This window comes from Argiope bruennichi, chromosome X1, assembly GCF_947563725.1.
Source record: "Argiope bruennichi chromosome X1, qqArgBrue1.1, whole genome shotgun sequence".
Taxonomy (NCBI): Eukaryota; Metazoa; Arthropoda; class Arachnida; order Araneae; family Araneidae; genus Argiope; species Argiope bruennichi.
In genome coordinates, this window is record NC_079162.1 from 126,804,532 (window position 1) to 126,948,710 (window position 144,179).

General features: G+C 29.3%; 3 protein-coding genes and 1 long non-coding RNA gene across 4 annotated transcripts; 3 read left to right on the top strand and 1 right to left on the bottom strand.

Moving 5' to 3' along the window:
• Positions 1 to 6,688: 6,688 nt before the first annotated feature.
• LOC129959401 (amiloride-sensitive sodium channel subunit gamma-like) lies at positions 6,689 to 65,967 on the top strand. The gene is made up of 13 exons (XM_056072220.1): positions 6,689 to 6,818; positions 22,448 to 22,637; positions 28,946 to 29,261; positions 39,578 to 39,843; positions 44,574 to 44,686; positions 46,054 to 46,217; positions 46,303 to 46,431; positions 52,554 to 52,662; positions 55,729 to 55,813; positions 55,905 to 56,078; positions 59,396 to 59,471; positions 59,821 to 60,071; positions 65,826 to 65,967. Exons 1-13 carry the CDS (start codon positions 6,689 to 6,691, stop codon positions 65,929 to 65,931), a joined length of 2,109 nt encoding a protein of 702 aa, XP_055928195.1. The 3' UTR covers positions 65,932 to 65,967.
• A 2,323-nt stretch (positions 65,968 to 68,290) lies between these two features.
• Positions 68,291 to 85,489, bottom strand: LOC129958997 (uncharacterized). The gene is made up of 7 exons (XM_056071764.1): positions 85,198 to 85,489; positions 75,989 to 76,136; positions 74,839 to 74,905; positions 73,031 to 73,099; positions 72,896 to 72,930; positions 72,156 to 72,205; positions 68,291 to 68,426 (listed from the first exon to the last, which is right to left on the bottom strand). Exons 1-7 carry the CDS (start codon positions 85,405 to 85,407, stop codon positions 68,337 to 68,339), a joined length of 669 nt encoding a protein of 222 aa, XP_055927739.1. The 5' UTR covers positions 85,408 to 85,489; the 3' UTR covers positions 68,291 to 68,336.
• A 251-nt stretch (positions 85,490 to 85,740) lies between these two features.
• Positions 85,741 to 94,162, top strand: LOC129959005 (probable RNA-binding protein 18). The gene is made up of 2 exons (XM_056071769.1): positions 85,741 to 86,673; positions 90,504 to 94,162. Exon 1 carries the CDS (start codon positions 85,937 to 85,939, stop codon positions 86,534 to 86,536), a length of 600 nt encoding a protein of 199 aa, XP_055927744.1. The 5' UTR covers positions 85,741 to 85,936; the 3' UTR covers positions 86,537 to 86,673; positions 90,504 to 94,162.
• A 2,371-nt stretch (positions 94,163 to 96,533) lies between these two features.
• LOC129958045 (uncharacterized) lies at positions 96,534 to 120,718 on the top strand. The gene is made up of 3 exons (XR_008783115.1): positions 96,534 to 96,767; positions 99,053 to 99,191; positions 120,498 to 120,718. It is a non-coding gene; the product is annotated as an uncharacterized LOC129958045 (long non-coding RNA).
• Positions 120,719 to 144,179: the final 23,461 nt, after the last annotated feature.

Below are 144,179 nucleotides of genomic sequence, written 5' to 3' on the forward strand. Positions count from 1 at the left end.
GATGTTGTACGAGATTTTAAAGCAGTTGTCGAGAATGACAATTTTGTACCCGAGATAACACCTTATCTTAAAAGGTTTGCAAACATCATGAACGAATTAAGGGAACGGATAGAAATGAAACAAGACAGACAGAAGATATATTACGACAAAAACAGGAAGCAAGTATTTTATTCTAATGGTGATAATGTTTGGGTAACATCACATCCCACCATTAGTAACAAATTTAAACGTAAAACGTAGAAATTTGTACCACGTCGAGATGGTCCATACATCACATTAACGCAGCGTTCTCCAACTATTTATGAAATTGCAAGCCCAAGTGATCCATCCACCTCCTTAGGAACATATCATACTTCAGCTCTACGTTCGTACAGTCAAAACATGGAAGCGGATACACCACTGCATCTGATTCGCAAAAGAGGCCGACCACCAAAACTTAAATCCCTTTCCTCAGGAACCAATAGACCTCCAGAAAATTGAAATTCTGTCTCCTTGCCGGGACGTCGTCGGAGCCAGAGGGGGAGATTGTAGCACCTCTTTTTCGCCTTGAGCAGAGAGCGCCCCCTTGTGGCGTTTTACAGAAGCCCCTTGTGGCGTTTACAGACAAGCAGTTGAACGGGAGACCTGCATCCTGAGCTCGAGTTTTTCCTATGCGCAACCCTTGCGCTAACGCCGAATGCTTTCGATTAGAAATGGAGGAATCTCTTCACCATACTGTTTACTTTAACCTAATTGTCTATGTGGGTTTGTAAATTTTGTATTGTAGCTGTGTTTGTGTAAATTAAAAATGTTATATTTAAAACCGGGCAGTTCATTAGAAAATCGCAGCACACTCATTATACTATATATTTATTTTATTTATATTTTTATCTTTTTGGTTCATTAAATTTAAATTTTTTTCTTTCAATTGGTCCCATTATACCACTGTAGATGCTTTTAATTATGGTATCTGTATTCGAGGATAGCTGCTTTATCAGATCTTTTCCTTTTCTTTCGCATATTCAAATATTTATAAATATAAATAATAAGCATATATTTTCCTCTGAAGCGACAATTAAAAAGTCTAATTAATTCCAATGAAAAAGAGCATAATGAATACAGTATATTTAATATATGCTGATACAGTATATAAACCTAGTAATGCATTGCAGAAAAATGTTTTGGTAAAATATCCATGTAGCACAAAAGTTGAAAATAAATTTAAAAAAAAAATCCCTCAATTTTATAAGAACTGAAAATGAAAAAGACATAATAAAGCTGGTACAAAAATTGGTTTTCCATAAAATGACCTATAAAATTTTTTAAATCACTAATCAATGAAATGAACTATGATGTTCACATAATATTTAATTCAAATAACCTATTCATTAATGTCAGAAAAATTATAATTTGAGTGCAAAAATAAATCCTGTAAACCCATCACCAGACAAATTCATTTATCACCTAAAAAATAATGGAAATCCAGAAAATTTGCTATTGATAAACTAAAAATTATACTGAAGCAATATAAACATTTAAGAAATTTTATAGTTGAAGTATACAGCACTACAAAATGATATTTTAAAAATTTTGAATAAATAAATATGACTTCATGTTTTGTTTATATATAGCAATTGACGATTTGTTTTTATATAACAGCTTTATAAGACAAACATTCCATGTATATCAATTTTTAATGATGATATATAATTTTGAAATTTATGACCAATTACTTATATAATTAAAAAATAACAAATTCTACATTCGTGATAGATAATTAAATTAAATTTAAATAAACATAACCACAAAATTTTGTAGAATTGAATAAAACTTTCAAACATTTTTATGTATCAATATTGCTTTCTAAAAAATCATACTACAATTTACAATATACAGGTAATAAAATTCTAAATTTCTCTTCAAAGCAAGAATGTTTAACAGATTACCTTAAATAAAATCAAAACATAGCAACATAATTTTTATTTTCTTCAAAATACTATTCTAATAATTTTCTTGTAATGAACAGTAACGATAAATTTCAGTTTAAATACACGTCAAGTGCGTCCGAAAAACAGTTGATCAGAATGTGATCATCCGTTGCCGAATGATCAAAAAATAGGGCAAAACAGGGGAAAATCGACAGTCGCTTTGGTCTGGAGAATACTGATTTGACCGCTGAGCAGCGCTAATCAACAGCTGATGTTTAACTGCGGTTGGTGAATACGGCCTAAGAGAACTACAAATGACAACACGGTGACTTCACGTGGGTGACATATTGGATTTCCTCGTGTTGGTTATTCTATTGTGCTTTCTATTGCGACCATGCTTTCTCATTGCTCCTGACATTATCTGTGTGTGTGTGTGTGTGTGTGTGTTTGTTTTTAAATATTTTTCACAAAGGCGGCGGCAGAGATTTGCCGACGGGGGAACAAGCCAAATCTGACAGGGGGCAAGCAAAATATCTCTAATTTGGTTTCAAAATAACTCATAATAAATAATTTTACATTTAATTAAAGAAAATCAAGTATCATTTTTATTCAGATGCCAATCCTTTATTTCATTGTTAAAACTTTACAAAGGTATTTGTAAAAAAATGTTCCCAGTTTCTTTTGCTAACAATAAAAAATTGCCAATATTTGAGTCTATTTCTTTATGACATTCTTGAGATTTAATTTTTCTTAGATCTAATGTTAGAAAAAATATTGTCATATTCCATTCTAGATTATAGTATATAGTTGTAACCAGAATGATGTGTCATGCTAAGTGAACAAATGCATACTCTTATTATTTTATATCAGAAGCTATATAAAATAAATGCTGAAACAAAAAATTTTATAAAAGAAACTTTTTTAGAAATCCAGAATAAAAAATAAAAAATATTCGATGTTTGCGCCAAAAAAACGATTTTTCTTCATAGTTCCCTACCTAAAACATTTGTTAAGTAAAGATTGAAATAACGAGCAGGAATTCAGATGTGTTTCGAATCCTAGGTGCGCGCACTCAACAAAAATTTATTATAGTTGGGACGCGAAAAATATAGGGTGTGGAAAAGATACAATGATGTTCTTTTTTAAGAAGGCCGGAGAAAATATTTTGTAAATATATGTAAAAACTTATTATTTTATGTAAGATATGAAAAATATTCTTATGAAAAATGAACTACTTAAACGTTAGATAACCTTTATTTTACTATATATATTTACTTTTTCTATATATATTTTTATTTACTATATATATATAACTCTTTTTAGATTGCATATTCACAAGAGTGTCAAAAGAAAAGAGTGCTTTATTAAATTTAGTTTAACCATTAACTTGATTTTAGTCAGACAATTCTCATAGAGAAAGGAATAAAATAAATTTATCAGTTCGTTATCGAGTAAGTAATAGTTAGATGAATAAGATGACAATTTATTTTGGAACTTGAATTTGAATGATGAATTATGGAAAGCAATTCTATCATCCTATTCTTGAATATAAAAGCATCAATTTCTCTAATTATTTCACTTAAAATAATAATCCGATGTAATCGAAGTGCCCAATGAAAACAATTTTCTCCCCATAATCTATGATAAAATCTTAGCCGAAGGACAAAGATTAAGCGGGGAAAATGTGACGTCTCATTCATTTGCCAGCTTATTGATTATTCTATTAAATATAGTATAAATTATTTGCTGAATGAACATTATAACATTTAAATAAGAAGACCGAGAATTTGGATTTAACGTCGTCGACATCCATCGCACTGAATTCTTTGTCGATCGATCAAAATTTTTTGACAAAATGCGACATGTCTTATTCACATGTCGCCTTGGTTATATTGCCGGAAGTAATGCAAATTAAAAGCTTGATGAACGACATTTGAACCAAATGTCTGAAAATCTGTGGATATAGTCTTCAATATTCATCACATTCAGTTCACACCAAAAATTGCCAGCAAGATGAGACTATCACCTTGTCGATATCTTATGCACTTGTTACCTTGTCGGTTATATTGCCAAAAGTAGTGCAAATTATAAGCTTAATGAACAACATTTGAATCAGATGTTTCAAACTCCCCGAACTTAACGTCTTCGACATCCATTGCTTCAGTTCTTAGTCGGTCTATCAAAATTTGTCCGCAAAATATGGCATATTATTGACTTACCACCCTATCGATTATTTCGTCAAATATAGTCAAAACACTTTAACCTTTACCTTGGATATTTCGACTGTTTACAATGTATTAACTTTAAAGTGGTTTTTAATTACTCATATTCAATAGTGCGCAACTCTTTACAACCATCCTGAAGTTGTGAACACTTTTGCCGACGATACTCTCAATCCCTAGCCGACGGGAGGGGGCAGGCAAGAGGCTGCCGACAAAGGGGGCAATTACTTCCTGCTACCGCCGCCTCTGAGGTGCGGCTAGTGATATATATTGTCAAGCCGAATAAATACTAGCGAAAGTGGGAAGTTTGCAACCCTTCTAATAAGCCTTCCTTCCCTTCTGTAAGAATTCAGTTTTTTAAAAAAGTCATAAATGAATTAAAAAAGAACATACATCATCAAATTATTACTTCAGTTTTAAAAATCTGTAACAGTACATTGTATGTCCATATTTTTATTCAATCATATTTCTGTAAAATATTTAATAGTTCTTTGTTTACCTGGTTTTTTGAAGAATCCAGTACTGTTTCAATATATAATTTAATGAATCAAAGATTTCACAAAATTGTCTGTGTTCTTAATTGGTTCCCATCTTCTATGTTGTGCATGGAAATGATTTGGTTCGAATGAGAGCTTTATTTAGCTCTCATTCGAACCAAATCATTGTTCGCCTCTTCTGTAGCGATGTAGGCATGTAATCCATGTTCCATATATTTCCATCCATATCTATACATGGAAATCATCGAGAAAATTCAACTATTGAATCTAGAATAAATACTTATTTACATAAAATACAAGAATACTATTTATAGTTACCATGTATGGATACATTATATTCAAAAATTTAAATGCATGAAAGGTTACTCGACGGCGTGCCGGCAGAACATCCATCCGGACGCATATTTCATTAGTGCACATTCATCTTGTAATCGGGGACAGTATCCCAGTTTTCATACAACCACAGCTCTGTTTTCACATGACGCAGAAGAAAGAATGTAAAGATCTTTACGATGTCTGTTGCACTCAAAATGAAACTTGCTAGCTTCATTTATAATTGAATGATATATTGTTTAAATAATTAAGATACGCTATAATAATAAACAAATATTTTCGCCCTTCGTATTGATTTGTATAGTTGATCTTTCGGAAAACTTAATTCGTTTTAATATACTAATGATATCAGAGATCAAAATAATGGCCAAATGTAATTTGTAACAGGATCAAAATAATGGCATATGAAATAAACCAAAGATTTATTCGATAAACAATTATTTTCAGAGAGAGGTTTTTTTTTTTTTGCTTGTATTTAAAATCAGGAATCATAACTGATTACATTAACATTAAAGAAAATACTAATTTTTAAATTTTTCTTTTTAAAAATGCATAAAAATAAAAGGTGAGATTTCTGTTGATAAGACATTTTAAAAGATGTGGGTTATAAAAAGAGTCTGGAGACTTACTCGCTGTTAGTTTGACTGTTCTGTCGGCTCTAACTTGCCATAGAAAATAGAACCCTCCCGCGTCGATTTGTTATTAATGATTTTAAGTGATCAATCAGTGCATGACAATCCCATTAATGACGAAGCAGGAGTTGAAACTTTCATTTTCAGGTTTTATTTTCACACATATATGGACACAGACATTTCTAAGCTACCACACAAGCACACCTCTACACAAAGACGAGAGAGAGAGTGTACATGTCGCCACGTCGGCGTCTCGAATACATCTGGTTAGGGGAACAGAATTTTTCCTTTTCTCCACCGGAGGGAATCAAAACTCTAACATTAAGTATCAACCAATCTTATGTCAACTTCTTGTCATAGTTTACATATATTTGTTATACAGTTTACCTATCCAACTAGGACAATTTTCCCCATATTTAATATAATGCTTGTAGTTAGAGTACCAAGAAAAGTTAAAATCTCATAAGAATGCGTTAAAATTATAAAAATACACTATCTACCATAAAATATTTGGACACCCGTGAAAATGTGGATATCTGAGGTCCTGATCTAAATCACGCCTTCTGTACTTAAATATCGTGTAGGAAACAGCATTGGCATTAGTCACATTCAAGATGCCACGATATTTAGAGCTGTCTGACTTCGAAAAAGGTGTAATTGTTGGATATCATAGAAATGGCCGTTCCTTAAAGGGCATATCTGGTGAGTTAAACATTCCAAAATCCACAGTGGCTCTTATGATTAAGAGGTGGATGATGAGTGTTGAGTTTCGGAACACACTTCGCCCCAGTAGAATGGAATTATGGTTTGGGGATGTTTTTCTTGGTATGGACTGGGACCCTTGATCCCAATTCATGGTAAGGTGAACGGTGACTTCTACTCCACTATTCTAGACAACAATGTGCTTCCTACGCTGTGGCAATTTTACGGATTGGATTGTTGCTATTTCTAGGATGATAACACCACTTGCCATGTTACTAGGTCCACCATGGATGGATATGATGACAATGGGGTAAACCGATTGGACTGATCTGCTCAGAATCCAGACTTGAATCCTATAGAAACATCTGGATCGAGTGGGATCGCCAAATTAACGGATGCAGCAGCTGTCCAAAATCGGTGAAAGAATTTACATGTCCTCTCCAAGCAGAGTGGAAGAAAATACCACAGTCTATCATCCACTTATGGAAAGCATGCTCCGGAGGAATAAGGCTGTAACTGCCTCGGGTAGAGACTCTACCAACTAGTGAATGTGAATAAGTTGTGTTTATCTCTTTTATCACAGGTGTCCAATTACTTATTGGTAGATAGTGTAGTTATCATGATTTAACAAGTATGAATGTTCAACTAAGATGTAAATGACTTCCTTGCATATTAGAAGGTAGTTCCGATTTAAACCACCATAAAATGTGTTAATATTAAACTATTGGATCAACGATATGATGAAACATGATGTCTCAAATGAAACTTTATCATTTATTATAAAAATGTATTAGGATTGACATTTAGAATTGCATTTAAAAAGTGCAAGAAAAAACGATTCAAATATCAAAGGCAATAATTTGGCAGTATTTGTTTATATTTTCTCTTTCAAATTTAAAGGCTCAACCCTTCTGAATATTAACACATTTAATGCAACATTGCTGGATTGTATATACATAATGTAACACATGTATGTAATTGTTCCATAATATACACATTGTATGTACATAATGCAATACAACAATGTAATTGGTTGAAATTAAGAGTACCGCCCCCGGTTGAAAATAAATTTGCATTTGCGAAATATTGACAGAGACTTTGATGTCAGAAACAATCCGAAGTCTAGCCATGGAAATGAAAGGGATAGCCTGAAAACATCTCGTACATTTCTTTTGTACCCCAATTACATTTGATCATTAGTTTTCATCTCCATATCTGGGAAATTTTTTAGTTTACTTATACTAACGTCCCGTTTTAAAGCAACACTAGGGCTATTTTGGGACTGACCTCGTAATTTTGAATCGCTGTCAGATGGCGAGGACGTTACTTGAGCTGGCACCCCCTCTCCAAACATCCACGCCACACCAACAGGAGGACGCTTGGCCCCGACGGATTTAATGCGCACCAGACCCACTTACTTGACGGTTCTTCGGTGGAAATGGGTCTCGAAACTGAAACTCTCCGGTTCCGAAGCCGAGCAGGGGAAGCGATACTGTTCAAACTTGCTAGAGCTTGCTGAATGAATGCATTACATTTCTCTATTTTTATCTTGCGACTATTCTGGGAAGAAAATTGTCATATTAATGTTTATGAGTAATTATAGAAAATTAGTTTTATGTTTCATTTTAGCGATATTTCAAATTCAGCTAATCCATGTATTACGTTGAGATTTTTCTCAAAAGTATTAAGTAGAGTGCATTTTATATTGTCACGTTTATAGGCTTAAGGAAGAGAACACTCATAGAACAATATCAGTTTATTTAAAGTAAACCAAAGACCTCGATTACTATAAAGCAAGCTCTTATATACAGATATAGAATGTTCTAGAACATTCCTAGAACTAACTGAAGAGGAAATGACGTACAAAGATTGAGGAAATTATAATAATGGAATATTCCAGAAACTTCTGGAAGAGCTGAAAGGAAAATAAATAACAAATTTATTTGGTGAGTATTGAACCAGCAATCGCTTTGCCCGCAGTCCGATGTCTTATCAACGAGCCACGGAGACATGTGGCTAGCTTTGTTGCAATATTTTGATGTACAAGTTCGAAACTAAACGGAAATTGCTGTTATTTTATCCAGTAATGTTTCAACTGATACTTAAATGTTTGATGCGAAAAATTTTATGAATTTCTCTTCTCAAATATCTAAGATGTCAATTAAATAATCAATGGAAATTTTAAAATATTACTTCGAATTTTATAAATCGCTCAGCTTTGATTTTTGAAATATAAGAGTATAGTGGGAAATAAGAATTATTTTTATTGTTTCTGTAAGTAAATTGAATAAAAAAAACCACATGAAAAATTTTTACTCCTCACCATATTTATTGTTTTGAAAATTCCTGTTTTTTTTCTTTTAACTGATATTTTGAATAGTTTTTCTTTATATTTTTTCGGAAATTTAATTTCTTTTTTCATATTATTTCATTTAATTTTTTCACGTTATTCTTTCATTCCATATGTTTAATGATATAAATATTTTGCAGTTTTTCTTGTCTCTTAATGTTTTGTGTAAATTTTGACCACATTCTTCCATTTCGTTTGAAACAATATTGTAATACCTGATTTCAAACGAAGACACAAAAAAATTATTCTTTTTCACATAAACTTAAATTTTCTTTAATTCATAAATCGTATCAAAAAATGGCGACCTTTTAAATAATTATGTATTCTGAATCAAAAAATTTAACAGCCGGAAATAGCTGGGTAAATTTGTTGGCAAAGATACCTAGTTATAAATATTTTTTAAAAAATGGAATAACAGTTGCATTATAAAACTAATACTGTATAAAATTATTCTTAATGATAAAAAATGAAATTCATATAAAACTGACAACATTGATATTAATAAAGTAATATTTGTATAATTCAATAACAAAAACATGGAAGATAATCCATTGTCAAATATTTCGAAGTTTGCAGTCTTTTGGGAGGTTCGCACTCGAAATTAGAACTGCGAATCTGTTTGTGTTCACAGCGAATGGTTTGGGAACCAATGAATTCATTTGTATAAAATGGTTCAACCGTCTTAAATACTTTTAAGTAAAATTTCATCATTTTGTATAAGAAAGAAGATAAAATGTTTTATTAAGATCTTAATCTTTTGTTCAAAAGGCGGTCCCTCGTTTTTCCGGATAAGTGAATTTTTAGTGCTAATATAATTCGTATACCCTTTTTCCAATTTCCGGTCGATGACACCTTTTGTGGAACTTATTTGCCGCCTAAATTGTTTGCTCAACTTATAAATTGAAAGAAAACAAGATTTTTATCCGAGCGCCACTCTTCATTCTCTGCACGTATATATTTATTTGCTATGAAGATGAAAATTCGTATTTCTTATTAAAAGGGGCTGAAAAAAGCGGAATAAGTTTTGAAATCATTCTGCCCTGGAAGTATATTGTTATTGAAGTGAGAATTATTTGAAAAGAAATGTTCTGATAGTAAATTCTAGAAAATCTTACATTAAGAAGTTTTGCTTTATTCATTTCAAACTTTAAATCAAACACTACTCTATAATGTTACTTTTTGTTATATATATTTGCATCTTTGCAATGACATGTTTTACTAACATTTAAAAAAATTAAATGATGCTTTACTGTCTCTTTTAAATATTTACATTAAAAGAGACCTCATTAACCACTTAACTGTTTTATTTTCTTTACTATCTAATAAGATGACACCTTCTATTTTGGGAATATTTTCTTATTTTGATTCAAATGGAAATCCATTGAATATTTGACATACCTATGTATTCGAAGTCATTTTAATATTGAATTATAATCGCTATGAATGGTTTATTTTTTGCTTACAACTATCAAAATTCGATATATCGATGCACGTATTGCACTCGGGCAAAAGCGGCAAGCGATTAAAGACGTGTAAATTTAGGCCATTACGCAAGAGTCAGATTTTTAAAACTGCTGAAATATATTTTGATATATATCCAAATTTTTCTCAGTGTTAATTCTTGTTTAATTTCGATAGGAATAGAGGAAAAAGTTCTTTTTTTTATCTCTTGTATAAAACTATATATTGGGAAATAATTGTGATCAGTTCTTTACATTTTTAAATAAGATTATAATTGTTCATACATATTAATCAGAAAGTTCGTAAAAACCTTAAAAAATAGTGCATATGATTATATATATGTGACGGGAATGCGACTTGCATTAAGAGCATTCTTAGTAAGGCTGATTTTGTAACAGCAAAAAAGTAGTTAAAAAGTAACTGATAGAATTACAGATATATATATAATTTGGTTTGGAAATTTTCTAAAACTAATTTCTGTTTAATTGCTTCCCCTTCCCCTTTTCAATCATTCGTGCATGCAATAGACATGCACTCAAATAACATCTTCATTAATAATAAAAGTGGATGTGCTTTACAGGGCCGACCGTTGGGTCTAGAGTTACAAAATTTGGCACAAAATTACTTAGGATGATAGAATTGTACGCCTTGGAACGATTTTTTAAAATATTTTATCTGGAATTTTAATTAATTAAAGATTAAGCGAATTTCTGCCTTTTTCAGGAATAACATCCGGAAATATAATCAATTAAAAACATGTTCAAAATTTGAAAAATATATATTTTTTTACTGATGTTATTTTAATCGTCTTTCAATTTGTTCCTTAATTTTGAGAATTTTTTTAAAAATATTTTCTACCAATATTTGTAATAAAACTTTTAATAATTGCAATGAAATCTAAACCATTTTTTTATTTTTTATATAATTATCTTATTGCATATTTTTCTTCCATAAGTTAAAGTAAAAGGATGAAAATTTTGTTTATTTTTTCATATTCTTTAGCAAGGGCATGATGAATATTTCTGTTTGATGTGGGATTAGGGATTGCAATACCGGTATACCGGGATACCGAATACCGGTATTTTGAGCCATTTGTACAATTTTGTAATACCGGTATTCACAAGTTTAAATACCGGTTTTTCGGTATTTACTAGAAATTTTTAAAATTGTCTCCACTATATGTTCAGGGATCGCCAATATAGCAAAATAGTATACGTTTTTGTTTTTATGTCTCCCTAACGGGCGAAATTAATTAGCTCATTAATGGCTTAATTAATTGCTTAAATCTAAATGAGCGAAACATGGATTATCCCTGAAAGAAGATATTGTATCCATAACGACTAATGGAGCAACAGTTATGAAAAAAGTTGGAAAGTTGATTGGTGCAAATCAGCAACTGTGCTATGCTCATGGAATTCAATTAGAAGTAATAGATGTATTATACCAAAAAAATAAAGAACAGAAGAATCCAAATACTGTGGATATAGAAACTTCGGATTCCGACATTGAAGAGAGTAAGAGTGAGAGTGATATTGACAATGAAGATAATGACAATGTAATTGTTGAAGAAGATATTGCTAATGAGGTTGAAATATTAACCCATCAAGAATTGCTCCCTATAGTTTATAAAGTTCGAAAAATTGTTAAGATATTTAAACGTTTCCCTACAAAAAAATGTCATATTACAAAAATATATACTTACTGAAAATAAAACAGAATATATGTTAATAATAGATTCTAAGGCACGTTGGAACAGTTTACTCCTAATGATGGAACGATTTTCGAAATTTAGAAATCCAATCCAAAAAGCAATAACCGACTTAAACCTGTAAATTAATTTTTCAGATAGTGAATTCGACTTAATATCCAGAACTATATCAGCTCTACTTCCAATAAAACTGACTACAGAGGCATTATTTAGGAGGGTTTTTAATTTATTAACAGCTAATGCAACAATAAATTTCATGTTGCAGTCATGAAAGAACAGCACACATCACTATCTGAAGAATTATATATTACATTGAAAAATCGCACAGAAGAAAGGCATACCGAAATAGTAAATGTCTTATGGTATTTACATAATTTTAATGATTTTAAAAATGAGAATGAAAAATAAGAAAAGAAAATAATCAATTCAAATCTGATTAAGTTTATAGTAAATTTTCTTAAAATTTTTTACCCACAAACCTATCCACATTCAGAAGAATTCGGTTCAGTCATTGAAGATTATGATGACACTAATGTCGATAGTGAAAAGGAATTGTCTCTTGAACAAAAATTAGAATTAGCGATAAATAAAAAAAAATTCAATGAACCAAAATGCAATACAGAAATCAATTATATCCAAAACCATCCGACGAGAAATGGATTTATTTGAAGATGAGGGATTTAGAGGTAAATACTTGGAAAAAGTATATCGCGCATCGCTAACAGTATCACCAATTATCGTAGATCCGAAAGAGCGTTTCCGACAGCTGATAATTTTTATACAAAATTACTTTCCAGACTTAATGACAGTACAATGGAAGCATTATGTTTTTTAAGATCACATTTCAAAAATTTTTAATAGTACCACAGACTGAATAGTGATATTTACACTTTTTTTTGTGTGTGATTTAAATAAATAAGTTGTTCCTTTACTTTATTGTGATTCTTTATATACTGTTATAATTTATAAGTTACATATTATTTTTTGTGATATTTACACTCTCTTATAAAACTGGCAAATAATAAAAAAAAGAAACACCTGTGTTTTCTTTCTTTTTCTAAAATTTCTAATACCGGTATTAAAACCGGTATTAAGATCTAAAAAATACCGAATACCGGTATTGAAATTTTGGTCCGGTATTGCAATCCCTATGTGGGATTTATGGCATAAGGACCATTTATTTAGCCATACTGCTCCAAACAAGATAATGAAAAGTGAAAAGCAGTAATCGATATTTAAAAAAATCCTTAAAATTTTAAATTGGGGTACCTTATTTATTATGAAATGGTAAAATGAATGAAACAAGGAGTGAAATGTTGTTTGAAGATAGAAACCTATGAATATTTTTTAATTCGAAAAATTCACTGAAGATGTCGACAAATCAGTATTATGTAGGTGAGGTCATACAACATTTTTTCAAAAGTTTCAAATAAAAATTTGTATTGATTGTTACTTCCATCAACTGTTTTGATCACTTATCAATGAAATAATTGGGGAAAATGAATGTATTTGTAAATTAAACAGTTCAACTTTTACTGAACTTTTAAGAAAAGTAGCGATATTTTATTTATTGAATCGTTTCTTTACTCAGCAATAAATTTAAAAGATTTTCTGATCTATTGTATTTTAGTTCAGTACGACCATTTCTTGACTCAATCGGGTGAGTGGTTTAATATCTTAAAAGTATAGACAGCTGCTTTCACCACTCCTTGCATTATAAGCATTCTAAAAATTCTTTGTTTTATTAAAATTATACAAATTCAACAAAAATTAATAGAGTTAGTGAAATTGTTTTAATGAAATGAAATTTATTTAAATATAAACTATCTGCTTTTTGAGATTTAATTCCTTTAGCTACAATTATTGTACTAATAAAATATTAGTAACTCAATTTGGTGACAAAAAGTAAATATGTATGGTATTAGTTTTTAGATAACAAGATACGAAATATTCTGTTTCTTGAATTTTCTTTTCAACTTTCAGTTGAGAATAATTTTGGAATCGGCTGAAGTGCAATGGAAACACCATCTGATTGGGATGTGACTTGAAATAATTGCTGAATGACCAACAACTTTGCAATTTAAGAAGATAAGTTGGCGGCCTTAGAATGCCCTAACCTCTAGCATTTAAAAGAGCGCCAAAGGATTTAGTTTAATATGGGAACATAGTTTGCTCTGCCAAAAAACAAAATTAAATCGATATTGATGGTGAACAGACATAAATATTGACATCACCTGTTACAAAATATCTAATTTCTAAGGTTTGTAACAGTTCACATTTGACTGACCTTTCAAGAAAGGCAGTGATATTTATTTATTAAATCGTTTCTTTATTCATCACATCGTTGGTACAGTAATCACCCTGTGTACTTTACCTTAGCAAACTCGAAGTATTGCGAAGGCTCCTCTTGTCATTTAAAATGACTTTTGATTAAAAACAAGTAACAACCCTGTGATAACAAATAATATAACCAAACTTGCACATCATCTAAATGGAATATATGTTACAATTTTGTAAACTTAAAAACATAGATTATTCGTAAATCTTTTAACTAAAATGTCTTTCTATTATATCAGATTATTTATTATTTTATTTAGAATGTAAGGACTATTTATCATTATAAAGACTTTAAGCTGGTTGAAAGTTTGCTCATTTACTGAGGGATCCGCTGGTTAGAACATTCAATTTATACTCTTAAAGAGTTACACATAACTAACGATCTAATCTTCGCTGATTCTAAGTAGTGATTAAAAAGTTCTTAGTTGTAAGGGTAAGTAAGAATAATGTTGTGATTTTAATACCTTTTATCTTGCAATGCACTAGACTAATGAAAAAATATTTGAAATGGAATATGAATTTCGAAGTGATCATTTCATTCGAATAAGAACTTACAAACTCTTCGAATTCAAATTTGATTGATGAAAATAAAGTTACCAAAATCTAAGAGATGAATGATGTTTTATTTGGTCCAGAAATGCATTCATCTTCTTCACTACGGAGAAAATATTAAGAAAAGGAAGTCCCATTAGTTCGATTAATGTATTTCACCTCAGATGACCTGGTTTGCTGCTTCCGCCTGTTGAAGCAGAATGGATCCATGAAATCTAATGTTAAAAGCATATGATGATAATCTTTTAAAAATTAATTTAGAATGCTTTCAAAACGAGTTAATAATCTTAAGCAAAGCTTAGTAGCTACTTTAAAAAATGAATGGATATCGATCCGTAATAATTAGTTAATTTTTCGTGCAGATTAAGAGCTTGAATTTAAAATGAATAAAATGGAAATTTTTTTCAAACGATAAAAGGTTTAGTGAACTAAAAAGAAAACATATTTGATTGTTCATATAAATGAGTAGAATCTGTGCATTTATTCGGTTTAATGAGTAGTTTTTGTTTTTAAAAATTTGTATAATAGATAAAAATTTCTGGCTAAATATAGAAATTCATAAATATCTGCCATAAATTACTAAACAACGTATCACCGTGCTATTAATCGAAGTAAATTCATACTCACAACTATACTTTAAAATAAGCAATAAAAAGTTGAAAGAAATCTGGGATTTCTGTGATCCCATCTGTGATGGCATTGTTACATTTTAGACTTAAGAAGTCAAGGTCTTAAACCAAAAACGTTTCTCACGCGCATTTCAATTATTAGAGCCTTTTTATGACTACTAAACTGTTGGTTCTGTTGAACATATACAATTCGTGTCGTGCTAATGCATTTGACCATTGATTTTTATTCCGCTGATGTAATGTTCATAGTGGTCCCTTAGAAATTTTTGTGGTTGATGGGTCTGAAATAGAAGATATTTACCTGCTCTTATTTTTCTGAATGAAATCTTGGCAGGCAAAGTACATTAAGAGTTGAACGTACGAAAATCAGCTCAACATTTCCTGTCATCACTTCAGAAAGCATAAGCAACCATCTAATTTTTATTGAGGCAGGACAAAGACTAAAGTTATGGATCCATTTGAGGTTATCAAGCTAAATAGATTATCTCTTATTAAAAAAATGTCCTTCGTTAGATAACGAATAACCTAATTTAATTAAATAGGTCATTGATTAATCAATCTAAAGACTTTGTTTCATGTCTCCTACTCACGAGCACAAAATAAACACCGGTACTTTAATTTACTCAAACTTGGTTCATATGATATAATCTTCCATGAAATCGCTTCTACTGGTTTATATCATATTGATTATTTATTTCCTTTTCTTCTGCTCCAAATTTTTTTTCCTTTTTTTATTAGTAGAGATGCTTTTTGATTTATTTCTTTTTCCACATTTTACTTCATAATTGAATTATTACTAAGTTGGGCAGTGTGTAAAAATTAGCAAAATCCAATTTTAAAAAATAAATAATTTATTTTTTTCATTCAATTTTCAATGTTTATTTCCTTTTCTCCTGCTCCAAAAAAATTTGATGGGTAGAGATGCCTTTTCATTTACTTCTTATTCCATATTTCACTTCATAACAAATTGTTACTAAGTGGGGCATTGTGTAAAAATTTGCAAAATTCAATTTAAAAAATGCATAATTTAGATTTTTATTCGATTTTCATTATTTATTACCTTTTTTCCTTCTAAAAAAAGTTTGATGGGCAGAGATGCCTTTTGATTTACTTCTTATTCCATATTTTACTTCATAAGTGAATTATGACTGAGTGGTGTATTGTGAAAAAAATTAGCAAAATTCAATTGAAAAATGTATAACTTTTTTGTACTTTTAGAATTCGTAAAATTTTAAAAATTTTATGCCCAAGTACAAAGAGAAAGGAATTCTGAAATTTCTTGTCTGTAATTTTTCTGCACAAAAACTTAGCTTAATTTTATAAAAAATGAATGGCACTTATTCTGCTCAATTTGAATTATTTAAACGTATTTATATTATAAAATTAGTAAAAAATATCACAATTTAAAGGAAACAGCCAAAACTCCTGCTTACGTAATTTTATTAACAATGGGAATACATTTGGTAGATCATTGGGACATATGACTGTTATAACCAATATTGTGTGTGTGCGCGCGCGCACTCTCGTCTGTACCATTGGTAGCATGTGCCACAAGAAGTTTTTCTGTCATTGATTTTTTAATATTCAAACTTTAGTTTTCTTTTGATTATATTTTCAGACAAAACTAAGAAAAAGTTAAGAAAAATGAGTTTATTATTGTACTTTAACTTTTATTAATTTTTTAAATCTGAGATCAAAATTGGAATAGATTTTTAAAACATTTTTTAGAAGTTTAACTTGCCGATTCGGATTCTTAAAGAAAAGTAATGTTGATGGCTCTAATGAGATAATGCATTTTGGTATCATAAGCTTTTTAAAACTGAATTGTCATATGATATTTTGTAATTATAATTTGAATCATTGCGAATAGAAAAATCACAGTGTGATTATTATGAAGCAACTTTAGACAAAAATGTTACATTGCAAAAAATAATGAGCATGTCATAAAAAACGATAAACGATTATTTCACCATAATCAATTGAAGATTAAAAAATAAAAGTTGAATAATTTTGAGAGCAATTATAGAAATTCCTCATCTTCAGTCTTTTTCATATCTTTAAAAAAATCGAATGCAATGAGCAATATAATTTTATAATATATTCGAAAAAAGTATCATTGAAAACATAAAACACACCTTAATATATTAAAAGTGATATTTTTGGTTTAGATAATTTTTCTGTTAGCATATAGAAGCAGCAGATAGAATGATATTGATTACAAATTTAGTTAAACAATTATTTCATTATAATCTTTAGTAATCACCCTTTATCTAATTCTATAGTTTCGTATATGTTCTTTAGGATTGAAATACAAGAAAGAGAATGAAATTTTGTTAAGAACAAAATATCAGAAATTAAATTGAAAACTTAAAGTCTGGGGAAAATGAGAATATTACTTATCCATATCAATTATCTTAAAACGGATAATGTTTTTTTAAAAAAAGATTTCATGATGTATTCATTCCAGATAAATCGTCTGTTAAAAGCAAATATTTTTTCAATATATATTAAAATTGTTTTCCATAAATATGCGTCCAAAAATAGGAGAAAACTTTAAATTATGTTATTATTCTCTAATGAAATTATTTCTCTATTGTAATTTCACACTTTTGTTTCAAGTGACTTGTTACATATCAATAAAGATGGAATTTTATAACCCATTTTTTACTGACTTCCACATATGTTAGAGTTTTGAAATTTTGAATTGTTTGAACTCAATGGCGATATGTTATTCTGCTATTTTCAGAACTTAAATATAGTACAATCGATTCATTTAATGAAATTTTAATCCCATAGGAAGGGTCATATCTGGAAGTGAATTCGATACGGGAGTGATTTCAAGATTCTACAAAAATTCCAAATGAAAGACTCAAAGTTAAAAATAATTTTAAAAAAATTGCTAATTTTTTTTTAATAAAATTGTTTTTGTTGAATTTATTTTTCTTAAATTCACCCTTAATTTATGCATAAAACTTTATTTTATCTTTCTGCGAACTTCGATCAATTTATTAAATCAAGGATAAAGTAAAATTTCTAAGCAGATGCTTCCCGTTAATCATCAAATCCTTAATGCCACCAAGAGATCTATTAAGATAGATTGAAACATATTCGCCAGTCTATAAATACAATTACATGATACATTTCCATTATCTATTTATAAGTTGTTTTTTTTTAAAAAAGAAAACTGAAGAGCATACAGTTTGTGCTTCTCTTGATCAAGTTTGTCTACATTAAAAAAAATCGTTGAATTGCTTCAACTTCAAATGGGTAATCTTTAAAACGTTCCGTTCACTAGATGTTTTTCAATTTGTTACTACCCCCTCTATTTATCATCTGAAATACTTACAATCGCGCGTCATATCGATTATGACACCCCCTATATACAATTTTGTCCCGAAAACACGATTATGTTTACGTAGGGCGAATGGGAGGAGCTTACCATACGATGACATCTATATAAAACGGCAGAAGATGAAATTTGTCAGAAACTTTGACGAAGGAAATAAGATTATGTACAATTTGTCAAACACTCATTTTTGGCTTTAGTATGGATCGCTTATAATTTTTTATCTTTGGAAAATTCATTCTTCATTTACTGACTGAAAACGAAGACTGATTCATTTGTGGGCTATAAAATTAAGTAAGTTAAAAAATATATTGTATGCAATTCTGTAGCCTGTTTTTACTGCAATGGTGAAATGCTTCTTTAATTATTTCAGATTTTAAAGGTCTTAGTAATTAAATATTTGTAAATTTATTCAGATTTAAAAAACGATGCACCCAAATATTTTACAGTTCTAATTATTATATTAATTAGAAACTTAAATAAAATGCAAGAAAAACTACTGATTTAACTTTTTAAAAATGAAATTTTTTATAATTTATTTTAGACTTAAAAATATTCAAATGAATATTTCATATTTCTAAAAAATGACGTAATAAAAAACAAAAATGAAAAAAAAAACACGTAGAATGACCAATGAATTTGCGAAGATTAAAATTTGTTTCCCTAATTTGTTGAAAAGCAACTTTTGCTAACTAGATTATACTAGCTTAAAAATTCCTTGAAGATTATGACTATAATTTTTGCGGTAAATCTTTAAATTTCTTAAACCTTTTGCTTTTTATTACGCGGTATAGCATCGTAAGTGGACACTATAGCTCACAACAGTATTAAATCGAAAAGGTTCAGGTTTTCTAATAAAGTTAATATAATCTTTTATATTAAATTGATTAGAAAAATACATTTATAAATCTTTTTTCAATTTTTAAATTTAATCGGTTATTTTGTAAAAAGGGCATCTCCAATTTTAGAAGTTTCACGAGAGGATCCAAAAATTATTTATTTCGATAATATTTCCAGAAAACTGAAATAAATAATTTTCTATGATTAAATAGGATTATACTTGGTGCAAAAATACTTATATGATTACTTATGGTGCTACAGAATGCCCAGGAAATATATATTTTTTTAAGTGGAAATGATTGTTTTCAAAATGAATCTGAATTTGTGAAAGATTAAGCCCGCTGTAACATATAAATGCAATTTTATGAAATTCATGATAACTGCAAAAAGTTATTGGATTTGCATTTCAAATGCAAGAGAAAGCTACAATTAATCAGGCGCTTCCTTCGTTGTAGTTGTGAACCGTTCATTTATTACTTTCTCGTATACAAAGTATAGGAAAAATGTTGTAGTTATAAAAAAAAAAAAAAAAAAAAAAACCCTAATTAGAGATTTTTGCCAAATCGTCACGTTTTAGACTTCTTTGAATTTGATAAACACTTTTTTTGGTTTATCGATTATTTGTCTTTTTGTCTGTCCGTCTATCTGTAGCAAGGATAACTCAAAACTGCTTCAAGCTAGAAGAATGAAATTTGGTATATGGTCTTTGCACCTAATTTGTATATTATTTGCATTAATTTGTATGCACATCTATTAAATTTTGAATGATATTTATTTATAGAAAATCTGTCTGATTGTACAAGTATTATTGAGCTTAATAATTACAAAATGTAGAGTGTTAAATAGATCAAATTTTCTACACAGATTTTAACATTTATACTGTAGACACCTATCAAATTTTGAACCAAATACTACAAAAGGTTGAGCATCTGTCGGTCTCTATTTTTAGAAGCATGTAAACGCGATCATTCAAAAACGCAATGATAAAAATATATCAAATTTGGTATGTGATTTTTTGACTGCAATTGTAACTTTGGTTTCAATCTGTTGGGAAGAAACACGTCTAAAACACAAATCCACCTTTATTAGAAAGTGTGCGAGAAAGTTGTGGGGAGACCATTCTAGGGGTTATTTGATTTAAGAAGTCTTTCTAATTGGCTGGCATGTATTGAAAAAGTTTCTTGGTGTATTTTTTAAAAATATACGGATAGGAATTTTTCCTTTGTAGGAAGAGTTATTTTTATTATTTTAAATGAGCAGTGGAGAGCAAATTTGTTCTATAATAGATATGCTTCCTCAAAGATGCTGTCGCTATGTCTTAGCTATGAAAACTCCTGATTCTTCACTAATGAAATGGAATCCATAAAAGTCGTTTAGTGCAAAATAAGATGAAAGATGCTGTTGATATAGGATTTAGCTAGCAAAGCTCCTGATTCTTCATTGATGAAACGGAATTCATTAAAGTCGTTTAGTGCAAAATAATATTTCTGTTTTTGAGAAACTGTTCTTCCGAAACTTTAAATAGAGATAGCTTTCTTTTCAAAAAGCTGGCCGCCAAATTTTAAAATCAGCTACATCTCGATGCACGACATTGCTTATTTTGAATTTATTTGAAACTGTTAATAATTTTGTGAAATTTATGTAGTCAGCGCATACATACTAGAAGAGGTGAGAGTTAAGCTCTGAGAGATTGCCCCTTTTCATAATGAACACTGGAATGAGATCTATCTATAAAATCTTTTACGGATTAAATGTGTCCCGTTTTCTTATGAAATACATTAATGCTAATGGGCAGCGAAACCACCAAGAAAAGGAGTTTGTGAAATTACTGGCGAAGATCCCTTGTCAAAATGATTGCAAAAAGGAGCAAATTCCTTTTGATCAATAGAAAAGTAATTAATGAAGTGCAATTTTTTAATTGTCAGAAGTTGCCCTTGTTTTACTTTTTCCCTCAAAGTTTCGATCACAGATAAATTTAATTCATATTCTTTATTTAAAAAAAATGAAACGCGTTTTTCCTATAAACCACGGTAAAAAGGTTATATTATTATATATATAGCAAATAAAAAAAAGCTATATGAAATTGTGAGCCAGTGTTCGAATGATAGATAGTCTTTTTCGCTCATAATAGATGTATAATCTCTTGCCCTTAATTTTTAAAGGTATTCAGTTCATCATTTAAGCCTGATATTTCATATCAATAGTGAATCGTGACATTCAGGAATTAATCGATCAGTTAAAAGATCACTTTAAATAATTAAACATTATTTGATTTAATCAATAAGAAATACTAACAAAATTGAGCTTATTAGAAAAAGAAAAGCACCTTTTTTCCCAACTACTTTATCAAATTGAAATCTTTAGATCTTTTCGTGTAGTTATATTTCTACTTCAGGTAGTGGTTGTGGCGCAAATGTTTACCGCAGATTAATATGCAAGGCATATAATCTAATGAAGCTCAGGTGTCGTCCTCGTCATCTGACAGCGGATCAAAATGACGAGGTCCGTCCCAAAATAGCCCTAGTATTGCTTTACAACGGGACGTTAATATAACTAAACTAAACTAAATGTCTGTCTGTGACAAAGATAACTCAAAAACACTTTGAGCCAGACCGATGAAATTTGGTATGGGTCTTCAAACCGAATTTGTAGATTTATGCCGAATTTTCAGCAAAATCCATTTTGTGAAAGTATGTCTGTTCGGCTGTTCGAATATAAATTAAAACGATAACTACACGAAGAGAGTTAGATGGATAACATTCGTTACGCAGATTTAACATCTATAGTGTGGACATCCATCAAATTTTGAGCCAACTCCAACACGGGATTAAACATCTGTCGATTTATACTTTCAGAAGCATGTAAACGAGATAACTTAAAAACGCAATGATTTAAATATATTAATTTTGGTATGGGATTTTGTGACTGCAGTTGAAGTCCTGTATCAAATTTTGGTATGGGATTTTGTGACTGCAGTTGAAGTCCTGTATCAAATTTTGGTATGGGATTTTGTGACTGCAGTTGAAGTCCTGTATCAAATTTTGGTATGGGATTTTGTGACTGCAGTTGAAGTCCTGTATCAAATTTTGGTATGGGATTTTGTGACTGCAGTTGAAGTCCTGTATCAAATTCTGGCTTCAATCGATTGGAAAAACGCGCCTAAAATATAATTTCGATTTTCGGATATTATTAAACGCATTTTTCCTTCAGAGATTAATTAATCCAAAAACTCACTAAGGGCGACACGACAGATTCAGTAAAAATGCTAAATTCAAGCCTAAGGTTAGTATTTCGTAAATATTGTAAGGCAACGGGTTCTCTGGAGTATGCGAGAAAGTTTTCGGGAGACAATTACCGCTGGTTACTTATGATATACTGTCTCGAATATAGTATTTATATTAAAATTAATATAAAAAAGTTTAAGTTCTTTAAACAGAAATCAAATTTGCATACCTAATCGCCTCCAGCACCTGCATCAAACAATACATTTTTCTTTCAGCGATTTTTACCAGTTAAAATAATATTTAGTATGAGTTATAAATATTAATAAATTGCTAATAAAGAATATTTTTCTCACATTTTTATTAAGGATGTGTTTTTCTTTGGTTTTTATTTAAATATATATTGTTTTTAATTATAGTATTTTTGAATTTTTCAAACTGAAATACGCTTAATTTAGAAAGCATAAATAGGAAATGTTAAATAAAGCTACCAATTTCCGCCTTTGTTACTTGCTTGTAATTTTATACAGTTTTTGTATTTGTTTCATATAAATTCATATTCAATAAAAAAATTTAAATATAAATTTAAAAGTAATGCAGCAACACTACTTATTAAAGATTGATAATTTTATTTCTTGGTATTTCCCCCCCCCTTTTTTTTTGTCGTAATCAAAATTTGCATTAAATGTGATCCAGAGAGTGCATATATTCTGGAAGTATTTTGCTTGTTTTATAATATTACATTTAAAAAGAAACGAGTATACCCATAAGTTTCCAAACATAATAAAATCAGATATACCTCAAATGATTCGTTTGCTTATAACTATTTCAAATAATGTTTTTTTGAAAATTATTCACGGAAACAGCGATATTTATTTTAAAAACATTAATATTCTATCAAAACTTAAAATTTTGCTGACTTAGCACTTGTTTTTTAAAAAACATAATAAATTAGAATTCAAGAGAAGTTTTCAATCGGTGATCTGAATTCAGTTCAGTTATATTAAAGTCCCATTTTAAAGTAACACTAGGTCTATTAATGGGACGGACCTCGTCATTTTGAACCACGGTCAGACGATGAGGACGACACCTGAGTTGGCACCCCCTCCACACCACACCAGCGGGAAAACGTTTGGCATGACGGATTTAACATGCAACAGACCCCCTTACACGACGGTTCTTCGGTGAAATCGGGTCTCGAACCTGAAGCCCTACGGCTCACAAGCCGGGACCTTACCACCAGGCCACCGCGGCCCTATACTTGATTCAAGAGTAAGTTCAATAGTATCCAATTTATAAGGAAAAACAAAATTGAAACTTAAAAGAGCATATATTACTGTTTATCTAATATCCATTATTTTGTGTGTAATTCATTTCGTAGATGTGTGTGTACTTAGAAAATTAAAACCACAGTGCTTCCAAGAAGAGAAATCAATCATTATTTTAATGACATAGCGTCATAAACAATTTACAAAAATCTACTTTGGTCAGCCCTGAAAAATACAACGAATTTTTTTTCTTCGTTAGAGTGATTAATCATTTTCTTATCGCTTTTCGTAATTCAAAGCTCAATACATCATCCGAAAGTACATCATCAAAAAATTTATTCCAAAACGAAATTCTTTATAATTCTGAAGCTGGTGAATCGAAAGTAGACTTATTCAAATTAGATGAAATAGAGAAGGGGATTTTTGCATTATGCATACACAAGTACCATCAACATAAATATGTCCAAACTTTTTTTTTTCTTCTTTCTATCGCACAATTCTATCTTCAGTTGATGTTCGTGAACATCAATATTCGGCCCTAAGCCTCAGAATAAACTTGAAAGCAGCCTATTAGTAAAAGCAGGAAAATACATAGCAATGCTCATTGTCTTTATTCATTCATTTTAGAAACGAATCCATACGAAGCCCAAGACAAATGACATATTCACTCGAATGGAAATACAATATTTTCGAATAATTCTTTTTCGGAAAATTTATTAGGCACGAAATTTTGAAGTGTTTTAGAAAAGTGAGATATTATTTTTGAATAATGTTGATGTATATTTTAAAGAAAAATATTTGTAAATCGATGGATTTTTAAAGAATGCTCTTCAAATAAGCCAGAGCTGTCAAAATGTGAAATTTTCCTGATAAATGTTATTCCAAAATAATCATAATCATTTGGTTAAAAAATGCAATATTTGAATAATTTTTTTTCTGAAAATTTATTGGGAACGAAATTTTGAATTGTTTTAGAAAAATGGAATATCATTTTTGAATAATTCTGATGTACAGTTTAAAGAAAAATGTTATAGAAGAATATTTGTAAATCAATATTTTTTTAAAAAAACTATACTCTCAAATAAGATAGATTTGCCACAATGTGAAATTTTGCTGATGAGTATTATTTTAGAATAATCATAACCACTTGTTAATGCTATATGAAAATTTTCACTATATATATTTTTCATAATAGTGAGTTGATAATGTAATTGAATTGAAATCATTTAGATATATTGTTCAATGTGTACCATCATTCTCATGAACATTTTCGTTTCCTAAATAAGATTAATAAATCATAAAAAGTTTAATTTAAAATAATCAAATTTAAAAAAATAACGAAAACTATTATGTCAATTTCTTATTTTATCACATACCATTCATAAATATTTTTATTTTTGGAATTCTGTAGCCTAATACAAAAAGGGTATCATACAGTTGGGCTTGTGAAGAGTAAGCCCAATGAATAAAGATCACGGATTCAAGTGTTTGCTTCATAGTTTTCACGAATAGATTATTTTCAAGTTAATCCAACTGTTTTGGGTACAATCTAAATTTCTGAATACGTCAGTGAAACCCGAATTCTGTAGCCTAATACAAAAAGGGTATCATACAGTTGGGCTTGTGAAGAGTAAGCCCAATGAATAAAGATCACGGATTCAAGTGTTTGCTTCATAGTTTTCACGAATAGATTATTTTCAAGTTAATCCAACTGCTTTGGGTACAATCTAAATTTCTGAATACGTCAGTGACAAAAAAATTTATTTACTTGAGTAACTATTCAGATTGGTAAAGTAAGTAGTTATATTTGAGATCCTCGACTTCGCTGAAGAAGACCGTGGAGAATTCCCAACATTTGACAATGAAATAAGCATGCATTTCTTAATACTATAACAGAATGCTAGTTGCATATTTAATACAAAGTTTCTAAAATAATAAAAAATTGTTGCAATTTTTCCGCACGTAATAATTTTTAACGTAATATAACGTATTTCCGTACGTAATAATAAAAACAAATCATTTATGCCATTCTGTTCTCAAGGTTATTTATAAGTCAAGTGGTCATCAGAATCTAAATGGAACGGGCATTAATGTCCTTACTGGCTGTCGGTACTAATGTCAAGTTCATTTAATAAAATCGCATTATCAGTGAGCACAGAAACCTATAGGCAAAACTTCACACAATAATGCTATGGTATTTCGCTAGTGGAGTTTTTGCTTGATTCATTTGCCCCCTATGAATTGCTTTCTCATGTACAATATAAAAGCACTTAATACATTAAACAGGCCAATATGGGTACTCACATCATGAAATTCAAGACACGTGACACTAATAGCATCTCGTGACTCCCTCGAAGCGTTTTATAGCACGATTTCACATTAATACGTAGGCGAATATAATAAAAGTCCTTCCAGATAAATGAATTGTGTTTGCCGCTCTTGATTTTAGCCTATTACAAATCACTATTTAGATGTGATTAGGCATAAATACCTTGGCAGTGAAACGAATTGTATTCATATTCACAATATAATTGAAAGAAATTATTATTTTAAATTTATCTACATTATTATAAAGCCCACTCACTATATTGTGTGGAATAATAAAAGCAAGCTATATAAAGATTGACTATAAAGATGAAAAAATTTTATTTTAAATTTATCCAAAAATAATGGATTAATATCAGTAATTGATAATCTGAAGCTGTTTGATCTTATGAAGCAACCTTAAAACTATAGGCAATGCCCACTTGAGTTATCTTAACCCCTTCGCATACAATGACGAATCTGACACGCACATCGAATGACTGAATTTTTAATTAGCAATTAAGTGAAAGTATTAAGTAATTTAAAATGCAAAAACCATTTAAAATGTTTCAATATCTTAAATGTCCTTATATCATTATAGGAATTAAAATAATAATAACTGCTCCTAATAGGATGAGTCATCTAATTAGGAAGTTAATTAAATTCGTAGGTTAAGGAGTAAAACCCATTATACATCGAACAGTTTCCTTTATTAAATGACTTACTTATTGTCGGAAGGATCGGATAATTATCCTCCCCTCAGTAAAAATAGCGATTTAATTAGCCTAAGATTAACAAAATCTCTGTTTAGTAAAAGATAAAGGCAATCGTAGAAATTTTTCTTAGAAATAATTTTCTTCTTTCGCCTACCCTTGTTGTTAAATTTTTCTCAGTATTTCATTCAGAAATTATGAACTAAACTCTAGGCAATTTCAATCCAAGCCATATTATTTTAAAATTTAAAGTCTAAAATTTTAAAGCCCTTAATTGAAATTATTAATCCTTGAAACAAAGCTCCAAAAGCTGCAATTATTTTAATTGTCTTGAAAATTCTTACTGAATCGTTCTTTCATCAGGTGGTTAAATAGTATTGTCATTGTGTTAATCTAAAATCGATTTCAAAGATTCGTCCAAATTATCAAGATATTTACGCAATTATATTCTTAAAATAACTCTGTAAGAATGTAATTGTAAATTTTTAGCGTAAAAACAACAAAAAGTTTAAAACAAAACTATCGAATTCAATAACATTATTCTTAACTATAATAAACTAGCGGAAGTGTCCCCCAACCCCCGACTTTTTCGCATGTTGACTCAATATAGTGTTCCACATAATAAAAGAAACAGAATATGCGCTTGGGACGTCTGCTTTCCAATCGACTGGATCCAAAACTTGGGACAGATTTATAATATTGATGTCAAAATTACATTCCAAATTTTATTTATCTAAATTATTGCTTTTATGAGTTAATCTCTTTCACATACATTTGAATATACAGGCCGACAGAATGTTTACAGATGTTACAAAATCGATATAGATCTGCAATTCTTAGGATAAAACCTCATGTTAAATTTCCTGCATTTAGCTCTTCGCAGTTTTTGAGTTATCATGTTTACTGTTTACTGGACAGACTTTCAGTATATGTATTTCATCCAAATTTGACAGAAATATGACATTTTAGTGTACAGACCGCATGCACAGATAGATCCGGAGATAGACATAATTTCATATATATATATTTTCGGGGACGTTAATTCTGAAACTAGAGGAATAATCAAAATCTCGATATCGATTTATTTGATATCCTCTCTCTTCATATATACAATGTTTAAAAAAAATTAAAACTTCATCCTATTTTGGCGACGTTATTTCGTCTAACTTACAATTCCTACAGGTGCTTCAAAGACGAATATTCTGTAAACAAACAAAAAAAAAAAACTTTTCTAAACTATGTTGTTTTCATTGAGTAAAATTATGTTCATCGGAAAATTTTTTGAAGAGGGATTTCAAGATTTGATCTCAACGTCATGATTCACCAGAATCAATAATTTGAAAAACAACTAGCCGAGCTATTAATTCTGATAAAGCAGGATGTAAATTAAAGACGTATCTGCAAAGGAAACTTATTTGGGTTACAAGACAGTCTTCAGTAGTGTGGCAGACATTTTATTTGTGTTCTCTTAACAATGAGAAATCATATAGCAAAGATAAACTATGCGGATGAGCGATATTATATAATATTATTGAAAATATATATATGTGATATAAACAGTTATACGAATTAGAAAGGGATTCGATCGATTCGGATTTGCGATTCGGTTGCATATATATTAGAATTGGATATGAATAATATAATATGTTTGTAATCAGTTTTACTTTTTAACATTAATCTGTTTTGGTCATAGAGGACGCGACAAGGTCACAGATTTTGCACTCACACTTTTGCATTCGTTGACATTTTTTTTTTTTTTCCCTCCTAAAATCTATTCGGATAATTGGAGATTCTTCTGATTGCGTTTCGGATAATTAGATTTTACTATGAATGGAAGTGGCTATTAATTACTTTTTTTTAAAGAGACTTTTGGTGAAAAATAATTGTTTCAGGATATTACTAACTGCAAATATTTTTTAAAAGGAACTGTGCAATGTCACGGGATAAACATAGTCACCCTGATTCCAGTCAGAACAGTTCCTTTTACATCATCTGCCGGAATTTTGCCATGCAGAGTTCCGCCCATGGTCTTCGAAGAGCAGCCAGTGCCCGCTCGGTGTACACTCGCATCTTTTGGATCACTGTATTCTTCATGGCTTTGATATGCTGCACATTTCATTGCTCATTTTTGGTGAAAAATTTCTTAAGCTACCCGAGAATGACAATCACAGAAGAAATTCACGCCGATGAAATTAGTTTCCCGTCCATTACTGTTTGCAATTTGAATATTTTTAAAAAGGTAAGTTGAATTCAATACATTTTTGTTGATTATGTTTATTCAGATTCAATATTTTACAGGTGCAATACAAACTTCCTTAACCGGATTTTAACGATACCGGAAAGGAAATTTTTCCGATAACTGAATACAGTACACTCCCGATTATCCGCGGAATTGGGTGGCGCGGCCGCCGCGGATAACAAAAATCGCGGATAATCCGAAAAAAGCTAAAAACGGGTATAGCAAAAGAGAAAACAGTCATTCCAACTTTGAAAATCGTTTTATGTACAATAAAACGTAAAATAAACAGCAGGAAATGTTTAACTAACGCTTAATATTTTAGTATATCACTCAAAACTAACCTAAAATGCATTTTGTTAATGAAAACAGAAAAGTGCTTTGTACTTACGAGAGGTGTCAAGGATACACAGAAAAATTTATACATATGTACTGTTTTAATATTATAATGTATTATGTAATTACAAAATCATAACTGTAAAACTACACCTTTTTGAAGAAATCAGTCATTTGTGTTTGCTTCTTGCTTTGGAAGCAAAAAAAAAAAAAAAAAAAAAAAAAAAAACTTAGTGCGGCAGGCGCGGATAATCGGGAGTCTACTGTACATGTTTCTAGAACTTACCCACCTATATTTTGAACTGAAGCATGCAAAGTCCGTTGGTTATATTTTTCGGCCACACTTAACAATTAATTATCGAGAATCATGCAGATTTTTAAAAATTTAAGCATACTGAAGTAATTTCATATTAAAAAAAAAACAATGTTTTAAAGCTACCATACATATTAAGTTACGCATTTCTTAGTGTAATGTATTTAATTGCGAATGCCTGCTTATTTATAAAAATGTTGCCCGCAATTTTAAAATTTCGCTAAGACACAATGGAGTTTTATGGAATGGAGTTTTATAACATCACGTGGGAAACATTCTCGACAAATATTCCGTTTTTTTTTTGTTTTTTTTAAATGTGATTCCTTCTACGTAAGTTTCTTGGTCTGTTTGTTATCCTCTTTTGCATCTTGTCCCACTTCATTATCTTTTTTCTTTCGCTGTATGTGCTTGGTTATTTTGTCACCATCAAAATAGTGAGAACAAAATCATTTATAACCACCCAAGCCTTTGAATCGTATATACAGAGAGTGTTCAATCTAATGTAGCCCAGTGGTTAATTTCTAAACCGTTAAATATAGATGTTGAAAGAAGTGGGTAGCATGGCCATTGGGAAGTATGGACCAACTAGTATATCTAAAATCTGTCAATAGATGACAGCCCATTATGTAGAGCCTTATCTTATTAAAATAATGAAATTAATGTTATTATTTTGCTCATCATATTATATTAATTGTTAGAAGTTTAATCTCATTTTTTAATCGCCTGAAACCGACGCCATGTTTTTCTTTCTAGTGTTGGTCGGTGAAATGGAACATGACAATTTTGGGTAATGCAGGCTAGATGAAAAAAACCTGTGTTTTTATTTTTAGAAACCCTACCGAAGTTCAATAAGAAACCTGATTGGGAGGTTCGAGAATAATGACTTGATGATGGCAAGAGGAATATAAATAGATGCAAGTGTTTTGGGAAAATAAAATGCTCGAAATTCTATTTTCAATCATTATCGTGTGCCGGCAGCAATGTTAACTCGGGTTTAAAATTGCAACGAAGAATAAAAGCCATTTTCATCATTATCTGAAATATCCTCAAATAGAATATTTCAAAATTTTTGAAAATATATGAGGCACAGTTAGTATTTTCTAAATCTTGGTATGATGTTGCTGAGGTTAAATTTGCTATATAAATTTAATACGCTTGCATGAATGGATGGTAAAAAGTTTTATGAAAAGACACTTTGAATGAAATATAGGGAACCATAATTGACTCCTTTTAACGTTTAATAAGCCCCAAATCAATAATTTTGTATTTCATAGCAATTATTGTAAAATAAATAATTACTAGTATAATGATGTAAATTCAAGAAAATTTATTTCTAATATTGTAGTTTGGCTGAAAAATCGAAATATATCCCTTTGTATCAAAAAATTATTTATTTTTATTGAAAATCTTTTTTTTTCTTAGTGTGGCTCATATCCAACATATTTAAATTAAGAGTCAATATAAAAATGGGTTGTCATTTGCATTCTTTATTGTTAAAACAAGTTTATCCAATAGTATTGTCATGGTGGAAAGTGTTAAAAGAATGGTCTTGATCGATTATAGTTAATTTTAACAAGTGATATAAGTTTTTTTTGTAAATCTAGCTGCCTTTGGCGACTTTTTAGATTGTAAATGATCAAAATAAAATGCATTTTTATTTTTTTTAAAATTCAAATTGTTATTTGGTGCGACTAGAAACATGAATTCAATTGAATCAGTTGAAGGCAAATTTAAAAAGTATATATATATAATGAAATAAACGGAACTACTACGGAATTAATGGCTGGCAAAAGCACGCGATAAATATTTTCATTTATGAGTTTAAATTCCAGTAAAATATTTAAAACCATTGTGCATCAAACTATGTGAAACAATATAATTAAAATTAAGCGTAAAATTACAAGGAAATTAAATTGATTTCGTTAAATAGGTAATTTTTTAAATCTTAAAATGATATAAAAACTTTTTGGTAAGAGAATTGTTTTGGACGATATGAACATTAATTTCCATAAGCAAATCAGCGATTACCAATCTGGTGACGGTTAAGCCTATTTTTGCGCTCGCTTAAAATTTATTCTTGACGTTTATTTCTTGTCTTCTTTTCGCTGATTAAATGGACTTTTTAGTGACACGGCGAACGATCTCCAAAGCATTTGATAATATTTATCATCAATATTTTAATGATATATGATTACGAAGTATTATAGACAAAATTCTTAATTATATATATTTCGAATGTCCATTAATTACCTAAGCGAAATGCTCAATTCAGCTGTAAAAAATATTCAATGAAGCAGTCTAAAATTCGTAAAATTGTTTGTATACATTTCATTGTTGCCATTTGACCATAAGAAAAATTTCCTTTTCACATACGTTAGTGTTGTATATATATAGATTTTCCTAAGGTGAAACATACTATCCACTGTTCTCCTTCTTTCGATTGGAAAAATGATTTAAATGATGTAAAGAATTATTTCTTATATTGTTTGTGTCAATAAATTCTCTCATAAAAATTGAGAAGTTTAAATGTTTATACAATCCTCTATAATAGTTATATTTAGTAACATATTTTTGACACTTTAACATTGTAAACAAAAAGAATCTTCGCCCTTCTGCGGTCAAAAGTGACCGAGTTATAAAACTTTGATTATTGCTGCTTTTGGCGATTTTAGACTATTTTATTGGCCATCTGAACGAAAATCCACCAGTTATCTAGTGGCGCTTGCTCGAGATGGCAGTTAACTAATTTAAAATAATGAAATTCAAAGCTTCATAATTCGGTAAGCTTTAGTCGCAAAAGAGTAATTTTTTTTTAATTTAAAATTTTAAAAAGTCAAAAACATTTTGAACTGTGACAGAAAGGAGAAACTATAAGAAATTTTAGAGTTCATAATTTTTTCAGCAGTACATTTATTGATTCAAACAACCTAAAAAACTAAATTCATATGAAACGTATGCTTATATCTAAAGGTTTAAAAATTAATAAAAACATTTAAGTAATTTAGTACTGATTTAAGATTAGAGTGAACATAATGTAAATGTGTCTGTTAAAAAGCAGAAGTAAACAAAAAAATACATTTTCGAAGTATTGCCTTACTTTACATACCAACCAAAGGACAAATATAGAAAAAAAAATTATACTTTGAATCTTTGTTTGAAGTTTGAAAAGAAAAGAAATGACATCCCTTCACTCCTAAAATCTATCTTTGCACTAAAATTTTACGGACTATTGTTGTTGTTGTTTTTTTTTTTTTTGTCATGCCTAGCAGTTGAAAAATGCTTCAAACTAAGTAAAGTCTGTAAAAAAAGCCATTGCGGATTAGGAACCTACATTAGATTACTTAATAGTTAAAATCCTCAATGCCCCAATTAGATTTTAACAAAATCACAATTTAAGGCAACGTCCTTGACAAAATAAATATAATTCAATTCTCCCTAATTGTTAGATGGTTGGATAACACCGTGCTAGAACTCGAATTTAAGCGAAAATGAGTTTTGAGTCATCTCATGAAAAATTTTGAAATCGGTTTCGAGTTAAAATGATGTTCTCTTATCAAAATGCAATGTATGAAATCGCACACATTAACGAATTATTCAAGAAGATAGCCTTTTATAATTTAAAATAATACAGGGTATATTCTTCTTCTTGTGTACTGCCGACCACCCCTTCACCACTGAACGTAGCAGTATCGACAGATTTATTGTGGCCAACTGCTTTAATGCGGGGCATCTGTTCGTAAAACGATAAAAACTTCCTCAATTTTTCATGACTTCTAAAATGTTAGACCTTTAGCGGGAACTCAAATTATAATGTATGATTTTTAAATAAGGTTTTTCTGTCATCAACAGCTAAAGTGAAATACTTAGTTAAGTTATTTAAAACCAAAAATCGTAATCTGCTTATTTAAGCTTATAGATAAATTTTGGTGTTTTTTGTTTTCCAAAATTCCTTTGCGAGCAATGGTTTAATTTTGGAAAAAACAAAACAGAAAAATGAAATTCAAAATATTTTTTGCAAATGTGAGTTCAAAAGGTGCTTTAATTTGGCTTTATCATGTGTAAGAATTGCAATGAACTGAAAAGAATATTTTACTGACGATTCTGCATTAAAAATATTAGCTCCTCACTCTCCAAACTTCTTTTACTTAGTATTTTGAACATCATTAAATAATCCATAAAATCTCTTACTGGATATTTTAATGTGTTAAATCATAAGAGTAAAACCGTCGTTCGCAATCAATTACAATGAGAAGGCGAAGAAAGATTGTGGAATTTCCATATGTTAGAAATGATAAAAAAAAAAGTAAAATTTTCTTTTTTTTGTCAATTGAAAGGCAAAATCCCAATTGAAAAACAAAGTACCAGTTGAAAATGAAAGTGCCAATTTTTCGTCATGCACTCTGAGTGAAAGCGATTATTATGGTGAATGCGACTTCAAACCTTTGGCTGTCTGGGAATTGCCAAATTATTGAAATTTAGGAATTGCTGCTATTTTACCAAAATTTAAATTGGGGAGAATATTTAAACTGCATATAGATAAGCGATCAGATGAGAATAGTGAAATTTTAGGAAAATGTTGCATTAAGATGGTGAATTTTAAAAACTTGCAAAATGAGAGAGGAAATTATCAATTTATGGAAATCGAAAGGCGGGAGGAATTTTAATCAAAATGGAAGCAGATCAAACTGAGTTAGAATTTCAGGACTACTTTTATATTAAATAACTAGTCAGCCAGCTTGTATTGGATGACAGAATCAACTTATACAAAATAGCCCAGATGAAAAAAGTAAGAAAGCTTTAAAATAATAATAATAAATATATAAAAAATCGTTACAGATTAAGTCTGAGGATAAGCTAAAAAAAGCCAAATTTATTTTAAGACTTACAAAAAGTATCCTAAGCTACCAAATTTATGAGGGTAAGAAAAACTGTGTTGCTACTGCCTCTGTAATTGCAAAATTATAGAAGTTATAATTAAATTAATTAGCTTTTAATTGGAGGTGAATCATATTAATTCTTATATACTTCTTATGAAACAGCTGAAAGGGAAGAGGGTTTTGTGAATAATTTTGCACGACACAATCAAATCAAACGGAGCGAAAGGGGAGAATCTAATAAAATGGCTTGACATGCGCAATAATGATTTCAGTATGCGCAAGTACTCAGAAATGCAACATTGCAAACGAACTGTTTATTGTCATCTGGTAATAAATAACCTTCATTTCGATAATTTCAGAGTGAAATAATTGGTTGAAGGTGTACATTTCTCACATTATTGATTTAAAATAATATAAAATTGCATTGACAGATAAAGTAAATCAAAATAAATGTTTGAAGATTATCACATTTAATTAATAATCATGTAAAAAAATATCTCTTACACGTTTGGCTCTTTTTTTAACAATTGCTCTTAAAAATTAACTTCATTTCATTTGAATGAAAAAGTGATTTTTCAATGTAGAGTAAATTAAAATGCAAAATAATAATAATAATAATAACACGAAAACATGAAGAATTATAGTATTTTTGATCTTTTAGCATTTTAAAAATTATTTTCTTAATGTAATAAACGAAAACAATTTTTTGACATTATTTCCGTCTCCAATTAGCATCAGTAAATCTGTAAGCCAAACTAATTAACACGCTGGTAGCTGAAACTGCATGAGTTAATAATCTCGAAATGTTGGGAGTTTAAAAAGAAACTTATTATTTTTTACAATTAAATTTTACATATTTTCAATAGGAATTTTCTCGGAGGCTAATATTTTTTTACCTATGGTAAAATGTTTTAAGTGCACAAAAATACAGAGGGTATTTACACATCTTTAAGGCGATTTCGATAAAGTATATAAAATTAGCAAATGTTTTGAAATAAAAGTTTCTGGAAAAACAGATTATTATTTGAAATGAGACATATTGCCTCCAACTTTTAAATATATCGTTCTCTCAAAATGTCGCATAAAGGACAAATTTTTGAGCTCTCAGATAAGAATTTTTCCTATTCCATAATTCTGAAAATCATGACACTAAAATTTCTAAGTGCAAATGAGCAAAATATTAATCGGAAAAGGAAAAACCGTCAATGATTAGTTTTATGTGGTTAAAAGAATCGAAATGAATACCCGAAGTGGATATATATTATTTCAAATATTTCTTAAATAAAATTGCTGGTAGGAAGTGAAGATAAACCGAAGCAGAAATCAACTGCAAAATCTTTAAATACATTTTTATCAACAAAGAAAAATAATAAAGCAATAGTTAAAGCTTAAAAAATCTGAAAAAAAAAAATAGTTCCCCAATATTTGCCAAGGGATATGGCTCACCATAGCGCAGTTTGTATAACTCTGTATAATAGGTATATGTTAATAATAGGTCTGTATGTTTAATAGGAGTAAATAGTTTAATGGAAATGCATTTTGACTTTTGTTAAAGCATGGATTTACCTAAATAGCTGCAATAAGAATAGTTCTATATGCAGTCGAAAACAAAAAGAAAAAAATGTATAAACTTAGTTCAGTCAATGCAAAAAAAAAAAAAATCTATAAGGGTTTTAGGATTTTTGAGGACTTTCCTACAATGGGAAATTAAAAATAAAAAGAGTGGAAAAATATTAAACGTATTATCAAGAAAAAAATTTATACCTGATATCTACAGAAGAAATTTATTCCAATTACTTTCAAAGAGAGAAATTTCTTCCCGATAAAACTACATATCAAACTTCTAAAAGTACTACTGTATTCTTTAAAAAAGGAAGATTGATACAGGCATTGTATATGTACCTTTTCAACATATTCTGGTAAAGTTTCTTGACTTTTCACCTACGGACTATTGTGGCTTTGGTGCGTTGAAAAGAGATCTTTCTAAGCGCAAACCCACCACGAGTGATGTACCCAAGAAAGCAATGGATAAGGAATGGATATCAGTAATCCTGGGAAACTTTTCTTATTAGTGGAACTCACTATGCAAATTTATAGCCTAGGAAAAATGTATTTGATTGAACATTAACGAAATAGTTTTTACAATTTAAACATTAATTAAACGGCTCCGAAATCGTTCTAAAAATGTGTAAACGCCCTTTGTTAAAGATTTTTAACTTATGTGATTTCTACGCTTAATAATAATTTATACTCAGTGAATCAATGAAATGAACAAAAAACGAAAACTAACTGTTAATGAGGGAGACACATCTTTTATTATGAATATTGGTTTATAATACAGAATAGAAGAAAGAAGAAAAAGCGATTTTGAGTATAGTTTTAATGTTAATATTATATCATAAAAGTACAAATTTAGAAAATTCATCTTATGTAATGTTCACTTTCTCTAACGTGATCATTCAAAAACGCACTATAAAAATAAATGTGTCCTTCACTCTAAATTTTTAACTACTTTAAGTTGTCCATTTTCTTCTGTTGATAGGAACTTGTCCGGAAGAATAGACTTTATTTTCAGGTAACTATTCTCTCTCTGTTTGCTATTTTCTTAACAAAAATTATGCTTTATTAACCTGCTGATGAAGTCCTAACCCGTAATTGTATTCATAACCTGAACTTCTGTCTTTGAGGTACTTCTTGCCCTTTGTGTCTGGCCTTCATATCTGTTAATTCAATAACTTTGTGTTAAAATTTTTTTAGATCAATTTATTAAATAATTCAATTCTTGTATCTGCATTTAAATCATTAGAGCATGAAAAACAATCCATTCGGGGTCTGAAACAATCAAGAAAAGAAACACACTATTCTGTTTCTGAAGTTAACTAAGTTTCCGCAATTTGTCAATTTCTGATAATGTTTTTTCTATACATTTCAGTTTCTTTTCTTTTTTTTTTTTGTCTCTGTTTATACTGTGGTCCATTATTTCCGGTTGCTATTATGAAAGTTTTTATGAAGATATATGGGCTTTGATATAATATGAAGATAAGATATGGGCTTTGGAACCGGAAGGTTTCAGGTTCAAGACCCGATTCCACCGAAGAACCGTCGCGTAAGCAGGTTTGGTTCCCGTTAAATCCGTCCGGGCCAAATGTCCTCCCACTGGTGTGATGTGGAAAGGGGGGTGCCAGCTCAGGTGTCGTTCTCGTCCTCTGAACATGGTTCAAAATTAGGAGGTCCGTCCCAAAATAGCCCTAGTGTTACTTTAAAACGGGAAGTTAATATAACTAAACAAGGTTATGAAGACAACTAATAAAAAAATAATCATAAAATCAATGTCAAAAAAGCAATAAGCAAAAAGAATGCTTCATTCATTGTTATCAAAAACAGTATACGTTATCAGCGTTCCATATAGAAAGAACATCAAACTGTGAGTCATGCGGCTTCTTTATTAATTCATGTTCTGGCACACTTGTCACGAGATTTACTAGCAATCAGATGCATGTTGTTCCTTCACCTATTGTATAAATATCAATTTAGAGTGTAAAAACAGCGTGAACATAGTTTTGAAGGAAAAAAATTGTGCATGTGATTTTTACAATCAGTAATTCAATCGAATTAAATTATTTCTTCAATTTCAAAAGGTTATTTTATTAAAGAAAAAAATTTACAAGTTTAATTTATTTCTTTAACGAATGTTTATAAGTATTAATGAAATATTAATAATGAATGTCGACTTTTTTCTTCATTACAAAATATATGTTAATTTATTTATTATGTTTATAAATATAAGGACGAATCAAATGAAAACGGAGCAAGAGCCACTGAATGAAATGACATAGTTTATTTTTTAAAATAGTCCCCAAATTAAAGAAGAATGATAATATTATGAAGAAGTATCAATGACAATCGTTTTTGTTAAAACGAAGTATACGCATTGTCATTGACTCGTGTGCAGGAATGGCACAAGTTTCTCTGCCGTGGTTTTGCTCAATGACAATGCACGGCCATTTGCACTTTGAACAAGTTGACGAAGTTTTGGTGGATAATGTTAGAATACCTAGCATATAACTGGTCCCACTGGTTCAACAAGCGGTTGATAGCTTGTTCACAGAAACTGAAACCAATTTCGAGCATTTTCTACGACTCTGCTGTTCGAGTAAAAATGTACATTTCAATGCCTTTTTCAATGAAAAAAACACATGAAAGACTATGCTGGAAAGATTATCCAGAACTTATTCAATGTGCAAATGGATGTGCTCTGTCATGGAGCGAAACCACTCCAGAGGAGTTTGTGATATCCCAGCTCACGAGTGAATGACAATAAATATTCTTCGTGCACTTCTTCATTCGCCGGAGCAATTTTCGAAATTCAGCACTTTCTACCACTAAGAAACGAATAATATTCATTTGCTATTTAGTCCCAAGTATGATATAGACGGGGATGAGGACAACCGGTTGTCTCCTAGACTATACTGTTGACCGACCTCCAGTGCATACCACGTAGCTCCATACGTTTACTTAAGGCAAGTCCATTTCTCATTGGGAGAAATTTTTCTTATTTCCCTTTCTATCTCTACATACTGTTTTTGTCACACTTACACAAAAATAGGTCAAACTGTAACCACTATTTCGTTTTCATTTGATCCACTCTTATACCTTGGCACTTTTGTCTGTGTTCTTTTAATAATGAGAAGAATAAATTACGAAATAAAAATATTCTATAGCATGTCATTTTAACTCTACTTTATATTTTCTAATAAAGTTTTATTGTTTTATTTTTATTTTCTCCCTCAAAGAGTTATATTGACAAGCAATTTGAGAAACTTCGTCAAATGACTCAAAATCCTCCTTCAAATAACTCTATGAATCCTTCTGAAATCGATCCAACAGCATTCTGTTACAAGTCCATCGATGAATTTCTGTACCGGAGCAAGACCGTGGATTTGAGTGACATATGGATGAGTCTGACGGTCACCAAAGACAGCCTTTTAAAGTTTGGTCATCAAGAGGATGATCTCATCATTCATTGCACATATAATGCTAGGAACTGTTACAACAAAACGTTAGTATGCTATTTAAACATTTATTCCGTTAGTATGATTTTCTACTATTTTTATTTTCATCATTTTTGTAATAGAAATTGTCAAAATACGAGAAATTGAGAAAAAGAGCATATAGAAAGTGTTTTAATAAAGCTTATACAAACTTTGGAGACGGGTACGTTACTCAAAGATGAATCGAAATCATAAAAATACGGCGTGCAAAATGTTATTATTTCGTTCTATTAAAAAGAGAAAATGGAAAATGATTAAAATTAGTGAGAAAGATGCACTTTTTAAATAGCAATAAGTACATTTACAAAATGCATTGATAATTCATGATGCCCAATATTTAAGGCAATCAAGCCGACTTATTGTTGTCTATATGTAAAGTTATAATATTGATAAATGCCATAACTGAAAAGGGTGGAGATCCAATCTTACTGGATTCGTATATACTGATGCAGAGACTATTGACCTCTATCTAAAAAATGCACGGTCAAAACTTCCTCCTATGAATATTTGAAAATCCCATCGATTCGAGAAAGAGATATGATTCTTTAAATGGTTCCTGGCAATGTTGAATCAATTCCTGCAAGCCTGTGTTTCTACAACGCCATCTATCGCAAAAATATGGTATATCTATCTCTACATGGCTTAATGATTTCGATTCATCTTTGCGTGTTCTATCTTTTTGGGAAATTTTTGTCATTGCATTGAGATAACTTATGTTTCAGAAACATCATTTTATGTCATTTAATAGAATAGAAGCTTAGATTAATGAACTTCAGTTGAGTAATTTATTTTTAATGCCAATGTCTCTTTAATCTTAAATAAAATTATATGAATTATTTGTAAACAATTTTAATACACATTCAGACCAGTAAAAAATATTAAGATTGTCTGTAGATTTTAATTCAGAATATAGAAAGTGTATTTTATCATTTAACATAAAGCTGAAAGGTTATAAAACAGTCAATAAAATAAATCTGTGAAAATTTTACTACAAGAATAAAGCAAATACACACACACCTGTACAAAAATACAGCAAATACACACAGACACATGTACAAAAACACAGACACGCTATTTCAGGTCATTTAAAAACTTTAAAGGTATTTCTACAAATTTAAAACAATTCTAACTGTTATTATTTGCGACGCTTAAAGTCACTGCATAATGAAAATTTATAAACAAATTTTCTTTTGAGGTCTTTGTTATTTCTGCAATAATGCTAAATAAATTAATTAACTAGCATAAAATGTTCTACAGTATTGCTACGATATCTTCAGATATTGTGAAAGATTCAGAATATCGAACAGCAACGTAAAAATATCATACAATTAACTGAAGCTGAAAAAGAAGATTAAAGCTATTATCTTATCAGAGGAAAAAATAGCTGTGCTATTGCAAAAGAAATAGGAAGATTTAAGATAATTATTAAAATTTTATTTAGCTAAAAAGAAAGCATAGAGAACGAATAGCTGACCTGAAAAGCCTTATTTTCTAGATTTGAAAGAAACATCTTGAAACCAATATCAATGAGAAAATTCCGGAGTAAAGAATTTATACGAATGATTGGTTTGAACATTTAAACAAAAACTATTTACAGCGCAATCGTTCGATTATGGAATTTTTAATACAAATCACATCTGTATAGCTCTCCTTTACTGACTAAATATAAAACAAAGTGATTTTGGCTATGCAAGTGATGGTTTTCGACTATCAATGGCTGTTGGTTATTGTATCTGATGAAAAGAAATAAAACTGTATGATCCTGACGATGGAAAGCATTATTGGCATGATCTGAAAAGATATATATATATATATTCCCCTCAAAATGTAAACAAAATAAGTCGATCAGTCTTGACATGCAACTGTTTTTTATTAAATGGGAAAGAGGAATCTGCCAGAAAAATGAATATCAGTGCATATAAATTGAAGAAAAAACCTTAATTCTAAACTAACCATATTGAAATATTTTTGAGATTATGAGAATTGCAAGATGTGCTTATCAAAATCAGCCGCAAAACCAAAGTCCATTATTAAAAATGGACGGTATAAAACAAGTCTTGAATTGATTTAAAAATTAATGCTATCGATGAAAATTCGAACATTTGATATCATTGTAAGCATTGGTGAGCCTCCAACTTTGTTTGCTCATTATTATTTTGTTTTTATTTTGATGGCTTGAAAGCTTTTCGGCACAGATTTTTTGTAATATAATAAAGCACTTGGAATTCATTTTATTAATTTTTCAATTATCATTTTAAGCATTACGATAAACATCAAAATACAATTTATATTTTCCGATTTCAAATTAATCAAAGAAAGAACTTTTCTTAAAGAAACTTTTTGCTTGTATTGCATGTAGTTTCTTACAAATATTTTTCATGACTCAGAGAAATATCACATTACGAATCATGGTAATATCTTATCTCTTTATCATTCTATGTTTCTTTTCTTAGAGAAAATGAGCAAAACGTCCCTCATTCGTAAAGAAATCCCATTAAGTCAATCAGAATATGAGAAAATTTATTAGTGGTAAAACTTATATTGCTCGCTAATGGCATACATTAATTATTTTTTCAATTGTTGGCTCTAATTGTATCCATATTGACTTTTATAGCCCAGTAAAAGCTCGATAAATATTTAAAATGTTTATTAGAAAAACAAAACTACTATCTGATGTGAATGTTGGAGATAAATAGATCATTTCATATTTCTTTTATAGAATTTATTAATATAAGAATACATAAAGAGATAAGATTTATTTTTAAATTCACATAACATTACAGTTTCGGGGTTTCTTTTATACAGTGTCAATCGATGCATATTGTTATAAGGTTGTAATTGTATAAAAATAATGTTCAGATGATTTATAGATAAAATACATAGGATATTTACACATTTTTAAAATGATTTCTATATAGAATTTTTTTTTTAAAGGAAATGTTTTAGAATAAAAATTTCTGGAAACAGCTTATTACCTGAAATGACAAATATCGTCTGCTATTTTTAGAATTATTCTTTTTTGGAAATGTCGTCTGTAAGCAAGCTCTAGACTGGAGAATATGTTTTTGCGATTTTCAAAGAGAAATATTCCTATTCCATAATTCCCAAATGCTCTGAAAATCACGGCATTAAAATTCCTAAGGGCAAAATAGGCAACATTATTCCTTGGAAAGGGAAGAAACATCAATAATTTCTTTTACGTGGGGTAAAGATTCCAAAAGAATACCCGAAAGAAGCAGTGTACCATTTCAAACATCCTTGTGAAATCCCTGGTATCAAGAGAAATTCCGCCGACGCAGAAATCATTTGTAAAGTCTTTAAATACCTCTGTAGCAACAACAAATAAAATAATAAACTAATATTTACAACTTAAAAAAGCTAAAAATATATGATGTTCTGAAGCTTTGCCGAAGCATTTGGAGCAATACAGAATAATCTGTAGAACACTGCATGAAAAGCATTTTATAGGGGATTGTGAACCTTGATGAAGCGTGGGATTCCATAACTGCAATAAAAATAGTTCTATTTACTATTAAGAACGAAAAGAAAAAAGAATGTACAAACCTGGTTCCTTAAATGATAAAAAAAAAAGTTCCAGTAAAAGGTTTATTATTGTCGCAGGATTCTCCTTGAATAGAAAACTAAAAATAAAAAGAGTGGGAGTAATGTTAGAATCAATTCAACATTTTACTTGTTGTATTTACCGAAGAATTCCATTTCTTTATCTCAATGACTTTCAAAGAGTTAAACTTCTTCAAGATAAAGCTATAAGTCATACAACGAAAAGTACCATTGCATTCCTTTAATACAGGTATTGCATGTATAACTTTTCAACATATTCCTGCGATGTCCTCTGACGTTACACCTTTAGACTATTATGAGCTTGATCTTTTAAAATGAGTTCTTTTTAAGCGCAAATCCACTACAATTGATTTACTCTGGAAAGCAATGGAAGAGGAATAGAAACCAATACCCTTGGAAAGTTTACTTAAAGCCCTTCTATCATGAAACTCATAATGTAGATTTATATGTAAAAAGGGGGGGGGGCTATTAGATCCAACACTTGAAAAAATAGTCTTTAAACTTGAAACATTAATCAAAAGATCGAGAAATCGTTCTGAAAATGTGTAAGCCCGCTCTGTAGATGAGTTGGATAATTCGGTAATGCTGTTAATGATCCCCTAATACATTTTCTGAAGTATAATGGTGACAAAAGTTTATAAAATTATAAACCAAACCTAAGAAGACCAAAATGTAAGTGAAAAAATAATCTCAATAAGTTTGTAAATGTAAGTCATAGACTGACTCTCCTACCCACCCGAAGGCACACGTCCTAAGGGCTATCACCGGCCAAGTTACGACCCACCCTTCCCTAAGGAAGTACGTCCCGTCATCGATGGGAGGATCCAGACCCCCACCTATTCGTGTACACACAAGGGTGGCGAGAACTAACCACCATGACGGAAACTTCTCGTCCTCAATTACGGGGTGCTTCCACGGAGGATAGTTTGTAAATGTAAACGTACCAAAAGAAGAGACCGTTGTAGGATGTAAAAAAGGATTTAGACATCTACAGCCGTAATGAGCCATTGATCGAAGACATAGCAATCCTAATATTAAAAGACCGATAAATATTTTAATAATCTAGATTTCTTCCTCTTCTGAAATCTTCTTCTTCCTCTTTGTATTTCCACCTTAATTGTTGGTTGAGATACTTTCACTGTATTTTTCGTTTCAGATATTCGATAGTCGTTGTAAATGCTTACCCGTCTCCACGATATGGGCTATGCCACACAATATCAGTCAATCAACTGTCTCTTCAAAATGTCACAACACCTGGATTAGCGTTGGGTAAGCAATGTTTACAATCAATAATTCCTTTTGAAATTGCTTCAAAAGTGGGGAAAATATATATTTAACATATTTAAGACTTTGAACTCGACAAAAATGAATTTTTCAAAGAAAAGCAAGATTTCTTGGTTCCATATTTTCAAAACGATTCCGAACTGTTATCAATGATCTGATATTTCGCAATAAGACTTAGCTGCCGGTACAGATTCAAGAAGATAAAACGAAATACGTTTTTCAATCAAAAAATAAAACACAAAAGTGAAACATTAAATCGTAAGGAATTTAATTTAATAAAATGGATTGCAATGTTTCAAAAATAATAATTTATTATATTTCGTTATTGAAGACTTTCACTTATGAAACCTATGGTATAACGAACAATGTTTCAAGAAGCCCAATTGTAAACACTCATTCAGGTTTCATGATTGAACAATTTGTGCTGCTTGTCTTATGTGGATCTCCTTATCTCCAAATTATTCATTGCACATAATGTCATGAAACTTTTCTTCCTTTTTCAAGTAAGTAGTAAATAAAAATTGTGGTATCCTTCGACGGTCCATGGGGTCATCCATTTTTGCCTTCCTTCATTATCAGTTCACATATTATTAATAAAATAATGCAGAAAAATAAAATCGTATAAATAATAATAGGAGGACAGACAGATTAGAATCCTGACTGGAATGAAGTTATAATTATTAAGTGTGGTACCTTAAGGCTCATTGCTATAAAGAAAAAAATTAGGTCAAACAAGTTATTTTCCTATAAAAAAATATCTGGATATTTATTGCAAAAATTCAAAGCTAGTAATTAACACCCTTTCTTAAAAGTTATTTTTTAAAGCTATTTAGTATCTGATTCGATTGAGATTCTCATATCTGAAAAATGTCTGTGGGGTTATTTTTTAAAATTTAATATTCCATGTGCATTTAATATGAGGGGGAAAGATCATATCATTTAAATGACAAACCTCTAGAACTGTAATAAACAGCACGAGAAAACATACAAGGAAAACAACTTTTTTCAATGAAATATATGAATACAAATTCGTAAAAGTCAATCAACCGATTCACTAATATTAAAATATAACAATCTGTTGATATTAAGTAAGGCTTTTTGCATGAATTGATAGCTGTTCGTTCGGTCGTGCCATAAATTATGTTTGCATATTCGCTAAAATGTTGACGATATTTACGAAGTATGTTACGAAAGTGTTAATCAGTTCCAAGATAATTCCCTAAATTGTCATCAAGGACATTTCAAATAAGCATAATAATCATATTTAACTTAAGTAAACGATAATATCGAATTATTTTTATGGAAATTTTCAAATGCTTACAAATATTATACCATAATTTATTTTAATATAGGTTTGCGATTGACCCTGAATATACAAAGAGATGAATATTTAAATTTATTATCTCCTGAATATGGAGCCAGACTTTTAGTTCACCCTGCTGGTACGTATCCAACCCTTCAAAGAGGAGGCGTGGTCTTACAACCTGGAACAAAAACATATGTTAGTGTCCGCATGGTGAGTCTAAATGTGATATTGCAAAAACTTTTGAAGGTTATTCTCTATACGTTTTATGAAATGCCACGTTTTTATTTCTTCTTAGCGAAAAATAGATCGCTTACCATGGCCTTATGGTGAGTGCACTTATGAATTCGAACAGTCTCCTCTGGCTTATCACCTTCAAAAAACGGGACAATATGAATTACTAAAGCACAGAATATATACATATGAGGTAAGTGAGAACTCATTTTTAAAATGTCTATCATACACATTTTTTATAAAAAAGCCTTCTATTAATCAGATATAAGTGCCCACCCCCTTTTCTTTCCGCTGAAAATCGAATTTGAAAAGAATCGAATTTTAAAATGAGAGTGTCAATGTTTACTTAAAAATAAGAAGGAACAAAAATAGGAACATCTAGAAGCACTGAGGGGTTAGAATTAAAGTATTCCTGTTTATAGCATGGCAGGGAAGAAAATAGAGGATAAAAAAAATGCTGTTACATTTCGGAGGTACGCATTTTAATTCATTGAGAAACAAATACTCAAATTCATATTAATAATATATAGTAGCATTTCTATAAGGTTTTCAATTTGTAATTAATATATTTCATGACTTGAATTATACATACAGAGAGCTTCAGCCAAATTTATGGAGGCACAAAGACGATTCGGAATCCCATAACATTGCAATACCTGCTTCATGAGTTCAAGCAAAATAAAGAAAAGAGAAGACAAGGTATGAAAATAGAAACATGAAAGTCTAACAAAGCTTTTTGATCATGAGATTTACATATGCATATAGTAGATGTGCTCAAGAAAATGCTCAACATTTCAATCTCAGACTTTTAGAATGGCTGATCATCACTGCTGTATTGAATCTCCAAAATTCGGAATGATTCAAACCTCTCTGATAGCACAGTGTGGCGGCGCTTCTATATAAATAGTTATTCTAAGAAGTGAACTGAAATGAACTAACCTTTACTTTTTTTACTCACTTATAACAACAGCTGGTAATATTTTAAAAATAAAGATTTTATTTTTTGTAATTGGAGTTTATTCTTGCTATTACTACTACTATTCAAACTACGAGCTAAGTAATGGATAAAACCACACTGGTGACCCAGTAAGTTCGCATTTCTTGTCTTAACTTTTCAGTTTAATCGAGATGCCGAATAATAGATTCAAACAAGTTGTTTTGAATAAAACTAAATAAGCTGGTTTAATTGTCATGCTGAGATTTTCATTGTTATCGGTACTTAAAAAAATTCATAGGGCATTTTGAATTGTTGTATTCCGTTAATATTTGCAGTATAATTTTTAAGTGCTACTATAATGCATGAAAAGTCGGTGTTTAATAAAAGTAGTAGTTCAAACAGGAGAATTCCGCTGTTGCAATTAAGACTTCAACTTTTTGGAATGACAAGCCTGAATTATGGTTTGCTCAGTTTGAATCTCAATTTCATTTGGCTAATATTACAGTTGATTCTACTTCATTTTATTATGTCGTTTCAGCCTTACGTAGCGATGATTTAACTTGTGTTTCAGATATTGTACTTAATACTTATGCTCAAATAAAATCTAGGTTAATTGCTCAAAATGCCGATTCTGAATTATTTCGTTTGAAAAAATTGCTTTCAGGTTTTGAGTTAGGTGATAAAAATACCATCAAAACTTCTTTATGAGATGCAAAGTTTAGAAGGCGATAAAATTTCATCTGAAGTTTTAAAAAAAATGTGGTTACAACGCCTACCTTTACAAATTCAGCAAATTTTGTCAATCAGTAATGATAATGCGCAATCGTTAGCTAAAATGGCTGATAGTATTTTTGAAATTTCTAATGAGGAGGTTGTAGCTTCAGTTTCATTAAATGTTGGTTCGAAAATTTTTCGAAACATTGAAAAGCGTTTAACAGCAATTAAGTAGAGACTTTCAAAAATGGAAATTCTACATAGATAACTTCCTCGCGAAAAAGGTGAGGTTCGAAATTCTATCAATCTCAAATATTGCTGGTGGCAATTTAAATTTGGAAATAAAGCTACGAATTGTAAACAACCATGCACTTTTGAACCGGAAAACTAAATAAACCTGCCGTTTCTGCACTGGTGGAAGAAAAAGGTTTAGTGAAGCGTTTAATTGTTTATGACAAGATAACAGGTCGTGAATATTTGGTTGACACGGGTTCGGTTGTTAGCATATTACCTGTGGTAAAAGGTCAAAAGGTTAAACCTTCAAATTTTCTTTTGTGTGCTGCAAACGGAACTAAAATTAAGACTTTTGGTACTAAATTGGTTACTTTGAATTTGGGTTTTAAGCAAAAATTTCAGTGCCATTTCAAAAATTCAGTGCCTAGCAGCAATTTCAAAACCTATAATAGGGGCAGATTTTTTGGGGCACTATGGTTTATTTGTGGATATAAAGCGGAAAAGGTTGCTTAATGGCACCGGTGCCGTAGAGTTTGGGAGAACCATTTCTGAGTTAGAATCTTTAAGTATTGCGTCTGTTCAGGGTAACTCTCCCTATATGAATTTGCTAAAAAATTCGGTGATGTAACGAAACCAGGTCAACCAAAATCTCCGGTTCAGATAAAGCACAACACTGAACATCATATTGAAACTCGTGGTGCACCTGTATATTCTAAAGCTCGAAGATTAACTCCTCAAAACTTACAGGCTGCAAAGCGAGAATTTCAGTATAGTATCTCAGGGTTAGTGTAGACCGTCAAAAAGTGCATGGGCGAGACCACTTCACATGGTACCCAAAAAGAATGATTGGAGGCCATGCGGAGATTATAGACGATTGAATTCTCAAACTATTCCGGATAGATTTCCCATTCCTCATGTGCATGATTTTGCTCATAATCTTTATAACACAAAGGTATCTTCGACTTTTGATCTTGTTAGAGCGTATCATCAAATACCAGTTGCTGCTGCTGATGATGATGTTTCAAAAACAGCTGTTATAATTCCGTTTGGATTATTTGAATTCCTTTTTATGCCTTTTGGGATATGCAATGCCGCTTAAGCATTTCAGAGATTTATGTATGAGATTGTCGGAGATCTTGAGTTTTATTTTCCCTATCTCGACGATGTACCTGTCACATCTGTAAATGAAACTGAGCATCTAAAACATTTTGAAAGAAATTTTTCATAGATTTCAAAAATATGGACTTGTTTTAAATTCTGAAAAATGCGTTTTTGGACAATCATCTGGGAAATTTTTGGGATATTTAATTTCCGAAAAGGGAATTCAACCACTACCAGGCAGAGTTAGGGCAATAAATGAATATCAACTGCCTAAAACCATTAAAGAATTCAGGCGATTTTTATCGAAGATTTTTGTGTAATGCTGCACATGAGCAATCATTACTATCTGATTATCTTAAAGGGGCTAAGAAAAACGATAATCGGTCTATAAATTGGACAGAGGAAGTAAAAATTGCTTTTGGTGAATGTAAAAGTAGTTTAAGTGAATCAACCTTGTTAGTGCACCCATATCACGATGCAGAATTAACTTTGACGTGCGATTCTTCAGATAGAGCTATTGGTTCGGTTTTAAATCGGAATGGTGGAGTTTTCTGGAGCACCCGCCTTGCGGAGAGAAGGCGAGGATTTTAAACCTTTTCGCATTTTTTTCGTGGAAGCTTACCTTAGTTGAACAGCGCTATAGTGTGTGTGATCGAGAATTATTAGCTACTTATGAGTCTGTTCATCATTTTTCTTACTTGCTAGAAGGTCGCAAGTTTTCAATTAATAATGATCATAAAACTTTAATTTATGCTTTTACTCAGAAGCATGAGAAATGTTCCCCGCGTGAAATTCGGCATCCTGATTGGATCGGGCAGTTTTTGACGGATGTGCGTTCATATCGGGTTCACTTAACGTGGAAGCTGATAGTTTATCCAGGGTATCGGAGATTGAAATGGCCTCTCCAATTGATTATATAGAGTTTGCTAAGGCACATTTAATCGATAAGGAACTTCTTGGTTTAAACTCTTGTAACAAATCATTAGAATTGAATTTTGTCTAGGTTCCAGGTATGGATACAGAACTCTTCTGTGACGTTTCTAAAGGAAGATGCCGCCCATATGTTCTTTGAAAATCTTCATTGCTTATCTCATTCTGGTGTAAGAGCTACTGTAAAGTTGATAGAATGTTTCGTGTGCCTAACTACAAGATGGACGTTGCCGAATGGTCTCGTTGCTGTGTAGCATGTCAAAAAAGTAAAGTACAGTGACATGTGGTGAGTCCCCCTGCCACATATCCTTTAGCTCGTCGAAGATTTGATCATGTTCACATTGATTTGGTGGGACCTCTGCCTCCATCCCGAAGCTATACTTATTGTTTAATGTGTGTGGATCGTTTTCCCCGATGACTAGAAGTTGTACCTCTACAGGACATAAAAGCAGTAGAGTTGCTTTTGAGTTCTTTTCCAACCGGATCGCTAGATTTGGCGTTCCTGAGAGGATCAGGAACAACGGATCAGGGAAGGAAATTTGAGAGTAACTTATTCAGTGAATTTGCCAATCTTCTTGGTATTAAGCTTATACATGCCACACCTTACCATCCTCAGTCAAATGGATTGGTAGAGAAATTATATAGGCAATTAAAGAGTGCAATTCGTGCCCATTCAACCGACAAGTGGACTTTAGTTCTACCTACCTATTTTGCTGGGCATTTGAGCATCGGTAAAGGAACGAACCCTTACAGTGTTCTGTTGCTGAGATGGTATATGGTATACTATAACTTTGCCTGGAGAATATTTTCCTAACTCTAAGAATTTAGATAACAATGATTTTCTTGTGGCGTTGCAACGTAAAGTTAGGGCTTTACGACCTACTCCCGCTTGGCAACGTTGCAGGAAAAATATTTTGCGTTTAAAGTACTTAATACTTGTACTCATGTTTTTCTTCGACAGGATGGATTAAAAAGATCTCTTGTTCCTCCATATAGAGGACAGCATCTAGTGCTGTCTAAGTCTCCAAAGCACTTCACGATTCAAATTGGATCGCGTAAGCAGACGGTCAGTATTGACAGATTCAAGCCAGCATTTCAGCTTTCTGAAATAAAGATCAACCATGTGAGATTTTCTGTGTGACCATCTCCCAGACTGCGTTGGGGACCCTGTGGCGGAGCTGCTATATGAATCGTTGTTCTAAGAAGTGAACTGAAATGAACAAACCTTTACTTTTTTTTTTTTTTTTTACTCAATTATAAGAACAGCTGGTAATGTTTTAAAAATAAAGATTTTGTTTTTTGTAAGCGGAGTTTATTCTTGCTATTACTACTACTATCCAAACTACGAGCTAAGTAATGAATAAAACCACACACAGAAATTGCCAACAATAAAATCCTCAACTAATTAGATGGGGTTCTCAGGAAATTCTGCATTCCTATGATACCAAAGGAAGAATGCAAGACCTGATAGGTCTGGTGATCTAGCAGGCCAGTGAACTGGATCACTAAACCAGATAGAATACTATCCAAATGTACCGTTTTGGTGAAACCGAACTTTATTACTAAATGAACGGAATACCGATCGTGCTTAATTCATAATGAGAAGCGCAGTGACGGAGTAACATAAACTTTCTTGAGAACATACTGTAGAAGGCTCAAGTTTTTCTTACACCTGGACGAGGAGTAGGTACAAATAAGGAGATCCAATTTTATGATATGGTTTCTAGCAATAGTGACACAAACGTTTACAGTTAAATAGAGCTGGATTGTATGAATAAAGTCCAGTTCTTATATATACGCCCCTCTACTGCATGAAGATAGCCTTTTCCACCCTATAATGCTATGTAACTCAGAACTGCCTGTATTATCCCCAACTATCTCGCAAGTTTGCTACAGTGATGAAGAATTCCCCTTATATAGTAGGGATTTTTTTTTTTTTTTTTGTCATTCATTTTCCTATGTTCTGTTATATCACGGAAAGTTGGTATTTTTGCCAATATTTTTTTTTCTGTACAGTGCTCTGAATACAAATACTGTAAGTGTAATAACAGGAATGTCTGACGTTGTTCGAAGATAGAATCGAATGCTTTTTTTTCTTTCTGAAATATTCCGTTTTGTAAAAGTTAAACAATTCAAATAGTTTCGCTTTTTGTTTAAATATTTATGACTAAAATTATTAAGAGTTCATTTTTTCGCAGCTGAAACTAAAATCGCAGGGGTATTGTGACATGTATGTCTACTATAATTTTCTAATTCTGCTAGAAGATAATAAATTTTTTATCTGCATTATTTAATTTAAAAACAGCTATTTTACAGGAATATTTCATATAAGATGAAATAAGTTTCTAAACTTGAGTATTTGCAAAGATTGTACATAATACATTCTTCTCTGTTTATAGTACTGCCAGACGTTGTGCAGAGATGCTTATTTGCTGAAGCAATGTGATTGTTCAGAAGAAATATCCCAAGGAAATAGTAAATTTTGTGATCCGTGCAACATCACTCAAGGTATCTTTTCATCTAAATTGACTCGTTTTCTTGATTTATTATCAAGATTTCCTAACAATTCTTATATTCTGGAATATACTTATAGAATACTTAAAACAAATCAAGAGGAACGTTTTCTCCTCGGCTTTCTCGTATACACAGAATGATTCAAAACTTATCGTTCAAATTTCGTGTGGAAGTAGGGAATCGTCAGTAAACCGATTTCACATAGGAAAGTATGTTCTCAAACGTCAACTGCATGGACAAAATGGAAAAGTGAAGTAAACACAAGGAAAAAAGTACAGTTAAGTGGTAACAAATAGTATTTTCATTCCAACAAAGTAAAGTACAAGTGCACGGTAGGTGTTCGAAATTGCGACCATTTACATGAACACAGAATTCACAGCGCCGTTACATTCCTTGTGCAGTATTCGCCAAGAGAGACCCCAAGCTGCTGAGCAATAGCTCGTGTGCTGGTATTCGGATTATCTTCGATGGACTGTTCTGCGACGTTAATTCTTCTCCTCGTTTCTTGCATGTTGCTGCGCAGTGAATTGCGTTCGCACAGATTGCGATGCATGCATGCAAACATTTGATGATGTCGCGTTTTTCTGTTGGAGTATCGGTCTTCGTAAACTTGTCTAGCAAGGCGTCCGCTTTCGCCAGCTGCCCCATATGCGAAATGCATATCCGCTAGCTCTTGATGCGTAAAACGAATTCATCTTGAAAGAAAATCAGCTTGTACACTGATGACAGCGGGAATGATTGGGCGAGCTGTACACTGGTTGGGTACAAACAGCGCCATTTGCGAACATACTTTCCTGTGTGAAATCGATTTCCTGACGTATTCCCTACCTCCTCACGAAATTTAAACGATAAGTTTTGAATTACCCTGTATGCACAATATAACATATTTGGTTGAACTTCGTTTTGCAGTGAAGAGAATCGAGTGTGCATTTGAATCTTTCTTTTGACTACAAGATTATAAGTTAAAATTGATTTTCCTAGTTTATTACACTTTTGAGTCACAGCTTGTACATATCCACGAATTAAAGACCAATAGAAAGCTAAGCTTTTGATGGATTTCATTAAAATTTAATGCATATTTATAATTTATCCATCTAGCTCGCTGAATATTTGTGTTATCAGTCTTTTACATGAACGTAAAAGACTGATATCAAAGACTCAAGCCATTCATAGTAGAGAAGAAAAATGGGAAACTATTCGATTATTATCTATATCTACAGCAATATTGATTTTATACAATTTTAGTACAGTATAATATTACATTTTTTATATTTACAGTATATATTTTTTACATTATACAATTTATTCATTTTAGAACAATTTCTGGGCAAATAGTTTTCATACAGGGTTATACAATTCTACGCTGAGCCACAATGTTGAAAATTTAATGACTATTTTTTCAAATGCTCGATCCGATAGTCATGCTTTTTACTATAAGTTTGCATCATGATCTTCATGATAGAAGGGCATTTTTAAAATTTGCAGGGGGTATTAATTTTCGTTTTTCTTACATTTTCAGAGCACATTAAACATAGTGGGTATGTATTTAGAAAGAACTAATTTCACACATCAAAAGCACAATAATCCGTAGATGAAACAGCAGGAAACTTCGCAGGGATACGTTGAAAAGTTATGCATGCAATACCTGTATCAGTCTTCATTTTTTTAAGGAATGCAATGATACTTTTCGGAATATGCTTGTAGTTTTGTCTTGAAGAATTTTCACCCTTTAAAAGAAATTGTGATAAAGAAATGGAATTACTTCTGTAAATACCGAGTGCAAAACTGTCTCTTGGTAGTACATTGAGTTGATTTTAAAATTTCTTCCACTGCTTTTATTTTTAATTTCTCATTTCAGGACAGCCCTCGACAATCGTAAACACCTTAATGATTTTTTTCCTATTGATAGTACAAGGGTTGTTCATTTTTTTCCCCTTCGTTTTCGATTGTAAATAGAATTATTTTTGTTGAATTCATTTAGGGAAACCCATATTTCATCAAGAGTCACAATGTGTTTCCATTTATTTCTTATTAAATAGTTTTCATGCAGGGTTATACACATTATTCACCATTGATCCACATCCCTTGGCAAAAAAAGGTGAGCATTATTATTATGATACTTTCTGAGACCAAAACTGGTCGAGATATTAAGCTTTATAACATTATTTTAAGCCAATCAACAACCGCCTCGAAAAAACGCCGTTCTTAATTGGCAAATCCTGCTTGAGATAGTCACTGAAATAGTTTTAAATCTTCTAAAATAGTGATATTCAAAGCTTCATAACTCGGTCGGTTTTAATCAGAGAAGAAACTCAATATTTTCCACAGCAGTATGAATCATTATTATTTGGAAGAAAATAAAGTAGATATTTATGAAAATAATTAATTAGACTCAAATTCACTCACTCTTAAAATTGAGTCTATTTAAAAGCTAATGAGTGTTGGTAAAATGTTTCTATTAACAAGTTCAGCATCAGAGTTTTTTTAATATAATTTAACTAAAAATAAAAGAATAGCACAATAATGAAGGGCAACACACTTTATTTCATGCTGACTTTATCATTTCATTTATTATTCATTACTTTTTTGTTCCATTTTGTTATTATGGTTAATATAAATTTCTATGGAATCCATTCGAAGTTTTTAGCTTGCTATATCCCCACCCTTTCTCTCTCACACTCTCTTTCTGAGTCGTGTAAATATTTTAAGTCAAATGAGATGAGAGATAGATAATGCAATGTTTCGAATTCGATGAAGCCTAAATAATTTAATTTAATTAATTAATTAAATGAGTTTTTCATTCTTAATAACTCATGGGAAAAATATATTTCTTTTTAGTATGACATCAAATATGGCACAAATAGACTAATAAAAGGCTATAAATATGTAATAATACGTTACTAGCCTTCACAAAAAATTGATTAAAATTGTCCATTAAAAATATATTTATTTTTATGACGAAAATTTTTCTAAACATAAGAAAATTTCGATTTTAGCTAAATTTTCATTCGTAACAACGATAAGAAAAAATCATCAAATATCAATTTTCTTTTTCTATAGCTTTATGCCGAACAAATTTCTTGAGAAAATTCAACAGAAACCCAAGATCAAGAGAATGCAATAGATTTTGCAAGCCCGCATGCTCGTAAGTTGAATGAGTTTTTATTCTTTCTAATCAAACGTATCTTCCTACTACTTGACACATTAAGACGGTTTTGACTGTTATTTCTCCTTAGAGATATTCGATATGATTTAACCGTTTCTCGTTCTGAGTGGCCAAACAGCCAGCATCAATATTTTATTTTAAAGAGATGGCCAATACTTCAGGAAAAATTTGGACCTGGTGCAGCAGATAGTAACTACAGCGATGAAGACGAGGACCTTAATCCTGTCGATTTAAAATATATTAAGTAAGTATTTAAAGATTTTTGATTTTAACATGGAGAAAAATATATTAAAAATTAACAATACAATTATAAAATTTTTTTTTTGCTCATAATAAGAAAAGGAATAAAAAACAAACCTTAAATTTAATTCAATCATAAGAAACGAAATAAATGTACATATATACGTTTGTAGGGGAAGTTTCAATATACATACAATTAACGATATTTTAAAATCTAATTTAAATCTTAGTTAATTTCCAAATTTTTATCTTAATTTAACCCATATTAACTTCATTCTAAAGTGTTCTCTTATTTCCTGATCCAATTCTCACATTTTATTTAATTAATACAACACGTGCTCTGTAAAACTGCTCACTTCAGCATTTTCTCACGTTCCGAGAAGGATAAAAATCCCTAATGTTTATAATATTCTTCTAAAGATATCTAAATATCCCTTTCCTAAGTCTACACGTGTCAAAGAAATCCCTATCAAAATCTCATTGTAAAACCACTGAAGGGAAAAATTTTGGTCTCTTCTGCTCTTGTGTCGCGATGTAGACTGGCGTATCTCTTACCGCTTTTTATCTGTATAAATTATGCCTCTGGAACTAAATAAATCGAAGTTAAAAATTTCACACATACACACTCGTATATTCTATATCTCCTCCTAAACAACTGGGTAGAATGGAACCAAATTGTGCACACTTATTATTTAAGAGAACGGAAGAACACTGTCAATTTTTCAAGTTCGAAATTTTATTAACTATTCATTGAATTAGAAATTAACCAAAATTTCGCCTTTTTTTTCCATTAGTAACTTCAGAAAAAATTATTCTAAAAGAAATATTTTTTAAACCATCTTAAAATTCAAAATTTTGCCATTTAAGTGATATCAATTTCAATTCCGTACAATACCTATTACTAATTATTTTTTAAAATTAACTTTGATCTACATTAACATTATTTTGTTTGAACTTCTGTTTTATTTTAATAAATATCTTTTTACCAAGTTTTCATTTGCTCCAAAGTAGTGATTTAACAATTCCTAAAAGCAGGCATAAGTCAATCGCTGAAAGGAGTCAAGAAAAGTAACCAATATTTTCCTTGTTTCCCACAGAAACTTCGGACAGAATTATTCCGAAAAAAATGTGCACCATCTTCAAATTAAAAATTTTACTTTTTCAAATATACCAATTTCCTTTTTGTGCAATGTTTCTCTCAATTGTTATTAATTTTTCAGGAAATTTAAGGCGGATAATTTTAAAATAAATAAATTTATAGGTACTGTAACCGTAACTGTTTTCCTTCGCCCTCTAGCGGTCGCTGCAATAAACAGTTAGTTCAAGTCTTGGAAGCAAGCGGTAAACATGATGTTGTATAATTTTATTTGTAATTAAATGTTATTGTCCCAAACAGTTTTGTCCCCTAGTAAATCATGTCCTTTCATTTCATTAGATGTATTTGAACTTTATTGGCATGATTTAAGATTCTGAGTGACTCTATCACTATTTTTTAAATTTCTCTTTTATTTTAATACATATGTCCTGAAAACGGTTTTATATATAATAATATTTTGCATAAAAATAATTCCTATGTTATAGATATATAAAACATATATTTTTGGGCAGTTTCGTGGCCAAAGACAAAGAAAACACTTTTGTATTTTAAGACTTCGTTTTATTCCATCCCGGGAGGCATAATTTTTGTAAAAGAAAAAGCTGCGAGATACGTCAATCTACATAACAACACAATAGCAAAAGAGAAAAAAGCCACAGAAATATTTTCCCCGATGATTATATACCATGAGATTCTGATAGGGATTTCTTTACATGTGTCGATTAAGTAAAGGTATCTTTAAAAAGAATTCATTTAGCTTGACAGATTTTTATCCCTTCACTTGGAGCGTGGGAACCTCTGATTTAAGCATTTTTACAGAACTTCTGTACCATTCATTAAATAATAAAATTAAATTTTAAAAAACTGGAATCGGATCAGGAAATAAGAGAAGATTTTAGAATTAAGTTAATATGGGCTAAATTACGATAAAAATTAGGAAATTAATTAGGATTTAATTTAAATTTAGAGAAATCATTATATATATATAAAACTTTAAACTGTTAATATATAACTGTTTCAATATATATTTTTTATCTTCTATACAATTTCCTGTTTTTACAAAATTCAACTTTTTTTTCTTCTAAAAGATGAGCTTTTCAGATATAGAATGTTGTCATAATTAAAGTTGGCCTCTTAGGAACGTTCTAAGGACGATTCTCTTGCTTTAAACGGAACAAACTTTTATTAGTATTATCCTTCAAATTATTTTCCGAACATTTCTGATTGCTCATAATCTATAAAGGAAAATTTGAAGGAAAATGTGTTATTGAATTTCGAAGCTTTTCTTTTTAAAAACACGTAAATTGTATTTGCATAAGGATTTGTCAGCATATTTATATTTGTATCATCTTCAAATTTTCCAATGGCAACTCTCAGTTTTTCGTCTTTTAAACGATTCAGTAAAATAATAAATAAAAAATCCTAGATATAATTTTTTTTAGTGAAATTGGTTCAAAATAACCATAGATAATCAAGATAATAAACATTTAGAGGCTTTTCAATAAATGTAACCATAGATGGAAAGGTCACTGTTAATACCATTCCATATTCAAGTTTTCATTTCAGTTGTTAATCCGGTAATTTTGCTCTAAAAATATGCGTGTGTGTGTGTGGGTGTGTGTTTTACTTTTTTAATCTTAACTGTTAGAAAAAACAAAACATGAGTAAATAATAATCCGAAATGCATGCTTTTATTTGCATATTTATTTATAAAATAACAATAATAATAGTTCATTAGTATTCTCATAACATCTGTTTATTTAAAATAATAGCAAATTTTAACATTTTATTGAATAAGCTCAATTTTCTAAGTCTGATCCACGAGAAACTGTATATCTTTCGACCTGTACGTTTGTCAAATACGTTGAAGGGAAGAAAATTAAAGTCAGAAACACTCTTCACAAAATTAAAATAGAAACATGTTCTTAGGATAAACTTTCAAATTTTACAGCGGAAAATCCTCAATTTTCTGGGGGGAGGGAAACACGTTCTTCTATAATTTAGAAATGATGAAGCAAGTCTTAAAATTATAAGGTCTTAAAAACACTTTGTCAACCTCATTTTTACAATTGGTAATTTTTTAGGGGTTTCCGTCAAAGATTCGACAGTATTTCTTTATTTTTTTGCGGCTATCCTGCTGTACAAAGGGGAAAAAATATAACTGAAATTCGTTGGCTCTGATAACTACAGATTTTATTTCACAATATTTCCTTTTCTTTTTTCAGATCAAATTTTCTCAGAGTGCATGTTTTCATTCAAGAAATGAACTATCTATCAGTAAAAGATGTTCCAGCCTATTCAGTAAGTCTCTTTCTTTTTCAAAATAAACAAATTTTTAAAAAGAGGAGAGGGGAGAATATGAGTACTGTGAACAGAAAAACTATTTGTTTTCATACATAACACTCATAAATTAATATTTATCTTCATGAATTTAACTAATGGTTTTAGTAATTACAACATGAATTTTATGATAATTCCAATGAATAAAGATGAACCCATTTTCACTTTAAAACTGCATTATATTCAGGTTTTTGTTATCTGTTTTATATGCTTTGTATTCTAATCATTCCTCGAAGAAGAAAAAGGATCCATAATCAGCAAAACTTTATATAATTTTCTGATAAATATAGCGAAGTTTCTTTTCCTTCAGACTTCTCAACTGTTTGCTGACCTTGGTGGGTGTCTAGGGCTTTACATAGGAGTGTCATTGCTAACAATTTTGGAAGTTTTTGAATTGTTCAAAAGCATTTTCTTCATTATTCGAAGAAAAATATTTGCCAGAATGAAACCTAAAAGAAGCAGCCATATTGGAATGCACTGGGCAACCTCTCGTTCTCAGAAAAATCAATCCAGAAATAGACAACATGGCTTGACTATGAGCAAAGGAAGGTTACAACATCAGTAAGTATACAATGCGTCTAGTGTCATTGTTTGTCAATTAAATAAAAAGGAAATTCAACTCCAGATATCTTACCATTATCCTTAGTAGCACACAAATATTGTACAATATAATATGACATTATTCAATATTCGCAATATTGTATAATATTGTGGAATATTGATTAATATCATATAATATCACACAATATTGTGAAACAGGCTACCTGGTATATGATACATCAGTATTAACCGGTGGATAGCAAAACTGAATCAATTTATAGAAAATAATTATAACTAAAATGAGTTAAAAACATTTATTTTAAATAATATATCTCGAAATTAGAAAAACTCTTGGTTTGCAGTTTAGATTTCAAAAAGAAGTTTCTTTATAATGAGAAGAAACTTGATGCATAAAATATATTTTCTTCAAGTCATTAGTCTGTTAGGAGCGTGCCTCAACGCATCTCTTTTGTTGCAATTTCACTAGCAGTCTTAGTAGTTTTATGCCATTTCACTAGCAAGAATTTCGAATTAATAATAATAGTATGCATTAAGTAATATATTGTTTATGAATTTTTTGTGGTCTTAGGAATTAGTGAATGAATAGATTTTGAAAATTCTAAAACTCAAATTTGTGCAATTAAACTTCCGTGAGAGTAAAATTACACACCCTCCCTTCTCTAAAATACTAAGAAGTGTAATATTTACATTCTTTAAAAATATCAGCAATTAACTCAATAATTAGAAATTTGCGGGGCAAAATCTTCATAATAGGAAGGAATTTTTAAAAATAGATTTTTTTATTAGCATTATGAAATTTGTAAACGTTTTTTTTTTTTTTTGAAAAATAGCAAACTTTCGATAGAAGAACGCCGGATCGTCAATTCAAAATGTTTCTATATTTCAAAGAATTAAAAAAAAAAATAAAAAAAATAAAAAAAAAAAAATAACAGAATGGAAAAGAAAGTTGCAATATAACAACTTCTGCAGCTCTCCAAGCATATACACAAATTGAAAAATTCACATGTAAAAAAATTGGAAAGACTTCGTATGAAAGCACCACAAAAGCATATATAGGGGTGTTTACTAAAGTCATGCAATTCCTTTTAATTTCAGGACAGCGATAGCTGTTTTCGTAAAAGTAATACTCAGATATTTTAAAACGGTAATGCGGCAATACAGCTGACTTACAATGCCACCTACAGACGAAATTCTGTTTGGCATTCTTATCTCGCAAAGAATAAGAGTTATGGAAAACAAGTCAATTGCAAAGTTACAGAGCATTATTGGTTTAGTGAGGAATCATTAATTCTAAGAATAAAATACTCGTTTATTTGGTCACGATTTCCAAAATTGTGATGCAAGGAGTATATAATATGTCTCTCAAAAAGCCACCTTTGGAAAATCCTGTATGAATTAGATTCTCATCCCTACCGGTACTACTGGTAAGGAACTCCGAGAATGATTCCGTGTTGAGTAGTTTTATCACGAATTACATAGAGGTTCAGGCGATATTCCTTGCAGATATGACAGGACCGAATCCTTTTTTACGTAATGATATGTACAAAGTACAGGATTCCCATTACTGGGTGATAGAAAATTCAACATGTTCGACATCAAATATATAGATCAGCTAACGTTTCGGAATTTTCAAAAACTGGACGATAAATCTAGCATTTTAATTAACAATGTAATACAGATACGATATATTTTGGTGCAACAAGACTGATAAATAAGCTTAAATGAAAGTAAGAGCTCCACTCTTCTACGTTTTGGAAATCCTCGATACATTTACGAGTTCTATTCCAAACACAAATGTTTTCGTTCTAACTCGACGATCTTTGCGACTTTGTAATTGAATTTATTCCCGTATCTCTTAACTTATTAAAGATTCGACAGTTAACTCTGAATTTCGATGCTCGGTGTAGCTGTAGATGGTCTCATCACGTAGTCATTTTATTATACCTAGAAACCATTACAGTCCCTTATCTGCCGTTCTAAAGTTAAGGAGTGGGTTTGTTCAGGATATTAGTGGGTATTTTGTATTATAACTGCAATTATTCAAGTTTTACTGAAAAATATCAACACAAATTGGCCATAAGGTTAAAAAAAAGGGGGGGGGGGAGAAAAGATTTAAATGGAAACAGGTTTTTTTTTTTTTTTTTTTTTTTTTTTTTTTTACATGTTTGACATGACAATAAATGACATGTTTGAAAAAAATTCTTTTGATTAATTTTGCTGGAAACATGCTGAACAAATACTGAAAGTTAATTATTTTAGGATTTTGACTGGAAAGACCTACTTACAAAGAAAAGGCACGGGTTGGAAAATGGAATTCAGGATGAGATTTTGTATAGTGGCGGTCTACCTTTTAGGATGTTCATTCAATTCCGAAAAAAATATTTAAATTTTGTGTATAGCTTATATACAAGTAACTTACCTCTGCGTTTAGTATCTCAGCGGCATGATTGTCAAGGCAATCATTCCCTTCAAATTTTTCAAAATTATTCAAATTAAATAAAAAAAATTGCAAACAATATTAATTAATATTTTTTGTGCAAAAATAAATGTTTATTCTCATTATTCTTGAATTACTATTTAATTTTTTAAAGGAAAAATAATTGTACTATAAATTACTATAATAATCTTAAAAGAGCTAAATTTTCGGATTTTAATAATGACAAATTATTTTTTTCTAACTCAACAAAACCGTACTTGTATCGGAAATTAAAGAGAGCTGATAATTAAATACATAATCAAACGTTTCCACTATTGAAAATTTAAAAAAAAATAGTAGAAAGCAAGTTTTAAATTCTTGATTGCGAAGGCAGATGTTTCAAAATTTTTAAGATATACGGTATGCTTGATACGCTGCCCAACTTTCTCATGCAAGAAATATTTTTGAATGTAAATGAATTTTTTTCTCTAATACATCTCAAAGAAAGAATGCACATTTACCAATTTTGCATCATGTCAAAATATGTTTTGTTTCCAATGTTTTTACGATAATTACCAATCTTATTCTTGTATGTAATAAAAAAATTAATGAATGTAGAATTTCTAGAAATACTGAATAATTTTTTATGGTGCAAGTAATTATAATTAATTATTATAATTTAAGTTATGCTTAATTATTTGTTGTGTAAAAATTAAATTATAATTCAAGTTTTATTTTTGCATAAAAAAGTAACATATTAATGAAAATTATATGCAAATTAGTAATTTAATTTAAATGGTTTTGAAATAAAAAAAACGCATTTATAGTTATAATTATATCTATTTTGAAGGTTAAATAATAATTCAAGTATTGAGAAAATAAATATTTATTTTTGAATAAAAAATGAATAATTTATTAATTAAAACTATCTGGAATTTGCTAATTTAATTGAAATGGTTTTTGAATTCTTTCATTTTTGTAATTATTTTTCCTTTAAAAAATTAAACTATAGTTCAAATATTAGGAGAATAAACATTTATTATTGAATAAAAAATAAAAAATATATTCATTAAAATTATTTGTAAAATGCCAATTTAATATGAATAATTTCTAAGAAATTAAAAGGAAAGAAACGGGAGAAAAAAACCGGAACTACCTGCGGCTTTCGCAATGATTGCCTTGACAACCACACCTTGGGCTGCAGAATACAGAGAAAAATTATTAGTATATAAGCTATGTAAAATGTCTGAACAGTGTTTTCTCGGTATTGGCTGTTTAGTGCTCTTTAATATTTTTTGAATGAACATCCTAAAGGTTATACTCCATTAAACTAAATCTCATCCCAGAATCAATTTTTCAACCTGTGTCTTCTCCTTGTTAGAGTGGAAATATTCGAATTAAAGGATTCGGATTATCGAATTCACGATTCGGTAACGTAGTTCAGAAAGGATAGAGAATTAAAAATCTCTAATAGCAGAATTTCAATGAGGAAAACGATACGTTATTTATGATCCTGGAAGGCAATCTTTGAAATATAAAAATCCATGGGGAAAAAAAATTGTTTGTGAAAACTTCATCCAACTTATACAACCATTGCTAGTTATGAAATTCTTAATTATTTATTGTTAAGGATAAAGAGTTTAAGACCTTTTAAAATGTCAGAAATTGAGTCGTTAAAGCTACATTCAAATGTGATAAAGAAAGACGAATTATAACAACATTAAAATTATTTGTGAATAATATTGTTGGTCTATCCAACTTCATTAGCTCATTCATAAAATCTTTAAAGTCCATTGCAATGAAGAAAAGAAAGATTCAGTTAAGAATTTGTTTTAATTTTCAGTTAAGAAATCTTCGCACACAGAACTCATATTCTTATGCCAAATTTGCAGAACTATACTTTGTCTGCGGCATGTTCTAAAATCCGAATAATGCGACTGCCAGATGTAATTACTCCATTTCTAGAACTTCCACTTTATAAATCGTTCTAAAAAAATGATTTTTTCTAGACGATTGACAGTTAATAAAATAAGAGGAAATCTAGATTGGAAATTTTATTTTTTACATCGGTCAAATATGAATGGTTTCAGAATTCAAATATAATATCCAGATAGAGAAGAAATGCACTTCAATCATTAAAATTTGATATTTAGAAATTTATAACAATCCGACATCTGAATTTTCACATTTCTTTTAAATATAGGAAACAATTACAATATTATTACTAAACATGTACACATATATTTTAAACAGCACTTTATATCGGCCAAATTTTATGGGAGGAAAATATGGCTGAGGTGTACAAAATTTGACTATTATTGAATTAGTGGAACAGTTTTAACATGTTATGACACTCGAGGGAATCAAAAGCTTATGGGGCATTTTAATTGGGTTAAAGATCATAGTCAGAACTTTAAACCAATTGTCTTTTGATTTTGGATGAAGAATATCAAGTAGCTCCCAGTAGAAACACTCATATTGGAAAGAATGCAATTATGTTAGACTTTTTTCTTAAGTTCTAAAAAGATGAAATTAAAGACAGTACAGCATTAATAAAATTATTAAGAACCTTGCTATGAATATACATATAAATTATTAAAAAGAATAAATTAAAACCTTAATATTGATCATTTGGGAAATTCGTATTATTTTCTATATTAATATTCTAAGCAATTTCTTTTTAACACGTTCATTGCCGAGCTGAAAATTGGAATTTCGTTTGGTGAGCACTCGCATCAAGCGATATCGCATGATTGACAATTAATGCTTTAAATATGCGGGGAAAAAATGTAAATATTATTCATCCAAAAGCGTAAAGGGATTCATTGCATTAAACCGTTTGAATAACGTTGCATCTGCCGTCAAAGAAAGAAAAAGCATTTCTATAGCAAAAGAACTATAATTGCTCATTAAGTAAATTAAAAAAAAAAAAACATTACAATTGATACAAACTACAATGTTTTTTGCAATTTTATTCTTTCAGAATTTATAAACTGCAAATTTTTGACAACTGTGTATTCCAGATCCCATCCCCATTTCTGCACATAAAATTCATACTTGCTTATCGACGTTTTTCTAAACTACTTTCACATATGTATCGATGCAACTTGAAAGGTTTCACATATTTTGACTCAGAAATTTACAGCCACTTAAAAGACACCTATGTTATCGCCACGTTTTCAAAAGTAATTAGAATTGTAGTTAAAAAATACTAAAGTCAATAACCATGATGGCACAAAAATAAAAGTTCATTCGAGATAAATTGCAAACTTTATTTTGTATAAAATCAACTAATCAAATAATTTCTTTACATACTTCTCATCTTTTATTTTTAACAGAAGTGCTGGATTTCATCCTCAATATGCATCTACACTTCGACAACTTCCAAGCCCAATATTAATCAAAAGAAGTAGCAACAATCCACCAGTATTTACTTTAGCTTAGTAATTGTAGGAGAAAATGAATAATTCTTTTGCGCTCTTTGTATTCTAGTGAAATTGTAGAATATTAAGTTGCCAAAATGCTTTTAATCTAGTATTTATTTAAAATGTTGTTTCAAATAAATTTCTGTAATCAAAAGATGTCTGAATATTTTTTCTTAAACTGTTAAGCGAGTCAAGTGGTTTTCAGTAACTTTATAGAAAAAAAATCTGGCGACTCACCAAATAAATTTCAGTATTCCATAAAACATGACTGATGATTATATTTTCACACACCGGAAAGTAGGTTTTTCAAGACCAAATGCCGATCATAGCATTTTTTCATCTTTTTGAAATTACAAAATTAGCAAATACTAGCTATTGTATAAATATGTTGATAAGAAGGAAATGGTATTTTAACAAATCTATTACAAAAGAAATGTGATCCAGAACACTATTAAGATTAGCATCAATCACAGAGGTCTCGAAATATCATGATGCAGAGCAATACAGGATGCAAAGTAAGCGTTTCTTTTTGGTTCATCCAAATAGAACACAAAACAATTAAATTCAGTTCCTGCTGGGAACTTGTATAGCTGATAATTAAAAAATTGCTACAGATGAATTGAATTAATTCATATGTAATTTCATGAATATGAGTCCAATAATGGGACATATAGGGAGCATTTAAAGTTGGTTATCCATTTTTAATTTATGCCCACATTATGCAAATTAACCATCAAAAAATATTCTTCTATTAGACATTTGACGACTAATAGCTTTATATTTTTCTGTATTAAAATTTGTTCAAAATTCATTTGTAATCTATACTTATATAAAGCTGAATGTGTGTGTGTTGGCGCTCAACAGGCCAGATCGTTCGACTTACAGCTACCAAATTTGGCACATGCATGCATACCTTGGAGGTCGAGAATGTGCAGCTGGGGTCTCTCTTTTTTTTTAATTTTTAATTCGAATTTTAATTGTTAATTAAATACGAACTTTCCCGTCAAAAAATCTTTTCATTTCCCCACCACCAAATGAGTAAGGCTTCAGTTTTTCCTGCGCTAACGAGGATGGGCTTAACATATTTTTGGCCGATTATTTCAAACGATTCTGTTTATTTTCTTAGTGTTTGATGCATTTAAAATCAAGCATTTTTAATTAATGGATCTTTCAGATTCATTCTGAAGTACCTTTGAATTAAAATAAAACATAATAAAGGAAATTAAAAATTTCTAATCTGCGTAGCATTTGCGTAACCATAATAGGCGTTGAAAATTCACGCATGCGCATTGTGTTCTGATTGTTGACAATTCTATTTTCAACGGTTCTGGACTTGGTTTTGAAGGCTTAACGTGTTTCCGACCGATTATTTCAAACGACTCTGTTTATTTTCTTAGAGTTTGATGCATTTAAAACTAAACATTATTAATTAATTGATCTGTTCATGATGAATCTGAGAAAATTTTGTAGAAAACTTCTTGAGATATTACAGAAATTAAGAAAGATAGTGCCCATAAGGTTTAAATACTCATCGACTCTGTTTTCAGTACTCATATTAAAAAAAAATGCTTCGTTTCAGTAAAAATGTTCTTATATTAATTGCAATTTAACCATTTCCACTTTAATTTAAACCATAAATTCTACAGGAGCTAATAGAAAATTAGAGAGATACATATTGCGTTATGGCTGAAGGCCTTTATAATATTATGAATGAATTATATGACTATCAAAATTTGAAGCTTTAACATATTTTGATGAAGCTATTAAAATAGGAGTTACATAAAATATTTAATTATTAAAATTTTAACGAGCATCAAGATTGGCGAACAGGCTGGTCGCCAAAGGCGGCTAGTAAGAAATAAAACTGCATGACTTAAATCTTTTCCTTGTTTACCAAAGAACAAATTTCAAAACAGGAAATAATCTAGATGCTCTAAAATACTATGCAATCAAGAAACTCTGATGCATTTTTAAAATTGCAAATTAAAATTCTTTAATAGTGTAATAGAAATATCTTTGTTTGTTATTAAATGTCTCGAATATATTTTTTTCTGGCTCTTGCCACTACTTTTTCATAACAATATATCACCATGCTATGTCACTTCAATTAACATAAGTTATGCAAATCGTAAAACGTACCAGAGAATAACAAATGTATAAAAGATTATATTTGTAAATATGTTTAATACCTTAATTTGAAAATATAAATGCCTTTATATAAGTCTATAAGCGGCCCCACCTCAGTACCAAGTGTATTCAATATACTATGGAAAACTGGCAGCATATAGAAAGTCATGTACACAGGAAAAAATGCAATCCATATAGCACAAGAATTTTTGATAAACAATTTTATTAACATAGTAAGGAGAAAAAGAAAAACAATAAAGTAATAATAATTCAAAATACAAAACAGCAAATACAAATTTAAAAATCCAAACGTCTAGCAACATCACCAAGTCTTGAAGCTGATCCTATATTGGGATATGGTAAAGGACTTGGGAGTACATGGCGTGGCTGTAAAACACATAAAAGTAAGTGGAATGCTCAAATGTACTTTAAAAAATTATCAGCATACACTACTTAGTTATAATGTATACCTTAATAAGCTATAAATTTGTATTTTAATATATTATTCATCGAATTACAAGCAGCAGCTAGCCAATATATGTTAAATAATGATTTGAAAAGGCAGTCATTGGAGTTCTTTAGTAATTTTTATTCCTCATAATTTCCAAGAAATAACCCAATTTTTAGTTTTTTTATCAAAATATCTTTATCCATGCAGCATAGAGCAGTATAGCAAAACGAATAAGAAGGCAGAAACCAGGAAAAGGCGAAAAGTTAAAGTTACAGTAAAGCCGGAATTCGAGTGATTAGAAAATTATTTTTAGAACATAGCTAATTTAAAATTATTGAATATATTTAAATACATTGGTTAGTGGATATTATAAATGGTACAAAAAATAGATGTGGAAGTGCTAGCATTATTACATTATACAAGAATGAACAATATTAGATAGCCTGAGGTATTTCTAAATTTTTCTGGTAAATTATTTAACAACGAAAAAACACAATCGATGATGACCGGTCTACCCTACAGGGTGCAAGACATAAAGGGTAGCCGGGGAAAGAACCGAAGCCGCGGCACAACAACCTACTTGCACTATTTATTAAATTACTAAATAAATAAATTAAAGTCAGAACATGGATGGAAATAAAGTAGAGATATAAAAATTCTAACAAAAAAGAAGGTATAGGTACATAAACAATAACCCAAGCTGAGATAGCCATAAACAGCTACTTCGATCCGCCCGAAGGCACAAGGATAAATCTGAATGTACGGACGCCTAAGGTTGAGTCTTAAAGGCTACGGTACAACCTCTCCCGTAGCCCCTCAGTAGGGGATAGCTGACTCAACAACACCACTTCTGTACTCACCAGGGAGGCAAGAACCAACTACCATACTGAAAATTATCGGAATCATGTAAAGATAATCTGAGTAGGTAATCTATAAACCCCAAGAGAATAACATCTTCATATCATTTTTTATTCTTTCTGACGAAAGCACACTTTTGTACCACATACAGTTTTGCATCGTCATGATGAAAAACGCCATCTCGTCAATTCACCAATTCTTACGGCTGTTTTTTTCCCTATAACGACCTTTAGTTTATTGATTGCAATATTTGGCAGAATTAATGGCTTCAGCTTGAAGAAGGAGTTGCAGAAAACTAAATTTTTCTAGTCTTACGAAATGACCAAAATTTTCTTCGAGTGAAATCCAGACCTCGCGATAATTGGAGGTGTGTTGTCTTAAGATCAAGTGAATTTTCAGTACACATTTTGATATAAAATCTAAGACTCGTCTCCTGAAACAAACCTTTTTAAGAAAGGATCTCTTACATGTCGGCGGAGAAGCAAATTGTACACAGAGACACGGTTCATGAGGTTAGTTTCCCTCAATCGATAAGAAATCCAAACTTTCACATCAATTGACATATTCTATCCTGATCAGATTAATATGTACAGTTTTCCAGTAAATGTGAACGCTACCTCGATCACACTATATCAGGGATTTTCAGAGAGTATAGCCTCAATAAGGTTTGTATCGTCATTGCTGTGAGGCCGTTGCAGTTTTTATTCTTCAAGTAAAAACTGCAAGCTCTAGATTTTTTAAACCAGGTGCAGGTTATTATAAAAGCTGTAGCACCACTTCCATAAACAGTGCAAATTTAATCTGCTTTTTAAAGCACATGCACATACAATATTTTATATATAAAAGTACTTATTTATAAAATACATTAGAGAAATTCCTTTTATCAATAGTTTCACTTTTCCATAATAATGAGAATATCAGTTGTACAAAACAATTTTTTAATTTCGTTTCTTCGTTTTCGTTTAAAAATCACTGCCTGTGGTAATAAAATTTTAGCATAACGGTAATGATTTATTATAGGTTTCCTCTCAATACAAAGCAGCCCCAGATATTCAGTGGCGTATACATATATTTGGTACCACATATTTATAATTCCGCACAAAATGCCTGGCGCAATTTGGCCAAAAACATCTCTTGCGCCACTAAACTCAACAAACCACCACAACCAACCACACATAATGTCTTGTATCTCTGCATATTCGCCTTTTATAAATTTAAATTTTATTTGAGATAAAAATATGGATAAAAAATACACAAAGCTGGTTTCTTTTTTCATAAATTAGAAATTTTGAGATAACACAAATTTTAAGTAAACTTTATGAGTGGCAATTTCGAGACAAATAAATAAAAGCATTTAAAATATCATCATTACTTTTATTGAACAGGAACAGAATTGCTAAAAATAAATTAATCTTTTTATAAATGGAAATACATTTTTAGCAAATAAAAACTTAACTGTTAATTGTCCTAAACCTTTTTATGCTTCCTAGTATTTGTGTCCTAAATTTGAAACAAATCTATTCAGTGGTTTGGATTTTTGCAACATGTTATAGATTTTAAATTGTATTTATATAGATAAATTATATTTAGGGCCAGTTGTTTATTTTTTCAAGCTCCAATGGGTCATAAGAAAAAAGACAAAAGTAGATAGTAAAATGAATTTATAATTAAAAGTTATGTACAATCATGGTTACTTTTCAGCATAATCGCTATGAAGATTCCGGTATTTGTTCTATCAATGGATCGTATTTCCAATTTCCTCTGTGAAAAACATTGCCACCAGTGATGTGACATTCTCACTAGTCTGGAATTTTTTATTTTTTTATTTTGGCATTCTACTCAATTTTTCTTAATTCCAAAAAGATGAAAATCATTCAGCTCTAAGCTACTTTTTTCATATGGGAGGGGGGGAGGCAAGGACACAAGACTGTTGCAACAGAAGATATGGCTCATCGAACTGATCTAAGACGTTTGGAAGAAACAGAGGATGCTAGAGTTCCAGGCAACGACTCGAAAATTTCGACCGATAGCATGTCAAAATTTTCAACACTAGAGACTGAATGTTTAGACATTTTTGTTCTACACTCTTTTCTTAAAAGAAAACTCAAAAGTTCCTCATTAACTAAAGAGGAGTTTCAAAGGAACGTTAAGGCCCACCTCATATCATTAGAAGAAATATTCTTTGAAGAGGGGATGGGAAACAAATCGCATGGTTCAGATATGAAAAATGCCTGAATTTTCATAGTATCAAAAAGCAATTGTATCAAAAAGTAAACATTTTTATGTAATGGTTTAACTATTTGTAATAAATTCATTTTGTTCCTTATCCTTGACATATTTTACCGGCCTATAGAGCATGGAGGGCTATTGTATTTCAAAAAAACTAGCTTTTGCATATTTTTGCTTTCACTAGCATTCAATATCAAATGTTCAATATAAAATTCTGTTGCCATTTTAAATTAGTTGAATTTAAAAGTAAAATAAGCACTGTTTATTGATCCAATTAATATTTTAATTTAATTTTTATATTTTTCACTTTATGTGAAATTTTTAAAAATTCAGTTTTGATAATTTGCAATACAAAAAATATTTGCAGGAAAATTACTTTAATCAGAAATGTAAACAGAAATTACAACAATGCAATAACTATCTTAAGCATATTCATTGCTATAAAAGAGTTCATTCATCCTCCACTTACTTGTTTTATTTTCGGTCTACACAAAACATGTTTAGAGATACTCTAATTAAATTTCTATTTACCTTCATTACAAATAAAATAATATATACTTTTTAAAATTTATACTTGCCTTCCTTTCAGGCTTTGGCTCCTGTATTTTTAATTCTGGAGTTGAAGGCTCTAAAAATATTAAAATTGCTTTAAAATTTTCGATTTTTTAAAAAAAAAAATATTTACATATGAACATCACATACAAGGGAGAAAAAAAAAAAAAAAAAAAAGGAATTTGTAAGAAAATTTAAATGATTACTTCATCACTTAAATTTTAATATTTATTCTTTCTTCTGTAAACTTTCAGAAAAATAGCTCAACAAACCATTCACCATAAGTTATTAATAATAGGGAATTGATTTTGACATTTACTTGTTTTGTAAATAATACAAAGAGAGTTATATTTTCAGGTATATCTATATAAATCGGTTTATTTAAAATAATTTTCAGCTATCAGATATATCACAGATTCCTTACTGCATTTTCAATCTTATGCTTCTTTCATCTATTCCTAATTAGAACCTTGTACCAAAAACTACGCCTTATCACATTTGGTACAAAACAAAATGCTTTTCTTCAAATAATATTAAGTATATGAGTACACTTTTCTTCAAATAATAGAAATAAAAATTAATTTTTAAAAAATAACTTTTGATCTATCATAGTTTCAGCCATTAATGAATATGCAGAAAAATATAAAAAAATATTCATTTGGTAATTTCCAGTAAGCAGCTTAACATAACATAGGACAAAAAACATTTTGATTTCAACTTTTTTCAAAGTTAAAATTAAGATAAATGTTTATATTGAATGACTTACCAACTTCAACAACTTCTTTTATTGGCTGTTCCTCCCTACAATAGAACAGTAAAAATTTTATTATTGTAATGAAAGATTCAACCAAGAAAAAAAATTGAATTGAAGGATATGAATTTATGAAAAAATTAACAGAACTTTTTTTGAGGAAATGATACAGAGGGAATATCGAATTGAGGAGTCAATGATACATCATTTTCTGCGATTCTAGGCCAGAATTAAGGAAAATATGAAGGAAAATATATGACCAAATCATTTAAGCACAGTCATTAAAATGCTTCGTTGAATGCCAAGACAAAGAATTGGAATCAGGAATTCATCAGAAAATTTAGCTTCAAACTTTAGAAAATTAGTAAAACATATTTCATTTTTCCAAACAAGTAATTAAAAATAATGAAATATTATGGTATTCAATAACTCAGTGTTTGTGCTAGTACTTTTGCAATAAAATCGTCAAAAAATGGGTGACATAAAAAAAAAATTAGCAAAAACACAGAGATATAAGCCTTTTTCCACTGTCTCTTACTAGTACAACATGCCATCTGATCTGCTTCCATTTGAAATTCTCTGTTCAAAGATGTCTAGACAAAGACCTATACGACATGACATAAACATTTTCTATTCATTCTTTTATTTAATCTATCTATGATAATAAACGCAAATGAATATATCTGTTAGCGCTCTATAGGTTAGATCAACCTAAAACTATTAAATTTGGCAAAAGGCATACTTTGAAGGCTGAAAACGTGTATCTCAGATGATTTTTCATATTTAATAAATTAAAAATTTATAAAAGTTTTGTCCTTTCACAGCGATAATTTCGGAAAATATTATTACATTATTTTCCATCTAAATTAATTTTTTTTTATTCTTTAAATATAATTTATAAAAATGCTTTTCATTGTTGTAATGAAAATCAAACTTTGTTCATTATTGATACGAAATTTTATTATATGCTTTTTTTACATAGATGAAAACTAAGGTAGAAAGACGCTGCTTATTTTGGATTTCAGTGAAAGTTTAATTATGAAGCATGCTTTTATTGAAATTTTAAAGATGTCTTGTTATTTGTACTTTAAAAAAAAATGTTTTTAGAAGTAAACAAAAAAAAATTCCATTTTTTCTAATAATATAATTTAATGCAGAAATATTATTGTACATTATCAATGATACATCATTATTCTATTCATTAAAAACTTAACTTCTTTATGGTAGTAAAGAATCACTATTTATTGAATCACTATTCAAAACTGTTAAGATATTCATCATGAAACATTCTATCTACTACTTTTTATGTTTTTAAGAGCATTTTCTGTCACATTTTCACAAGCATGCTATTAGAAAAGCCTAAATTTTAGGTGATATCCCAGATATGTATTGAAACAATTTCTTGCTCATGTGATACACAAGAGGTATACTGCACAAATTAATTTTGGAATCTGTTGCAAATTTTGAAGACAAAACTCTTGTTGCACTTGAGTAATTCTAAGTATACATTCATATTTCATTTTCTTGTTCAGTAATTTCAGTATGAATGGAACTTTAAAAGGAAAAAAATTAGCACCTTAAGTATGATATTTCAATTAAAATAAAAGTTTTCATCACTGCATAGGATATAATAATTTAATAAATAATACATATTATACTTTTTTATCTACACTTTTCATCTTAAGCTATTTATAACAAAAATTCAGATTTTTTAAAATTTGAAAAAAAAAAAAAAAAAAAAAAAAAAAAAAAAAAAAAAACCTTTAATGTAGCAAAAATTTTTAAATTCTAAATTTCACACTAACTTGAGATAATTTAAAATGGAACATTTTTTTTTGAAATAAAAATACTTTTTAAAAGAATCAAAATCTTGTGAACTTATGAATCGAATGCGTAAAAATTAAATATTTCCTTGTATACATTATTTATAGCAACTTTTTTATTTTTCCAAAGGATACTCATTTTCAGAGTAGCTGGAATCAGCAACCAATTCAGTTTCATGAATGCTAGATGTGTCCAATTCAACTAACATAAAGAAAACAAAAAAATTATCACATGTTTAACTAAAATCAAATAATATTCATTGTATATAAAAGCATATTTTAAATATTTATAAAAGGATAATAGCATAAATGGTGTATTTTTTTTTTAAATCAAAGAACCTAATACTAAGCATTTTTGTATAAATGGATGTAAAAAACATGTACAATTGTTTTAAGTTAGTCCAAGAATTCTTTTACCACAAAAAAAAAAAAAAAAGTTTTTAACTTCTGTCATTGAAATGTCAAGAATTTTTTTTAACAATAAAATTATTCAAAAAGCAAAATAACTAGAAACATTTTTTTTACGAAGCATTCCCTTCATATGATTTTAGAGCTTATAGAAGGATTTAAAAAAATCTCACAGTTTTTTTTTAATAATAAAAATGATGCTAGCAATTAAAAATTTAATATAACAAATTATCTTTAAAAATTTTAATAAGCAAGATATTTTTAAAAAAGACAATTATTTTTAATTAAATATCTTTTATAAATGATTTTACGTTCAAATACTTTTTTTAAGTTATTTTCACATAAAATAAAATAAATGAAGATGAAAAATATTTCAGCTGTCCTAGTACCCTTTTAAGAGTTTGCAATTTAAAAAAGAATAACTAACTTAAAATAATGTGCTTCCTCAAATGTATTTCAGTCTAAAAATGATAAATGTCATATGTATCCTGTGTTAAAATTTCCATAACAATCCTGATATCATGGAAACCTTTTTGTTCAGTCAGTAACGTTTCTTAGATAATATATAAATAATAACAAGAACAAATATTTTAAAGTTTAAAAACTGTTAAAATGCTTCAAAAACAGGAATTAAATTTTATAACAAAAAATAAAACAATAAAATTAGCAAACACTCTTCTTTATTTCAAATAACATATTATACTAGCTTTCACAAGTAATGAACAAAAACTAAATATTTCTTGAATAAATATAAAAAAATAACAAACATTTCCTTTTTGCTATTGATATCTTAAAACAAAGGAAACTTTTCTTAAAATTGCAACTCAATATATGAAGCTATAATTTTAAGTGATATTATGTTAAAAGAATGACTTACGAGGTTCATAACCATGGTTTTTCAGATGTCTTTCCAAAATTCCTATCTCATCTTCAATATCCAAAGTCAAATCTTCCATGTCATAAAAATAAGATTTCGTTCGCCCAACTTTAGCATTCAATAATGATTTTAATTTTTGACTGTCATGCTAAAGAATATAAAGGAAAACAGATTACATGAATTTTAAAAACTTCAATTAAGTTCAATAACATTTCGGTTTAAAATAAACTTTTATCAAGAACCATAGCAGTACTATAAAAATATAGATTTTGCATAAATGTTCTTGCTTGATGATTAAGTTAGTTTTAAATTCACTGCATCTAACTGAGACATCACTCACAAGAAAATATAAGTTCAAAGCTTTTTTAAAGAAAATATGTCACAATTTAACATTTAGATCTTGAAACAGCTGTTTTTATGAATGAATAGGATATGTCTTCCATGTTTTTGTGGTGTTCTGCAAATGCTTTGATGTCAACAGATTCTACTGATCATCCTATGTGGCACAATTTACCAATTTGTGCAGTTCTATTTATACACCAATTTTTTTTTATTTCGTCCTTAACATGAATATTTTAAATATGACATTTTGATAAAAATATCAATTTTTTTTAGTTATTTCTATATTTGTGCATTAATTGTGCAAGTTGTATAACTTTTACTTCTTTAGTATATTTAAAAATTAATTTCAAGTGTTAATTACCAATTAAAATCAAAATATGGAGGACGATACAAATGTATTAACACTAGAAAAACAGCATTCTCTGTATATCTAGAAAGACGAGGAGCAGTCATTTTGACTACTCTTCTCAAATTTCTAACCTACATTTTCCAACAAAACATAAAGTGTTTATTTTTTTTCTAAAAGAAGAAATAATATATTTAATTATTCAATTTTATACTTTAATCCTATTTTCTTCATTGGTATGCTATTAAGCTAAGAATTTTGCTTGAATGCAATTCTCTCTTTTTAGAATTTTAATTATGTGGATAATTCATATATTTCACAGTATCAAAGAGAGTTTTTACTCTATAACCGTTTGGCTAATTATAATGACACACACACACACACACACACACACACAAAAAAATTGTCAGTTCTTGATATTTCTTCTAATATTAAGAAATGACTCTGCCAAGCTAGACGATACATGTACTCCAATGATTTCATCAATGGATCTATCTGCATATTTTTCTAAATATGGAAAAGCCTTTAATAAATATTTTGCCTGAATGTAAGGAGCTATTTTAAATCTAATCCTGAAATTATGTAGTTTTTGCATTCTGTATTATATAAATGAACCGAATAATTTTAAACGAAATAGTTGTTTAACTACAGTTATGTTTCGACCTGCTTTGTAAGAAATAAATAAATTTTTATTAAATATGTTTCAGATCTCTGTTACTAGAATAAATTGATCAGTTTAAAAACTTCAGATTTGAGATCATACCAAAAATACTTCAGGATTTCTTTGAATCAATTATGAGTCAACCCAATGCCACACACCACAGACTGCTTTTAAATATACCTTTAGAAATAAAAGCATTTAATTTGTCAAAAAATATACACCAATGTGGATCCTGTTGTTGCTTCATAATTTCATTCATTTTGAAAGAGAGAGATGTTCTTGGGTTTTTTTCCCAGTACTTTACTTAATTTTTGAGTCAACTTTATCCTACTTTACTGAATTTTTAATATAACTTTATCCTACTTTACTTAATTTTTGAGCCAACTTTATCCTTACATTCAAGTCGTTTCTAGTAAAGCATTTGCAGGTAGGATTTTGGTATTTAACAATGATTTTCTTCATTTTCTAATTCAGAAAAGAAATCGTTTTATCTGATTTCTGTAAAAATGAGAATTTAGTCAACGAAATTATTCAGCATATTTGTCAAAAATATATTCATCTTGAGATAAGTAAGATTTTAGATCCGAAACAGAATTAGTTTCACATAAATTCTGCAACATTTGTAAAGTTTTTTTCTTCTTTTTTTTTTCTGATAGATTTCTTTTACTAAAGGTTCTTTGTGATATTTTAATGGAAAATATATGTTGAAAAGGTGTAGGAAATAAAAATAAAAATCATTGAAAAAATGAATATCAGCCATTCCAATAAACTAGATATTTTCAACCACAAAACAAAATGTAGATAACCAGCATGTATTTTTTACTATCTCATCATCTCTATTTATTTATAACTTTTCCTATCAAATTATAATTATTGTGCAATATTTTTTTAGCAGTCAAAATGACCACAGTGTGTTTTCTAGTCATACACATTTATAGCGGCAATAATAGTGATGAGCAAAAACAAATAATTTTTTCTCAACATATTCTTCATGCATAATTAAAAAAAGTTAATGAACAAATAAAACATTGAAGAATAAACAAGGAAAATATGAACATTTAGTATTTTTTTGTGGTCAAATTAAACACTCCTGTCTTTCTAGTATTTAATTTTAATATAGACTATTTGAATTTGGAAAAATTTCATTATTTTTCTCTTTATGATTTTATTTTATTTTATACTATACCACTGCAAATAAATTAAACTCCACTGACTAAGTAATAATACATAATACTACCCTGACATGAGTAACTACCCTAAGAATAAAAAAAGTCAGAAAATTGAAACAGAAATAGTAACAAGTCATTTCTTTAAAACTTTAATTTTTATATAGATTTGCCAGAAGAAAGAAATTTTAAGATCTCCTTCATTATTTAAAATGCTTGAAGCAGCACTTAGCAAAAACAGACAACACTTTAATTATTTTTCCTTCCTTAATTTTCTGGGTGAAAAAATTCTGACGATGAATTCAATATAACAGAGTCTCAATTATCTGACATAAACATGATTTGCCAACATTGGGAAAGGTTGGATAGTATGGGAAGAAAAGTAAAATATTCTTTTAGCAAAATGTACCAAGTACTATGCATAATATTTTTCAAAATATACTGCATTTCAAGATAGGAAGCGAAGTTGTGCAAGCAACAACAGGATTCATAATCAAATTTTATCTTAAATAATAACTTTATCAGCACATCTTACGCGCCTTTAGAAAAAAATAAGAACCAATGTTAAGATAGAGTTTTTAATTATAGAACTATATGCTATAAGATGAACAAAGTTAGGCATTAATTAACCAAGTAACCAATTTTAAACATAAAACACCCCCAATATTTGCTAAATATGTTTCATCAAAATTTAAACTAAATTATTAAAAATGTTTTTCATGTAAGTTTTGTTTGAAAAATTTTATTGGAGCACTTTTATCAAATATCTCAAATTTGTTCCTTCATACAGTTAATATTATTAAGAAAAATACTTATACTGCTACTACTTCATTAGCATTTCAATTCCTTGAAAAAAATATCTCAAACATTAATATAGTTTGGATATAAAATTCATGATAATTTTTTTAAATATATTAAAAAAAATGAGTTTCTTGTTTTTAAAAAAAGATTTCAAAATTATTTCAATTTGTTTTATTTTTTTTACTATCAGCTTTTCCTAATTTATTAGATTTAGATATGATGAACAAGTGAAATAGCTTTATATTCAATATCAGCAATTTCTTTTTCTAAAAGAAACACCATTTTTGGTAAAAGCATCAAGAAATCAGATTACTATTTTATTTATGTAATTGGCAGCTATTAATTCAGCCATCTGTTCTTCAAAAAATGTGCAATATTTTGAATGTTGATGGTATTCTCAATTCCTTAGTAGGGTTTACTGAGTGGATTCTTCCAAACTAGTTTACGCTGCATAGACTATACATTGTGAAACAAGATATATCATTTAAATCTTGCTCAATAATGTTTCTATCGATGAATCCTCTTTCATCAGAAGTTTTTTCATGAGAAATATCAAAACAATTTTTCTTCTCGGCTTTGTAAATTTATTGTCCTCGAGTAAAAGATAAAATCTCACCCAACCACATTTTCCTAATATTAAAAATTCTGAAATTGAGTAAAAATGATTTGACTATCATCTATACTCTCTATAAAATAAAGTTATGTACTCCATGAGATCAGCATCACATTCATTTTCATCTTTCTAATGTAAAAGCAACACAGAACATAATTGATCTTTTTTTTAAAAAACAAATTTTTTTACTGATGCATAATTGTGCTAGAGATCTATTCATTATGCATTCCAATATTTTCAAAATGAGCTATTTGTATTCTTGCTTAAAATGCATATAACTTTATCAGACCTTTTTTTTTTTTTTTTTTTCTTTCCTGGAAGGTAACGCTTTTAATAATTTATCTTCTCTTATACATGCACTCACTTAATCAGTTACAGAACATGTCACATTATAAGGAAAATTAAACTGGCATAGCTATTTAGTGAAGAATAATTTTACCCAAACAATTGTTCTTTCAAAACTTCAAAATAATAATAATTATTATTATTAAATCATTATTTTACTATCAATGCACAAAAAGGCAAAAGTGGGTCATCACTTTAATATATATGAAGAAATGACTTAATATGATCTGCAATTCATGTAACAGCAGCAATAACAATTTCTCTGAAACTTTCTAGCATACTTCATAATAAAAATGTTATAACCCCTCCTTCTAGTATAAAAATAAAGGACACTGGGAGAAGCCATGAATGCTACAAGCATTCAAATTTATATTTTCACAGTCAATACATGAATGTTTTCTGCTTTGCAGTATAAAATAAAGAAAACCAAGTATGCATTTTGTAAATTTTTTGGCTAGCCAAATGATTAAGAGCTATAATTTTAGCAACAAGATGGTTTACCAAATTTTATTTATCTAATCTGTTGCATCTTTGAGTTATCATGTTTATATGCATGCAAATGTACAGATCAACAGATGGTCAAATCTTAAAAGGGTTTTATTTATTGTTTTGTTTTAAAAAGAGTATTGTTTTGAAAAGAGTAAAAGAGTTTTAAAAAGAGTAATTAATTAATCATTAATTATTTTAATTATTTATTAATTAATTATTTTAAAGGGTTTTGTTTTAAAAATTGATATTGATAGATACTTTCAATCTTAAAAGTGTGTACGAAATTTTGCAATACATATCTTACCATTTTGAAGTTGTATTCGCTTGCACTTGGACAGACAAACAAACAAACAAAAACAAAAAAACACCTCTGAAAGGATTTCAATCGAAATTTGTCAGAAATCCGCAAATTTGGTGTTAAGGTAACATACCAAATTTCATCTGTCCATTTCACAGAGTTTTCAAGCTACCATGTTCATTTACAGATGCAGATCCTTAAACTTTTTTTTTTGGAGTCTGAATTGTGGAAATACAACAAAATTTTGAGCTTCAATTTTTTGACAATTATGATTCTTTCTTTAAAAACTTCATATATGAGAAAGTAGAAAAGGAATTTTATTGGAATTTATTTATTTTTCATATCTTGAGCAAGTATAAAAAGTAAAGACCTACAAGTAACTTGTACAGACTTGTAATAAGAACATTTTGGTTTACTTTTATTTTTAGAAAGTTTTGAACGACTCAGTGTATGTCCTATCGAAAGTCCACAGTGAATTAAACAAATATTTTAAATCTACATATTATTAAAAAGTTCTAAAATGTTTCATGTGTAAAAATTTCTTGCAGTACAAACTTTAAAATAAATTGCAATTGATGATTTTCTAAATGATGTTGAAATATAGCTAATAAATGAACAACAACAAATCATAATAACCAGTGTAAAAAAGGATACAAAGGATTTGCTGAAATTGTTGCTGTTAAAAACAAACTTGCATGGTTTTTACATGAATACATAAATTTATTTAATTTTTTTTTTTTTCCTCCCTACCAAAATAAGCAAAAGGAAGTGAAAGAAAATACAAGTAAATAAACGAAAGAAATATATTTTCTCCTTATTGTCAGCATTTCCCTAAATTGAGATGAAACCTTTTCCAGACTTGAATTCATTGAGATCCTTTTAGAGGTGAAAATCAGACATCACAAAAAAAAAAAAAAAAAAAAAAAAATCAGTCTTATAATCAGGGAGATCTGGCAAGATTCTATAATGTGGAGAAGTTTTATTATTTTTTTCCCTCAGAAAAAAACAACAAGCACCTGGACAAAACATTTTTAAGGTCCTTATATAAGGACCATTAATAAGTAGTTTCTATGGGCTTTTAATGCATCCTGAGAAAACTAATGATCTAGAGATATCTTCATAAGAAACATTTAAAAGAAAAGCATTAAAATTAATCTATAAGGGCAAAGCAGATTTTTCATGAATACATGTGATTCTAACTGCTATATCATACAATTTCATTAAAAGCATTATGTCTATATTTGAAATTTTTCATGGTTTAATGTACTCAAAGTTCCCTGAATAGCATTTATTTTCAGTTTTTAAGAATCATTTTAATATAGCTAACATTATTTAGTTTTTCTTTAAGCTCATCCACCGAAACAACAGTTTCTTCCTTTGAACCACAATAATACAACAGTTGAAATAAAAAATGCTAATGAAATGCCAACTGATAAAAGCACATATAGAAAGATTAATAATAACATCTAATCAGCAACACATCAGATTCACTCTCGCCAGTGAACATTGATTGGGAGCTTCGGAAAACTGTGGAAAAAATTAACAGATATCAAAGAACCCTGAAAAATCACAAATGAGGCAAAAGAGAGCAAAATGCACTGGACTCAAGGTGTGTACAGGCTGTTGGAACGAGGCTTTAAATGCTAAGTCCAACATCAATGATGACTCTTTTCAATTGGCACGCAGTTTTGTATGTTTTCTTCTTTTAGCATGACTTGCAATTACATATTTTCCCATGTTACTTAAGCTTATTATCTTCTTAAGCAAGCAGTATGAAATAAATGGATAATGCTTAACTTCTCGAATCCATCCAAAATCAAGATTGTTTTTTTATACATCCAATTCATTTTAAATATGGATTTTGAGCAGCTCATTGTTTAAAAAAAATCTCTAATCTCGTTTAAATAAGCTCACAGTTTCAAATATAATAAACAAATCATTAAAAAAACACAAATATGGTAAACCTAACACTACCGACTGTTATTATTCTTGCTAGTGAAATGTATTCTACTCTTTGATGCAGTTACAGAAGTCTCATGCTTGTTCATAAGCTACAATTCAGGAATCTTACAGAAAAGAACAACTGTATCGCAGATCGAAACTGGATTAATCTACGCAGAAAAAAGGACAGACTATGACTATGATCTTTTATTCTTGCAATCTTTTAGAGATCAGCATTTTTTAGATTGGGGAAAAATAACAAAGAAATTTAAAATCCTCTGTATTTTCCCAGTTTTTACAAAAATTTTCAAATTTCCCTGGTTCTTCCGATGACGTGGCAACCCTGTTAATAGTACGGTTTACAATATTGTGCAAACTTAACACTATCAATAAATTATTTTAAATGAAAACAATTGTACTTGACTCAGCTTTTAATTTAATCAAATAAATTAAAATCCACAATTTAAGAACAAAATTTAACATATTTTTAGACTAACAAAAATGATAGCGTGCAATTTGAATATTCCTGAAAAATAAATTCGAAAAAGGAAAAGATTATATTCCGAAATAGCAGAAGATGATGTTATAGAAAACCCGATATAGAAATTTAGACATTTTTTAACAATGAAGTAGATACTTTTATTGTACAGATAGAAGATAGATTTGAAAGTATTATAAATTAATCATTGCTATAAGACATTTAAAAAAACATGAATTAGAAAAATGCTTCCAAAACTTTGTAAAGTTTTATAACAAAGATGTAGATTTAAACCTATCCAGGAAATTGGTTTGCTATGGAATTTGATTTCAAACAAAAGTATAAATAACGTACAAGACATGCTGCAATATCTACAAAATAATAAATCTAATGAATTATTTCTAAATATTTTGTGTTAAAACTTTTTTTCTGTTACCAGTTACTATATTCAATTCCTTCTTTATGTTGCCATTTATTACTGAGTGCTTTTTTTAACAAATTAAAGTTAATAAAGAATTGCAATTGGTCAAGCATGTGTGCAGAATACTTAAATGCACTTGATACATAAAGCACCAAAAAAATAATTAATTTTTCTAAGGTAATTAATAGAAAAAACAAAATCATGCATTAAATAAAAATGCAATAACGTATGCTTGTGTTTATAATGTTTTTCTTTTTTTTTTACTTTACAATAAATTTATAGCCCCAAATAGTTTCTTGAATCAGCTCCTTTATAGAGAAGGCTGGCTCATTTTCTTTTGTCACAGGTTGTTATATATATATATACATAAAAAATGTGGGTAATTTTCTAAAACTTTATTTACATGAAATTTTTATGAGAGATCAACTATTAGTAATTATTACATGTATAAAACAATGAATGTTGTGACTTTTTATAATATACTGTATTTTATATGCATTTTTGGATAATATTCAAAACTATATGACAATCTTAATTTCCATGAAAAAATAATAATCTAAATACAATCAGAAATAGAGCAGATATTATTAAAATGCAAATATTTTTTGGGACCAAATTAAAATAAAACTCTGCTGATACAGGAGTAATAGAGTAGATTGTTTAGTGTTTAAATTTGCTGAAAATTACATCAATAAAAACTCACTCATGCATACATCTGAAACTAGTTTATGTTAGGAAGTTGACTATCCTTGAGAAGTCAATGATGATTTTAGTGATAAGGTCAGTAGTGCCAAACTTTTATCTCACCAAGTGAGTTAAGTGTCACCACTTGGGTGACACTTAAACTCAGTAGTCCTTTATTTTCTACTTTTAGCTATAAGACAATGGTTAATGACATCAGAAATGATTTGTGCCTAAATTTAAAGAACATTTATCATAGGTTATTTCTTCTTTACAGTATTGGGCAGAATGAAAAAGTTATTTAACATATTTATACTCAACATTCAGATCTTTTAAATGAGTAAAACACAAAATTTTATTTTTAAAAATGCGTATTCGACTTAATATTCTTTCAACACTCAAAACCTGCTCCTCAAACGTTTAATGGATCACTATAAAGGGAAATCATAAAACATTCGCTAACACAAAATCATGGATTACATCATAAAAATATACATTCAAAACATATAAAGGTGTCAGAATCAGATGCATTCATAAAATTCTTGCCAGAAAAAATGTTTATGTTAATGCATGATTAATCTTGGATAAGCGAAAAATAAAGAATAGAAACAATAAAGTAACACTCACTTGCAAAGAACTAACTTCTTTTTTAATGCTGTGACTCTTCTCAAAGTAAAATAAGGCTTTATTTTCATTTTCTTCAGAATCCAAAGAAATCGCATTAAAAGAGTGTTTCAGATCGCTTACTTCATTTTCAATTTTTTTCACACATTGTTTCAGAGAAGTTAACAAAGGTGTTTTATGTGATCGTTTGGGTACTCCATCTATTCTATCCATTTTAAAATTTCAAAAATTAAGAAATCTATTAACAAACTACAATGAAGTAAATGTTATAAAACAATCTCGCGCGCTTTTCAGATATGATTTACTTTTGTTTTTACATTAGGCTTTTACCACTATAGGACTGTATTTCAATTATGTATGACAATGTTGAATGATAAATATAACTATATTTAAAGACAAATGATTTTTATGTGAGTTACTTATGAACAATTAAATAATGTTGCTATTATCGGTAATTATGAAGTCACATGTAATAGCTCTTGTGCGACAGTAGTCCAGTTTAAATTTAATCACATTAGCTTAAATTAGATAACTTGGCAACAACAAGTTAAAGTTGCGGTGGTGATTTTGATTCATTTCATGATTTGTTTTCATTTGGTATTAAATTCAAGAAAAATTTCGAAGGATGATTTCATCGTAGTTAATAATTGATTCTAGAAGAAATGGATTTAGAGAGAATGTACCAATAAGCTTTTTGAAGTACTACGTATCCGTGAGATAGTTATGGTTTAAAGTTCCCAGTATGTCTATCGAACCAAGTATTCCTTTACCTCTAGATCCACCTCCGCCACCTGAGGCAGATGAAAAGAGACTTTGGATTGGAAATATTGACAGCCGTTTGACGGAGTACCATCTATTAAAAATTGTGCAGAAGTATGGAAAAATTAAAAAATTTGATTTTCTTTTCCATAAATCTGGAGCTTTAAAAGGACAACCCAGAGGCTATAGTTTTGTAACTTATGAAACAAGAGAGCAAGCGGAGAACGCATTGGCGGCATTGAATGGGAAACAAGCCCTTGGAAAAAATTTGGTTGTCAGATGGGCACATACTGCACCTTCAGAATCATTTACTGGAATGAAAAAACCAACAGTATTAAGTAAGACACCTGAAGAAACAAAGCAGACAAAAAATCCTACTAGTCAAATAATGGCTATTGAAGCCAAATTAAAAGCCATGAAAGACCAGCGTGAAAAAGAATTAGAAATGTGTTTATCAGCTACTAGAGTTTGCACAGTTGAACCTGTTTTAATAAACAAAAGTGATATCCAAGTACCCCGTAAAGTACGAAATGCACCTTATAATCTGCATGAGAAGAAACAGCAAAAATGTTACCGAAGATGACATGCATGAATTCAATGTGCCTAGCTGCATTTGCTGATGTATTATTGGCTTACTTTCTCCTTTGTGTTAATGAAAAGTCGTTTATCTTAGGACAACCAAAAACTTGTGATTTGAAGACATTTTTACGAATAGAAAAGGTATGTCTTTAAAAATTGTAAATTTGGTGGCAGAAATAATGACCCTAAATATGAATATTTTCGCCTTATATATATCATAATTATAACTTATTGATATTTATACAAGATATTTAATACTGAACTTTATTATATTGTGACATTAAAGTAAATGTGATGTAATCAAACATTCGTTATTTGATAAAGACAATAGCATACTTTAATTTTCATCTTGTTAGCAATAAGATGCAAAACAGAAATTGTGTTTACTCCATTGTAAGCAAATTTTTAATTTCGATCAAAATTGTGTACTCATTTTTTTTTATCATGTATTGTAAAGATTCCAGTCCTCATTACTCTGTATGAAACATTCTTAAAAGGAAAGGCATATAACTGTTCAAAGCACAAATTGAAATAAAACCTTCTGAAGTATCCTTCAATGTGTTAGAAGTAAAATTTATGTGTGAAAATTATGCATTTTTATTTTGTAAAAGCAGTGATTATTCATTCAAAAATTCATAATCATGAGAAATTAAAATAATTTGCTAAAGTCCCTTATGTTGTAAAGGTGTTAAAAATGAATTTAATATTATTTAATAAAATATGTACTTATATATTTATTAAATTATGTACTTGTATATTTATCCATAAATATCATAGATTTGAATTGCATTTAAATTAATTAAATATTCTAATAATTCATCTTGTTTATCAAAAAAAGTACTTTTAAAGTCTTGATCTCTTTTCTAACGATTGATGATGACATTAATTACAAATTTTTGTTTCATAATACAACATTTTCCCTAAGTATTGAATTCATTCATTTTTAATAGTCATCTAAAAATATATATTTGAAAATATTTATTTTAGATATAAAATTATTTTTAGTAATAATGTTTATTTTTAATAAAAATTATAATTGAAAAGATTTAATATTAATTTGTATCTTCAAGACCTAAAATGTTGTAGTTCTTATGTTACAACAGTAATTATTACATTTTGCATTCAGTACTTTCATTTTAAAAGTATAATAATAATCTGCATAATACCTGTGATTAGAATTAATAAAATTCCTCTAATTATACATTCACAAAGAAAATTGAGCAAGATATGCAATATTCCAGATTTTTAGATGTAAATTTAAGCAGAAATTTTCCAAAAAAAAGTTACGATTATTATAATATTAAAAATTAAAGCTGAATTCATGAAAGACAAGTTTTTCAAAATTAAGTTTTGATTAAAGAACTGATTATCATGACTTTAATATAATTTGAACTTAAAAAAAGGATAATATATAAATAATTGAACTAATAGAAGGATATACGAATATGAAAATTGGAAGTGAAATGTTAAAATATTTTGTGAATTTCATATGATAAAAATTGCTTTGTTTACTAATATTAAGACTTGATTTATTTATATAAATTTATGAAATCAAAAGTTTTGAGTACTAGTACATTTTAATTATGTTTCATTTAAACCATGTTTAAATTAGATTGGTATATACTGCTGCTCTAGTTTGTTGAATTGTTCTCTTTAAAAATTTTGTTTCCATTTGTGTGTGTATGTGTTATTTCTAAAATTTCTTGCTTTTTCCTTTATTGTCTTAAATTTAAAAAAGTTCATTATTTTATAGATATGAACAGTTATTATTAATTTTGAATATGTTCCATATTAAAAATACATAAACCAGTCATATAATTGTTTCTCATCAATAGTTTCGATTAAATTAGTGAAGTGTTTGTACAAATAACAGTAAGAACATTAAGTTTATTTTCACACGTACATTGTCATATTCAGTTAATTTTTCAGGGAATTTTTTAAGTCAAAATATTTTACATCAGATTTATATCTCTGCTGAAATTCTTTATTGGGGTTGTAAATGTTTTAAATGACATTTAATTAAATTTAAAATTTTGACAATTGATAGATTAAATTAACAGTTTCAGATCTAATTAGTTTCAAAGCTCAAAATGCATATTAAAATCTGTTCGCAGGAGAGGAGGGGATCAATTTTTTCTTTTAACTTGGTAGTCATTTTTATAGTAGTACTTTTGCATCATCTGTAGGCATTTTTATTAAATAAATGCTTTGCTATTTTATGTATATCCAATTTTATTTCAATAAATTTGGTACATTTCTTACATTAAGCTGTATTTTTGAAAAAAAGTAGAATATGTTTTAAATTATACTTGAAATATTTATTTTTAATTTTGTTTCTCAAATTTTTAATGATAATTTGAGTATATGATTGCAATCAAACACGCTTCTAGTAATTTAGCTGTTCTAGTCAAGTATAACAAACTTATTAGTTTTATTTGTACATTGTTGGCAATAATGTCCATTCTCTTTAATTTTCAATAGTTTAAATGCTGCTTAGTTTATTGGTTTGCCACCAAAAAAAAAAAAAAGCTGTTTACTACCTTCCCATTTCCTTTCATATATGTATATTAATTACAAAACATTCATTTACAATATAGTATTTGGAAATTTTATTATAGGATTATCCTCACTAGTCTGTGTACTTAAAAAATTTTATTTTGGTAGTCTTCTTTTTAGTTATTGTTTATTAATTTATTTATTATTTCATTTCAAATATATACGTATGAGAAAATTTATCGATGTACTATCGTTTTTCTCGGAAGATTTTTCCTTTCTTTAAAAAACATAATTGATGCTTTTTATTATTTGTTAAGCACAACAGAATCTTTAGTGCATTTTATCAAATATTTTCTCTTTAGTCATACAAGCAAAAGAAAAAGAAGATGCTTTCAAGTTTTTATATGCAATGCTGTAAATTCAGATTATATGTCATAATAACAGAATATTTCTCTATTAAATATTTTTATGAAATGTGCAGAATTTAATTTTATTTAATCTGTAATGCAAACTGTAACGTAGTCACCAAGACATCTTTGTAACTAAGAGGATTTGTTTGACATTTTTTTCTTTCTTATTGTTGATTAGTTTATAGGGTTTAATCAAATAGCAATTGCTGATAGGTAAACAGAGTCAGAAAGGTTATTATTTTGCCTGCGTTCATTTTAGCAAGAAGAGCACCACTCTACTTTATTACTAGACATTTCTGTTTTGATTTTTGTCTCATATGTAGTATCTGTGCCTTAGCTAGAAATCAAGCCAGGTCTCTCTGATCTAACAACACTGTGCATTAATTACCCTCTCCACTAGATACTTTTTGACTTTTGTTTTTAATTATTATAAAAGTTAGTAAGCTATAATTTGTTCATTAAAAAATAAATTTGTTTAATCTAGTCAAATATGTTTTGGATAATTATATTAATTTCTAATAATTTAACTACTATCTGTTTACCTTTCCCTCTTGTATGAATTAATTTGTTGAATATTTTTGTGTCTTAGCCTGTGATTTATATATATTTTTTTTCACATACTATGACTTCATTGTTAGTGGTGAAGATTTTTGTGATACAAGCAAATTAGAAATGCACATTTCAAGATCCAGCACCTTTATAAGTTATAAACTGTAGACTATTGAAACAGCAGTGAAAAGATCAAACTCAGGAAATTATAATAAACATGTAAAAAGTTAATTCAATAAATCTCTCTGGATTGCCTAATAATCATAATTTAATAGTAGAAATTCTGGTATCAGATGGAATTGCAAAGATTGTTGTATTGGCAATCAGTAGACTGAATTTTTTCTCTGAATTTTGCTCTGATTCTTCTATTTTAAAAAACTGAAGTGTTTTCTTCCTCTAGTAAATTACTACAAAATTTTATATATATTTTTATACCTAAAATGTGATGTGAATATTTGTCTTAATCAGTTTTTTTTAATCCACTTTTACTATTATGTCATTTCACTCTTATTTCAGATCAGTACCAAGAATATCAATTTTGGTATTGCGCCATACAATTGTTTCAATGCTTGTGCAAATGAACTGCCAATATTTGTATGTCTGCAAGCTTCAGATTGAAATCTTAAAAAAGAAAGGTCTATTTAAAAAAAATTTTTACATTTTGTATTAGCTGAAGTTATGTATTATTTCATTTGTACCATATGAAAGTAAATATTTTAATTTTATTTGTTTTTTTAATATAAAACTTTAAACATCCAATGATCAGAGAAACTTTTAATAAAAAGGTTCTTTTAATTATAGCTGTACCATCTTCTGGATTATTTACATATAAGAGAACAATATTATAATTTTTACCTTCTTGTATATGAAGAACAGGGAAAGTATTGTAATTGTTAAAATGAGATTTTGACAAATCTCCTCAAATTAGACCTCCTTGAGTTCAAGAAACATGTTTTTGAAAAATTTCTATCTGTCTGTAAAAAAATAGCTCAAAAGAGTTTGAACTAGATGGATGAAATTTTGTATATTGTTTTTACCTAAATTTATAGATTTCTATCAAATTTTGAACAAAATCTATTTAGAGGAAGTCTGTGTGTCTGATTATTTGAATATAACACAATAACTACAAAAGGAAGAGAGCTAGATGGATCAATTTTGGTACACAGATTTAAAATCTATAGTGTAGACACCTATCAAATTTTGAATCAAAGCCAACAAAGGGTTGTTAGCCGTCTGTCAGTCTGTTCTTTCAGAAACATGTTAACATAGTCACTCAAAAATATAATGACTTCAATTTATCACATTTGGTATATGATTTGGTGACTTCAATTGTATTCTGTATCAAACCTTGGTCTCAATAAGTTTGGGAGGGGGATGTATTTAAAACACAGAATTCACCTTTATTAGAGAGTATGTGAGAAGTTTTGGGAAGACCATTTCTACTGGTTATATACATTTTCTCCTAATTCTAAAATTTTGTATGCATCTATTCATATCTAAATCTTTGTTTTAAATATTATTTTCTTTACATTGAATAAATGCAGTTTATTTTACTTTTATTATTTTTTTATGTTCCTGTGTAATAAGTTGAATCTTCTCTACTTAAATTGTTGAATTACATGCTGTAATATTTTTTACATTGTAATACTACAGATCCTATTTATACACAGGGTCTGATCAGAAAATATAAAAAAATTAGACTGACTGTGATTTGTTAACCTGTCTTTTGTACAAATATTATAGCCACATCACCCCTTCTGAGCAAAATAATGCTAAATGTTATATGCTGTGATTTGTATGTTCCTGTGTAGTATGTTACATCTTCTCTGCTTAAATCATTGAATTCAAGTAACCCAGAAGTGTCAAGTTTACACAGAATGGTGTTCCTTAGATTTGATTTTGGGTATTCTGTTATTTACTGATGTCTTTTTGAACTGATGATGGAAATTTGTGCATAAAATCTGACCCAGCACCATTCTGTTGACATTGTGTAAGTAAAAAAAAAAAAAACACCATCTTTATTTTGGATACTAGTGCTGTTTTGTAGCAAATAATGTTCAGATATGCATAATTTGTTATAATCTTATGAAAGAAGAAATAAGCTAAGGTTTAGTTCTTCTAAATTCTACATCAAGCGATGATACATCTTAGACTGTGTTCATGTGATGACCTACAGAATGTTATTATCAAACCATGTAATGTGTATTTTGTTGTTCAATTTCATTTGAAATATAAAAATTAGCTTATCGCTATACAAAATGATGAAAATAGAACCCTTTTTACTTTTCTTTTAGATTTTCTCAAAATTTCTGTTTGAGAGACACTTATTTAGCTACTACAAAAGCAGCTGCAAATGTTTCTTTTATCTGTGGTTCTTTGTGAGATATTTATTAATAGTATATTGCTAATTGAACCTGTTCCCTTATATTTTTTTCTCAAATTTATAAGTCCATAAGAAAATTAAGAGTTTTTTTTTTAACTTTTATATTGTTGACTTCTCCCTTAAAACCAAGATGCCTTAGACACACGTTCACAAACCACTTCCCTGAAAAAATAAATAAATAGAGGCATGTTTTTATACAGTTGAAGACACTTTCTTGATATTAGTGAGATGAAGCTTCATACCAAGCAAGATGTTGATGTGATTTAATGGGAATTTGACTGATTTCTCATCAAAAGAGAAGTTGTATAGTAGTTTGTCACTTCAGTTATTTATTGTATTGAAAGCTGTTCTGAACTATTAGAAGTAATATTACTGTTTTGGTTGTATCTTCTACAAGTGTGTTTGTATTGCTTTATATGTATTTCATTGATATTGGGCTGATATACTTGTAGAATTTGAGTCTTTAATATGTGTTTGAGTACTAAGGCTTAAAAATTAACATGAATACTTCTGAGATATAAAATGTGTGACTAGAAAATAATCCGATCTTTTGTATTACAAAAAAATTGTTAGTAAGTTGAAGACAAACAGTGCATGATTGTGTTACATGCCCCTCCCCCATCAATTATCTGCTCAAGTTTCAACCTGTCACATTGCTCAATTCTATTGTAACATTTGTTAAAAGTAATTGAATAAATGTCAGGAACTGTGTATTAATGTGAAATTCTCTTCATTTGTTCCAATGATAAAGTCCAGTGCTTTAACTAAAATTAGTAGATTTGAGGACAAATTCCGAGTTTTTTCCTCCAACAGATCAAAATTTGGAGTTTTCCCATTGTAGTTTTTCTTAAGTGGTTCAAAATGACACCAGATAAATAAATGCTTTTTTGGTAAATTCTCATAATATTGTCTAAAATATATTTTCCAGTGAATCCTATGATTTTCTCCAACTTTTTACTGATTTAAATAGGCATTGCTTATAGTAAATAGTCTCTGAAAAAACTTTCTTATGCACAGTTTCCAGGTTTGTTATTTCTCACAAACTTTCAAATTGCCTTGAAGTAGAGCTAGAGATTCATTTTAATAAACAAACTTTCCATAACTATAATGAAATTGAAAATAGGTAATTGGAAAATGGAATATAATTATCAATAATTATTGATTTAAGTAATCAAATTAAAATGCCTATCTAATTTCTTTTAAATAAGATTATTTTGAATAATAAAAATGTTTAATTAAATTTCTAGGAATAAATGTTTTTTTTTATTTTGTTAATGAATATGTTTTTTAATTATTATTATTAAGACAAACTTGGTTTGTGACTGTAGGTGCTGTGAAATTAAAAGCAATGAAGATGATGAAAAGATTTTCAGAAAGTGATATGAAACAATTCTTTAAACCACATTAATTTAGTTTGGAACAATTTAGAGATTGAGGAAGTGAGCACTAAATTGTAGTTGGAGGAGTTTTAAAACATCAGTCCAGTTATTTTCTGGTCACACTTCATTATACAATTTTTTTTTTTTTTTTTTTTAGTGAATTGAAGATTTTTTATGCTTAAAGTTTTAGGTTAAAATGTGTGATAAAACTATTTTGAATGTTGAGTGAATTTTAAATGTGATTGCTTCTATCTTGTTTGTGGCTATTTTGCTTCCTGCAAAACCTTTTAGAAGTATGTTTTCATATGACATTTAAGATTAATAAATGGCTTTACAGAGAGGAACTGAGCTTTCTGAACTGTTAATGTGTTCATTGTATCATGTTTATGTATAAGTATTGTAAATAAATTAAATTTTGGTCGTGAAATGTCGAATTTTTTTAGTCCTCTTGAATCAAAATGTATAAATTACCTCCACTTACTCTACGTTCGCAAACTATCATCAAATATATCATTTTTATTAATTTAAAATCAGATAAAGTGTTTATTGAATTGATAATTCTTAAATTTCTTTTCCATTTCTTCAAATATCCGTAAAGCTGTAATAAAGTGCAAGTTGAAAATGTCATTTTCTCTTATGGAAAGGTGTACTAGTCCTAAAAAGGCTAGAGGGGATATAAATTTTTAATTTTTCTAGGAAATGATGAATTTATTTAATTATTTTCGATTACAAAAAAATTCTCTTGCATTTTTGTTCTAGAATACTATTTTCAGGGCATAACAATCTTATTTTTAAGAATACATATATTGCATTACATTTTTGTATATTCATCTTTTTGAAAAATTTGTCATATTTGTAAGAATATGAAGTTAAATTTTCATTTTCTTTAAAAAATGGGAAATAATTTTTATAACTTCATTTTAGGTACAGTATTGCTGAACCGAAAATAGAAAAAAATATATTCAATTATGTGAATTTTTTTCTTTTATCCCTAAATTTTACAGTGAACCAAAAAATTTTATACTTTTGCATTCCTTAGGAATAAACTCAGTTATTTTCAGTTAGGCGTTTATATTTGTATGTTTTTCTTTTCTTTTGAGAGGAACAAATTGTATCAGAAATTAATCGTGTGGCAGAAATCGAGTTAACAACTCAAATACAACTTCAGAGTATAAGTGCAGAGTAGCAGGTTAATTTTATCTTATTATTTTTTTACATGGTCATATTGATAATTTAGTGTTTCTTTGGATATTAAACCTGACATACAAATCTTAATATTTGGGGGATTTGGATTACTGATAGCCATCATGTGAAGCTGGAACTGCTTACTCTATTTATTTCATATTTCTGGAACTGACAGTTCAATTTGCATAGTCTATTTAACTCATTTGCCTTATAAGCACATATCTGTTTGAAACTTTCCTGGACATAGTCACCAAATCGCAGATAAGTGTACTGCTTTTTTCTGCATATGAACAAAATGTTAACATATATTGTCATGCATGCAGTTAGTGGAAAATGGCCATTTCAAATTAATATCAATTTCTTAGTAAATTCCATATTATACAGTGATTTCAGAAGGTTTGCAACAAAATATTTTTTTACTGGCTTCATATTGATTCTGTACATGTGTATTTATTCATTCACATAGCCTTTTGAACAATTACATTATTTCCAAAACTATTCTTTAAGATAGTGCATTTCAAACAAATTATTGCATAAGCAAAACAAATAATTGAACTAAATAAACCAAAAATAAAAGCATCAACTACGCAAGAAATTACACCATATCCATCATTACCTTCAGCATTTACTGGTCAACATTTTCTAATACCCATTGAAATGACTTCATCACGCTAAGCTTGTAAACATTGTGTTGTTTGTTTATCACAAAGAAATGGAAACGATTCATTTTGTCAGTGTTATGTCACACTGATATGTGGCTATCAGTGTGACAGTAATGTTGACCATTTCAAGTACTATTATGCTGTGTAACACTATTAAACTCTCCAATTATTTTCAATGTATAACTTCACTGAATCAAAAAAAAAATTCATCATTTTGAAATATTTCTATCTTTATGCTTTAAAAATTTTTTAGTGATAGAAGCCAACTTTTCACTTTTTTGAATGTTGCAAATGGATTAATGACAATTTTAAAGAAATCATCTGAAATCACATTTTTCTCTTTTGGAAAGTAAATATATATGAAAAAAAAAAATGTATTTATTGTGACTTCAACTGTGACCTGAAGTTTTTATTTATCAAAAGTACGAAGCTTCTTGAAGAAGTAGGATAATAAAAAATAAATTATCTTCAATGTATCCAAGTTAATTTAACCATATTATAATGTATTGAGGAATGGAAACTTGGCCAATTTCTGAAGGTAATATTTATGCTTTATTTCATTATATTTTTATATTGGCTTTGCTCTTTTTTTTTTCATTTAAAATTTAATTTAAATTGGACATTTCAAAATTTAGAATTTTTTTTCTTGTTTTACGACTAATTCTCACATTTTTTTAATCTTTAGATCTAATTAATTTTTTTAAAAAAAATAAATGTATTAATTGATAATTCTTTCAAAAATTAATATGGAATGTTTTAAAACTTTGGAGTAAGTATTTTAACTCAAAGCTGTTAATCATGTAATGTAAAATTGTTTTAAATGTTTGATTGCTCATTTCTTACCAAATTAAAATTTGTATCTTTTTTAAATGTCAGTAATTCAGAATTTCTATCCTTCCCAACTTATAAAATTCGTTCCAGATATTAAATGGAAAAAGCATTTGGTACAAAGAAAACAATGCCCTTCACGACATCTGGTACAGCTGACTGACAGGACCAGAAGGATAGCAATATGATCATGAAACCCATGCAAAATCCAACTTATTATGAGTATCTCACTATTAGAAATGTCTTATTCTTGGAACTCTCACGAGGAAGTTGCTCAACATTGACAGTGAGCTGTGAACTGATCAGAACATCATTATTGTACCACTAATGAAAGCATTCATTGGTAAGCAATATTTCTAAAACTAATCAATGTTTGAAATGTTCCATATATATATATATACATATATATTCCTTGCTGGTAGTACTTGATTTTCTTCTACAGCTGTACAATAAAATTGCAATGTGGTTGTGCTCAAGGATTTTCATTATTCTTAAAATGTCTTATCATTTGATTTGAACAGCATTCTAATGCTGTGTTTCTTAACCTTTAAAAGTCACTTGAATTCTGGATATCAGAAAGAAACTAGTGCATTCTTATACAAGTTGAGAAACCTGTCATTATAACTACAGTCATGTATGCATTTTATATTTGATTAATTACTTAAGTTAATAAATTATAAAAAATATTAAATTCACAGCATGTTGAATTTAATTTATACATTTATTATTAACTCTAATAGCATACCTCAGAAAGTCAAATTCGTTGACAGTTACTAACTGATGATTTCTTAAACAGTGTGAGAGTTGCATATTTGCATAAATGGGAATCTTATAGTTGCTGTGTAATGCCTATAGATAGTTTTTTAAATGCAGTTGTTGATTGCTCTTTTGTATAGCTGATGAATTATGTACTCTCTCATTAAATACTCATTCCCTTTACATGATTTCTTCTTTTGTTTCAAAGTGAAGTGGGTTTATGTTTCCAAATTTTTAATAGGCTGTTTCAATCTTTACATTCCACGTTCCCTTTTCCCTTGCTTTGTGTGTCTGTCTTGCCATTTATGGTATAAAAATCTTCCAACTCTCTTCTATAAAAAGTTTTCTTTTTTTTTATTGAGGCAGAATTTTTTCAAAGTTACTGACATTTCCGATTAAAATTTGCATCATTCTCTACGAATATAATGCTTCTAATTTATTTCTTTGTGTTTGCTTTTAACTCAACATCAAAATTATTTATATATGTGGAGTTCCACTTTTGTGTCCAAATAAGAAATGTCTGAATACATTATGCATTTTTTTTTTAAGCGCATGTGCTAACTGATTGATTGAAATGTGTTGAAAATGGAATTTTCGACTACAAAAGCCGCTATACCCAATGCCAAAATAAGTACACTCAATAAATATTTTTTTTTTAAAAAAAAGTCAGAAATTGTAGAAGAATCAGAAGATAAGTTTATTTAAAACAGCTTTTTAAATGAAGGAAAGGACTGAAGATCGAAATTAAGTTTTACCCAAAAGTTTAATCTATGAATTTCGTATTTGAAACAGAGCAAGATAATGTGCTCAATGCTATTTTAAGATTGCAAAATTGATAATGAAAATTATTGTGTAGGCCAAATCTATTCAACATAGAATGATAATCATTCGGATTAAAAGACTTGCAACTATGATATCCGGTCTTATATTTTTTCGCCAAGGAGTAAGAGATAATATGGTGGGAATATCACCAATAGATTCTTGATATTTGCTATTTTGAAAGACGTGACTTGTTTTTTGAAGAGAACTTTTCTGATAATGAGAAAATATACTTTCTGAAGAAATCCACTCCAGTAATGGATGTCCGAATCCGCGTGTGCGACCGCTATGTGAATTTTGTTTACTGCAATCTCATTGTCCTTGAGGTGAAATCATTCACAAAAGGATTTTTTTTCTGGATTAATAAATTATGGGTAATACGCTGAATCAAAATTTTTTTAAAAAAGTGAGAGCTATTGATCTGTGATAATAAATTTCTGTATTGTCCTTGTTAGGTTTTGGAACTGGAATGTTCAGTTCATTCGTTTGATCTGTGAATGGAAATATGATTCATCATTTAATTTAATTTTGAATTATCAAAAAACTTGTAGGAATCTAATTACTATACATACATATGATTTCAGTTCAAGAATACAATATTTGAATATCTTCCTTTAGTAACATTCATTGTTGAAAAACATTAATTAGAGGCTAGAATTTATTATTATTTTTTTTGAAAATGTGAAACTAATTTCAAATAATAAGAACAGCCTCCATATTATTGAATTAATTAATTATGCCATTATGCCTCATGTTGTAACATTAATAAAAGGAAGATATGAACTTTGTATAAAGATTAAAATAAGTTTGAATACATTGATTTTAAAAGCACTTTTTAAGAAAATATGTAATAAATTTAGACAGCTCTGAAATGAAGTGATTTTTTATAACACCAATGTATATAAAACACTGATTATGTGACCTCTCTTAGAGAAAATATTTATTGTTTCTTAAATATTTAAACTATATATTGTCATTATTATGCCAGTCCTTCTTACAACTATTTTTTTTTTATCATAATGCTTTTTTTTTTTTTTTTTTTTTTTTTTGCAGCTGAATGTGAAGTATAATAGCTGTGAACAATTAATGCAATAGACCTGTTTACTCTTGAATAATTTGTGCTGAAAAGTTTTCAAATTCTTTTCATGGAACAAGATGAACTTTTAAAAGAATATTGTGGTAATATGAAAAGGTATATAAATGTTCCTTTTTATAAAAGTTATACTGAAATTTTTTTTGATAAAATGTTGGTCCAATCATTTATTTATTAATTATATTAAATTTACTTGTGTTTTTAACGATTCTTATAATTATCATTGATGCAACAAATGCCTGACATGCATAGCTTTAAGAGTTTCTTAATTCATGGTTCTTTTCCTACTTTTTTTTCAAGGGTTCATTAATTTTCTGATAATTAAATCTTGATATAAAGGAAATATATTAACTAAAATTGCATTATTGTTTTAATATCAAATGTCCACTCTATTTTCTTATGTAAATTTTAATATCAAATGTCCACTCTATTTTCTTATGTAAATTTTAGTGGGGAAAAGCAATGTTTATAAATCTGTAAAGTATGTTGCAAAATTTAGATTTTATTTCTTATATTATTAAAATATATAGTGACTGGACAAACATGCTTTAAAAATATTTAGTTTTTAAACTTGGTAGTATTATTTTTATGCATCACTTCTTTAACACATGATAGAAAAATTTTAATTTATGATCTTTTATAATTTTAAGTAATATATATATATGCATACTTTATATATTTCATTATGAATGTTGTCAAATTATTGCTAATTCTTTTCACAATAGTGAGTTACTGTAGTTTTATAGTTACTACTTTTATTAGTACTGATATTTAATTTCATTATTATGAAAGCTGAGTTACATCTTTTGTTTAGTTACCAAATGACTAAAATATTCTAAAAGGCATTGCAATTAAAATGTATGTATACATTTTAATTGCATTCCTCGTTAAAATATGAGAAATATGTGAACTATGAATTAAGATATTTTTGATATTATTTGAAGTGAAAGCTGTTATTTACATTAAATACTGTATACTAAAAGTGTTGTATAATATAAAAAAATATCCCTATGAAAACTATCCTATGAAATTGTTACTGTTTAATAAATTTACTATTAAATAAATTTCTTTGACATCAGGGCATTGAATTTATAAATGGAAATATTATTCCTCTGCTTAATTTGATCCTGAAGAATTCGCAGGAATCTTATGCTATAGAACCATTTTATTTAATTTCAACAAAATAGTCATTTCTAACATATAGCCTGATAATTTAATCCTCAGGTGTTTTTTGCAAACTGAGGCATTAGTAATGATTTGATGTGTATGTGATAATGTTTTGATTGTACTATAAAGCACTCTTATGGAATTTTAATCTAAGTGTCATCATTTCTTGAAAATCTAATTTCATTTGTTCTAGTTTTTCTTAAATTGCATTAGCTTAATCTATGATTATCTTCAAATATAACTGTTCAGTAAATACTTTCAGTCAATCATTGAATCAAACACTGATCTTCCTGTATAGATTGAAGGATTATTAAATTTTCTGCTACTGTAATAGTAAAACAGGACTACCATGGCGCTGGGAAAAATCTAGAAATTTAAAAATCCTCCATAAAGCAGTGAAAATACAAGAATTTTGAAATCTTCGTTAAAAAACCCAAGAATTTTATATTTCATAGGTTATTTTTAATCTAAAAATTACCAATCTCTTTAAATATTGCAGAAATAAAAATCTTCGCTATTGCTTTAAAATCATAACACCATTCACAACTGTTAAAGCTCAGAAGCTACTCCTTTTTCTATTTACTCTCCTTTTCTTCTGTAATGATCAGTCAAATTTTCAATACTGAGGAAAAAATACCGAAGGTGAAATAGGGACTACAAGATATTAGAGGAGCTCTTAAAACTGAAATGATACAATTTTTAACAGAGTGTTTTATATTTGAGATCTACAAAAAATATTGAATGCATAACCAAAAATGTTTTTGTTTTAAAAGCTATGTTTTGTTTAAATCTATGTTTATTGAAAAACAATGAATAGTCTGTGAAAAGTGAAGGTTGAATTGCTTCAACTTCTTTATTTCATAGTACAAATTTCCATTGCATGTTTATAATGTGCAAAAATCCAGTTCCAGATTTTCCTGAAAAAAAAATTAAAGAGTTAATACAAAGGACAGCTTGATTAATTTAATGAAGAAATTTGTTTAGAGGATCTCTATTCTATTGTTTTAAGGTTCAAAGAATTTTTTGATATTTAAGAAGTCATAAAAAATAATTACTGTATTGTTACATGACAATGAGCCTGTGGCAAGTGGATTTAATATCAACAAGGATAAGTTTTTGAAAATCTCACCGATTTTTTAATTGGTCTAAGAACTGTGTATGTTGACATAAACTTTTATGAAAGAGTCTAAAATGTTCTTATTTTGAGAGATTTGCTTCAGTATGCTAAATTTACACGCATGAGCTTTAGCTTTAGAAAAAAAAAAAAAAAGTTATAAAAGTGCCAAGAAAGTTTGCAAAGGGAAAAATGAAACTAATGAGTGAAAAATTTGCAGAAGTTACCAAAATTGACACTCATATATATGAATTGACATTTTTTTTTTACTTTGTAATTACTTTTATTAAGTAATCATTAAATTGCTTATATCATGATTGCAAGGATGCAATATGCAATTTTGTTTCATTTCACTCGAATCCTTAATGTTTCTTGACCTTAAATTAAAAAGTATGAAGTAAATTATTATATTTTTTTTCATTAACATGAATTTTTCATTGCTAATATCTAGGCAATAAATGAAATTTTTTTCTATGCATGTGAACATAAGCGTTATTTGATTATATAACTAGCACATGAGTGCTGTTCATACGTTTCCTCTTGTACTGACTATACGTAAAGGGAAAACACAGGGATTCCCCTCCCCCTCGATTTGAGTCATGATTCTGTAAAAGACACAAAAGTTGTCTTTTCAGTTATTTCAGTGGTACTTTTGTGTCTTAAAATGCAACCACTTCTAATTTCTTTCTTTTTTTTCCCCAATCTGCATCGCAACAACTTGACAGCATTGGTTCTGCGTCAGTTGTAGTTCTTAGATTAGAATCTTAAGTTATGAGGAAGTCATTGTATTACTGCTTCTAGTCTTTTTGTTTTCCATTCCTTCTACTTAGTAAGTTGAGGCATGTACAGCATTTAGTCCCATCATTATTCCTAACCTAAACTGGTGCAACTTTGCTACATTTTTCTTTTCTTTCAACTTTTTTGTAAACTAGCAATGTATAAGAAATATTTTAAAACCATCATAAACCATTTGTTTCAATTGCTACAAATTTCCCTAAAAAAGGGGGGGGCAACTTTGCCAACTGTTTTAAAACCAATCACGAATTCCCAGAATCCATAAACAAAGCATTATTAAATTATGAAAACATTTTAACACATATTAGTGCTAACTCTTTATTGTGAAAAAAAAAGTTTTTCAAAATTGACAAACCACAAAGTCTTGAAAAAAAAAAAAAAGATTTATAATTTTATCAGGAAAAAGTGAATTTTCCATGATTTTTATTGTAGGGACTGGCAATTATGCACACGGTATTTTGTACATTCAATAAATTTCATGAAATCATGCACGTTTGGGAAATAAAAGGCTTGCCTTCTGTCATTCGTACGAAAATATATCTGAAATATCCCATTTTTATTCTATGGAATGAGAGTGTCAACAAAATACTTGATACTCTTTTTCCCAAGAACTTTGATATTACAAATATTTCAAGCTTTAGTTTTGAAGAACCATACCATCAATTCCCGGCGTCACTTTGGCTTTCAACATTTCATCATGCTTGTCACATTCATAATATAAAGAAAATGTACTACTAGATTCATCTCTACTGCAATAGCCATTTCTCTGATTATTCTTCTATCTATGAGTCTCCACCCACATTTTGATTTTCTGTTTCGAAGTATTTAGAAGCGATTGGTCTCATCCCATCAATTGTAAAACTGTAGATTTTGCCTCCCCAAAGAATAGAAACCTTTTATGAGGATTATCAAAAGGCATTCTCCACAAACTGACCACTCTGCACATTTAAGGACTTGCGTGAGAGCCTTTTCTTCACTAAGCCTGCTTAAAAAAGTCTAGCATCTTAACTTTTTCGAATGAAGACGATTTTTTTTTCCAGCGATTCTTCACAAGCTATTATAACTTTCAAACGCTTTTCCACTAGCCATTTTCTTATTAACTACAGTAAAAACAAAAAAATGTAACAAAATATTATCACAATTTTGATATCTAAGGTTTTCTAAGGTGACTCTTCTGTATCTTGGCATCTGAAATACTTATAAAGTGAACACTGAAAACATGGTGTGAATAAAATTTGTTAGTGTTTGAGGAGAAAAATAAATATTCTAGATTTTCCAAGCTGTCCCGTTTTTACTCAGATTTCTCATGGAATTTTTGCCTCGTTATATTATTAAACGGAAATAAAACATTAAATTGAAATCTAAAAGTGATTCTAAAATATAATTATGTGTCGATTTAAGCAAAACAGTGCGTTTAAATGAAGGGTCTGTTCGAATCACTTACCAAAACCACTTATTCAACAAACTGAAAACTAAAACCTTATAAGGGTTTAAACTTGCAAATAGATACATTAAATGCAATGAAATCATTGGAACCTTCATTGCTTAGGAACTTAGGAACATTGATCAGGAACTTAGTAGGTTTTCAAAAAATGTTATATGTATAAAAGTTGCCCAGTTTGTATGATATATTTGAAACAAGTAAAGCTTACTTTCCCTTTTATTTTTGTTGGGTTTTATTGCCAAATTTGTTTATTTTTCTTCCTTTCTTTTCCCAGAAAAGAATTTCTGTACCAAGTCATTAATTTTCCTTTTACTGATTTTAAAAATTATATCTTTTTACTTTATTTCAGTTATATATAATAACTGGCTTTACAAGATTCTTTATTCCATAATCTTTTTCTTATATTTACTGGTTGATTTCGCTTAATTTCCTTATTTTTATATATTAAATGTTAATTAATGTTGGACATACATTAGTTCCTTTAAAAAAACCAAGAATCCATTTCTTTTTGTATAAAATAGTTTTATTTGAAAATTTAAGCAGTTTTTTTTATTCCAGGTTTGGAAGATTGTGTAAATGGTTTTCTAGCTTGTTCTTGAAGATTTTTTTTTCTTCTATAATATGTTTTTCTGGCCATAGATTTTTCTCTTTAAATTGATGTATAGGAAGACCATTTCATTTCATCGTATCATTTCTTCGTAGCTTTACTAATTGCATTGGAAAAAATAATATAATAGCTAATCATTGAAACTGATTTCATAATAATAATTTGACTGTTTCAAATCAAATTAGTTTTGTTATTTCATTTTCTAAATGTTATGCTACTTTTACTTAGTAGTATAACCTTATTTTTCTTCTGTCTTGGCTTTGAATCGGAGTTCCATGATCTGAAGCTGATTATGTATCTTAGAATAAAAATAAAAGATTTTCTTTATTATGATTTAAATTTTATTTATTCTGAAGTAAATGCTTTTTCCGGTTTTGTTTTAAAAGTGATTATATCGTTTAAACGTAACAAAATATCTAAAAACTTTAATTTATGATCATTATTCAACACTTTAAATTAATTATTAAATTCAATAACCATATTAATGTGAATTTATTTGAACATCACCGATTTCATGAAGAATGTGCTTTATGTACGAATCATTCATGAAATTGTGAAGTGTTTTCCCAGTGCTTATTGCATTTATTTTTACTTTTTATGAAATTTCTATATATAGATATATTTATTAATTTGAAATCCATGTCTTATTTCTGCTGTAGCATGATAAAAAGGTTAATTTCCGATTACTTTGCATCTCTCATATTTTATTAATGACTTCACTTTTTAAAAGTCTTATAATTATTAATTGTTTGCTTAATTTTCACTTTGCTTTGAATCTAGAATTTTACTTTTAATTTCTTAGATCAATTATCAGTAATTCAATTCTACAAAAATTCTTCTGTTATATAAATTAAACACTGAAATATTGAATTCGATCAAGGCATGCAAAAGATATTATCTAAATCTTGAAATGGAAAAATGGATTCTTAAAATTTAATTCAACAGGGCGAATTTTCAAGGCATCATAATTTTCAAGTTATTAATAACAGTTCAAGTAAATTACCTCATTCATGTTTAGATATCTATGCGTCTGTGTTCTTAGACGATATAGTGGCTTGCTCCCAGACATTCACTGAACATCTTGAGAGATCTTACGATGTATTCGATAAGCTGGACTTATTTTGAATTCCAAAAAGTGCTTGCTCAGGCGTAAAACCAGATTCAGATACGATAAAAGTCGTTGAAGATTTCCCTTCTCCAAGAAACATACTTAATGTCAAAAACTTTCTTGGATTTTGTTCTTATTACCTACGTTTTACTAAAGACTTTTGTCTCTGTACTCAGGCATTTCAGATTTTATTAAATAGCAACTCCATGTTTATGTGGACTTAACTGCAAGAACAGACTTTTAGCTATCTAAAATTATCCCTCATTTCTGCATCCATATTAAATTTATTTGACGAAACAGCTCCCACCGCACACACTGCACACTGACGCCAGTGTCTTCGGAATTGGCGCCATGTTATTCCAACGATAGAAGGAAAGAGATTAGAGTAATAACCTATGCATCCAGAAGTCTATCAAAACCTGAGGGAAATTATTGAATCACTGAAAGCGAATGCTTTGCCAGCAGTATGTGTCGGTTTTATCTACTTGGAAAGTACTTTACGATTGTCTCTGACCATCATTAATTGTACTGGCTGGTAAATTTAAAGAAGTCATTGGAAGATTGACGAGATGGTCTTTAAAACTTCAAGAATATCACATTGTTATTTCATATTAACGCGGAAATACACATCAAGATGCTGATAGCCTTTTTAGAAACCTCATTGAGGTCAGTAATATATCAGACGAAATAGTGTCAGTAGTCTGATCGAGTGGTTCGATAAAACTTTAGCAGGCATGCTTTCCATATATATCAATGTTAAGCAGAAATACTGGGACGAAATCTTGCCATTCATATTTTCGTATTACACATTCCGACTGGATTCACGCCATTTTATTTATTTCACGGTCGCGGAACTGTAACATTATTAGACACCATATTTCATTATAGTCCTGATGGTACGGTACATCATTATGTCTAGCGTCTAATCGGCCAAACTAAAGAATCAAACTAACTCATGTATATTGGAAGGCACCGGTAAGATAAAAGAGTTTATGGACTGAGAGTTTATGACATTACATATGAAGAGTTTATGACATTTTATTCTGTCTTCTATACTTATATAAAGCTCAATGTGTGTGTGTTGGCGCTCTACAGGCCAGACCGTTTGACCTACAGCTACAAAATTTGGTACATGTATACCTTGGAGGTCGGGAATGTGCACCTGGGGCCCCTTTTTTTGAATTTTTAATTATAATTTTAATTATTAATTAAAAACTAACTTTCCTGCCAAAAAAATCTTCTCATTTTCCTCACCGCCAATCAGTAAGGCTTCATTTTTTTTTCACACTAATGAGGCTAGGCTTAATATTTTTCGGCCGATTATTTCAAACGATTCTGTTTATTTTCTTAATGTTTGATGCATTTAAAATTAAACATTGTTAATTAATCGATCTTTCAGATTCATTCTGAAGTACTTTTCAATTAAAATAAAACAGAATAAAGGAAATTAAAAATTTCTAATCTGCATAGCGTTACCCCAACTGGCGTAGAAAAATTCACGCATTTCCGTTACCGTAACTGGCGTTGAAAATTCACGCATGCGCATTGTGTTCTGATTGTTGACAAATATTATCAACGGATGCGAACTTGATTTGAATTATTTTTATTTTAGTTGCATGCTTTTGTAATTAAATTGTATTTATGTTAGTTATATATTTTTTGTATATGCTTATATATTTAAGTACATCGTTTTTTAAGTAGTTTTTTTAACCTGTTTTCAACCGATTATTTTAAACGATTCGTTTTATTTTCTTAGTGTTTGATGCATTTAAAATTAAACATTGTTAATTAATCGATCTGGTCATGATGAATCTGAGAAAATTTTGTTGACAAGTTCCTGAAATATTACATAAATTAAGAAAGATATTCTTTAGTTTAAACGCTCAGTGATTCTGTTTTCAGTAAACATATTACAAAAAAAAAAAAAAAAAAAATACTTTGTTTCAGTAAAAAATATTATTATATTAATCGCAGATTAATCCTTTCCACTTTAATTTAAAGTATAAATTCTACGGGAGCTAACAGAAAATTAGAGAGATACATATTATGTTATGACTGAAGGCCTTTATAAGATTATGAGTGAATTATATGACAATCAAAATTTGAAGTTTTAAAATATTGTGATAAAATATTGTGTATTCTTTCACAGTCGTTCGAAAATTCAGTTTCATAACGTGCGATTATGCTGTTTTTTAAATGTCTCAGAAGTTTTCTCAGAAAAGATATTCGTTTTTCAGTTGAAAGCATAAGCCTGTTGTCTATATAAATTTATTAGATCCCTTTTTTAAAAGAATTAGGTAGGAGGCATCAAAAAGGGATAAAAAGTACTAGCTACTTAAAAAAAAAAAAATCTTTTCAAGTCTCTGTATGCACACACATGCATATGCACGACCGATATCGACGAAAGCGCTCCCTATTAATGGGAGTTGAGAGAAATACCCTAAACAAGGAATGAAGGTTTGTTTGACAAGTCGAAGTTTGAACACCCAGAAAGAAATTTGAAAGTTCCCGAAAAGAGAACTGTGAAGGATCATGACCTTCAGAAGGACATTTCGTCATCACCGAAACACCCGGGTCAATCTATACTCAAATCTCGCCCACCTATTCTTTGAAGAAGTCTAGCACCATTTCGAAAATTGATACTTTCTTCTAACGTTCGAACGTCAACGGGAGTGCGAGGGGGTCTAAACATTATGCCACCCTGCTATTTTAAAAAAAGATACTCTGAGTTGATGTTTCATATTTTCACTGCACAGACAAAAAAAGGCTGTAACTAAACAGTATAGTGTCCCTTATCAAATGCTGGAGTTGAAGGATCTGTAGAACATGAAAATTATATCTATGATTAATTATTGAAGTTCTTCATTTTTTTTTATATTTAATTGTGCTTTATAAAACTGTTATTTTATTTTAAATATACTTATTATTCAGAAGGAATAAACAAATAATTCAGTATTCATTATATTTCATTTGACACTACTTTTATTTTATAATTGCATTTATTAATTTTTCACTCCTAATTTGTCAACCTGTAGCAAAGTTTGTGTGCTAATGTAAGTGTAAGAGCTTGAGCCGTCCCTTAAAAATGGGTTCTGTCCTACCATTCCATAATGTTACTACTGGCAACGATTTTCAATTAAATGTCCCTGATTTGCTCGAATTTTACTCATTAGCAAATAGCTTATTTTTTTTAAAAAAATATTAAATAGTTTGGAATGAAAATTAAACAAAAAAATATTTTAATTTTTCAACTTTTGCAACATATTTGCTATTCATGTCTTAGCTCAGGTGTTTCTGATTTCCGACTCTTATGATTAAATGTCTCATTTGTATCTATTCTACGTGTCTATAAATATTTCCTATTAAATGAAAGCATAAATTAAATATAAATCTAAAAATGATTTTATTACAAATTCTACTCCCAACTCTTCTAGACATGTTTAGACACAATGTGTGTAAATCAATCAAAAGAAAGAAGAAGAAAAAATAATGAATTGAATTGAAAAACATATACTTTTTTTTATCTCCTCCTGATATTTGAAATCGTTAAATAAATTATTATTTTTGAATAAATTTTATTTTATTTTATTTATTTACTATCCGAATTTGGCAATCAATCGATATGCTGGAATTAATAGTCTCTAAAATCTTTAATTAAATGCTTCATGTTACTAGATCTCAATGGCGTCTTGAGCGAAAGTTCCAAATTTCTATAGTCATTATTTATTTTATTACTCCTTTAAGCTTCAGATCTTTATAGTCATATAACTCATACTATTATAAAGCCTTACATTGTTCTATTCATTACACTAAGCATTCCCCTAATTTTCAGTCATCTCCCTTTAAATTTGAACTTTAATGTGAAATTGAAGTGACTTTTGCTGAAAGCAAACATGATTTTCAAAAATGTGAATACAGAAAGGAGAATTTTTCAACATTAAAGTCTTATGTGTATTACAATGTATTTTTCATTATTTGTACTATATCTCTAAGGATTAGAGGCCGTGGTGGCTTAGTTGTAAGGCATCGGAACTGGAAGGTTTCTGGTTCGAGAAACCTTTCGGTTCCCGATTCCACCGAAGAACCCACGTTTAAGCGGATCTGGTGCACATCAAATCCGTCGGGGCCAAACTGCTCCTGCTGGTGTGGTGTGGCAGTTTGGAGAGGAGATATCAGCTCTGGTGTCCTCTCATCCGACTGCAGTTAAAAATTACGAGGTCCGCCCCATAATAGTCCTAGTTTTGCTTTAAAACGGGACGTTAATACAACTAAACTAAACTATATCAAAGGATTATTTTATAAAAACTAATCTGATATTTTATAAAATTTTCAGTTTTAATTTCAAATGATTTAAATAATGTAGATAATAATATTTTATTTTTTTACAGTTAATAAATGTACTTTTGAAAAAATTATGTCTAAATTTTTTACAGTCCTTCGATTCTATGAATCATATTCAGTAAAACATTCTTGACACTCCAATTTTTAAATTAAAAAAAAAAAATAATAAATTTTCTGCTACCAAATCTGATTGAATTATGCAGCTTTGAATATCATTATTTTAGAACAATCAATAATTCAGTATTTTCAGCTTCGAAGAAATTCTGAGTACTGATAGGTTTCCTCAAGGCAGTCATTGAATGGTTTAAAATTGCGCATTTTTATAAAGTAAGTGATATTCAAATTTTCATAATGCAAATCAGTTTTTGTCCCAAAACAAACGTCTCAAGAATATTTTATGACTCATAAGACCGAGGGTCTGGACAAAAATTTAAAATTCTGCAATTGATCAGAATATTAATTCAAATTACATAAAATATAATTATTTGCTTCATTTATTCCATTTTTCTTATTATATGCTGGGTCCTGATTAGAATGAATATCCGGAATGTTTGCCATATTTAAATAAATAATAAAACTACGAAATAAATTATAGAACTTCAAAAGTGATTAAACGCAAGTGGACTAAAATTGAATGGCTTGAAAGAAATAGTGAAAAAATAATAATAAATAAAGGAACAGAGACTTTTATTGGCAGTATCATGAAAAAATGGATCCCATTTTCTTTTTCCGTCTAATCGACAAGTGCAATCTTTTCTTTGACGATCCATATTCAATTCAATTAAATTACTTTCTCCCTCGATATTTCTAAAATGCGAGTATAAACAGTATGCAAATATAGACAGAAATAATTGGGAAAAAAAATCACTAAATTTATTTCTAGTGATGCAGCATCATTCGCAGAAACAAGTGTGGTTTATAAAGGCGCAGATGACTATAACTGCGATTCTAAACAAAACCAGAAAAGAAAGAAAATAATGCCGCGAGAGAGATTTTAAGATGTAGTGAAGACCAGATAATAAGTATCTCAATCAATCAGAGCATAGAGGAAGGGTCTGCTGTGTATTCCTCCGCGAGAAACGGGAGAAGTTAAAGGAGCAATGGGGAATAGTGCAGATTATTTTTCAAATTATTTGTCCAAAATGCTGCTTTCGTGCATTAAAAAAAATTAAATATGTATCAGAAAGATATAAAAACGGGTGTTTCCATCATAATATGTTTGTTTAATGTATGGTAATTTTTTTCTAAAATTGTTTAAATGGTGAAATTAAAATTTTGCGATTTTTAATAAATATTTAAAAATACTTTAAGAAGCCCCCAAAAATTCCTTTGCTAGAAGCCTGTGTTTTTTTTCCTTCTACCGAATGAAGTTGATTTCATATTTAAAAAAAAACGCAAAAGTAAATGCAATAAAAAACATGCATACATAACATTACTTTTTGAAATTGTAGGTGGCGTCTACACGGCACCCACCCAGAATTAAAATTTTTTCGTTGTTTCATAACTATAAGTAGAGCACAGCATTTAAACGGTTTCAAACTGAGTCTTCAATTATTTTGAGTATATCTACTTTATATGAGTTTTGTAGTAAATAAAGGATAATACAATTTTTTTAGCGCTTTTGCATTCTTTGAGTTTTTATAGTTGAACTATCTATAGGCAGTATTAGCTCATACTCCGTTACGTTTTGGTATGTACGGGGCAATGTATTGGTTTGGAAAATGAAATGGAATTCGGAGAATGTATGAATGCTGCAAAAAAATAATAAAGAATTAAAAAAAAAAAAAAAAAAAAAAAAAAAACCTCCAGAATTTCTAGAGAGCGGCTCTCCTATTATCTGCTCTTGATTGCATGTAAAAAAAAAAGTTGCATTGAAGGCATACGGTTTCTAACTGATAACTTTGATTTATTATTAAAGCTACTTCATTTGTGGAGATGAATTCGTATTTGCTTAGTTTAAATTTAAGACAAATATACTATTGATATCTCCTAATATAAAGGTCCTGAGAAAATTTTTGTTTGCCGAAGAAATATTTTCAATGTATAACCTGAGTTGAATGCGTTGTTTAAAAAAGAGTATTTGTAATTTTTTAAAAAATAAAATGATATATAAAAAAATTGACGTGATTGAAATCAATGCATTTCTATTATATTTTAAATCCTTGTTTCATGCATGTGATATTTGATACGATGACATAGAACATCGCATGTGTGCATGTTTCGCATAAGAATCGGAAGATGCAACAATTGATATTATTTTTCCATCATTTTTAAGCATTATAAACCTCGTCTACACCATGATTAAAGATGCAACCGGCTATAAGACTTATAACGAATTTTATTAAATTGAATACAACTTAGATGCATATAGATTACTGAGAAATATAGTGTTATCCTGCTTCATAAAAGTCTAAAAAGTAGTGTGACGATACAGTTTACATATAGAGATAATTTAGCTGAATGCTTTGCAAATAGCTTCTGTTATTTTCTGAGCCGCTTTATAGCTGGACCTTTTACCAAATAAAAATATTCCGGCTATACTTTTAACATGGCTAATGCCATAATGACCCATAACTTCAGAACGACGAGAAACTGTGCATGGGGCGCACTCCCTAGACCGCAAAACAGCATTTTATATTTATTCATTCTCACTTCGGGCTGAAAAATACATTGCTTAGCAAGGGATTTGCTCTTCTGACTAAAATATTGTACATTCAACTGTTTCACATATATTTGAGAATATGACACAAAATATAACAAATATATATATATATATATATATATCAAAAATATAACACATCAAATTTTACCAGTCTTTTTTCCCTAAATTTTTCGTTCTTCTAGAATATTACTGTATTTTCACATAGAATAATGATTTTATATCGAAGAACAATTAACTCAACAACTGAACATCTCAATCAGTTCAAATGTTATTTTTTAAATATTTACTTTCTTTTCACTCGCAATTTTTTTTTTTTTAACAAACTTATATTTTTGTTATATTTTGAAAATGAAAGACATTTCAAATAGGACGTCTTATCTGAACAGGTCATCCCTCCCCTTTAATCTAGAACCTCCCTTAGATGATTATATATATTGTGTGATGCATATTAAAACGAGAGCGAGAAGATAAGTTTAAGTTACATTCTGTGTTCTTTCGTAATTCTTAATGGGATTTGTTTGCATCGAAGTTTTTGAAGGTCTGAGGGTCAAGAAAGTGTTTTTGAGAAAAGCCCTGACATCTCGTGATGTCCTTGATTCGAAACGCGACGCCGATGAACTGGTTTTAACTGAAAGAATGGCGATCGATTTTATCCAGGGAAGGAAAAAAAAAAAAGGTTCAGTTTTTATATTTACTTAAATTGGAACTTACAACTTAGGTGAAGATCTTCTCCCTTCCCCCCTCCGCTCACTCAACTTTTTTCGGACTTTAAAATGCATTCGAATTACTCCACTTCAAAAGACTAGAACTGAGTTAAATTTTTTTGAACAAGAACTCCATTCTGTTGGTATTTTAACGATCTCTAGTACATTTCTAAAAGTTTAAAATTACCAAATAGATTAAAAGCTTTTAATAATAAATTAGTAATGTTAAATCGCACATACTTTTTGTATAAATATAATTATGCACATTTTACCTTCTACGCACCTAAAACAAAATTTACGTAACAATAAAAAAATGACATTCATTTAAAAAAAACAAAAACGCATGGAGCCTTAGTTTAATGCCAAGTTTCATCACTCTCCTAGGGGTACTGTGAATCTGTAGACTATTATTATTATTTTTTTTTAATATTTTTCTCACCATATGCACATTAGGTGATCTTTGTAAAAATTAATCGTGTACGATCGTATTTTGTAAAAAAGAAAATAAATGATAATTTTAATTGCTGAGAAATTCGTCTCGCCGTTCTTATTCGTTCAAACTATGTATTTCACTACACATTCTGGCTGATGATATGTGTTACATGAAATATTTTATTTTGAAAAGTGTACAATAGTGTATATAGAAAGAAAGTTAAGCATGGCATTTTGATTAATAAAACATTGTTTGTACAAAAATTCACTTAAAAAAAAACTAAAACTCTGCAGTCTGAGAATAGTTTTCAAATCGAACATCACACGTTTGCTTTTAATTTAATGGAAGAGAGAAAAAAAAATATCCACCGATGCCTGTTCTCTATATGGGTCATATTTGCTCCGTAGGGCTCACAAGCATTTTATGATCTCTTTTGGCATCGTAAGGTTCAAAAGGAAGGAAAGTTTCCAAAGGAGCACGAGAAATATGTGAAAACTGCCTGCTCTACCAGGAAAAAAACAGTTGTTTTACTCCAGAGTGCTTTAAATAGTATTATTATCAATATCTTTAATTAGAACCAGCTATCTGTTATTCTGAAAAAAGTCAAGGCTCGTTGGCACAAAGAGAAGGGGGGGGGGTATAAATGTCCCGTGGCTTCATTTTGGGTAACGAAAGATGAAATTTTATGTCTGGTGCACCCATTTATCTGTGTCGGAGAATTCATTAGCTATAAATGTTGGACAAGTGATAAGTAAAATGTTGAAAGAAGTTATTTGTGATTTAAAATACTTTGATAAAAATTGAACTGTGCATAAATATCTTCAATTTCTGGAGAAATAGCTGAGCAAAAGTATCTAATGCTCTTTCGACCACTTCTTTGTCCAGGAGGTTGTACAGCAGATGCGTTCGTTATTAACTGGTGCCCTTTGTAGAAAAACTTGGCGAACAACTAGAAGGTTATAGATAATGCATATTTCTTGTTCAGATAAGAGAGTTAATGATGTGTGAGGATTTTTTTTATGGGATAATCATCCTTTCTTTCCACAGTAAAAAATTATAATAAATACCAAGTTTTAACATTTGAATTTTCTTTTCAGAAAAAAACATTAATCCTTTTTGAAATAGGTAATGTCTAAAGAAATTTCGTATTTTCGTGTGAAGTAAATGCTTTTTCCACATAGATTTTTATATTAATGTATTTTCATAAAAAAAATGCTGGTGAATTTTTTTATAATTAATGCTTTAATGATGAAAATAAAACAGTTTCTTCGGTACTAACAAATCTGTTTGTCATGTAAAGCTGTTATGTTAAATATTAGAAAAAAATCCATTTCATTTCTTTACTCTAAAATTCAGTCAAAGGTAATATGAAATAATGTTTGAAAAGTATATGCAAAATGGTAGGTGTAGAAATGCAGATGTAGATATTTCAAAATAACAAATATCTATAATAACTGCTAATTATAAAGATATCAATAATGCTAATCTCAATAGTTTCCATCACATTATTTTAGCTGTAGTAAAAATTGCTTTAACATGTAATTAAATAAAGTTTATAATTCAAAAAAATTGAATTTAATAAATTGTGTAAAAGTGGATTATAAGTAAATTTTGAAAATAGGATTCTGTTTAATATTTGAGGTCCAGTCTGAGCAACTTTTGAATAAATTCACCTAATTTTATCTTTAAAATATTTAAATAAAATTATTATTCTAAAAGCCAAAAAATTCCTCCCCGGCGTTAAAACATGTTTGCCATATGCTTTCATGCAACAACTTTTATATCTAAACACTTATTCCTCAATGCAGCCACTTAGAGCTTTCTCGAAAGAAAAAAAAAATATTCTTCAAACCACACTTATATAGTTATGAAATAAGTGCTAATTTTACTGCCTAAATATTTAATGGAATTGAGATTACGATAAAGGGCCAAATGTAATGACTCTCCGCTATCAGCAAGAAATTCACGTAAGAAAAATAAAGGCTGAAATACAAAGTTATTATTAAATAATGTGTGATTTCTTAGCTTACATGAACATAGATTTAGAATAAAGTGAAAATTTTCAAGGAAACATTGCTTTTAAGGAAATAGGTAGTAATTTGCCAATACTTTACTTTCGAATAAAACATTAGCTCTTGATTCTATATTTGAGAACCGAACGTTTTAATGTTGTAATATAGATGTTGCATTTACCTGTACATAGGGTGATGTATTTAAAAATGACAGTGAAGGAATCAGAACCGAAAAAATGTACTCTTAATAGGTTTTTCTGTTTAGAATAAAATGAGAATAATATACAGATTTAAATGAATTTTAGTGCTTTTTGACATTTTCATATTGAAAAGATATGTTTTCTATCTGAGAATTAACCTGCATTTATTTTTAAAATTATTAGTATGATTCTTGTCTTATCTATTTTAATCAAATGTGGTTAGTATTTTTCAGAAAAATTGAATTGAATGCAAATGAATAATTTCTTTGAAAAAAAGCATTCTTTGACATGTTTCAAGTATTGGCTTATAAAACATTCAACTTGCCATTATTTTAAACGTTTCTTAAAATCTTCGAATAAAACGTAATTATCATTACTCAATGATTTTTAAGGCCGAACTGAGAAAATATAATTCAAGGGTCCTGACATTCAACCTCATACTGTATTGCGCCATTTAATTTGGTATACAGCTTCATGATTTTTTTTTCTATCATGTGTAGACGCAATTTTTTCATTTTTCTATTATTAACTGGTGCTGTACACTTTTTCCTGCCTTTACTAATTTTTTTTTTTTTTTTTTTTTTTGGTGACCGAGTTTCCTTATGAATCTCCAAAAATTTAAAAATATCTTTAGTTAGATTTCCACTGATTTTCTTTCTAATTTCATTATAATTAAAGCTGTTCATGCAATAATAAAACTTTACATCGGTTTTTGGATAGCTATTCAACTCTATGTAATGACTTTTATTTTTTACGTTTTTACAGCTAAATAGAAGAATATAAAAGAAGTGCCTATTTTGGTTGCAATCACTAAAAATAAACCACTTTTTCTCATACCCAAAAAATCGCATCAATTACTGAATTCTATCGATAACAAGATTCTATTTTTTTTAACTGCCTTAACATTCTTACTCATTGGCTGAATTCAAATGAAGAGATGTAACTTAAGAGAGGTGGACTTTTTCCTTTTGGTTATTTAACTATAACTTTTTAAAAATGATTATAATTAAATGCAATTTAATGCATTGCATTTTTGATTAAATGATCTTTAAAATAATGTATAGATTTATTGTATTACTGTTAATTCTATTGCTGTTATGACTCATCATATCTCCAACATGTACTTATTTCAAAAGGTTTCCACTACTGTATATCCTGTAATATCATAAATAACGCCTTTTGTTTTTGTTTATTTATGAAAGAAAATATTTTAAATTGAAATTTACAGAAACCTCTAGTTTAATTTTTATTTCTTATTAAATTCTACCATTATTACTTATCCTAATAAATTAAAACGTCAATACATTTTTTAAAATAATTAAAAGTCGTGAATATTTTTAAAATGTCTGGAATTATCTGCAGCAAATTAAAAGAATAACGGTAAAAACGTTTGAGGCGGACCTGTATGAGAGCTATTAGCTTATATTGTTTTGGATTTCACAAAATTTAAATCAGGTTTTGAATGATGTTGACTATTATTCTACAAGAATTGTGTTCATTTTGTTATTTTTCAATAACTGTAAATATATCATAATAAATTGTTTATAGCTTTGTTTGAATAGTTATAACTGCTAAATATTTGTAAAAATTTTCAACATGATTTAGATACCGATGGATGACAGATTAGTGCTTTCAATCGTTCGATTCATTAAAATGAAAATCTTATGAATTTGATATTTATTTAAATGTAAATTTCCAAAAGCATATTGAGCTCCAGTCATTTTAAGAATGTAAAACCCATCCATATTGTTTCATTTAACCATTGATATATTATGGCAAAATGAAGTAGTCTCTCTTTCGTATGTTTATCCACTGTAACAACTGATGCAAATTTCTTCGCAGTGTATCACTTAGCAGGTATGAAGCATATACGGGAAAACAATTGTACTGTTGAAGAATTTTGAGAATTTAATCTTACTGGTATTCATTTAAATTTGCGTTTAAAATACTTTCGACGTAATTTGTTTCATTCTTTTAAATAAATCAAACAATATATAAAGATTAAATTTACAATAAATTGGAAAATATAGCACAGTTTATTAGATTGTTTTAATATTATGCACGACAAAACTATGATTTTTATTAATATCTTCTGTATGTCAAGATTATAGACGAGTTCCTTTTGAATAAATTTTTAAAGCAGAATTTTCTCATCCTGTTTATCATTTTCAACTCTCTTCTGTAAGACGATAATAGTCCATCTTTAAAAAGAACAATAATTAGGGTAAATAAAGCAATAATTGTAAAACAGAAAATTTCTTTTCGATGTCAGAAGCAAAGAGTGTCATTCTCCCACTGACATTGATTGATTGTCATACGTCTTCAATACGCCAAGTCGTTTACAATGCGGCAACCATTTTAACGCTTGAGCGCATGTGCCACTAGTTAGTGAGTAAGAGCAAGTGCTATTATCCAATCGTGGAATATATGGGTACAGCACCTAACTGATGTCAATGCAATTAATGTTGCTAGTCGCGTCTCCGGCATTTTGTCGCTAATGAATTGACCGATACGAATTGCAATTGACCATAGTGAGTTCATTTATTTTTTTAAACTAAATATCTACTAGAGAGTGAAGAAAAAATGTGTATTTCCTTCAGGGTACCATTTATTGTTGCTTTGTCAAAAACAAGTTCAGCTGACGACTTCAATTCATATAAGGTCACTAGTTCTAGCCATTATTTTTCTATGATACGGGGTTACATTTTTCAAATAGCAATTGTTCCCTATTAAATGTGTATGTATTTCATAATTTCAGTAAGCCGTTTTTCTGGAACAATGACCTCGTATAAACTTGATGTAGTTTGAAACAATTTATGTTATAACAAACTGTATACAATAAATTCCGAAAGGCCACGTTTCTAGCTCAAAGCCATCGATTCTGCATTGAAATAAATGAACAATTAGTTTTACTGTAATGAAACAAACTTTCATTTCATTGAAATCCATTAGTTAAAGCTAGTATAAATATATTTGATTTCTTATAAAAAGTTAATTATGTTCCGCTCTATTATTAATTTATAAAATGGAAAGTGATTTTCTGAATATTTTATTAGATTAATCAAATGATTCATTACTACATTGAACATATATCATAAAAGAAGCAAATATTCTGACGAGTGTTTTATCTTCTACGCTTCTAATATAGATATCTGATAAGAAAATGCTTTACATCATTCGCTCATTTTCGTTATAATGCAAAGATTGCTCAGCACAGATCATTTTATTAACTGTCCTCTATTTATATCAAAGAGGATTTTCTGTGATACTTGGATTTTTTTTTCAAGCAATTGTCTTTATTTTGAAAGTGCATATCTGTAAAAAATGTAACATTGAGTATGTTCATACATACAAAAAAAAAAAAAAAAAAGGAAGCAATTTACAAGCACGCAAAAAGTAAATTAATAATGTGTAATCGTCACTTGTAGAATTAAAACACATTTTGGAACATCCGTAAAACTTTTGAAATAGTAAATAAATTCAGGAACGTTCTTCCATTACTATTTTAAAATAAGCAAGCTGCATATTCAAAAGGTTTAGCTTAACACACTGTATTACATTGCTATTATGTACAAAATAGTACGTGTAAAGTCGAGGTTTAATTTTATCAAAGAATATAAAAAATATATTTAAGGTATTTCAGGGCTAAACTACAAACTTATAGGGAGGGTATAACGCCTCTAGGCAACTTAGAATCCTGAAAAAATGCGTAGTCAGAAAGGCATTTGCATGTGATAGTGTACACAGAGAACACTCGAAATGAAAATTCACTATGCATTTTAATAATAAATATACATTAAGAAAAGTAGCAACATGCATTCAAAAATCTACAAACAGCAAGAAAGAATTAGTTTAAAAGTGTATTTGGCTTATTTCAAAACTAAAAAAAAAAAAAAAAAAAAGCTGTTATTCATTGAATCATTTGAAATTTCATTTCAGTCTTTATCAGCACAATCAATCCTATTTATAATCACAAAATGCTGTTTTAGCCTACATATTAGCCAATTTTAAAGAATAAAGAGTTATTTTACCATATAGCTGAATAATACTGGTCTGAGGAAGAATCATTTACAGATTTGATTTGCACAATCTTATCAGGAAATGCTTCTAATTATAAATTAAAACTATTGAAATTAAGAAAGATATGCAAGCTTTACTTATTTGAATGACAAAAACATATTTGATAGTCAACAATATTATTTTTCATAAAAGGGACTAGAATTCAAATTATTCAATGCACAATATATTCTAGATGACATACTTCTAATAGAATACACCACAGATGCATTCCTAATCATATTCTAAAATTCAAATAAAAGTAACCTCTTTACTTAAAAATCACTGTTTACTTGGCTCAAAGTACGATTGTCTGCTTGGAGGTCATTCGAGAAATTTTCTGATATCCTCACCTTTCTCTGAAAAAGTACAAAGTCGCCAACCAGGTATTACAGCGTCTTCAAGATTAACCATTTGGCCAAAAAAGGTTAAAAGTAAAATTAGGTTCTCCCCTCACATCCGGTCAGGGGTCAACAGTCAGGTCCACCCTCGTTTTTTTTTTTTTTTTTTTTTTTTTTTTTGTAATAGCCACAAGTCATTTAGCCCTTCTCTTCGTTTCAGGATACTAACACTTTTGGACGATTGTATTTCACTAAGGGATGATACGAAGAAAGATAAGCGGTTATTGTTCCTTTTAATTCTGCGAATAATCTCGAAATGTTTGCAGGGTAGGAAAATTGTTTAGGGGCTCTTAGCTTCGTTGTGACATTCTTTAACATGTTGTGTAGAGAAACAAGAATTCAAATCTAAAATCTCTTTCAGGAGCTGAATTCGGAGGACCATGGAATCTTGAGCAATGAAAGAAGATGTACGATTTCAATTCTTCCACGTTGACATAAAATTCACAATTAAGAAGTGAGACGATATTGAATATTAAAGAGGATTTGTAATAAGAATCATCTTAGTTCGAAATTTACTTAAAAGAACGACACTTTACCTTTTTTGCTCATGAGTTTATGTCTTTTCTTTACAGTACCCAGATGTTACAGATCTTGAAAATATTTACATTTCTTCGGAAATTTTCTTTTTTGTCATTATGTTTCTTTCGGTCAGCAACAATAAAGTCTTTTGCAAAAATAGTTTGTTATTTTTCTGTGTTCTCATTTACCGATTTTGCCAGTTGATATACTTTCTCGATCAGTTCAATTCCTCTATGGCATGAAGCACATATCAGCGTGAAGACAAAGAGTGATTAAGAATTAAATGAAGAATTTTATGGAACTCAAGGATGACGGGTGAGAATTTATGAGTAACCGACTTTAAAAATTCTTAGACACTTTTGCTGTCACTAAAGATGATATATTAATTAGCTTTGATATGTAATTTAATGATCATGGTAATGTAATTGTGCGGTGAATATGCTATTTATGTGCGAAGTTATTCGAGTTTATCTTTTATTCGTATTAAGAATATAGACAACCACAGAAATAAAGCATTCTGATTTAGATGCATCAGTCGCTAAGATGATATTGTTGCTTCCGATCGGATCCAGACATTCTTTGTGTTGAGTAGAAATGTTGCAAGGATTCAAATACTCATTCTGAAAATGTAAAGATGGTATAAATATTAAACTTTCGGTAATCTTCGAAAGGTGTAGGATAATTATATTTTACTATATCTGTAACGGAGAGATTCTAAAAATTCGAAATCTTTTGCGAAGTACGAACAATTTGAGATTATATTATCAGAACAAAAATTATATAACGGAGAAAATTCCTCCAGTTTGCAATGTTTTATTAGGAAAAATTTTCTTAAACAATCGTGTCTGACCCTTAAGGGAGAATAATCCGCTTCCTTATAGAGAAGTAAAGGAAGTGTAAATTTCGGTAAACCAGTAGCGTATTTTAAAACAGGATTGTAAAGAGACTCTAAAATAAATAAGATCGAAAAGTCTTTTATAAATAATGAGTTAAAAATTTTTGCGCATTACCGAAGTAAGAGAAATAGGCCGATAAGATATTTCATTTTTAGGTTTCACATTTTTCAAGATTGGAATTATTTTGGATGTTTGCCAGTTTACTGGAGCATCGCCGCTATCAAATATTTTTGAGAAATTTTGTAGAATTTCTCCTAAACATGAAAAAAAAAAAAATGCATTAAAATGACATCTGCAAATGGGGTAGAAATTCTGAAATTCTTTACAGCGAAATATAATTCTGTAAGAGTAAAATATTTATTAAAATCCCTTTCCTTATCAGAAAATCAGTCAAAATTTATTGGTTGGAGAATATCTTTAGGAGCATAGAAACAGCAAAAGCTATAGCTTGATAGAAGAAAGAGTGAGTGGAATGGATTTAAGAATTCGAAAAATGTTGCCTGAAGAACTACTCGACTCGTAAGCTGAACTCCAATAATTGGGACTCAGTTTATTTGAGAGAGCTCACAATTTTGCTCCAAATTTTATTTGTAACTAACCTTTGCGATCTTGACGAGAATTGCCTCAACAAGCGAAAAAATTATCTTTTCAGACCCAATAAGTAGGTATATTTCGATAACCCTGAAGTGGAATTTAATGAAGTTTCCATTTGTAGAATCTCGAGATAGAATTCTATGAATTGGAGCTAAAATTAGTATAATTCGTTCGGTTGGAATGAGAAGTTGCTAATTGTTTAAATTGCTTTGTAGCTCTACCCCAAAGTATTGAGAATGAAAGATGTAAAGATAATAATTAATGCAAAAACAAACAAAAGATGCAAAGATAACGTCTTTTCAAATTGAAGTTTTCATATTGCTATGATTTTATCTCTCTGTTTGGCGCAGCACAGTCAACATCTTGGCTTTTGTGCCATAAGAAATCAAATAAAAATGAAGTGCTTTCACATTGATGGAAATAGGAAAGTGATCACTATAAAAACAATCGGGATGGGCATAAAAATATGAGCCAGAAAAAGTATCTGTAGAAGCCAAGGATAAATCCAAGAGAGGTGAAGACATATAAAGACCGATTCTTGTATGCCCATGATTATTTAAGACTACATTATTATTGATCTTTATCCAATCGATATTAAGTATTCGAATTTCGAAACTGATAGCTGCTATTCCAATCAGAAATGTACATTAAAGCTACCTATTCTTGACGGAAATACACATTAAAGTCACCAGCGATCAGGAAAGGAGTGTTGATATTGTATATCAAAAAATCGGTAATGAAAAATTTCCACATGGAGAGTAGATATTAATCAAGATAAGAGGACAATGTTGCAGCAAAATTTTAGAGCTAAGAATTTCACTTTCAGAATGAGGAAGATTATTTAAATTATTTTTCGAAGGAAGCCACGACTTGTCAATAGCAATGACAAGACCACTACTACAAGCATTATTACTGTCGTTTTTATTGGCAAACTTTTTGTACATGTAAGAATCATTGTTTTTCAGGAAAGTCTTTTGATACATAAGAACTTTTGTTTTAATGAAAGGATGGCACTTGAGCCACGACGTTTTGTTTTTAACACCACGACAATTCCAATGAATAACAGAATGAAGTAACAGTAGGAATGTCCACCACAAGGAATCTTGATATGATGCTATCTATTATTCTGCATCGAACACTTTACAGGAATATAAGAATTTTATCAATTTTGGATCATTCTAAGGCAGTATCAGAGGATTTTGTAATGGAAAAAACTTCCGATAATTCTGCAAAATTCTGTTGGGTTATTTTGAGAAGTTAATTTCTCTTGAGGAAGCAATTTTATTACAAAGATAGTCCTTCAGATATTTTGGATAACAACGAGGTAAACCGCCATTAACAGCACTCCAGATAAAGATGAAAGAAACAGCGTCATTTCTTTCTGCACATTTTACCTACGAGTACTTTTATCACACGTAAAAAATGGTAGATTTCAAAGGAGACGAAACAGAGAGGTCCATATTAGTATCACTAGAGCTAGAATTTGCCATTATTCCGACTTTAAAGGAGCATTTTAAAGAATCGGAATTACTGTTTATGAATTGAAATACGAGTGATGAGTTTATTCAATCTATACGGGAGCAATAATCAAAGTGCGATTAAGATATTGATGATGATCTTAGATATCTATTGAGACAGTCCCTTGCCTTTAAGATAATGCGTAGACACGACAATCTTTGCAAGCATTGTTTCTGACATTGTATTGATTTCTTCTAAGAGCCTTGTGTTTTTCTTCCCTTACCGTAGAAGAGCGAAATCTTCCTGTTCCTTCGCTCCTCATCTAATAACAAAAGCGCCTGTCTGAATGATTTCTCCAAAAAACTCCATTAACCCTTTTAACAACATTTTGAACATTTTCATAGTCACCTGCTTGCAAATTCTTCAAGATTTCTTGACATTTCTTGATCGGTTCAGTTATTATTAAGTTGGATAAATCCTCAAAGTTTCTTAGATTTACTTCACAAATTCACTCGCAGAAATAGTTTTTTTTTTTTTTTTAATTTCATATGCAAAATCACCTCACATTCTTTCTGGTGCTTTATTATGCTTCACAAATAACAGCTGAAATTTTTCTGGTGTCAGTTTTTATCTTTACAGTAAGAGTGCTTTGATCTCCAATCAATTCCTCTTTTCTTGTAATAATCTGTGCCATTTCACTTGGTAATAATCCAATATAATGTGAAACACAATATCTTTTCTCAATGTCTGCTGTTTTTGCTTGTCTCTGAAACGGAATAAGATAAAAGTTCATAATAACTAGTTTTTGAATCAAGTTTTCGTAATGTGCTGTGCAAATCAATTTTCCGTTTCTCACTAAACTCACTATTCACTGCACGATTACTCACTTTTTTTTTTATTTTACTTTTTTTTGTTCTCTTACAGCAGGATCGACAGTTAGAATTCCATGTCTCTCTTTTTTCTCCTGTTTTCTATTTCCTTTTTTTTTTTCTCTCTCTCTTTCTTTCCTCATTTTTTCTTTTAGATCTACTTTTTTTCTGTCTATTTCTTTTTTTTCTGCTTTCTTCTACAACCACGAGCATATTCATCAAAAGCTGCTCTTCGAATTGTCCACTCTTTTTAATTGTCTTGATTATCTGGTGTAATCATTCTTTTCCTTGCTTCTATGTCTATTTCTATGGCAATGGAATTCGGGCTATTTTTCTTCGCTTTGTAGAAGAAAACCACGATACTTTACGAAAATACAAATGATAAACAACTTAAGAAATTAACTCTTGCGGTGTAATGATGAAGGAAAAAAATAAAAGTTTTTCAAATGGGTTTCCTGTTAGTTATTTCAGTGTGTGTGTTTAATGGTTTATTCTTCAATAAAGGATCCAGATTTTGAGTTGTAATTCTTTTATTTACCATTTCTTGCACAATACTATATTTTCAGTCAGGATACTGCAACATGCAATTCTAAACTCCTCATCAAAAATCGAATACAAGGCAGCTATTTCACAAAGCACACGAAAAATCTTATTCGATGCCTTCGCATCCGATACCACCCTTCACCCACAAGTCTCTCGCAAGCCCTGCCCCCCCCCTTTCTTTCGTTACCCTCAAGTACTATTCGTTTCAGGATCCCGAAACTAGTACTTTTCGAAGATTGTGCTTCGCTAAAGGGTAGCACGCAGAAAAATGAGCAGTTACGAAGCCTTCTAATTCCACAATTAATCCGAATTCACCCTGTTGCTAAATGTAAAAATGTAAACATCTCCTCCTTTCATCCTTCCTTTCGTTCTTTTTTTTTTTTTTTTTTTCCTTTTAACGAACTAAAGCCTCTAGACGTATGTTCAAATACGGGTAGTTTTCCGAATCCGAGAATGAAGAGTATGCCATCTATTGGTATCAAAATAAACAATCTCATTTTTACCGAGTTATTTAAATTTTTGAAGTACTAAAGTGTCTGTGAAGGGGTTCATCTATCGAATTCTAGAAATCCTTATATTTAAATTCGCAGTTTAGTCAAAGTAGTGATTAATCTAAAGCGTAAAGGCCACCTTGGATAACCTAAAGGATCTCAAGCGACCTCTGCATTTTCATACGGAATGAAATAACATTATATGCTACTAATAAGATGGGAATTAAAATTCATTCATAGACCAAGATGTAAATTCTGTACTTTTATATTTTTTCAGCACTAGATATTTCAACTTCAAACATAGCAAGTCGCACGTATATCTTAATAATTGAATGATACTGTCCACAGAAAGTGCGCCTGTATTGTTTATCATAATGAATGCAAATGTTTATGATGTCATGGCGTTGTTGAAGAGGGTGATTCCCTTTTTTCCCCTTTAATCCTTCGGTATGCTCTCATCATTACCCACTTCACGTAAGATTGCTTTAATACAGTTGTCTTCTTTCGTGAACTCCTTTTATCTTTCTCTATGGACAAGAAAAATGCAGCCTGTATTTTCTCACGGAGTCTGTCTTCTTATCTTTGTCTCTCTTTTTTTAAAAATTTTATTTTGAAAGAGGAAAAAGATACTAGGAAGATAAAAATGATTTCTCAATTTGAAATAACGAAACATAGAAATGATTGCTGTGTCTTAATTCGAATGTTCACAAAAGTACATTCATCTTTGACCTTTATGAGAAACAAACTGTAAAAAATCTTCTCTATGGTAAAGTATTAACTAATCACATAGAATTGAAATGAAGAGAGTTTTCAACAGGCAAACTCTATAATTTTAATACTGATACGCCATAAAATTCCACCTTGATGGCATACATCTTTATATAATCTTTTAACAAGTATTGATATTTCCATTTATTAGGATACCATAAACATCTACTCCGACCCACCCGAAGGCACATGGAAATATTAAATAATCGGCACCGGCCACGGTACAACCCCTTCCGTAAGAAGTAGGAAATTAACATTTCTTATCCTTGATTCCAAAATTAAGATTGCGGGGAAAAAATTCAAAATTTAATTGTTCGACGCTCTTACTTCTTATTCCAGCTATTTTTTTTTTTTTTTTTTGTTGTTGCTAAGGATTTTCGACGAGTTATGTCTTTAAGACATTAATGAGTACCTAATTTTGTATTAATATTCTAGAGTAAATTTTAGGTGTCCGATTACGTTGAAAATACCAATTTAAGCGATTTTTTTCCCTCCTGTAGATTACACTTTTTACATTTGAAACTTATCATTTTTTCTTAAGTTTATTAGAAAAATGTTAAAGTCATTATAACATACTTTGTCTGAAGCAAAGCTAAATCGAAATTAGCTTCTCGAATTAGCTTTAAAATTGTAATATTTTGCTATTTTTTGCGTTTTCCGTATAATACAGTAAAGAACATTTATGGTGTAAATTTTAAAGAAATTAATATGTATTAGGCTTATATAGCAAAGAGTTTTTCTCTTTCAGAAACTAAAAACAATGCACATCATGACAAAATGGAAAAGGAAAATTGACTTATCGATTATAATTAATAGTAATAAAGGCATCTTACAAGATATGCAAAGTGCTGTTATTACAGTGTTTTTTTTTCCCCATTATTACATTGCCAATGCCAACAGATATTGATGAATTACATATAAAAACAGATTTCTGAAGAGGTAGTCATTATTTGATTTTTTGGCATATTTAACAATGAAGTCAGTTCTGGAAGCTTTTAATTTGAAAATAGTGGAGTGATTGTTAATATAATTGAATCTTTCTAAAACAAAAATAATGTGCCGATTCCAGGTGCCATTTGATTGAATAGGCATGTCCAGAATTTATGATGTTATCAATTGAAATGATTTCTTTCTTATTGTATCAATCCTAAATCTTTCTATTGATTCGACTGACGATTCGTAACTAGGATTTAAGAATTTTTAATTAAATAAACAAATTATTACTAAATTAAAAAAAAGGGATAAACGTAAAAATGTTTAATCTTTTTTTAAGGAAAAAAAAATCGTTTCTAAATTATAAAATAATATTCTAGACCAGTGATTGTTAATTTTCTTTAGGAGAAAACAAGGCTTTTTCTTTCAGATTATAAGGTTTTAGACAAACGAATGGATTTCTTTAATGGAATTTAAAAGAAATCGAACAAATTCGTAACTTTAAATTTAGCAAATATTTTGTGCAAGAAAACTTATGCTTACTTGTGAAATATGTAGCCTAAAAGTTATTTTAATTCGTACTGGGTTTATAAGACCCAGGGTTTTAAAATGGAGTAAATGAAGTATAACGGGTTTAATTTCGGTAATTTGAAAAACACACACACACAAAAAAAAAACGCTTGTTGGGAATTAAAAATGGTTTAAAAAATCCTTATTAAAATAAAGAACTTTCATATAAAACGAATCTAATCTAAAAAAGATATCAGTCTTTATTTCTACAAGCTGTTTAAAATTTATTCACAGTGCTGTTCGTTTTTACGATTATTCGTTTCTTTATCGTGCTTTTAGGAGTTTTTACTTTTTATCTGACTGACAGGAACATAAATATCTGATAAATATTCTCTACTTATCTATATTTTACTGTATTCTGCATGTGATAATATATCGAATAGCTATTTGACAATAAATTAAATGTGTTCTTGAGAGTTTTTTTTTTTTCGTAGACCAAGCATTTCGATTTATTCACGATGATTTTAGGGGAACTGACAGGAATTTAAAGAAAATACAACAACCTCAGAAAACACTTTTATTGATCTTGGAATTAGAACGCTTTTATTGATCTTAGAATTCATTCATATTTAATAGTCATAAAAACGATGCTTTAATGCTTCTGGGAAAATTTGTGACTGGATTTGTAAGAGAGAGGTACTGGGGGGAGGGGTAATGATTGTTTTAAGAGATATTGCAATTCTGTTTTTATATCAGTTTACAAAGTAGGGAGATATTTTTATTCCTCTTTGTTTCTAATAGTTTCAAATAATAAAAATAAATAAAACAGTTTCTAAAAACAAGTAAAATAATTTTAAATCATTTTTGATTTTTTTCCCCAAGTCTTTTTTCTATTTCAAACAACTGCATAAAATTTTTTAATTTTTTAAAATTATTGTTTTGTTTTTTCCTTCACTGAACTATTCTCGCATACTCTAGAGATTTGTATTCCATAAAATTAAGTTTAGAAAAATCTTGATAAGGATTGTTTTCTGCTTTGTTTTTCAGAGGTTAAGAAGAATTTTTTTTTACGATTTTCAAAAATATTTTAAAATAGTGAATATTCGAAAAAGTTAAGAGATTTTGAACTTGCAATAAAACATTAATGGAATAAAAATATCTTGTAGTGGAGCGCCAATCGTTCATATCTCTTGCAGATGGCATTGTTCTGCTTCGTGCTTTCCACTTTCTAAGATTGCGTCTAGATGACCTCTAAAATAATAATTTCTACAGAAAATGATCGTATTTCTACATAATCTGAATGCGTAAATCTACACAAAAGAGTATTTAGATTAATGTAACAGTACACAACTAATAATTAATTTTCTGCGGCTGTCTTTGTCTTTCATTGCCTTTAATCACACCCCATATTTTCTTTCTTTCTTTTACCTCTTTTTTTTATTTTTATTTTTTCCTTTCAGATTTCTTTTTAAAGTATTTCTTTTCTTGTCATTCAACAGTTCTAACGCTTGTATTTTTTACAAGTTTTCATTAGAGCGTGTTATTTCTTCCTTTCTGATGTTTGAAGAGTTGATAATAATGGAATGGTCCCTTGTAAAAGCCTTGAATTGGGAATTCCAAACGCGCTTCTCTAACAGCTCCACCTGTCACTCACTCGTTTGTTGGTCGAGGGAATAGCTATACATTTCAAATAAAAAAATATAGGTTGAATTTTCGAATGAGAATAATTACGCAATGAATATTATTTCATTATCGTAGTTATTATTAGTTGTGTCTTGACTAAGCAGCAAATATTAAATGAAAAAGGAAATTCATTTGACCTTCAATAAACATTTTGAGACTTCCCAAAGTCTGACAATCAAAAATCGTTCCAAATCAATTTCCATAAAGAAATACTGCTCACTTTGCTTTGACCTTGTAGTAAAAATGCTGGATATGTATTATTAATCTCAGCTTCTAAAGTGAAATAGTTGAATTTTCAGATGAAGTAAATTAAATTTGCAACATAATTAAATAGTAGTAATTAAATATAAATACACATCTAACTGAAAAAATAATACTGCATCGAACTTCCTACTCCAGAAACTTAGTTCGAAAACTACACACATATTGTTTGAATTCGTAGCAGTATACAGTCTTGCATGTTTCTACTCTTATATGTGTAATATAGCACTGTCACAAAAAATCCAAGAAAATAGGTTAAATTTTCGAATGAAAATAATTACGGCAATGAAGGTAATTTCATTGGGAATTCCAAAAAGGATCTGTTAGTTGTGCTTTGACTAAGTAGCAAATATTAAATAAAAAAGGACATTTATTTAACTGTCAGTAAACATTTTGAGACTTCCCAAAGTATGATATTTAAAAGTCATTCATAACAAATTTTCGTAAAGAAATACTACACACTTTGCCTTCACTTTGTAGTAAAAATGCTAGATATAGCTTCCTTTTTTCAATTCCTTTGCATTTTCAGTTTGATTTAATTAAAAGTTAAGTTAAATTGAATCCTGCAAAAATGATGTATTGGAAAGTATTGTGATTATTATATCTGATTCCTTTTTAATTATATTAATTATTATAATTGTTCATAATTTGCCGTTTGAAATGTCTGCAGTTTTTAACACCTAATTTTCAAAGGCTGTTTTGCATTATCTTTTATTGCATTTCACTCACTGGAAGAATCAAAAGAATTATTCTCAGTAATATTTAGTAGGAATCATAACTTAACATCGTAAAATATATAAATGTTTCGCCCAAATATTAATTTACCGAAAAAAATTTATCACGTAAGAATTACACACTCTTCGCCGAATTACAACTTACATCCCGCGTGGGACTGATAAACAAAAATTCTGTACAAAGTCCAGGGAATTCAGAATTATTTCTGGTAATGTGCTTGGTTTGGTTTAGTTACATTAACGTTCCGTTTTAAAGCACCACTAGGGCTATTCTGGGACGCACCTCGTAATTTTAAACCGCGGTCGGATGACGAGCATGACACCTGAGCTGGCATCTCCCTTACCAAGCTTCCACACCATACAAGCGGGAGGATGTTTGGGCCCGATGGATTTAACGTGCTCCAGACCCGCTTACACAAAGGTTCTTCAGTGGAATCAGGTGTCGAACCTGAAACCCAACGGTGCCAAAGACGAGACCTTACACCAGGCCACTGCAGCCCCGGTAATGTGTTTGGAAGAGAGAACCAAACACGAACTTTGTTCCCTAAAAACTTTCAAATGCTCTGTAATACTCATATCAGGCCACTGAGAACAGTATGGGAGATGTTTCATTATGCTCATCTAATCATGTCTGAAGACAGCAGACCATGTTCACAAGCATTATTGTCTTGTAATAAAGAGCTTTCTTCTGGAAATGGATTCTGAAGCATAGGATGGAATTGATCTGCAAGAATATTGCCTTAATATTCAGTTGAGATTTTCTTTTTCAGACAAATGCCCTAAGACGCCAAGCTATTAAGTACACCACACGGCTCTTTACAGATTTCTTAAAATGAGTCAGTCAGTTAATATCAAATGTTTTTGCCGATATTCGCCAATGGTCTGCAATAATATAAAATATGATTCGTCAGTTCGGCTTACTTTTTCCCATTGCTGTTTTGTCAGATTTCAATGGACTCGACACCATTGTTATCATTCCATAACTACACTAACGACATGTAATGGACACATTGCCATGAAGAATCTCAGCATGTAGCGCTCCTGTTAAATATGTTTGGGGATAAGAGACTCTTAAGATGGGTATTCATCTCGGAGATTATCAGTGGGAATGTAGTCTTAAGTTTTCGGGCAATTATTCTCCTCAACGCTCATCTATCTCGGTCGGCTAACTTCGACTTTCGCCCACTGTTCCGCTACGCAGAAGATACCTTTCCCAGGTTTGTGTAGGTTCTCATAACGCTTGGTATCGTGGTTTGTGTAACACCCACAAGAATTGTTGTTCTAGATATGGACATTCTAGCGAGACAAACATCAATCATCACGCCTCTCTTTACACGTTGACAGGCAGGATTTTATTTTTTAAATATTGTTGTGCCTCTGATTGTTTTTTGTTTGTTTATTTACTTCATAAAATTTGTTATCAAGAAAGATACAAAGAAAGAAGATGCCTTTAAACCACACATTATTTATCTAAACATCAGCCATAATTTAGTGCAACTTTTTCGTTCGTTCAGTAAAAGTCATTTGTATTTGTTTATTCGTATTAGCGCATCATTTTAATGTTCTCCGTAAATCTTGGATTTCAAAACAATGATGCATTCGAAAGGTTGCAAATTTATTTCAAATAATACCAATATAAGTTGAACTTTGACACTCTTAAGAGATTAATTATATAACTATAATTACGTGTAAGTTGTTTAGATTTTGGTTTTTATTGGCCTACGTACCATGTTGCTATACTGTTGAAAACAAAAAGTAAAAACGAGGAGAAGATTACAAAATATTTCTTATTAGATTCTAGATTTTACACACACACACACACACACACACACACACACACACACACACACACACACACACACACACACACACACACACACACACACACACACACACACACACATATATATATATATATATATATATATATATATAATATGATGACACAATAATAAATGGATAAAATTCGATAATATAAAGGTCACAAAATTTTAAAACAAAAGTAAAATGCGAGAACAATGATATGATACTACATCAAAGCGCTTGACCCAAACAGGAGCACAGGCAAAAAAAAAAAAAAAAAAAAACAAGTAAAAAAGTGAATAGCTTTTAAAGGATTAAAATTATTTGAGTAGATACTGCATCAAAAAGTTTAACACAAACAAAAGCACAGTTTAAATATATTAAATAAAAGTGAAAAAGTGATAACTGTTAAAAGGTTAAAATTATTTGAGTAATATTTGTCGTCCACCTTGCAAAATGAAAGGCCATGTATGAAAGAAATGAACACGGTGAGAGCTAAAATAGCATTCGATTAAGTAAGTTAAAGAAAATAATTCACCATAAATTTCATTTATTAACATTCCTTTACATTTAAATCCAATATATACTTTATTTTCAATACAAATTTATGTGCATATTCATCTTGCAATCAGAAACAGAATGTGACTACTTATGATTGATAGATTGAAAGTTAATAATCGACTTTATATTCTGCAGTCTCCATTGTTTATTAATTACAACGTGCAATTAAAAATTTTCAAATTGTCAGTTATTAACCCTGCTTTGAAAAATTATTTGCTGACCTTTAACCTAAGGCAAACGAGTGCATTTGTTAAAAATTATGAAATGAAAAGCAATCCGTAGAGAAATAACAGGGTTATTCTGAATACGACTATGTTAACGTCTCCAAACTTATAAAAATAGATTCATTTGATATTTCATGTTGCTTAACTTCTCAACCACCTTCTTGTCGGTGTTTGAGAATATTCTTCTAGCTGTCGTATCCCATGAAAATTCTGTTTTGCCCTCTAGTAAAACATGCATTGCAGTTCTTTAGATATAAAATGTAGCTTCAACTACAAAGTTAATTCGTAGCATTAAAAAAAAAAACTTAATTATTTGAAAGTTACCATATCATAAATTCAATACATAAATTATCTCTAAAAATAATAACTCTTCTATTTCCAATAATTTTAGTCATTTTTGCTTTAAAATGGATGCCAATTTATTCATACATCGAATTAAGCTACGTTTTTACCATTTCCATGGTAGTACTATCTTATCACACAAATACCTTTCATCAAAGTCTCAGTTCGCAAAAGATCAAAGTATAGCTGTTACAAAAACATGGCGCAGTAAAGACTTTAGAAAAAAATGCATTTACTTTTGATAGCAGAAGTGATTAATTGTGTTAAAAATCGCAAAAACACACGGAAGCATTCAAATTGCAAGTTGTATGTGTTCGATTCTTTATATATGTACTGTGACCGGAAAGGTTATATTTTCCTGTGACTAACAACAATTCATTATCGAAATGTAGGAAAGTTCGGAATGGCTCTAATTCCATTTTGCAATATTTTATTTATTTCGCGAATTATCCTTCTAAGGCGAAGACTTTCTGTTACTTACAACTCACAGAGTGCCTCAGTTTCGTTCATGGTTAGAGAGGATTGGAATCAGTGAAGCAATAATTGAAAAGCTCATTACTTAAAACGTTGCGAATAATGTCCTTGTGCATTACTTATATCTTATTTTATTTTGTTTCTGGCTCTAGATCCTCGCCGGAGATAAGCTGCACTGAAAACTAAGAGCGTGTTTTACAAATAAATGTACTAATAATTATAACTGAGCAATAAAAAAATAAATAGGTAATAGTATAATTAAACCACGAATTTAAAAAACTAAAACAAGAACCGAAAATCCCTCTAAATGTCCTTCAAGTACATGAGCAGATTAAAATATGAATCTTTTTTCTTAATAAAAAGACGTAGTTGAGTGAAGAAAACCTCAACCAATGCATATTGAAAGCTGCACAGTCTATTGAAATGTGTTATACAGTCAATGTAACTCCACAATAATTACAAGGTGGAGGGAGCGCTGCACAAAACCTATTGTACTGCTTGTTCGCCCAATTTAAAAAAATGTATTTTATTATCCAATTTAAAAAAATTATATATTTAAAGTGTTCAGTAAAAAATTTATTTATGTACAGTGAATGTGTATTTTGAAAAAATAGTTATGATTTAGAACTTACAGAGTGCATGACACAGTATGAGCATCAATGAAGCAAAAAATGAAGCTGTAAACACCGAATCATAAATAGATTAAAAGCGCATTAACGATTTCAGAAACGTAAGCGTTTAATTACATTAAAAAAAACCATTAAAAGAGCCATTAAAAATATCACGTTCTTCAGAAAACTCGTTAAAAAGTTCTTTTAAGTTTGTGTAACGAGATATTCTCAATAAAATTATATTTCACGAATATATTTATTCTCAAATAAACTTTTCTTTCTAAAGTTATGCCTAGTAAAACAAAATGAAGTGAGCTTAGTATGTCATTACACTCAGACATATTATTAATGCCTATGTGTGTGTGTGTGTGTGTGTGTAATGATATGTCTTAATCTAATTTAAGTCCTAATTAATTTTCTAATTTTTATCTTAATTTAGCCCATATTAATTTCATTCTAAAATGTCCTCTTATTTCCTGATCCAATTCCTACTTTTTTTGTTTCATTAATCCTACACGCGCTCTATAAAACTTCTAGTCTCAACATTTCAGCATTTTTTCACGCTTCAAGTGAAGGGATAAAATTCTTTATAATGCTTACCACATTCTTTTAAAAATACCTAAATTTACCCTATCCTAAATCTACACGTGTCAAAGAAATCCCTATCAGAATCTCACAGTAAAAACCACTGAAGGGAAAATTTCGATCCCCTTTGCTCCTCTGCTCCTGTATCGCAATGTAAACGAACGCCAGTTTCATCCTCGCTTCTTGTACATAATATGCCTCCCGGAGGAAATAAATCGAAGTTTAAAATTTTCAAGTTTCTTCTATTCGGCCACGCAACTGCTCAATTATATATATATATATATATATTATTGGGATTTCAAACTAGGAAAGTAAAACATTTTACTTAGATAGGATGAAAAAATATCCTGCAAATATTTTTTTTTTTCTGAATAAGTAACATATAATTTTAGTTTATACTTGTTCTTAGAATTTCGGTTTTGTATTTATTGTAAGAATCCCAAATGAGACTACATTATTTAAAATTATAGGAGATATTTTTATAATATAATGGAATTAAGATACGAATTAAACAGACTCCAGAAGTTGAATCCCATCGACTTAAATACTAAGAACCTCTGCCTTAAGGTTTTTCTACCCACTTCATTCAAATAAATTTTCAACAGCAATCACCAGTTAAATAAGATGCTCTAATCCTATTCTTATCAGGGGAAAAAAAAACTAAAATAATAATATTAATAAAATGTTTTGATTTTTCTTGTCTTTTGAAAGAAAGCAAGAAAGTTAATAAGTTTCGTAATCTAAGAATGAAGTGGCGTAATAATTATCACTAATGAATTCTGCAGGTAATCGCAGAATGCCATTGCGTAACTAATGCTACTGTTGCTGAAAAGGGCGAGTTTGTCGTTGCACTCAGTAAACAACAAGCAAAATAACTTCGAGAGTCTGTTTCGAAAAAACCAGTTATCGCGTGTGACCTCCGATAGATTTCCAGCGTAGGGGTTGCTTTCATTTCAACACGATGGAGAAAAAAAATTTATTTAGCGTCTTTACATTTTTATCACCTTTGATGAAAAATGCATCTTTAAAGTGTTCTTCAGATAAATGACACATTTGATGCCATGACCCTTTCATCTGTTCTTATATAAGTAGCATGTCAAGCTATAATAGCTTCTATAAGTAAGCATGTCAAAGTTGCTAGATTCCTAAAAAATGTTTTATTAGAATCCTTGGTATAAGAGACTGTTAAAAAAGACTGGATTCCATAAAAATATATTTAAAAATCAAGAGAAATAGTTTGCACAAAAAGAAAAAAACATTGTTCAATTATATCATCGCACCATACTTCTGTACAATAATTCTCTCCCATCGTGTTTTGTGCGTGTGTGTCTCAGTGCATCATTTCAGTTCATATATTCGCACACAAGTGAAGAACTGTGTCACTCCACAAAGTTTATCCCATGTTTTTAGATATACTCGTATTCTAAATTTAATATCATGTATCTATTTTTTTTAAACTTAATTTGCTGGTAAAGAGCCCCGGTAGCAGTTCTTCTTTGCATTTGGTACCTTATCTTCTATTGTAAAAATGTCTTGATTCTGTATATCTGACCTATTATTATAATTTGTCTCATGATTTTAAAATCACCCAGAAGACTGACCGATAAATTATTAACTTTTGTTGTGGCTCAATTTTTTTTTTCTCTTTTTTCAGACTTAGATATAGTTTTATCTAAAACGATCTGAAACCAATGTTATTTGATAAAAAACTATGAATATTTAGAACTTTACGAAAATATACCTAAATGCGGAATATCATAACCATATAATATAGGCATTAGCAAGATAAAATGCTTTGGTTCCTGCTGAAGAAAAGAGTAGGAAAATGAGTGGCATATGCAACGCAATTAAATCCGATTCCGGTTAATTTCCCCCAAAAAAATTCATGTTAGTATTTATTATGTGGAAATTTACAGAGCAGGATATCAGCCATATCATCTCGCGTCAGTCTGTTCTCGTATCCCTCAAATTAGGATAAATCACAATTAACCCAGAAAAGAACATAACTTTCGACAATTAAAATCTAAAGCATGAACTAGTACTATCTATATAAGAGAGTTTTCCATGTTATCGAGTTTATTTAACAGATAATTAGCGGAAATATGAAAAGTCGGAAAAAACATATAGAGAATTCGAAAAGAGAAGATTATAGCTTTCAAAGAGTCGAAGATCGATTGTTAAAAAAGTAGGTCGTCGATTTCCAGGTGTTATTTTAAACTCTTTCGATAGACTTGAAAGAAATATCCCGCTCAACAACAAAAATCGTTTTCTCAGAGAAAAATGATCTTCCCAAAGAGTTCAATAACAACTGTCTTTAGAATGATCGGAAAAGAGTTTTCAGCGATCTGTAATGAAAGTACAATTTTTTGAAATTCCGACATCAATACTGGAATATTTTCATCTTCGAACAGAAGATTGCAATTATGTAAATAAACTGTAGAAACTGCAAAAAAATTATTTGGGTCATATGATTATATACTAGAAATCTGAATATGAAAATATTACTTCTCATATTAACTGAATAAAGGCCATGATAAAATAAAAAGAGAACGAAACTGAAGGCCGATTGGAAAGGAAAAATTATTTCTGGAACGTATGCGTATAAATAATAAGATCTCAAAGAGGAATAATTATTCCAGTGTGGTCACACATGGTCTGGACAGGTTTCATATATAACAATAAAACTAATATTCTACTTACAACAGAATGAGCCATAAATAGTGTAGTTAAATTGTCGTGAAAAGCATTAAAATGAGGGGAAAATGCATTAGTAATTTTATTTTTTATGTTGCTGAGTTGACAATCCAAAACTGGCCTCTCAGTTTAGATCCCGGATACATTACTGGATAAGAAGTGGAGAGGATGTGGAAGTTGAGACACCGGTAGTTCGTGTTTATATAAAAATTAAAAAGGTTTAAAATAAAACTTTAGTCTAAAAGTAAAACTTTTTAGAGTGAAAATTTTAATTAAAAACGTAGTTATTAAAAGTATCTAATATTAAGCTGTAAGGCGCTATGATTGTTTAGTATATCAGGAATAAATTTTTTAAAAATACAAATTTGGAAGAATATTTTTTAACTCTTTTTTTTTTCTTTTAATTTGAGAGAATTGTTTGGAATTCTGCTCAAGCGCTTGCTACCGAGAAGATAATAAATGATGAACATTTCAGATCGATATCTACATTATTATTATTTTTTAAACTTTTCTATCTGTCCGATTTTACAGACAGAAAAAAAGTCTTATTCTAAAAGGATTATCCTGTGACATCAGATGGTGTTGCAATGGTCGGTTTCAAAATAAAAAGCCTGAAATTTAAAATTTAAACTAACATTATATCTCAATTATTAAGTCTGAATTCATTTTCCGACTCTCACGAACACTACTATTAAATGTTTCTTGAGAATCAGTCACCATAACCTTTTTAAATCTTTTTCGAATTTAATTTCCACCCCTCTACCCACTTTTATTTTAAAACCCGATCATTATAATGCTACTTGAAATACCTTTAGCACTTAAATAACGCTTTGAGGATAGATTTTTTTTCTCCTTTCCTTGTTTTCAGACAGATAGAAAAGTACTTATAGACATTTTTAGACGACTTTGTTTCTTTCGACAAAGTTGAATTTTTCAGAAAATAATGTAGATATTGGTTTGAAATTTTTGCCATTTATTCTCTTCTACGTAGCACGCACTTAACTGGAATTCCAAAAGATTTGTTCAAATTAAAAAAGAAAGAATAAATTATATTTTTACAAAGTAGCATTTTTTTTAAAAAAAATTCCTCCTAACCTATTAATTTATCATGACGTTCGAACACTCATTTTATAGATCCTTTTAAAATCAACAACTTTTTAGCTTAAATTCCTCTTCTCAGAATAATAGCTTTTATTCAATTTAAATGCAAAAAACCTGTGTTTCAACTTTCACTCACACCCTTCTTTCTTTTTCTTATATTATAACCAGATGCAAACGTAGAGACCTATTTTCTATAATCAACTCAAAAATTTAAACCAATCAAATTGCTGTCGTGTATCTTTTCCATATCAACATGCAATATGACTGTACTAAAATTGTCAAGATGTCATCTAATATACAATGTATACAAGGGTTACATTGTATATTAGATGGGTTGTTGGATGTTGTCGGATCTTCTAAAATAATAATTCGCTTTTTAAGTAATACGCGAGATTGATTTTTTTTCCGAATAGTGAGTGGGGGGGCACCTCGTAATTGAGGATGTAAAGTTTCCGGTATGGTGGTTGGTTCTCGCCACCCTGTTGGGTATAGAAAAAGGTGGGTGGTGGCTGCCTCCCACCGATGATTGGACTTACTTCGCAAGGGAAAGATTGTACCGTGACCGGTGGTGGCACTTGGGACTCAACCATAGTTCCCGCTAGTGTTGTAGTTGGGACGGTCCGGTCATTCAGATTTTTCCGTGTGCCGTCGAGCGGGTCGGAGTAGCCAGTTAACGGTCTCCGAATATTGGCATGTACCCTATTCAGCTTTGAAAAAAAGGAAAAATATTATTTTCTTTAATCTGAGCCATTGTTTTTTACAACTCAATTAGAAATTTCAAGTAATAAAATTACCCTGATCTTCAATCTAGATTTAAAATGTTATACAAAATAGGTTACTTGTTATTTGCAATGAAGATTAGAATCATTATAGATAATTTTATTTGAGTAAAAGAAGAAGTTTCCTTATTTTCGGTGAGATCTATTCTCTTAGTTTTAAAAATTACGTGTTAAATGCATTTAAATCTTCGTTATATATTAATGAGATACCAAAATCTACCTTTTGCATCTGGCCATTTCACAGATGATGTCTCAATCCTGGAAAACTCTTCAATCCACGATCAGTCGCTAAAGTCAGTCAGTTAAAATTTTACAAAGAATGTATCTTAGTTAATCCGAGCTCGTTGAGTAAATAAAATTGAATCCAAATAAATGTTTAAGGTATGCCTTCGTAAAAATGAGGCATGCCTTGTTTTTACTAAAAAATAGCATATGCGTCCATGAGACTCTATCCGTATACCCAATCAATCCATCTCTTGAATCAATGCGTAGAAGTACCAGGCAATAAATAATCATTTGATGCTCACATGAAAGCTAAATCGATCAGTACTCATCTAAGGCAATTTATTGTACGTCGAACATGTAATCGATAAAGCATAAGATTTTGCTCAATAAATGAACTATAAGATCAGCCTTAATCTATAGTTCTTTCATTTAGGAAAAATGGCCATAAAGAGATTGAGAAAAGTTGCAGGTATTCTAGAAATAACACCTTATGAGAATCTTTAATGATCATGGAATGTCAGGACGCATGATCATACGCAACGATTTAAAAATGAATCAAATCTTGAACATAAGAGCAATATCGCGGCTAAATTTTTCTGTATAATTCTATATAACAATCGTAAAATTTTCTTGCAACGAACTTCGAGATCTTCCTGTCTATAACAGACTAGTAAGCTATAAAAAAAAAAAAATGCCTTATGGCATTTTTAATCAGATGTAACTTTCAGAAGAGGTATTTCTCCTAACTAACTCCGTTGAAAATCTGAAGCATTAATGTTTTCGAAATTATTTTCATGTAACTAAATACAGTCAACACAGGGTACCACTCGAGACCTTTCGATAACTCACAAAATGGCACCAATTGCCCCTGCGTGACAACACTTGCTAATATGTTTAAAATCGTTATTGTTTGAAACGCTTATTACGATTAAAAATTAGAGGTTTAAATTCTGATATTGCAAAAATTATCTATGAAAATATAAACATAAATCATTTTTTATAGATACTGTATTAGATTCTTTAAATCCTTTCTTTTTCAAATTAACATATATTTACTATCCAACACAAGCAAAACTAACTGCGAACTAGCAATTATTGACAACATTTCATTGATTTTGAATATAACAAAAGATTTGTTCATTTGAAGCCTTTAGAGTAAAAACTAAATAATCAGACTCGAGTATCTTTACCTATATAACAAGCATATTAAAGTTTTTTAGTGATATGAAAATGTTTTCATTCCTTATGTTTGATATAAATAAAATTGAATTATTCAAAGCATTTCAATTTTTAAAAATATCTCGAGATAAAGAAACATTCGGCGATTCCACCGAAACTTACATACGCTGAAGCAGCAGACTTCTTCGATAAAAAAAAAAAAAAAAGCAAAAGAAAATTATGATACTGTTTATGTAATAGAGCGAAGGACAAAACCAACAAAAAAGTCTCAAGTTCAGCCTGAAAGCGGATATCGACAAGAATGTAATAAAATTCTTGCTGAAAATTTTCTTCCAAGTGATAGAAAACTCTCCAAAACGGAAAGAAAGTCGTCGCTACAAATAAAATAAATCTATTTCTTTCGTAGAAAATTTTTGAGTGGTGAATTTCCGTCGTCTCAGATGTATTTGTGTATTTCGGCGATAAATATTCAACGTGTTTGGATTTCTTGTGTTCATTTAATTCATTTCTGTAAAAAAGGAAAACTATTTAAACACATCTGAATTCTAAAGAACTTTCTTACGGATCTCGCAAAGTATTTGCTTTCATTTTGCTAAATTAAATTGCCAAATTCTTTTTTAACTAAAGTATGTAAAATTGTTTTACTTTTCTTTAGGATTAGAATTAAGCTGCCCGAACTAGTCCTTAACTTTCAATGACTATGTTCTAACGTTCTATAACTAAACCCCTCTTTAACTATGTAGTGATTATGCTGGTAATTTTGCTGTAACGTCTCACTGAATTCTTGTTAAATAACGTTTGATATTAACACTACATAACAATGACGGATTTTGACAACTTGAGGCCACGGGTTCTAAATTATTCTAAGACCCCCTTTTAGATAAATTGTATTGATGATTAGAAAGCATTGAGAACTAAACTTATTTCAGCTTTTAAATTCGTCTTTATGCTCATTTTTTATATGATATACAATTGTATATATATCAAATAAATTTGCTGCCCTTTATTTTTTATTCCAATTTTTTTTTTTTTTTTTTTTGATAATATGAAAAGGAAAAGTGACAGTGAATTCTTTCTGTCTTAACATATTTCCTAAATGGGATGGATATTATCATATCCAAATATTTAAATTTTTAAGTTGAAAAATTATTCTTGACAGATACATTCTTTTTGTTTTTCTTTATTTTAGTTTTAAAAAACGCAACTTATTCAATTGAACAAATTTGTATTTAGTTCATAAATCCCTACCTTTTTTTTATGAATTATAATGAGTTTATTATAAACTGAGATTTATTAAGGGGAAATATTCCTATTTATATTCTTTCAAACTGAAATAAACAGTTTCAATGTTCTCTGTAGCATGGATTTTTTTTTTTTTTCAATTTCGTATTGAACGTTAATTTTTTAGTAAAAATGCATATCAAAATAGTAATATTATCTTACATAAATTAATTAATACTTAGGTTAATTCTAAATTTAAATTGTTAAATTTATTATTATTAAAAAGAATAATTTAAAATTTTTTAAAACTATCTTGGAAATCAATTTTTTAATGCATTATGTTCATTGGCCATAACAGCCTTAGAGTTCAGGCATTATCGACAATCTGTAACATTATTAGCAACTTCTATTTCATGACACTTCGTTCACTGCTTGCATTTATATATATATATATATATATATATATATATATATATATATATATATATATATATATATATATATATATATATATATATATATATATATATATATATATATATATATATATATATATATATATATATATATATATATATATATATATATATATATATATATATATATATATATATATTATTTCATAAGAATTCATTCCAGACACTATTTTCCATTTGTTTCGAGAAGTTGTGACAGAAAGAATTTAAAATGTGTTGTTTCATTACCAAATCCAGATTCGATATTCTATGAAGAATGTTCTATAAATATATGAACAGGTTCTTCTGTTTCGATATTGTGTTTCTCGGAAAAATTAACCAAAAAATCCAAATGTTGAATTTGTCCCAGTTTTTGCTTCTTTTCATTACTTCTCGAATTTTTCCACCAAACGCAAAAAAGAAATCTATTCTTTACTTTTATATCCATCACTTTTAAAGACTGGTATAGGAACAAAATAAATAAAAAAAACTTTGCGCATTTTCTTAAAAAGCCATGAGTACAGCAATATAGAAATATAGAAATTATTACTTCAAAATTTGATTAATCTGCTTGCATGGTTATGCAAAGTTTTACTGCTATCAATTCAAAAATTTTAAAAATAAAAATCAAATTTTTAAAATTGATTATTTTTATAGTTAACAGAAGAAAACTAGCATCACCATATTATTTTGACTATTGTTTTAACACCGAAATATTTGGAAGATATATTTATAAATATGGCAAATGGAAAAGATTTCGAGACTTGAGAAATTTTAAAAAACCTAACAAAGCTTTCATTTGCAAAATTTTAAAAAAATATATAATTAAAAGGCATAACATTTTATGCTACTTTAAGATCTTATCAACAAGCTGTTCTGTTCTGGTTACTAAACTAATAACTAATTTTTCTAAAATATTCGTTTTAAAAGACTCATTTGAATTTAATTTTTATTAAAAAGAAAAAATTAATGCCAATCAAATATATGATTAATGAATAAGTATTTTGCAGATTTATTCCAAAATTTCAATCATTTTTAATGTCCTTGTGGAAAAGAGTAAAATCTTATTACTTCTGAAAATTAAAATTTGGTAATAGACAAAAAATTATATGGACATAATTCAAGGAGGTTACAAATTTGGAGATTCATCAAAATCTCGAATACTAATTTTTTGGTAATTACAACACTTTTTCTTTACTTTGTATGAGAGAAAGTAAAAATGGAATTAAATTTGGAATCAAAAATAAATCCTTCAAATTTATTTAGTTCAAGCCTTTTGATTCTTAAGCTAACCTAAACTCTGTTCTTATTAATTAAAACTTCTTTGCGCAGGAGAATGGTTGAAGGGATATAACAGTAAGGATTGTTAAAAAAAGAAGTCTAATGAAGGAGTAAGGAGAAAAAGAAAGTAAAGAAAAGAGTTCGGGAGTCTTTAGTAAAGAGTCGAAATTTCGTAAAAATAAAGTAACTCAGACAAGTTTAATTTATTTCGTAAAAATAAAGTAAAGACCAAATTTCATTTGCTGAATT

Excerpts from the sequence above, each read along its gene's own strand:
- LOC129959401 (XM_056072220.1), top strand. The coding sequence starts at position 6,689 with ATGCAGCAGCTGTCCAAAATCGGTGAAAGAATTTACATGTCCTCTCCA. Across the intron at positions 46,218-46,302 it reads CATATGTTAGTGTCCGCATG|CGAAAAATAGATCGCTTACC; the intron begins GTGAGTCTAAAT and ends ATTTCTTCTTAG. Across the intron at positions 60,072-65,825 it reads AAAGGAAGGTTACAACATCA|AAGTGCTGGATTTCATCCTC; the intron begins GTAAGTATACAA and ends TATTTTTAACAG.
- LOC129958997 (XM_056071764.1), bottom strand. The coding sequence starts at position 85,407 with ATGGATAGAATAGATGGAGTACCCAAACGATCACATAAAACACCTTTG. Across the intron at positions 76,137-85,197 it reads AAGAAGTTAGTTCTTTGCAA|CATGACAGTCAAAAATTAAA; the intron begins GTGAGTGTTACT and ends TATATTCTTTAG. Across the intron at positions 73,100-74,838 it reads TCCAGCTACTCTGAAAATGA|AATCGCAGAAAATGATGTAT; the intron begins GTATCCTTTGGA and ends ATTCTGGCCTAG.
- LOC129959005 (XM_056071769.1), top strand. The coding sequence starts at position 85,937 with ATGTCTATCGAACCAAGTATTCCTTTACCTCTAGATCCACCTCCGCCA.